Source organism: Mustela nivalis, assembly GCF_964662115.1.
Source record: "Mustela nivalis genome assembly, chromosome: X".
NCBI lineage: Eukaryota > Metazoa > Chordata > Mammalia > Carnivora > Mustelidae > Mustela > Mustela nivalis.
In genome coordinates, this window is record NC_139040.1 from 111,906,416 (window position 1) to 112,050,594 (window position 144,179).

Here is a 144,179-nt window from a genome sequence, read left to right on the forward strand (position 1 = left end):
TTCGAAAGTTTCTAAAAACTTCTAGAAAGTTTCCTAAAAACTTCTAGAAAGCTACTATAAACAAGTAGCTTATATTCACAAAGGAGTACATATCAAGTAACCAGCAAAATGTCTCATTAATACTGAATGTTAAAATAACATGGATTAGTTTTCAAACGTCTGAAGGAGAATAGTTTTGGCCTTAGAATCTTACACTTAGGTAAACCATCACCAAACCAGAAAGATAAACAAAAACAATTTGAGTTACACAAGGTCTCAGAAAGTGTCTCATAGATCCATTCTGAAAGAATTATTAGATTATTTAATCCAAGAAGAAGGAAGAAAAAGGAGACAAAAATGAGATGATATAGTCATAATAGGCAAAGAAATAAGAAACACTTACTGTTAAATTGCAAAGGCTATGGTTTTAAATGCACGAATTAAAAAACAAGATAAAGAATAAAGTAAGTTTCCAATTGAAGAAACATGAAAAGATATTAATGCAAAATTAAGGAAAGTACATAAAAGACTTAGTAAGAAAGATCGGGTTGATCACTCAGACTGAAAGTAAGATGATTTTTAAAGTTGTGATTAAGCAAATAGAGTGAAAACATACAAAAAAGTATTTGCATTTATTTCCTGTTTAATTCCAGAAAATAATCCTAAAACTGTGTATGCCTAATAACATGGAATCAAAACATATAAAAGCTGAATGAATGAGTGAATGAATGAATGAAATGTTCAATTCCACAATCATACTGAAGGATTTTAACTTATCTCTTAGAAATTTATATGTTGAACAGATAAACACCAAGAATATAGAATATTTGTACACCATTACAAGTGATCGCATCAATTTCTGTATAGAATCCTACACTCAACAATCAGTGAATGTATATCCTTTTAAAAATATGTATTTTATTTGTTTATTTGAGAGAGAACAGAGGGAGAGGGAGAGGGAGAAGCAGACTCCCCACTGACTAGAGAGCCTGATATGGGACTTAATCCCTGGACCCTGAGATCATGACCTGAGCCAAAGGCAGACACTTAATTGACTGAGCGCCCAGGCACCCGACATATGTTCTTTCTTAGCGTGACCATGGACTAAAATCCAGTTATATGTGTTTCAACAGCAGATTCTATATCTAGGAGCTGGTGCCAAGAAAGGTATTGGTTGATATTAGCTAGGCTTAGAATATTGCCAAACAGACACTGCATAAAAAAATGGGTCAAGAGATTCTTAGATCTAAAGACTTAATTATAGCTACTTATATAGGTAAAAACATCTTTTTTTTCCCCCTCACAATTAATATGTATGTTCATGGAACCTGAAGAATAGATATATTAGAGTATTTCTCAAGAAGTCAGAAGCTCCGTGTACAAGAACCTAATCAACAAAGCTTTCCTTACTCTTCTTAAAAAGCCATTTATTTCATCTAATGGTTAGAGGTTTGGACATGATATCTTAATTACCCACCCATCCCTAAGGTTTTTTATTTTTGGATTCCTAATGATTTTGGTTTTAGGTTTATATTCTCTAGCAGCATCCTGCAGACACCTAGTTAGTCCTCAGCAACTCAACTATAAAGCTTTACCAGCCAAGGATTTTATCTTCGAGCATTACATTCCGAGTGACTATCAGAGTCTCCATCACACAGGAGACACTCAGGAAATGACTAGTGAATAGCTGAATTACTAAGTGATAAGTATTTCATTACAACAGTTCTAAAAATGTGTTCCCGGAAATGCTTGACATCACTGAGACCTTTTCAAGGGTTTACAGAGTCAAAAATACCTTCATAATAGTGGTAAGACATTGCCTGTTTTTTTGTTTTACTTCTAGTCCCTTTAAGCCATGTGGAGATCAGCAGGCATTAAGGAATGGAAACTATGGAACTAGAGAGTCAGAGAACAAACTGGAGAGCCAAGTTTGTCCACCTAAGATCATGACTGAGGACCAGTTCTGTTACTCCAATTCAACTGCTCTAATTTGATATTAAACATGTTCGTAATACATAGAAATACTTTAACTTCCCTTCTTTTTTCTTTCAGCTTCAAAATATACCCTAAAATTATTGGAGGCCCCACATGCTTTAATTGTTGAGTTTCTCTCTCTATCCTTGCAAGCATTATTTGTGTCAGCTCTAACATTTGACTATATATGTAGAAGTGCTCTGAGCTCCCCATGGGAGATTTATCATACTTAATACCATCTAAAATACTCTGTTGTTATAAACCTGGTTCCATAGCAAAAAATAAAGAGAAAAGCTCCAGGGAGAAATCTCTCCTTCCATGTAAAATCCTAGCAGTTTAGAGCTGCCAGAGTCTTTAGTGATAATCTGATTCACTGATCTGATTCAAATGATTAAATTATGCCCTACCAAAGCTAAGAGCCCAGTGCCTTCTTTAGGGAATAATTTAGCATTCTGGAGAAAAAGAAGACTTTTCTCAAATCATCTATTAAAGAGTTAAGCATGAAAAAAATTTTAAAATTAAAAAAATAAAGAGTTAAGCATGGATCCAATTACTTGCAGATGTATTTTGGGTCAATTTGGAGGACTAGTGCTCTTTCCTCTAATTCTCATCACACTCCGTGAAAATCGTTGCAGCGTGATGTCTCAATCCTATCAAGAGGAAAGGTAAAGGACAATCAGTACTAATTGATACTAGACACTGAAAGTAAACCAAGCAATGATGAAATGTATCTACTGTCAGACACGGCTTATTCACTTCGTTGTCTCATGTGATACTCTTTGGGAAAAATTTTGAACTTTACTCTTCACTCTGAGGTTTGTGAAAAAAGTCTCCTGGGACTATATATATATTTTGTGGGTTATATTGTGTGACAAGGATATTCATTTCTAACAGTCACAAATTACCTATGCTCTTTTCAGAATTTCATGTATACGAAATCCTAAAATTTTGCACTATATTAATACTTTTCCAGAAAAAAGAGGGAGCTAAACAATACAATATAATGTAATCTCTCTCCCCACCTTACTCTTCTGTGCTATCACTATATTAGGATTGTTATGTAACTTATATTTTTAAGTTGTATCAAAGCAGAACATAGTTTTTCTTCAGGGAAAAATTTTTATTTGCATTTTTGAGGATAATGACTTTCCATATGTACAAATCTAAACATAAATATTTGATTATACTAAAGAACATAAATGTATGCATGTGCCTTCTGATCTATTTCCTTTCAAGTTTTTTGGTTTTTTGTTGTTTTTTTTTAACCAATACAGCTTTAGCCAGTACTCAAGAACAAACATGACATATTTAGTGATGCCAAATCATATGTCCAAAGGGATGGAGAATATGTGTGAGGAGCTGATGAATAATGATTAATGGTGATTATGATGATTAGGAATAAATGATAGGTCCTGGATATTTTGCAGTTCTCACCCCCTCCCATTTGTATAACAGATGACAAATGCAATGTACAGCTGCATCGCAATTAAATCCCTTTTCCTTTGTAGAATTAGAACCCTTTTTGATACCATTTAATATGCTGGGTCTATAAGGCAACTATACACACATTAATGTGACATTAATGATTTAACCAAAATTATAGAAAATGATACTGGTCTAAATAATTTACAAAATCACAGAAAATATTTATGATGTGGGTGTTTAAAAATGACAAAAATACCAAATTTACATAAACCATATACATTTTACAAGAGAAAAGTGTTTATTGTCAGAATTCCAACAGGCAGATTATTCCCTTTTCATGTAAGGCATCTATAAAAAGGCACAAATGCTAAGTTTTGGCATGGATGCTCTCTTAGAATTAGTTTAATCAACATATCTACAGGTGGCACAAGAGAAAAGGATTGAGAAGTTTGTTGATAATACAGGGTCATTCCCGAATCCTATTTTGGCTGTCCTCTTCAGCAGCATTTTAAGCCTCTGGAACTGACTCATAAAATCTTATTGATTTGGGAAATAATTTTTCTGCTTTCTGCCATAAAACTAAAAATCCTTATTTTGTAACAACAGTATCTGTAAAATGTCAAAAACTTGCTGTGTGTTTAGCAGAGTTGAAATGCTCTCATTGGTTCAAGAAGATGCCAGTGGTAGTTTAGATGACTCACAAGGCAGGTAGTGATCATTGTACAAGCACTGGCTTTGTTTCAGTGCTAGACTAGAATGTATAGCAGCAAATAGTCCTCACGCTAATTGGCTCACTACCTGGTAACTTTTGAAAGAACTTATTTTTGATCCAAGTCAATTTTTTCACATTTTTTGTTTTGCTACTATAATAGTTTCTTAACCTTGTCACGGATTGAGACTACAAATAAATGAATTTTGCCTTACTTACTTTTAAATCCTCAGTACTTAGCACACGGCAAATAGTATGCATTAAATAAATGTTTACTGTGTGATGATAATAATGAATGAGCAAATTATTCTATGAATACTGCTAACTCATTCATTTCTCTGTGAATCATTATAATAACACTTTTAATAAGTTTCCCATTGTTGTTATTAGTAATTAAGAAAGCGCCAGGATTAGTATCTGCTCAGTTGGAATATAAATAAATAACAGAGTAAAAACCATTGCTTTGAAAACCCCAGCCATCCACCTAATTTAATATTTCTCTGACAATATTGGTTGTGAAGCAAAACCTACATAAATCATGATAGAAATTTCAGGCATCATAATTAAAACTGACCTTCTCTCTCTTGTCTATCATCTGATTCTTTTTTGCAAAAATACCACCAAGGCTTTTGTTTATCATATTAGCTAAAATGTCAAGGTCTCTGATGATTATGACTCTCAGAGAAAAGCTTTACCAAAAAAATGTAGCACTTATAATACTTCAAAATTTAAAAAACTTACTACATAAAAATGTTTTTATTTTGAGCTCTGCAGTATTGTAACTTTGTAGCAATTTCTTATATTCTCTGAATTTCGGAAGTTAAATAAACACAATTATAACAGTAACTCATACTTCTCAATGGGAAAGAGAGAAACAAAGTATCAAAACAATTGTACAATAGGATAAATGACAACAGCATCTAAGATTAAAGTATGAGCCTTCACCAACTAATATGAATTCTATGATTAGCCTCTTATTTGTGGGATAGTCTGGTGTGAATAAAAGATAGGGAAGAGGGATAATTAATTCTGTAAAATATTAGGCATGTTCAGAAGAGCAGAACAGAAATTATAAAAGGACCAGGGCGTTGGGAGCTCCTAATGGATTAATTTCAAGGTCTAGCCAGATTGAAAGCTGTGCAAATTTTTCCAAATTATCATGCACACAAAACTAGTATATATTAATAAAATTTGCACTATAGTTGTATCTGCAGATATAGGGAGGACAAAAAAACCTTTAATATAGTGCACTAGGCTCTACATGACTTAACTCCTGTTTCCAGTTTGATCTCTCAGCAACCACATCACCGTATGTTTCTATAAAAAGTAACTCCTTTCAGATTATTAAACTTTCTTATTGCCTCTCATTTTGGACCTTTTCAGACTGTGTTCTTGCTGTCTGGAGTACTTACCCCTCGCCCCATTCTCACTTCCTTGGGTGACTCTTATTCACCCTCTATAATCCAACATGGAAATGACTTGGCAAATGCTTGGCTGGTTCCACCAAAATTACATTATGTGTCCTTTCCATGTTCTCATTTTTCAACCCAGATTTTATCACATTGGATTGTAATTCAAGGTACGCTCTCTACCATAAGCCTCTTAAGTTCTCTAAAGGCAGGAGATCTTCCAGTATCAATATCCCTCTTGTTTATTTTATTTATTTACTTTTAATTTATTTTTTTATTTTTTATAAACATATATTTTTATCCCCAGGGGTACAGGTCTGTGAATCACCAGGTTTACACACTTCACAGCACTCACCAAAGCACATACCCTCCCCAATGTCCATAATCCCACCCCCTTCTCCCAATCCCCCTCCCCCCAGCAACCCTGAGTTTGTTTTGTGAGATTAAGAGTCACTTATGGTTTATTTTACATGCCTAATTCCTAGCACGGTGCCTGTTTCAAAAATGCCCCTACTGATTTAATTCAAAATCAAAGGGTGAAGAAAAGTGGTTATTCATTCAGCTCTTATTAACTTTATTACAGTGCCTAAATAACCCAAAGGAATCTGAAACTAATAATACTAGACAAGGGCATAGAAACAAAAACAAAAGTTCAGCTGCAAACAGTTCAGGAATTCAGACCAATATAGGCAGAAGGATAGTTACGTCATTTAATAGTCTGGGCAGCAGGATTGGAAAAATGGGTCATTTGATGGTAAAGAGAGGATCAAGAATATAGCAGCAAGTAGAACTGAAAAACAAACCTCAGCTTTAGACAAAAAATATTCTGTGCACTTATTTTCAAGACAAAAACTGATCTTTAATCAAAGTTGAACAGAGAATAGAGTGACTTTTTTCTTTAAAGATTTTATTTATTTATGACAGAGAGAGATGGCGAGAGAAGGAACACAAACACGGGAGAGCTGGAGAGGGAGAAGCAGGCTCCTCGCTGAGCAGGGAGCTCCATCTGAGGCTCATCTCAGGACTCAGGAGTCATGACCCAAGCCAAAGGCAGATGCTTAACGACTGAGCCACCCAGGTGCCCCTAGAGTGACATTTAGCATTTGCCTTAAAAATGAAGGGAGTTGGGGGAAATTGGAAGGGGAGGTGAATCATGAGAGACTACGGACTCTGAAAAACAATCTAAGGGGTTAGAAGGGGTGGGGGGTGGGAAGTTGGGTACCAGGTGGTGGGTATTAGAGAGGGCACGGATTGCATAGAGCACGGGGTGTGGTGAAAAAATAATGAATACTGTTATGCTGAAAATAAATAAATTTAGTTAAATTTAAAAAAATGTATTACTTCATATAATCTGAAAAGCATGAAATCAACTTGAATCATAGACTTAAATGTAAGCCTGAAACCATAAAACTCATTGAAAAAACATAGGAAAACATCTTTGTAAATTTGAGGTAGTAACATTTCTTAAATACAAAATCAAAACTTATTCTTAATAAATTTATATTGGATGTTACATATGTGTAAAATTTCTGTTCTTCTAAAGATGTTGTTAAGAGAATGAAAGGAAAAACTACAGACTTGGGGCACCTAGGTGGCTCAGTCATTGAGCATCTGCCTTTGGGTTGGGTCATGATCCCAGGGTCTTGGGATCAAGCCCTGCATCGGGCTCCCTGCTCGGCGGGAAGCCTGCTTCTCCCTCTTCCCCTACCCCTGCTTGTGTTCTTTCTCTCACTGTATCTGTCTCTGTCAAATAAATAAAATCTTAAAAAAAAAATGAAAAACTACAGACTGTGGTAAATGTTTTCAAACATAGCTAGTTGAGGACTTGTGTCTAGGATATATAAAGGAATCTCAAAATTCAGTTACTAAAACAAACATCCCAAGTACAAATGGATAAAAGATTTAAACAAACACTTCAATGAGGAAAAGATAGTCTGACTTTAAGCACAAGAAAAAGAGATACTCAGCATCATTATGCCACTATGAGATATCACTACATACCAGTTAAAAACACCAAAACACAAATAAAATAAAAAACAAAGTAGAACACTCAGATAAACAATCTGACAATCACAAGGGCTAGAAAAGATGTTGGGCAACTGGAATGCTCATACATTGCTGCTCGACATGCAAAATATTATAGCAACGTTGGAAAATAGTCTGGCCCTTCTGCTAAAGTTAAATATTTATTTTACCTGATGGGGGAGAAACTTATCTTCACACAAGAAATCTGTACATGAATATTTATGTATATTAATATTTACAGTGTCTTTATTCATAATTGCCAAAAGCTAGAAGTAAATCAAATGGCCTTCAAATGGGAGAATGGATAATCTGTGATATACCCTATACCAGAATACTGCTCAGTAATGAAAAGTAATTTTGATAAATACTTACCTGCACTTGAAGAATGAGTTATATTCATCTTTCCTTATGGATATCTGACAGTTGCAGAATCGTCTGTTGAGAATACTGTTCTTCCTCCACTGTATTACCTTTACACTATTCTCAACATCAGTTGACCACCATCTCACCACTCCTTTTCATCATGGTCCTAGAAGTCCTTACTAATGCAATAAGACAAGAACAGGAAATAAAAGATGTACAGAGAGGAAGGGACTAATAAGACTGCCTTTGTGGATGGCGTGATCATCTAGGCAGAAAATCTGAAAGAATTGACAAAAGAATCCATTGCTTTCAAGTGAAATTTGAAATTAAAAACATAATACCATTCTATTAGCATTGCCCAAAATGAAGCACTTAGGTATAAATCTAACAAAATATATGCAAGCTCTATATGAGTAATTGTTCATTAATATTGTCTAGATGTCAGTTCTTCTTAACTTGATCTATTGATTCAACACAGTGTTGGTCAAATTTCATAAAGTTGTTTTATGGTTATACACAAACCAATCCTAATATTTATATGGAGGCCAAAAGACATAGAACAGGTGACACAATATTGCAGGAGAAGAACAAAGTTGGAAGACTGACCCCATTTTACTTCAAGACTTACTATGAAACTACACTGATCAAGGGGCACCTCTGTGGTTCAGTCAGTTAAACATCCAGCTCTTGGTTTCAGGTCAGGTCTGATCTCAATGTCATGAGACAGAGACTTGCATCAGGCTCCCTGCTCAATGCTGTGCTTCTCTCTACCATCCATGGGCTGAAAATAGGGTTAGTCAAGTGAGGCAGAGACTGTTGGGGTCATGCAAGTGCAGGGTCAGATCCTGTCTCTTGTTTAATATTTTTCTCTCCACTCCCCTTACCTTGATCCTGGTCCTGCCTGACTCAGTAACATATACACTTGACCCTTCCTTGTCTTCCGGCTACTAGGAAGTATTAACATGCTCTCTTATTTCTGACATTTATTCAGAAAAGGATGAATAAGAAGAGCATAGAGGATTTTTAGGATAGTGAATATACTCTGTATAATACCCTAATGATGGGCATCATTAGATATTTGTCCAGACCCTTGGGATGTATAACACCAAGAGTGAACCCTAAGATGAACTATGAATTTTGGGTGATTATTATGTGTCAATATAGGTTCATCTTTGGTAATAAATATACCATTCCAGCCAGTGATGATGATAGGGAAAAGAATATATGAGAAATCTCTCTGCTTTCTTCTGTTTTGTGAACTGAAAACTTCTCTAAATAATTAAATCTTTAAAAACATTGCTTAACCAAATATTTGTAGGTCTATAGTAAGACTATTTTGTGCCATGGAGCTATGATTCTATCCGTTCTCTAATACCACATTTTCTTAACTAGTCTAACTTTATAATAATTATTAACATCAGGAGAATTGTATATTCTAACTTTATTCTTTTACCAAAAATGTCTTTTTGCTCTTCTAGTTCCTTTGCATTTTCATATAAATTTTAAAAATCAACTTGTTGATTTTGGGAAAAATTCTTCCTGGGATTTTGATTCTTGCTGGATTAGTTGAATCTATAGATGAATTTTGTTAGACTTGCCATGTTAATGCTATTGAGTCTTCCAATGCATAAATACAATATATTTTGCTCTACTTACTAAGTTCTTTTTTGAGTACCGTTAATAGTAATTTATACTTTATAGCATATAGATCTTGAATATATTTTGTCAAATTCATATCTAAGGGTTTCATGCTTTGGGTGCAAATTTAAATGTTATTTTTTCATAAATCTTTAAAAATTTTAGAATAGAGTTAGATTAACAAAGTTTTACAAGTGTAGAGTTCCAGGATAGCCCTCATCCATTGTTAACAAGTAATGAACCCACATTACATTGTTCCATTGTTATTAATTAAACTTCACACTTTGTCAGTATTTTGTTAATGTCCTTTGTTCCTAGATCCTATCCCAAATACCACATTACATTTAGCTGTCATGTCTCCTTAGGCCCTTCTGATCTGCTACAGTTTCTCAGAGTTTCCTTGTTTTTGGTGATCTTGACAGTTTTGCAGAGTATTAATAAAATGTTTTGTGGAATATTTTTCAATTGAGATTTGTATGGTATTTTTATCTCATGATTAGATTGGAGTTGGGAGTTTGGGAGGAAGATCATGGAAATAAAGTGCCGTTCTCATCACATTGTATCAGGAGTACATGCTATTGACATCTTATGACTGTTGATGTTAACCTTGACACCTGGCAGAGTTAAGTTTGTCACATTTCTCCACTGTGAAGCTGCTTTTTAAGTGGTATTTTTTAAATTATGTTTCCCGTTTTTCACTACTAGTACACAGAAATACAATTGATTTTTTTCTATATTGACCTTTTATCCTGTGATCTTGCTAAACTCACTTGTTAGTTCTTTAAGCTTTTTATAGATTATATTGGAAATTCAATCTAAAAAATCATGTCATCTGCAAATAGATGCTATTTTATTTTTTTATATCTAATCTGTATGCCAATTATATATGCATGAACATTTGTATCTATGTATGTATATCTGTATGTACTGTCTCATCGCATTGGCTAGGACCTAAAATACCATGTTCAATATGACTAATGAGAATAGATATCCTTTTTCCTGTAACTGTGAGGAAAGTATTCTGTTTTTTCATCAGAAAGTACTACACTGCTTGCAGAGGTTTGTCTTCTTAGATACCCTTTATCAGATACAGCAAGTTCCTTTGCTTAGTTCTGAGAGTTTTTGTCATAAATATATATTGGATTTTGTGTGAAATCTTTTTTTTTTTTGCATTTATTGAGACAATTATATTGTTTTGCTTCTTTAGTCTGTTGACATGGTGCATGACATTGATTATTTTAAACCACCAAGGGATGCTTTCTCCAATATTCCTGTTCACAATCTTTCTCTTCAGCACGTGGTAAAATCTCTGGAGAAGAGCCCTCAAGTGTATGCTGTCTCACTTCGTGTTTGTAGCTCTTGGGAGCTCTATAATCTCATGCTACCCAATACTCAGCCTTTAGCAAACTGTTAAATCTTGTAGTTGAAACCTTTTTAACCACTTCTATACTATCCCTCCCTGTCTTCCTCCTGTGCTCTGCTGTAGGAGAGTCAATGGTTGTGCCACAACTAATCTTGAAGTGCCTGTTTTTTCAGACATTTCAGCCTTGTTGGCTATTTTGTAACTTTCACATCTCTGATGGGTTCAAGAAAATGTATGATTTTATGGTTTGCACCACGTTTTACTCATGGTTAGTGTGGACATGGCAAGTTTTCCAGCTCTCTAAATTCTCGGTAGAAGATGGTAGTCATTTTGATTTAAAAAAATTTACTTACCTCTAACAATAAAATGATCCAGGAATGTCCTATCCCCAGAGAATTTAAATATAACTCTTTTTTGAAGAGTAAAATGTAGCAATGGTGTCAGTTTGGGCTCAAGTTCAGCATAGGCAAGGTACATTTTAACATTTGTTCTGTATAGCATTTAGTCCAATGTTAGAACATAGGTCTGGGATAGTATTTGCATTTAAGGAGACTCTCTCTCTATGCTTAAAATTAAGAAGCCAAGGGATAATTATAGCATTTTTGGCGGAGTAAATGAAAAAGCAGATTAAGATATGAAGCTCTTTGTAGTTACATAAATCTAGCCTGCTGATTCTTTTCCTTAACTATGATACTAGCAAATGCCACTCAAAGGAGGATTTCACATTACTTTTTAAGAAATATATAAATGGTAACAACAAATGTGGTTTAGCATTGTTCACATTATGGAATTCTATATGAATGTACATCACATAAATATATTGATTCTTTACTTCAATAATATTTACTGAACATCTAAAATATGAAGAACACTGATGTGACAGTTATGGAAGAAACATTCAGCGAGGCAGTTAGGAGATCTGAGTTTAGCCCTGATGTTATTACTAACTTTTTACATTATGTTGGATGAATCAATTCTCTGGACAAAATGAGTGGGAGTGAACTATATCAAGGGTTACAGTTGTATAGCCATACCACTACATCCCACTCAAATCTATTTCACCTATGATAAACCATGTAATTCATATATGATTATTCAACTTAAGACAAGTTGGATTGCTTTTAAATTTTTATGTTAAAGGGATCAAAGAGCTAACAATAGTAAAAAAAAAAAAAAAAATTAAGATCTGGGAGAGGACAGAGACATTGAGAGGTACACCTAGTATCAAGGCTCCCTGTTGTGCTGGGAGTATATGCCAATCAATTATACAAGACTGATGAATCACTGACCTCTACCTCTGAAACTAATAATACATTATATGTTAATTAATTGAAAAACAAAACAAACAAAAAGTATAACCTGAAAAAAAAAAAGTGACTGAGAGCTGGATATATTCTTTTTGGCAGCCTTGCAAATTCAAATGGACCCAAGTGGGAGTTTGAGGAAGATGATTAGCAGGAATGTAAGAGGAGATGTTTAGAAAACAAAAGTTGTCCTGTTCTGCAGGTAAGTTTCTTAGGCAATGAGGAATCTCTGTTAATAGCTCTCTTCCAGGTAAAGGCAACCATTGAGGGAGAAGCAAAGAGCTTTTCTTAAATCTGCTGGGTTTTGATTGCTTTCAACTCAAAATAATGTTCATGCCAAAGTGGCCTATCTTGGAGTGGCCTGACTTTTGCCCCTGCATATACATATATTTTTATAATTTATAAATGCATGAAATATATGTATTTATTTATACACTTGGTATAAATGTATAAAATATGTAAAGTGACATTGATGACTGATTACCTTTTGAACATGGTGAATTAAGCTGTTGTCTTTCTTCTAGTCTATTTCCTCATTCTTAATCATCTTTTAATTAGATGTTGGAACTTCTAAATCAATCTTCTTCACCTTTCAAATTCTCTTTGAAAAAAAATTTTTTAAAAATTTTGATCTCTGGGGGCGCCTGGGTGGCTCAGCAGGTTAAGCCGCTGCCTTCAGCTCAGGTCATGATCTCAGGGTCCTAGGATGGAGCCCTGCGTCGGGCTCTCTGCTCAGCAGGGAGCCTGCTTCCCTATCTCTCTCTCTCTGCCTGCCTCTCCATCTACTTGTAATTTCTCTCTGTCAAATTAATAAATAAAATCTTTAAAAAAAATTTTTTGATCTCGGTTGCCATTTTGGGAAAGAACCATTAATTGGGTATAATTTTCAGTTCTCTCATCTGTCCTCTATCTATTCCACCATTTAATTTAGTCATCATCTCTGGTTATTTCTTACACTTAATAATGCAGTCTTTTAAAGTAACTTCATTTTTTTGCTCCATGCATGTAATATTAATATTAAGTAAACTTGTTTCAATTTCCTGTGCTTGTAGTTACATTAACAATATTTCTCTGTGTGTAACTTCTATTTCTTGAGTTGCTATTCTGTCATTCACATTATTGGCTTTACTTAAATGTTTGTGACCTTTAAACAGGGCAATTTTATAAAGTGATGATGTGAAAAGCAAGTTAGAATGGGTTAAAGCTTGGATGAAAAGTCAGAAAATGGAAATCTAATGATTACCCTATACTTCTAGAAGAATGTCTTTAAAAAAGAAGTGGGGGGACACAATAGTTGGAGAAGATAAGGTGCCAAAAGAGAGGTTTTGTTTGAATATTGGTGTGTTTTGATTTTTATATTTTATTATTTAGAAGGTTGGAAACCACATTATGCTCCTTCACAATATGACCTAGCCGTGTCCAGTCTAGTGGTGGCCTCTATTTCCCTGCCTCTTGAATCTGGACTCTGCACTAGTATGTGGAATAAGAAACAAAGGGTAACTTGTAATATCAGACATTAAGAATTCTGTAACTATAAACCATACCATTTGGAATGCTTCCTCCTGGGAAAAAATAATCAACAGGTAAGACATACAACTACCAGAAGGCAACTGTGCTGTGAAAAGGCTTAAACACCATGAGGAGAGGAAGGCCATGGAAGAGCATGAAGGTCAGACCTGTGAGTGAAGCAGTATAGACTTCAGCCTAGCCCAGTCAGCACCTGATTGCATCTGAGTTACTAAAGCAGGACAGCCTCTCGGAACTCTGAATTTCTGACCTGTGGTTTCATGAGCAAATAAAATAGCAGTTTAAACTTTTAAGTTTTAGGGTAATTTGATATGTAACAATAGATAACTAAAATAATTAGAGGATATTTATTAGCAGCTACGTCTTTCCTTCTGGGCACAAATATTTTTAATGGGTTAGTATTCTACGGAGAGGTTTTTTGTTTTTTAATTAACTTTAAGACATACAGAACATTCATAAAGATTAAAATAGCAAACACTCCTGTGTTAATTACCCAGTTTAAGAAATGAAAATTACAAAAGGTAATAACAACCCCTGCTACAGCCCTCCTCTTGTGAAAAACCACTATCTTATAATGCTGTTTATTATTCTTAATAATGTCCTGTTTTCTACATATATTTTTTTCCTTAAGCATTACAGATTATTCTTATGCACATTTAATCTTCATACAAATGACATTTTACAAAATTGTCTGTCAGCAAATTGCCAGTTTTTGGTGGGCAATATTAGTTTTTAGAGATCCATCTGTATCTCTGAATCACTTTATTTATTCTGAGTTGTTTCCTATTGTTTGTACTATGGTGTTTGCTATAAATATTCTGGTGCCTTTGCACCCAGGAGTAAAAGTGCTGAGTTGTAGGGTAGGTAGTCTTGCTTTTGTTAGAGATGATCAAATTGACACAGGCAGGCTGGGTATGAAGACTCAGAGGGGGTCACACAGGACCAGACGGGGGTCCTTGGCTTTGGACAGGATACAAATCAAATGAGAACCAGGGAGACATGAAAACAGAGTTGTATTGGATAATGTAAGTGGGGGCACCTGGGTGGCTCAGTGGGTTAAAGCCTCTGCCTTCGGCTCAGGTCATGATCTCAGGGTCCTGGGTTCGAGCCCCGCATCGGGCTCTCTGCTCAGCGGGGAGCCTGCTTCTTCCTCTCTGCCTGCCTGCCTCTCTGACTACTTGTGATTTCTCTGTCTCTGTCAAGTAAATGGATAATGTAAGTGATGGCTAGAGTATAACAGATGGAGTGTGTGGGAGACTCAGAAATGAAAGGAGAATGTGTATCTCTGTCATTCCAAATTAGACGTTTATATTGGAAAGGGGTCCAGGACACATGTTCCTTCAGGAATCCAGGGTAGGGTCTGACCAAAAGTGAGCATGAGGTAAATAGTAAGTGTTATTTCATAAATTGCAAAAGGTAGGGGATATCAATGCTGGTGTCAGACAATGTTTGTTCCAAGCTAATGTCCTTGAACAGTTGGGGATCCAGTTCTTCTTAGATCTTATCAGGTGTTTGAGGCCCTAGGGCGAAACCCAGAGAATGATTAACTTTCTTGCTTCCCCTTTGGAGCAGGAACATAGCTTCTTTGGTTTACTCACATAGAAAATACAGAACGTGAGTCAATGGGGCGTGGTAGGAAAACAGCAGAGATGGAGCCTTTCTAAAAATGGAGTCACTTCAGTTTCCCTATCTCAAAATTGTTTATTAAAAGTAACTTTTTACACAATACTACCTACTTTCTTGAGATTCATTGACCTCAAAACATAGTAATGGAGATGTGCTTCCTTTTACGGTTTTGCCTTGGCAAAGTCAATATGTAGATTGTCTCAGCCTATGATGTGACATGAAATATAAATGTTATTTAATTATTTGTGTAGCTGGGAGAGTAATGGTTCAGAGTGTGGGGTGAAAACCAGAAATGGTGAACATTTCATCTTTTATGGACTTTAAATTCGGCTAAGAGTTCTCTATTTTCTCCTCCTTCTTTTTAAAAAATACATAGACAAAAATCAAAAAGAGAAATTTCAAATCTTATTTACCTCCCATGCCAGCATATTCACCTCCTGGTTATCCTTTTTTAGATTAGAAGATTAATTTTTCTCCCTGCTTGCCTCTTTCTCCTTTGATACAATTCAGTATTCTATGTAACACTGACTTCACTTTTCCTCCGTAACTTTGTCTCTTTCTGCAGGACATAACTCTGAAGAACAAAATTAAACAGAACACAAGAGAGTTTTAAAGTACAGATAAAAAGTTATTTCTCCACACTAATGGTGGAATAGATTTATACATATTGCATTATTGGTAGTTCCCAATCCACCACCAGAAATCAACAGCAAAAGATCTACACACTAGCAGTCTGAATTGTTGCCCGGAGTGCTGTATTTGTAAATATGTAATGGAAAAGGAAAACAATCAAGCTCTAAATTGGGTTTCACATTCCCTTTGATAACACCCTCCTCATACAAGAGGCAGCACCTGAGCCACAGTACTCTACCAAATTAGGTTCCTTCCCAGGGAAACACATATATGTGGAGGGAAGCATTTCTTGGCTCCAAACATTTAACCCTTCTCTTATATTGTTGCAGAGAGAATACTCTCTAAAACTCTGTACAGGGGCACCTGGGGGGCTCAGTTGGTTAAGCAACTGCCTTCGGCTCAGGTCATGATCCTGGAGTCCTGGGATCGAGTCCCACATCGGGTTCCCTGCTCAGCAGGGAGTCTGCTTCTCCCTCTGACCTCTCCCCTGTCATGTTCTCTCTCTCAAATAAATAAAATCTTAAAAAAAAAACAAACTCTGTGACTCTTAATCTCACAAAACAAACTGAGGGTTGCTGGGGGGAGGGGGTTTGGGAGAAGGGGGTGGTATTATGGACATTGGGGAGGGTATGTGTTTTGGTGAGTGCTGTGAAGTGTGTAAACATGGTGATTCACAGACCTGTACCCCTGGGGATAAAAATATATGTTTATAAAAAATAAAAAATTATATTAAAAAAAAAAAGAAAAGAAATACAATTCAAAAAAAAAAAAAAACAAACTCTGTACAAACAGTAATATTTTGTATAACAATCCTAGACATCATTTGAAAAGCCCCTCCTTTGTATCATCTTAAGTTTAAATGAAATTCTTAAAAGTTACAGGGTAAAATTAAAGTTATCAAAGATTTATATTCACAAGAAAGCAGGGTATTAAAGTCTTTGACGATCATTAGTTTGAAACTACTGATAACTCTATACTTGAGGAATGAGAGAAGACACAGTTTGAATCTTTAAATATCTAGTGTATGAATCTGCTTTATGTCATTATATAGCATTGTTTCTGTTTTAATCTTACAGTACTTTACCTCAATTTTCCTCAATTTGTAATTGGAACCCAAACAAAATTATAATTACTAAGACTTTTAAATACTTCTTATATATGCCAGATATTATATTAATTACTTTATACATTTTTAAATTTATTTCCCTCAACTTATGTATCAATAATGTCCCCATTTTACATATAAGAAAACTGAGGCATATGACTTTCAGACATTTAGATGTATTTATAGGAAAATCTATTATTTTTTGTTTATTCAATTCCCTACTTTTAAAACAAACTAAAACTGAGAGGACAGGAATGCCTGGATGGCTCAGTCAGTTAAGCATCTGCCTTTGGCTCAGGTCATGATCCCAGAGTCCTGGGATTGAGTCCTGCATCAGGCTCCCTGCTCAGCGGGGAGTCTGTCTGTCTCCTTCTGCCCCTCCCCCTGCTCATTCCCTCTCCCTCTCTTTCTCCTTTTCAAATAAATAAACAAAATATTTTTAAAAAACTGAGAGTATATACACATAACCTTTAAGAATGATATTTAGAGATTGTGAAGTTAAATTAAACAAAATGTAAAAATAAATAGAAAAGTAAATTAATTGCATAGAAGCTCTCTTAAAAAAAAAAGCCAATGCAACTCCAAAGCCAATATGAAATCAAGAGTAAAAGATAACTAAAATAGCTTCATTCATACTTTAATTCCTCATATGAATTACAGGAAACTATTTATAATGAAAAATAGTCCTTCTATACATTATAGATTTTCAGGCATTGGTAACATCATTGGACCTTGGGTTGTGATCTTGACCCAACACTTCTGTCCTCCTTGGTTTGTAATGGCATTTTTTACTCTATAAATCCATCTCCTGTTAGTTACTCATTGAACAACCAAGTTTATGGTGTGAACAGATGAGACACTTGATTTTAGGAAGGTAGGGGAAGGACAGTAGAGTATCCTCTTATCTCAGAAGGCACTTTGAGATCCGAAAACAAAAGAAGTGACTCTATACAGTTTATGTAGCATTTTATTCAGGGTCACTTATAGCAGGAATAGAGCAGTTGATGATCCAGAGCTGTGCAGCTGTTCTCTACAAAGTCCAGACCTTAGTCCACAGATTTTATAGGGTGAGGGTATGTGTAGAGGGCACTGTGGTGAGGCTCTAACACTTAGCAGACCTCATGGTGCCACCTGTGCACCAGAAGCGGGGAGGGAAACTGTTATCTCTACTATTTATCTAAACAACTTTAGGAATACCACAACAAGTCTTTCCTCATTCTGGTTAGGGCATACAAAAACGTCCAATGGGCCTAGAACATGTAGCCCCAAGGAAGGTCATCATGCAGACATGAACAAGATGGAGGGCCAAAGATGGGGTCAGTATTGTCAGCAGTTTACATTTGGTATTAAGTCCTGTTAAGTTTTTCTCTCAGATTTCTGTTTCTCAGAAATGAATAGAATTTGGAGGAATACAATTGTATGTATTTTTTTTTTCTTTTATACTTGTTAATATTTAACAAATACTAGAGGGAAATAGGGAAAAATTTCCTATAATACCTAAGTAAATAATTCCATAATTAGTTTACATTTTAAAAGAGGTGATTCCACATAATTTGGTATTAGTGACTGAAATAAAGTTTTAGAATATGTAATGGCAGAAGCATACATTTAGAAATATCATTTTGCCTTGAGCTATTTATTTTGTCTTTTGATAAATTGTTGTGATGCATACCTAGAATATAAAATCAGTTATTTAATTTGTACCTCTAGAAATAATCAAGGAATAGTTGTATGCTTTGTATTTAAATATATATTTTGTCCTTTATAAAATAACCCATTTATTATTTTTTATTAGCTTCCCCTCTGTATAGAATTTAAAAGGCATATATATTTAAAATTTTTTTTCCATTTTATTTTATTTTATTTCTTTTCAGTGTTCCAAAATTCATTGTTTATGCACCACACCCAGTGCTCCATGAAATACGTGCCCTCCATAATGCCCACCACCAGGCTCACCCAACCCCCCATTTCCCCTCTCCTCCAAAACCCTCAGTTTGTTTCTCAGAGTCCACAGTCTCTCATGGTTAGTCTCCCCCTCTGATTTCCCCCATCTTATGTCTCCTCTCCATCTCCCCATGTCCTCCATGTTATTTGTTATGCTCCACAAATAAGTGAAACCATATGATAATTGACTCTCTCTGCTTGACTGATTTCACTCAGCATGATCTCTTCCAGTCCCGTCCATGTTGCTACAAAAGTTGGGTATTCATCCTTTCTGATGGAGGCATAATACTCTATAGTGTATATGGACCACATCTTCCTTATCCATTCATCTGTTGAAGGGCATCTTGGTTCTTTCCATAGTTTGGCAACTGTGGCCATTGCTGCTATGAACATTGGGGTACATACATACATACATTGGGGCCCTTCTTTTCACTACATCTGTATCTTTTGGGTAAATATGCAGTAGTGCCATTGCAGGGTCATAGGGTAGCTCTATTTTTAATTTCTTAAGGAATCTCCACACTGTTTTCCAAAGTGGCTGCACCAACTTGCATTCCCACCAACAGTGTAAGAGGGTTCCCTAAGAGGCATGTATTTTTAAAGGCATTTTTAAAAAATATTATGATTTAATGAGATGAAAGCAGCAATGGCAATGAGAAATACAACTGAATTATATATTGTTGTGCATGTTAGCTTTTTTAAAAAAGATTTTATTTATTTATTAGACAGAGTAAGAGAGAGTAAACAAGCAGGGGGAGCAGAAGAGGGAAAGGAAGAAGCAGATTCTTCACTGAGCAGGAGGCCTTAGGCAGGGCTTGATCCCATGACCCTGGGATCATGACTTGAGCCAAAGGCAGAGATGCTTAACCGACTGAGCCACCTAGGTGCCCCCAAAGGAGCCAGGTCTCATTTTTGTCTCTTATTGACAGTAGACTGTGCTATAACAAACAACCCCCAGATCTTAGTGGCTTAACAAAATGGAGGTGCATCTCTTCTTGTGTCATTACAGATAGTTTGACTATTTGGTGGGATGCTTTGCAAAGAAGCATTCAGAATGAGATGTTCCTATAACTCAGTGGATCCACCACTTTTAAGGCCTCAGAGATCTCATCTGAGCATTCTGCTGCTAGCCTAGAGACAATGGAAAGATAAAAGGCATGGGGTCAGAAGTGGGCCTAGTAGTCTGGACTGGAAGTGCCATTTATAAATTCTGCCCATATCCTGTAGGCCAGAACTTCATTATGTGACCCAAACTTAATTGCAGGGAATTGTGGAAAAAGAGAACTTAAATATTATTGAACAACTTGCCAAACTCTACCATATATATTTTTTCCAACCCAGCTTAATGCCTGACAGATACTTGTCAGTGATAAATGTTTATTGAAATTTCAGTTTGCATTAAAAGGAACTTGATCTTCACGTGCCTGGGTGGCTCAGTTGGTTGACTCTTGATTTTGGCTCAGGTCATGATTTCAAGGTCATAGGATCAAGGTCATGGGATTGAACCCCGAGTCTGGCACCCTGCCTGGTGGGGAGTCTGCTTGAGATTCTCTCCCTCTCCTTCTCCCTGCTTGTGCTTTCTCTATAAAATAAATAAATCTTTTTAAGAAAGAGAGAATTTGATCTCATTCTTTTTTATGGCTGAATTATATTCTATATATTAGTATCCCAAGACTTGTTTGTTGGTGTGGACACTCACCCAGTGGGAACTGGTACCAGAACCTATTTAATTTTTCTTTGATAGATTAAGAAAACATTAACAAGGAAAAGGGATTTGAAGCAGTTTGAATAATGGCAGTGTATTCTAAATGTAGATACAAAAGCAAACTCAGTGGCATTGACTTTAAATAAACTGCGTTTTCTGAGGTAGGCCAAATGATTTTACACAATCCTGGCTACCTGCTGAGTTGTTAATATCAGATATTCTGTCAGTCATGGAGGTGTGAGTCAAAAATATTGGTTAAAAGTAATGCACCAAGGGCTCCTGGCTAGCTTAGTTGATGGAGCATGAGACTTGATATTGGGATTGTGAGTTTGAGCTCCACATTGAGCATAGAGATTACTTAAATTTTTTTTTAATTAAAAAAAAAAAAAGTCGTGCACTAGTATTTTAAAATGGAAGATCAGTGTTCTGAATGTTCATCACTAATAATCTTTTGTCTATGTGTAAAAGAAGGTATCTTTAATGTAGTTTGCCTCCACTGCTAGGACACACTATGTATCATTAGTCAGATACTGAGAGTTAATGTGCACTAATACTGAGGTAGAAGACTGGTCTTCTAATGAGGGGTTGTGGGATTGTTATGTCTTCTTAGAGAATTGTCCTCTTTATTATTATGTGATACCCCTTTTTATTCCATATAATTTTCCTTGCTCTGAAGTCTGCTGTATTTGAATATAACATAGCTACTCCAGTTATCTTTTTTTTTTCAAAGATATTATTTATTTATTTGACACACAGAGAACACAAGTAGGCAGAGAAGCAGGCAGAGAGAGAGAGGGGGAAGCAGGCTCCCTGCTGAGCGGAGAGCCCAATGCAGGGCTCAACCCCAGGACCCTGAGATCATGACCTGAGCCAAAGGCAGAGGCTTTAACCCACTGAGCCACCCAGGCGCCCCTCCAGCTGTCTTTTGATTAGTGTCAGCATGCTGTATATTCCTCCATCCCTTTGCTTTTAATCTATTTGTGTCTTTACAATTAGTTTTCTTGTGAACAACATATACTTGAGTCGTGTATTTTTATCCACTCAGACAGTTGGTGTCATTTAATTAGTGTATTTAGGACCATTCATATTTTAAACTAATTATGAATATACTTGGATTAATATTGGCCACATTTTAACTGCTTTGTATTTGTTGCCTCTTTTCTTTTTAGGGAGGAGGGGACGCCTTTTGTTTGTTTTTTTGCTTTCTTCTCTTTTTCTGCCTTCTTTGGCTTTAACTGAACATTTTATATGATTTAGATTTTTCTCTTTAGCATTTTCTTTTAATTTAGTGTTTGGCCTGGAGTTGGCAATAGATATTTATGAATTCTATACTTATAACTACTAATCCTTTTTCAAATACTATAGTACTTCATTGATAGTGTGGGTACTATTTATTGTAGTATTATATAACTATCATAACAAAATATTCCCATTTCCTGTCTAATCTTTATAAAACTGCTATCCTTCATTCCATTTATCTGTAACATATAGTCATTGAATACATTGTTACCATTATTTATTTTGAGTAAACTGTTATCTGTTAGATCAATTAAGAATAGGAAAAGCAAAAAAAAAAATTTCTTTATTTCCATTTAATCTCTCTCTAGTGCTCTTCCCTTCATCATGTAGTTGTAAGTGTCTAACCTATACAATTTTCTTTCCCTCTGATAAATTTTGTCAAACATTTCTTACAAGGCAGGTCTACTGGCAACAAATTATCTCTCAATTTATGTTTTTGTGTAAAAGCCTTTATTTTTTTCTTCACTCTTTTTCACAATTGTGGAAAAATATAAAGAATGTAAAATTGGCCATTTTAACCATTTTAGATATATAATTTGGTAACATTAATTACAGTACTCATCTATTTCAAAAATTTTTTCATTACCCAAACAGAAACTTTGTTCCTTTCTCTCTCTCCTCCTTTGAATATTCCCATTCCAAAGTATGTTACACCTTTTTGTAACTGTCTCACAGTTCTTGGATATCTCTTCTTTCTTTCTTTCTTTCTTTTTTTTTTTTTTTTCTCTCTTTGCTTTTCAGTTTTGGAAGATTTTATTGACTTATCCTCAAGCTCATTGTTTCTTTCTTTACCTGTGCCCAGTTGCATTTCTAGTATTTCCTTTTGATTCTTTCTTAAAGTTTCCATCTCTCTGTTTACATTATGCATCTGATCTTGCATGTCGTCCAATTTTTTCATTAGAGCCCTTAGTATATTTATCTTAGTTATTTTAAATTCCTCGTCTGATGATTCCAATGTCTCTGCTATATCTGAGTCTGGTTCTGATGTTTGGTTTGTTTCTTCAGACTGTGTTTTTTGCCTTTTGCCATGCTTAGTACCTTTTATGGCATGTTATGTAAATGGAATGGGGGAAAATAGATCTTTGGTGTGAGGTTTTAGGTTTATTTGACTACATGTTAGGCTATATTTACTGTTCGCTATAGTGTTGGTATCAGAGGCAAAAATGTCTTCTGGTGTTCTTGTTTTTGTCACTCTCGTTGGATTTAGGGGTTTCCCTAGAGACTCCTTAAACAGAATCTGAGCATTGGAATTCTTTTTAGCTGCAATGCCCTCTTATTATTCAGGAACCTGTTGATGTGGTACTTGGTAGGGAGCAGAGGAGAAGTGTTCTATATTCCTATGATTAGGTCTCAGTATTTTAGTGAGTCTGTGGCACTGGACTGTGACCTTCTCATGTGCTTCTCAGAATTTTTATACAACACAAGATACCTGGAATGGGCTGGATTTGGATTTTTTCCCTTCCCTCACATGGAAGGCTCAGGGTGCCTGGAGTTGGGTATTTCTCTTCACCCATCTCACTTAGGCTCTGCTAAAATCCACACTGGTTAGACTCTGGTAAAGTAATTTCCCTTGAGGGCAGACTTGTTAAGGAAAAAGACCCTCTAGGTTTATTTCAAAATAGTTACTTTTCCATTCCCACTGATGGATGCATGAGATTTTTCTCAGATTTTCACCCAGAAAACCTGGTGGTAAAATTTAATACCTGTTGGCAAAAGTGTGGAGCTCCCTTAAAGATGGGATGCAGGACTTTTTATCTCCAATTAGTTTACACTCACTCTACAACAATTCATCATTTAACTTTAAGTGTGTGTATCAATCTCTAGCTGTACCTTCTGATCCTGTTAAGTGCTGATTCTCTGTATTCACATCTAGTTTTTGGACCAGTGCATTGCCTTGTGACCTCAATTCTCTAATGGATCTCAGACATGTTGTTGGTTTTTGTTCTGTTCGGCTTTTTGTGAGAATAGAAGTTTCTCTCTTCCAAGCTCCTTATACGTTAGACTGCTAACCAGAAGTTACCATGGTTTATGGGAAGAGCTCACTATGAAAGTCTATTTCCTTCAAAAGTTTTCTGCTGTATAGCAAGGAGTTCTAAATATTATGGCAAGAAATTTGTCTTAGAAAAAATCAATATATATGATTTCCTAATAACCAACTTTATAAAGAGTAAACACAACCATCATTAAATATATGATAGTTGCTTGGGTCGTATATTTCAAAATCTTCATTTCAATTCACATAACCTACAGTCCCTCAGTTTTTGTCTCTGAGTCACTAGTGTGAACCACAGACTAGATACTCCTTAATTAGCCAATTAGTATAGGTTAATGCACTAGTTGTTAAAAACATTTCCACTACATTATTACATAGCATCCTAATCAGAGCAATTTGACAATTTTTCACATAATGCATTAGTTGAATTCTTTGCTTACAATGTTTTTAGAAAATATCTGCCCTGTTGAATGCAGAGAAGTTCTATGACATTTAAAAATGCCTATACAATTACTTACAGGTACTGCAATGAAATGTGGTGGATTTTAAAAACGAGTTATTTCCTTGTACAGCGTTGAGGAAAAAAAAAATGTTCCTTTATCCTTGAAGATTCTTATGGCTGTTCTAAGAATTAAATTAACCTGAGACAGATTAACAGGAAAAAAATCAAACAGAATTTTGAAAACATGTATACCTCCTATATACCTGGGACATACCCAGGAAAATTGAGTAAACTTCTTGAAATGGCTAAAGCCATCCCCTTAAATATAGTCTTCAACTAAAGATAAAAGAGAGTGTTGAGGGTAAGGAGTCAGTTATGGGAGGTTACTAGGAAAAGCCAAGTAAACAAGAGTAAGGTTATTATTACAGATTCAAGTCTTTACCTTCTCCATTGATAACAGTTGCCAGAGGTTTAGAGTCATTCCCTTCCTCCTGAGGGATGTAAGGAGAAACTCTTACAAATGAAGATTTCCCTTATACTTGTAAATATCTCACAAAAGGGTAACTCCTACTTGTTTTTCAGAACTTCTCTTGTGTCTGAAGTTTTATACTTAATAAATCAACCCAAAATAATCAATATGCCAGGGATCAATATCTTGGGGTGGCAATATTTGCTCCCCTATGATAGAAAATTATGAACTTTAGGTTGGGGTTGCTGGGAAGCCGAATCTGAGACAACATTAAGTTAGCAGGGTTTTTTATGCTGGAGTGCCCTTGGGATCGAACTTGTAGAAGGGAGAAGAAAGCACAAGTCAAAAGAGGAGGAAATCCATTGTTGGAGGCAAGTCCATCAATAGTCTAAGCCCATCCTTTGAGGAATGTTCTAGAATTAGACAGGCCCTTTAGAATAATCCCTCATAGAAAAGGTAGGTCTTTATACCCCATCTTTTTTTTCCCCTTTAAGATATTATTTATTTATTTGACAGAGAGAGATAGAGAGAGATCACTAGTAGGCAGAGAGGCAGGCAGAGAGTGAGGGGGAAACAGGCTTCCTGCTGAGCAAAGAGCCCGATGTGGGGCTGGATCCCAGGACCTGAGCCGAAGGAAGAGGCTTAACCCGCTGAGCCACCCAGATGCCCCTATACCCCATCTTGAACAATCATAGTATCTGGGATGCCAGAGATAGGCACAATCTTGGGCAAGGTACCTAGAAGTACTGAAAGTAACTGGGGCATCAAATCCTTCCTGGAAGAGAAGCTATGTATCTCCTCTCTCTGTTCATCACAACATGATAGCTGGATAAAGAACACATTCCATTAGCTACTTAAGTTAAATATCATTTGAAGTTAAACAGTCAAGGAATTGAGAAACCATTATTTTATAAACTAAACAGATATTCAGATATATGTGAGACTAGCTAACATATAAAACAGGTATCCCTCTTACAAGGGATTTTTGTGAAGGAATGCATTACAAACAAAAAAAATACACCAGAAATTTAAAAACAAAGTATGAAGCATAGTAGCCCTGGAAAGGTTTTTCTGTGAGAGGGCCGCTCTCTATTTTAGTAAAATTGAAAATTTCAACACAGAGCCCTAAAGGTTTTAGTGAAAGAGCAGAGAAACTATTTCTATTTTGCACTTTACTAATTCTCATTATTTTGTAGTGTCATTGAAGTAATGTAAGTTCATCTGCGGAAATTCAATTAAGTGTTTCAGAATGGAAATATGACAAATAAGAGATATAATTTAAAAATATTTTATAGCACTAGAGATAAAGAAAATAGGACAAATGTCTATATAATCTCGTGCCCTGAGTTGAAGGTGAAGATTAATTATAAGGATCTGATGTTAGATGACAGAAAATGTGACTTTTATTTTGAGACTTTTTATGAAGTTCCTAAACCAGCACTACTAAAGTATTACCATCTACTGATTTTTCTAAGTAGACTGGATATACAAATAGCTACTTACAGGATTTAGGGGAAGAAAGGAATACATTTTTTTTTTTCCTATAAATTTTGAACTTCTTTCCCCCAACAAAAAGTGACTGAAGTATTTTGATTTTTAGAAACATCAGCAGTTTGAAAAATGCCTTTTTAAATTAACATGCAATAATTTAAAACACTTCCTTAAAGAGCCAGTTTGCATTTGAAATTTATAATATATCATTTTATTTATTTTTTGGCTGTATAAGGTAGTACATTAATATTGTCAAATAAAATAAGTTTGATAGATTCTATTTCTTGATTATTTTAGTTTGGATAAATGTTTAAAATCTTTAATAGACTACTAAGTCTTTTCACTGAAAAGTTTATAAAAAGTAGAATAATATACACAATATTACTTGGTGTTATAAATATGATAGGTTAAGCATATTAAAATTTCTGTCAACATCAGGCCATTTTTTTAAAAAATTGAAAGGTAAGTTAGTCACAGAGGTAGAATTCAATGAAATTAAACAATAACAGAGATTTCATTTAGATATAATCTCACTAAAGAGTTCTAGAAAATTCTACAACCCCTTAGGGTTTGGATGTCATAATCTGTGAAGATAACATATACTTTTCTTGTGCATGCATGCTTTATAAACATTTTTAAAACAAAGAACTTAAAAGACTGCTTTTGGTTGTAAACCTGCATGCTTCCAAACCTCATTCATATTTTGAATTTTAGTTGTTCTCAGTATACTGGCACAGTGGGTCTGTTCTAGCTATTGATCTTGAATAGAACAGAGGAGAAATTTAATGTACTTTGTGGAACCATAGACATTATTTTAAATTATTAAAGTTCAGAATAGCAATGCCCATTCCCTTAAACAAACTGCATGTATCTTGTTTTTCTGCTTCTCTTGAAGCTTGATTACATCTCTACTCAATTACAGAAATGAGCTTTTAATTGGACTTCCTTAATTGGAAGTTTGTCAGTTGCAGAACACAACTGCTCACTTGTTCCTTAAGAATGGGTTAGGTCTGATCTCTGTGAATACAGCGTGAAAGAATGAGGAAGATTGGCGAGGTCTTTGGAAATACCATGTGTCTTCTAATGCAGGCTACTAAATTACAAATGATACACAATGATTAGCCATGTCCAACCCTGCCATTTTATTTGTGTGTTGTTGGAATCTGGTAGTACTTATAAGACATCTCTAAATGTAAATGATTTAAGTTACCTTTAATAAAAAATGATGATATTATGGTTTGTTAGAAATTTAAACATGCTCATTTATAAAAATTTAACTACAGTTGACCCTTGAACAACACAAAAGTTAGGGGCACTGACCTAAACATTTAGATTTTCAAAAACATTAAGAATTTGGTGCCATTTTGGTTTCAATACATGTTCATGTTTCAAATCTACATGATACATTTTGACACCTTTGGAAAATAAGGGAAAATGAGCCCTCAACCACTTTTATTCCAACTCTCCCTTAACCATCTTGAGCTTTCTCACTTGTAATTCTCACTTTTGTTATTCTCAAATTTTGTAACATTTATACACTCTTCTCTAAACTTAAAATAGTATCAATTCTTCAAATTGATTTATTTTTTATCACCAGGTTTACTCTCTGTGTCATTTCTGATTTCTTTAAGTCACACAGCCAGCTAGTTATATTTTATAATCAAGTAGTTTTTGTGCATAAGTTTAATTTATAAGAAGGAAGCTTTATTTTCTGGATGTTACATGCATTAGAATATTTTCTGTTATCTTTTCACTTGAAAGATTTGGCTGGGTATAAAATTCTTGAAAAAGTCTTTCTCTGACAGAGGCATACCTGTAGTGCATTATCTTCTTGAGTTGAATGTTGATTTGTAGGAGACCATGGACATGATTTGTTTTGCCTCTATCAGTGTTCATTTATATAGTTTTAATATATTTAATATTCAGTATTTGGCACCACATGCTTTAGCACTCAGCCTTTCATTTCAGTGTTTCTAGAAACAATGTGCCCTTTTGTGTTCATACTTAAGTATTTATTTCAATGATGACTTCTTCTACTTCACATTTACATACTTTTTATGTTTTTCCTTTATTCCCTATTTATCATTCCTATAATCCCTTATTAATTTTCAGGCCTGATCTTTTCAGTTTTGTTTTGGTAATAATCTCAATCCTGTTAGCCATGTTCTTCATTATGTTTTCAGATGCTTGTTCATTTGTATTAATTCTAACATGTCTGCAATTTCTCAAATTATTTTTCTTCTTTGACTTCCAGGGCTCTAGCAAACTCATAATTTATTTTCTTTTCTCTACTGACATCTATGATATTTTTTTAAATCTTTACACAAAACATTAAACACTTTTGTGTTGTTTTTAGGAGGGAAAAAAGAATCTTGTCACTAATTTCTTTAAGGTGATAAAAATTACTTGTTGGAATTTTTTTTCATGGTATTAGTTTTTTTGTTGTTGTTGTACATCCTTTGTTGAGTGTGTTTGTGTGTGTGTTATTTGTATAATTCATGTTGGTTTCATCATAATTATTCAAATTTGAATGTGAATGGCTACTAAAATTTTATTGTGCACAATGTCTTGGAAGTAATCACTTGTTATGGAGTTCAACCTTTAGAGAATATTATGCACATTACAAAAGTGTTGTAGGAAATGTTATTGACAGAAGGAGATCTGTGCATGGAGAAGGGCATTAACTACTACTTTTCTGAGAGTTATAGTGTTATATATTCCATTCTATATATTCTATTCATGTTATAATTCCATGAATCAATTTAAAAATATTTAAAGACTCTCTCACCAATAATGTCATAAAGATAAATAAAATACACTAGGTATTGCCAGACATTTAAATGTTGATTGCAAACTTAATGAAATGCTCTTAAATGTATCTGTATGATGATAAGTTCAATATGTCAAAGGTCCTCAGTTCCTCCAATACCTTCACAATATACAGATTATTACTATGATAATGAAAGTTATTTTACATATACAGTTAAACTAATATTAATATCAACATTGAAGATTTGTTCTATTTCTTTATTAACTTTATACATGTCCAGTTCTACCTGAAGGTACAGAAAATATTACCAGATCCCAAAGAAAAAATACTGTGTCACATTGCTGATTTATAGGCTCCAGTTTCATCTTTTTTTTTTTAATTTTATTTATTTGATAGAGAGAGACAAGGTGAGAGAGGGAACACAAACATGAGGAGTGGGAGAGGGAGAAGCAGGCTTCCTGCTGAGCAGGGAGCCAGGTGCAGGACTCAATGCAGGGCTTGATGTGAACTTAATGAAGGGCTTGATCCCAGAACCCCAGATCATGACCTGAGCTGAAGGCAGATGGTTAATGACTGAGCCACCCGGGTGCCTCTCCAATTTCATCTGTGAATGGGGATTAAGCCTTAACCAACATTCACAGGCTGGGTCCCATTGTAGAGTTAAGATTCAATACTAACTGAATTGGAATTTACAAATCCATGCCTGATCTCAGGTCATAGTGTTTCTCTCTACTCACATTTCTATCAAGTTTTGATATGGGCATATTTTCCTCAATTTAAAACTTATTTCATAATACCATGTAGAAGTTTATTATTAGGTACTAGTTTATATACACTCCAAGAAAACTGTGCATTGTGTCTTTGTAATCAATTCTTGAATCTGGATTTTTAGCTAATTTATCATCTTGTATCTCTTTGCTGTGCTCTAATGTGTCAGGTCATTGTATGTGAACACCAGAGCTGATTACTCCTCTTGATTTTGTATAGTGCCTAACTTCCAGGAATTGTGTAGATATTCCTGCAGTTCCTTATAGCCAGTGTCGTGTATTTAAAGGCAATACAGATCTGTATAGCAACCCATAATTAAAAAGAAAAGAAAACAAAAAAATATCAAATTCCCAACAGGTTGCCATTGTATTAAGCATATCCTGTTAGTAATCTTTTGTAATTAACTTTTGTACATTTTAAAATAATTTTTACATTTACTAGTATTGTTAAGTACTCAAAGATTTTTCATAGATAAAACAAGTTCCAAATAATTGTAATTTTTTTTCTTTTTGATTTTTTTAGTTTTTCACAACTTGGCTACTGGGAGTATTTTTAGGGCACAGCTTTGATCTTTTTTTTTTTTTTTCAAAGATTTCATTTATTTATTTGACAGAGAGAGATCACAAGTAGATGGAGAGGCAGGCAGAGAGAGAGAGAGAGAGAGAGAGTGAGAGAAGCAGGCTCCCCGCTGAGCAGAGAGCCCGACATGGGACTCGATCCCAGGACCCTAAGACCATGACCTGAGCCGAAGGCAGCGGCTTTAACCCACTGAGTCACCCAGGCGCCCACAGCTTTGATCTTTTAAGTCTGTTGTAGATCTATTTTGAAGGCCTCTTTCCTTTCTGACAACAGGGTCTTCCAATCCATTATTCATTTTTTTCTGTCTGAAGACATTAAATCACTTACTCCCTCCAACACACAATTATTTTCAATTGGAGAAGACTCTTAAAATTCTAGCAATTGGTGGGACACCTGGGTGGCTCAGTTGGTTAAGCAGCTGCCTTTGGCTCAGGTCATGATCCCAGCGTCCTGGGATCAAGTCCCACATGGGGCTCCTTGCTCAGCAGGGAGCCTGCTTCTCCCTCTGCCTCTGCCTGCCATTCTGTCTGCCTCTGTTCGCTCTCTTCCCCTCTCTCTCTCTGATAAATAAATAAAATTAAAAAAAAAATTCTAGCAATTGGAATTATATTCAGGTACTGGCAGCAAGGTCCACAAATGACTTTTATTTAAACACATTAAGGTTTTATTTTTCTTATTCTCAGGAAGAGTTTCAGAAGTCAGCAATTCAATATTAATTATAATATTAAATATTTTTGCCTTCTTGTCACCCTCATGTCTGTTTTGACATATACGTTGAAAAATATCCCTAAGCAGAAATATGTTTAGCTAAGTACCTTTTAAAATACACTGAATAAGGGGAGCCTGGGTGGCTCAGTGGGTTAAGCCTCTGCCTTCGGCTCTGGTCATGATCTCAGGGTCCTGGCCTCAAGCCCCACATCTGGCTCTCTGCTCAGCAGGGAGCCTGCTTCCCCCTCTCTCTCTGCCTGCCTCTCTGCCTACCTGTGATCTTTCTCTGTCAGATAAATAAATAAAATTTAAAAATAAATAAGTAAATAAAATACATTGAATAATTATAACAATAATCATTCAATATGCTTTAGACGTCCATGTATTTCTTTTCATTATAAAATATTTCCTAACAGTACCAATTAATGAATACTAGAAGACTGGGTTGTTCTTTTCTCTATTACTGAGATACCATTAACATATTATCTAAGTTTAAGGTGTATAGCATGATGATTTGCTATACATTTATATTGTGAAATAATTGCCAAAATATAGTTAGTTTGACTATCCAGCACCTCACGTAATTAAAAACTTTTGTATGTTACAAAAACATAAAGGATTTACCCCGTTAGCAACTTTCAAGTACATAATACACTGTAGTCATCATGTTATACATTAGAACCCCAGAACTTCTCATAACTGGAAATTTGTACCCTTTGACCAATATCTCCCCATTTCCTCCACACCCTAGCACCTGGCAATCAACCATTTTGCTTTCTACGAGTTTGATGGGGTTATTTATAGATCCCACATATATGGTGAGTATTTGTCTTTCTCCATCTGACTTATTTCAGCTAGCATAATAACCTCAAGGTCCTTCCAGGTTGTCACCAGTAGCAGAATTTCCCTTTTTAAGCTGAATAATATTACTTTGTGTATATATACACAACATTTTCTTTATCCATTCATCTGTCAAATGTAACTTAGGTTGCTTTAACGTCTTGGCTATTGTGAATAATGCTGCAAAGAATATGAAGGTACAGATACCTCTTTGAAACAGTGATTTAAATTCCTTTGAATATATACACAGCTGTGGGATTGCTGGATCTTATGGTAGTTTTATTTTGAATTGTTTGAGGAACCTCTCTACTGTTTTCCATAATGGCAGTACAATTAACTTTCCTACCAACAGTCCACAAAGCTTCCCTTGTCTCCATATCCTCACCAACACTTGTTATCTTTTATCTTTTTAATGATAGCCGTTCTAACGGGTATTAAGGGATATCTCAGTGTGTATTTGATATGCAATTCCCTGATAATGAGTGATGTTGAATGTCTTTTGGTGTGACTTGGCCATTTACAGGTCTTCTTTGGAAAAATGTTCCATTCCTCTGCCCATTTATTAATTGGGTTGTTTTCTTGCTATGGAGTTATACAAGTTTCTTATATATTGTGTATATATATATATATATATATACACACTATATATATATAGTATATTGATCTTTTATCTGATATATGGTGTGCAAATATTTTCTCCCATTCCATAGACTGTCTTTTCATTGTGTTGATTTTCTTCTGCTTTGAAAAGAAGCTTTTTAAGTTTGATACACTCCCACTTGATTATTTTTGCTTTTGTTGCTTATACTTTTGGTGTCATATCCAAAAATATCATTCCCAAGACCAATGTCAAGGTACCTTTCCTTGAAATTTTCTTCTGGGATGTTTACAGTTTTAAGGCTTTAAGTCTTTAATTCATTTCAAGTTAAATTTTGTGAGTGGTGTGAAAGAGGGGTCCTATTTCACTCTTTTGCATGTAAATATCTAGTTTTCCCAGCACCTTTTTATAAAAAGACCGTCTTTTTTTCCATTGAATATTCTTGGTTTCTTTGCCAAATATTAGTTAACCATATATGTGTGCTTTTATTTCTGGGCTCTCTATTCTATTCTGTTGTCCCATGTGCCTGTTTTTATGCCAGTACCACTCTGTTTTTTATTACTGTAGTTTTATAGTACAATTTGAAATAAATATGATACCTACATATAATATCTTTTTTCTCAAGATTGCTTTGGGTATTTCGGGTCTTTTTAGGTTCCATTAGAAAATATAAGGATTATTTTTTCTGTTTCTGTGAAAAATGCAACTGGAATTTTGATAGAAATTGCATTGAATTTATAGATGCTTTTCAGTAGAATGGACATTTTAACAATATTAGTTCTCCTTCAACCCATGAACATGAGATGCCTTTCCCCTTATTCATGTCTTCTTTGATTTCTTTTATCAATATCTTAAGTTTTCAGAGTACAGATCTTTGAACTCTTTGGTTAAATTTATTCCTCAGTACTTTATTGTTTTTGATGCTATTGTAAGTGGGATAATTTTCTTTATTTCCAAACTTTCATATATTTTGTTGTTAGTTCATAGAAATGCAAGTAATTTTTATACATTGGTTCGGTGTCCTGTGACTTTGTGGAATTAATTTATCCTAACAGTTTTTTGATAGGGTCTTTGAGGTTTTTTTATATAAAATTTTGTCATCTACACACAGAGACTATTTTACTTCTTCCTTTCCAAATTGGATGTTTTTTGTTTCTTTCTCTTGCCTAGTTGCTATGGCTAGGATTTCCAGTACTATTTTGAATTAGAGTGATAAGCCTGATAAGTTTTGTTTCTCACTTTAGAGGAAAAATTTTTCATTTTTCACTGTTGAGTATGATGTTGGCTATGAGTTTGTCATGTATGGCTTTTATTATGTTGAGGTATTTTCCTTCTCTACCCAGTTTGATAAGAGTGTTTCATGAAAGGTGTTGAATTTTTCAAATGCTTTTTCTGCATTATTGAGTGGATTGTACGTTTTCATCATTCTATGAATGTGAGGTATCATGTTCACTGATTTGAATGGGTTGAACTAACCTTAATTCCCAGAAATCAATCCTACTGAATCATGCTATATGACTCTTTTATGTGGTATTGAATGTATTTTCCTAGTATTTTTTTGAGAATTTTTGCATTTATACTCATCAGAAATATTAACCTATAGTTTTCTTGTAGTGTCATTATCTAGATTTGGTATCAAGGTAATGCTGACCTCACAGAATGAGTTTGGGAGTGTTGCCTCCTCTTGAAGTTTTTTGGAAGAATTTCAGAAGTAGTAGTGTTAATTCTTTTTTAAAGGTTTGGTAGAATCCATCTGCTCCTGGAATTTTTATTGTTGTTGTTGGAAGACTTTGAATTATTGTCTCTATTTCCTTAGTCTTTATTCTTTGTTAAGATTTGTAACAGTCTTCGTAGGATTTTTATTTTTAGGAATTTGTCTCTTTCTTTTGGGTTATGCAATTTGTTGGAATATACTTGTTCATAGTAGCTTCTTATGATCCTTTGTATTTCTGTGGTGTCAATTATAATGCCTTCTCTTTTATTTAGAATTCTGTTATTTGAGCCTTTTTTTATTGGCTAGTCTAGTTAAAATTTTATTATCTATCTTTTTTTTTCCTAAGATTTTACTTATTTACTTGAGAGAGAGAGAGAGAGAGAGAAGGGAGCAGAGAGGAAGGGAGAGGGAGAAAGAATCTCCACACTGAGCACAGGGCCCCATGTAGGGATCAATCCCATAACTGCAGGATCATGACCTGAGCTAAAACCAAGAGTCAGACACTTAACTAACTGAGCCACCCAGGTGCCCCATCTTTATCATTTTTAAAGAAAAATAATTTTTCTATATGATGATTAGTCTCTATTTCATTTATTTCTGCTCTATTAGTTTCCTCCATCTACTAACATTGGACTTAGTTTGTTCTTGTGCACTGACAGAACTGTATCAACTTTTTAAGAAAATTTGTAGGAGGGTAAGGTTACACTGTTGTATTACCTGACCATAAGAATCAATAACAGTTGATATATTTTATTTTATCATATTTTATATTTGTATTATATATGTTATATATGTATTATATATATATATTATATATGTATTACATATTTTATATATGTATAGCAAGTACACAACACTTGTCAATTTGCCCAAAACTTATTTGCAAAACTATGCTCATATTTGTAGTTATTAACAGGTATATAAGTAACATATCACAAACATAAAAATGAAAGTATAGCAAATTCATTGTAGTGATAATGGAATTTAGTTACACTTTGATAAAGGGAAGTGGGCATGACCCACTTAACCCAAAAATATCCATTCAACATAGAAACAAGAAATGGGTTTCTTGGAGTTACTTCTTGGAGTTACATATGACTTGGAGTAATAAGTCAAAACATCACCACTAAAGTGAAAAATAAACTTCACTTTGCTTATTTGACTAAAGTTAGCAAAGGCAACACAAGGCTGGTTGGACAATTTGAGTTATGATATCAATATAATCTTAGTTGGGATTCTTCACCTAGCATATACCTGAAGACTTAAAAGGTATGGTAATACTTTCTGGGATCTATCCTGGGCGCAGGTCTTCCAACAGTTGTAAGCAATTCTAGCTGTAGTCATGTAAGCCCTAATAGAACTATGGGTCATTTTACTAATTCCAGATGTGAATTGACACCTTTTGCTGTTTCTCATAGGAGAAATTCTGAGGTTAGCACTGAGTTACTACAATCTGTTTAACATTTTAAAAGTCTGAGCTAAATCATTATTATTGGTACATCATTGGTTATTGATATCTGGCATAGATCATCAACTAACACTAGAATAAGTAAAAGGATAATCTGAAAAGTGAACTACCACTACAAGTGGCCAAGAAATGATAAATTGATTATGAAGAGCAATTACTGGAACACAGATGATTTTTTGTGAAGTAATTCTGTTTCTTTGATAATGACAAAGAAAAATCACATAAAATATGCAAAATGCAGTTTTGATAAACTGATTATGAAAAACAGTAATTACAACCCAGTGGAAAAAAACCCACTTGAAATGCTTAATAAGGAGTGCACGAGACACATGTCTCTCTCTCACCCATACACAAACACATACATCATTGATATACTCAAGGATCTTAGAATTTGTCCTTGTAAGTTCCGACGATGCAACATATAGTACATCTTATGAACCAAAGGAGTGACCTTTCTTTTCTTTTTTTGCAAAGATACATTAGAGATATATTATCATATATTATTATTTCATGATAAATTATTGGGTTTTTGTTCACTTATACTTTATCCTATTTAGTTTTCATTTCCTCTCATATGTATCATATTTGCCATATATGATATGAATATATCATAGGTCACATTAAAAAATGCACTCAAAGGGAATTGACATTAAATTATGATATGAAAATGTTTATGTATCATTATTATGAAAGTGTTCTCAGACTATGTCATTTAATTCCACTACCCAAGTACAGATTCAGTGGCTTTGGTACTAATGATTTCCCAAGAAACAATTAGAAAACCTGTTAATCAAGGAAAACAAACTTAATTAGATTTACTTCTACAAAGGAGGACACTACCTTGACAGAGTCTTAATATTATATTAGAATAGGGTGTCAGGAGATCAAGTGAAATCAAGTGGTTTGTTGGTCTTCCAAGGCAGGAAATTGGAGATCTGCTAGATTGGGCTACAGGTTACTAGCGATGAGCACTCCTAGGCAAGCATATTGATATGAGTCTTAATGAGTCAACTCCTGTCTCATAAGTGAATTGTTTGATAATCTGAACCATCTGTTTTTCTCAATGAAGATCTGTTTGTCCAAATTAATAATCTGTATGCATGTACAAGTTGGTTTGTGCACAAGTTGGTTTGTAACAATTTTTTGAAACAACGGACAAAGTAGCAGAATATTGGAAGAGTTTTTGTTGCAAACAATGCCTTATACATTATCATCATCAGTATTTAAAAATTAGTTAATTAAACAGAAAGTAACAGGCAAAAATGATAGAATTGGTGGATATGAAATAGTCATTGGAGACTGTGTCTGATCAGGAAAGGAAAGGTTGTGTTTTCAGCAGAGATTTGTTATATTCTGATCAGTACAAATTCTTTGATATAATCAATGAGTATTAATGAAACAAAAGCAATCAACATTTTTGAAGCTTTCCAGGAAACTGATAATTATCAGGAAGAGCAAATTCCATTTTTGTTATCTATTTATCAGGAAACTACCTATGTGAAAAGCATATATACTTTAATTCACTCATTTTGTACCCATTCATAAGGTATACCCTGAAAGACTAAAGTAAGCCTCTCTTAAGGATAGTTTTTAAAAGAGAAATATGGGCAAAATAACTACAATGCCAACATTGTAATCGGTTCTGATAAACTATGACTGCATTCTATTAGGCTGATGTATTACTTCTTTATGAATGTTAAATTACTTCTATTTTAAAGATAGTAAACTTCAATAAAAATTATGATTTTCCACATATCATAAATTTATGTGACAGTTGGGGAAATTTCCTGTTGAAAGAATGAGTATTAATTTATTGAACATTAGGATGAATAACATTGAAGTTCATCCATTTTATTGACATTCTACAGAGGAGCAAAACATAGGAAATATTGATAATTTTCCTTAACAATCTATAATAGACTATAGCTATTTACTTGAATTAAAAAAAATAGATCTGAAAATATCTGTGATCCTAAAAAATTTGCAGTACATGATCTTTATTTAACTCTGGCAGTCCTACCTTCTAAATGATTCTCATCCCTCATTGTGAGATGATTAAAAAGCACATACACTTTTTACTTCTCTACCCATCCCTAGCCTCTGGTTCCTATCAAGCTCTAGAACCAGCTCAGGCTATTTCCTACAGTATTAGCTTTCTGCTATTGCATAACAAATTACCACAAATACAGTGGCTTAAAGCAACACATATTTATTATCACTCAGTTTCTGTGGCCAAGAATCTGGACATGATTTGGCAGGGTCCTCTACTCAGGCTGCAATCAAGATATGGGCCGGCTGGCATCTTATTAGATGCTTGACTAGAGAAGAATCTGCTTTCAAGCTTATTCAGGCTGTTGAGAGAATTAATTTGCTTATGACTATATGACTGAGGTCTCTGGCTGCCTACTGACTGTTGGCTGGTGTACAACCACAGTTACCTGCCACATGGCCCCTTTCATAGGCAGTTCATAACATGACTCTTTGTTCCTTCAAAGGAGGAAGTGTTCTACCAGGAGAATGTCTCTGTTTCTGTCTCTCTCTGCCCCTCTCTTTCTCTCTTATTAGATTCATACATAACGAAACATCATCATGGGAGTAACATCCTATCATCTTTGTCACTTATTTATTAATTTTAGAGAGAGCGCACAAGCAAGTGGGGGCAGGGGAGAGAGAATCTAGAGCAGACACCACACTGAGTGTGGAGCTGGATGAGAGAATCTAGAGCAGACACCACACTGAGTGTGGAGCTGGATGAGAGAATCTAGAGCAGACACCACACTGAGTATGGAGCTGGATGCAGGGCTCAGTCTCCTGATTCTGAGATAATGATCTGGGCCAAAACCAAGGGTCAGACACCTAACCCACTGAGCCACCCAGGTGCCCCTCTATCATCTTTGTCATATTCTATTGGTTAAAATTAAGTCACAGATTCTCCCTGCATTAAAGAGGAGAGGATCATATAAGGGTGTGACTCATGGAGGGTTCACGTTTGAGTGTGTCTACCAAAATCAACTCTGAGGATACTACAGAGATAAAAAAGGTAGCATTGATTTAAGCAAAAATAACAACAGAGAGTTGGGAAATGCCTGAGGAGTCACAGGCTCCCTTAAATGGTGTGTGTGTTTACCAGGTGTGCTACAGCTTGGGGCAGCCAGTAACCTGCGACAGAGATTAAAAAAAAAAAAAAATGATAGAAGGAATATATTAAGTTCTGTTTTGCTTCCCTCCTTTACCTTGAAACAACAGCCATCAGCCCTTCAGCAAAGAATTCTGCAGCAAAAGAATAGGCCACTGGTGTAGAAAATAACAGTGTAGAACAAAAGTCCTGTAAGGATGAGTTCAAAATAACAGATGTGGACTAACCAGGCACTTATGGGAGTTCACTTCTCTGTGCCCTCACACTCCTACCCTAAAGGCCAGTGGATTATAACCAAGGGAGACCATCTCTACCCATGCTGCTTTTTCTGAAGAGTTTAAAGTGAAATCCTGGCCAGAAGGGTTATTTCGTTGAGTGGCAGCTTTTAGGAGTGACATACGGTGCTTCTGGCATTCCAGATACTCTGCCTTTAAAAAAAAAAAAAAAAAATTCACCCTGAGGAGATGTCCAAGACCTTGACTTTGACTTTATTCCAATACCAAGCAGAATAGCTGACACTACCAGGGAGCATGAGCTCACAGACCAAATATATTAGATACCGAAAATACAGTCACTTTCAAAAAAAAAAAAAAAAGAACCCATCCAAACGAAAGACAACATATGAAACCGATCAGAAGCACCAAACATTTAATCAGGTTTAAATAGCTGGAAGATGATATAAGCAATAAAAAGCATTAACAATGAAACTTCAAAAGTGTGAATCTTTGATATAAAATCTGCAGTATTTGAAACAAGAATAAAATAGTTAAATAGTAAGATAGAGGGGCGCCAGGGTGGCTCAGATGATTAAGCAGCCAGCTCCTCATTTCTGGTCAGGTCATGATCTCAGTGTCCTGGGATCAAGACCCATGTGGGATTCAACGCTCAGCAGGGAGTCTGCTTGAGACCCTTCGTATTATTCTGCCCCCCCCAGCTTCCTGGGGTGAGAGAGAGTTCTCTCTCACTCTCTAAAATAAATAAATAAATCTTTAAAAAAATACTAAGATAAATATATATGAAGAATTAATGAACTGAAAAATGAAGTTGATGAAATCTAGATGGTAACTTAAAAAAAGTAAAAATATAAAACCAAAGTTTGAGGAAATAGTGTCTAGAAATTCCCCAGAATTTAAGAAAAATGGATCCAAACTAGATTTACAGTATTTCTAGAGAGCTAAGGGGGAAATAAATCCACACCAATTATGTACATTATAATGTATATGTGGACACATGATAATGTGGAGCACCAATAACAGATACATATGTTAAATGATACTAAGTGGAAAGAAAATAGTCTACAGAAAAATAAGGTTGAATCATTGTATCAGAATTATCAACAGCAAAATCCAACACAAAAGAATGAAATGTTATAAAATAAAGGAAAATATATTTAGATCAATAATACAATGTTGAACTTCAAATTCATTCAACTGCGAGAGTGTAACAAAATATAATTTTCAGAAAGAGTGTCAGAATGGGGTGGCTCAGTTGGTTAAGCGTCTGCCTTCCCCTCAGGTCATGATCTGAGGCTCCTGGGTTGGAGCTCACATCAGGCTACCTGCTCAGCGGGGAGTTTGCTTCTCCCTTGTACTCTCCCTCTGTTCTTTCTCTCTCTCTCTCAATAAATAAATAAAATCTTAAAAAAAAAAAAAGAAAAGAAAAGAAATAGTGTCAGAATGTTCACCAAGGAAAGAAATGCACGTTCACCTGGAAAAATTATAAGAGAAAGGAACCCAGACACATTTCATTATGTAAGAGATGTAAGAATGGTATAATCTTTTAGCAGACTTTTTGTGATCTTAAAAATAAATAAAAACTAATTCCTCAAAGGGATAAAAACTATGTATATAATATCAACCTAGAAATAAAAATCCAGACAATTTTAATATAATGGGAGATTTCAAGGGCAAGTATAAAAAGGACATATTTAAGTACTTGCCTCTTAAATATCTAATTGTTAAGGGATAAGACTTTATATGCTTAAAACTTAAAAACGAAAAGATTTTCATTTTGATTTAAGTTTGGATGTAGAAAGTCAAAAGAGAATGTTGCCCTCAACCTAAGAACCAGAAACTGAAGACACAAAAAACCTTAGATGAGCTAAGCTCCACAGAGTGAAAAAGCCCTTCTTAACAAAAAGGAGACCCGCAGCTGTTCTCCTGCTTGGTAAAGAGGAGGAAGAGGAATCCACCATAGTCGTAGGGTAAGAAGATACCACCTAAATTTGTACAGAACTTTTAATATTGGGCAATAAGACAAATTCTAATGTGGAGGTTCCCCAGCCCCAGAGCAACTATATACCCATCTGCCAGCAATTTCCCTTCAGGTGTTCACCGACTGCTCAGTGGTAGTGCACTATATACTAATGCAATTTAGAAAATATATTAAATTGATCAATTTTAGACAACTGCTATACACAGATAGATACATTGATTGATCTCTATCATATAGCTTAGAAAAGTGAGTATGATAAATATTTTTGAAATCTCAATGGTCAGTATCAGTAAATATAATCAATATTTTTTATATCCTCCTGTGAATCTTTCCTATTCTCTGCAGATAACTACTATCCAAAACTGTCCATGGGGTATTTGTTTTAATTCACAGTTTTATAATGTGTCATTAATTTTGCAATTTTTTTCTTTTTTATTGTGTTATGTTAGTCACCATAACATAGATCATTAGTTTTTGATATAGTGTTCCAAGATTCATTGTTGACATATAACACCCAGTGCTCCATGCAATACGTGCCCTCCTTAATACCCATCACCAGGCTTACCCATCCCCCCACCTCCCTCCCCTCTGAAATCCTCAGTTTGTTTCTCAGAGTCCACAGTCTCTCATGGTTCATCTCTCCCTCTGATATCCCCCTCTTCATTTTTCCCTTCCTTCTCCTAATGCCCTCCATGCTATTCCTTACGTTCCACAAGTAAGTGAAACCATATGATAATTGAATTAATTTTGCAAGTTTTTAACCCTTATGTAAATGGAGTCTCATAATTCTTTCTATTTCTTCCTTCCTTCCTTACTTCCTTCCTTAGGTTTATTTATTTACCCTGGAGAGAGAGCATGCAAGCCCAGAGAGGTGCAGAGGGAGATGGGGAGAAGCAGACTCCAGGCTGAGTATGGAGTGCAACAAGGGGCTCAATCCCATGACCTCTGAGATCATGACCTGTGCCCCAAATCAAGAGTTGGTCATCCGACTACTGTGCCATCCAGGGCCCCTCTATAGCTTTCTTTTAATTTCAGTAATATAGTCGTTCATTTTGCTTTGTTATTTTTTTCTCATTCATTATCACATAGTAATCAGTCCAGTAAATGTATCACTGTGTATTTATCCACTCTTCTGGTGATGATCATTTGGATTGTTGTAGATTGCCTGCTGTTACAAACTATGGTACGATCAAGATGTTTACTGAAAAAGTAAATTGTGCAAATGTGTAAACATTTATCTAGATTATAGATGTATAAAATTGGAACAGCTGATATTCAAACAGTTTTGAAAGTGTCTATACCAATTTACAAGAGTTTCTGATGAACGGTATTTTTGGCAATGCAAGATATCACACAACTTTTAGTAAGACTTTACGAACTTATAAAATTATATCTTATCATGCATGTGTCTTTTTGTTTTCATTACCTGATTACCAACAGAATTGAACATATTTTCATATAATTACTAGTCATGTTTTCTGTCTATGAAATGCCTGCTGAAAGTTTTATTGCCTTTGCAGGGGATACATATCTTTTTGTTTTTCCAAGAGTTCATCGTACAGTCTAGATTAAAATTTTACTTCATTATAAGTGTTGTAAGAATCTTTTCCCCCTTTTGACCTTGTTTTTAAAGGCTGTGGACATAGACCTTTTGTTTTTTTTAATTGTGGTAAAAAACAATTGCCATCTTAGCCATTTTCAAATGTACATTTAAGTAGTGTTAATTATATTGGCAATGGGCCCTTGGTGGAAGAGAGTACCTGGCAGGGGAGGGCAGGGAGGGTGAGTATGGTTCCACTCCTGCCTCGCTACCCCCCACCCCTGCCACATAACAGCTTGTGGGATTGATATGGATCATCCTTTCTGGCCTCTTTCCGTCAGGCCTTGGAACTTGATGATACCCGTCTTGTAGCAGTTGGATGTACTAGGCAGGGTTGGGGTGATTCCTCCTGTCCCTTCCCCATTTCAAGATTAACAGGGCAACTTAAAAAATGTATATTCGAAATATTGTGCAACAGATTCCTAAAACTTTTTTGTCTTAAAAAACTGAAACTCTGGAGGGGTACCTGGGTGGCTTAGAGGTTTAAAGCCTCTGCCTTTCGCTCGGGTCATGCATGATCTCAGGGTCCTGGGATCAAGCCCGGCATTAGGCTCTCTGCTCAGCAGGGAGCCTACTTCCTCTTCTCTTTGCCTGCTTCTCTGCCTACTTGTGATCTCTGTCTGTCAAATAAATAAATAAAGTCTTTGGGGAAAAAAAAAACAAAACCCTGAAACTCTATACCCATTAAAATCCACGAGACGCTTATTTCCCTTCCCCTCAGCTCTTGGCAACCATTTTTTAATTTTCTCTTTCTATGATTTTGGCTACTTTTTTTTTTTTTTCAGCAGTGAGTATGATGTTACCTATGTGCTTTCCATATATGGCTTTTATTTCTTTGCGGTAGTTTTCTTCTGTTCCTACCTTGTTGCGAGTATTCCTCATGAAAGGGAGTTGAATTTTGTCAAACGCTTCTTCTGCATCAATTGAGATGATCATATTTTTTTTTCTTTATTTTGTTAATGTGGTGTGGTGTTAATCATTTCATACATTGAACCATCTTTGCCTCTCAGGTATAAATTCCACTTGATCATGGTGTATGAGCCTTAATGTGCTGTCAAATTCAGTATGGTAGTTTTTTTTTTTCTTCTTTTCTTGAAGATTTTTGCATCAATATTTATTACAGGTATTAGTCTATAGTTATCTTTTCTTATTGTGTTTGTCCAGTTTTGGTATCAGGGTAATCCTAGCCTCATAGAATTAGTATAGGAGTGTTCTCTTCTCTAATTTTTTGGAAGAGTTAGAGAAGGATTACTTTTAATTCTTCCTTAAATATTTGTAGGAATTCTCCAATGAAACCATATGGCCTTAAGTTTTTCTTTGTTAAGTATTTGATTACTGACTCAACTGCCTTAGTATTTGTAAATCTGCTCTGACTTTATTTTTTCATGATTCAAGCTTGGTAGGTTGTATGTTTCTAGGAATTTATCCATTTCTTTTAGGTTATCTAATTTTTTGGCATATAGTTTTTCATATTTTTCTAATTCTTTATATTTCTGTGGTGTCAGTTATAATGTCCCCTTTTTTATTCTTAATTTAGTTATTTGTGTTTTTCTCTTCTTTTCTTTGTTATGCTAAGAGTCAGTTTTGTTGATCTTTGGAGAAAAAAAACAACTCTTGGCTTTCTTTAGTTTTTCTATTGTATTTATTTTCTCTATTTTACTTATCTCCATTCTAATGTTTATTACTTCCTTTTTTTCTGGTAATTTTAGATTTAGTTTGTTCATCTTTTCCTAGTTTCTTGAGGTGTAAAGTTGGATTGTTGATTTGAGATCTTTCTCTTTCTTTCTCTCTCTCTCCCTCTTTCTTTTTGTAAGCATTTACACCTGTGAACTTTCCTCATAGTACTGCTTTTGCTGCATCCCATAAGTTTTGTTTTGTTTTGACTTTGTTTTCATCTTGTCAAGATATTTTCTAAATTCTCTCGTAATTTCTTCTTTGACTTGGTTATTTAAAAATGAGTTTTTTTGATTTCTGTATATTTGTGTATTTTCCGGTTTTCCTTCTGCTGTCAATTTCTAGTTTCTTTCCATTGTGCTTAGAGAAGATACTTTATATAATTTCAATCTTCTTGAATTTGTTAAGACTTGTTTTGTGGCTAATATGTGGTCTATTTTGGAAAACGTTCCTTTTGCACTTGCTAGGAGTATTTATTCTGCTGGTGTTAGATGGAGTATTAAGTCCTCTGTTACCTTATTTATTTTTGTATGGTTGTTTTATGTATAAGTGAAAGAGGGGCATAGAATTCTCCTACTATTATTATGCTGCTGTCTATTTTCAGTTCTATGAATGATTTGCTCCACATATTTGGGACCTCTATTCTTAGATGCATATATATTTATAAATGTTATTTCTTCCTGGTTAAGTAACCGTTTTATCACCATATAATGTCCTTTGCCGCTTATGACAGTTTTGGCATAAAATCTATTTTGTCTGGTGTAATTATGGCCAGTACTCTTTGCTTTAGGTTCCCATTTGTATGAAATATCTTTTTCTCTCGTTTCACTTTTAGTGTATGTGTGTCCTTAGATCTAAAATGGGTCTCCTATATACAACATGCAACTGATTCTTGTTTTTCTTAATCCAATCAGCCAATCTCTGTCTTTTAATTAGCAAGTTTAACCCACTTTCATTTAAAATAATTACTGATAGGAAAGAACCTACTAGTGCCATTTTGTTAATTATATTCTGTATACCTTGTAGCTTTCTTTTGTCCCTCCTGCCTGTCTTGCTGCTTTCTTTTCTGTTTCATTTATTTTTTTGTAATGATAAGTTTTGGTTCCCTTCTCATTTGTGATTTATACACCTATGTTACATTACTACAAGATTCTATAATTGTCTCTGTATTTACTTTTACCAGTGAGTTTTACATTTTCACACGGTTTTATGCTACTGGGGGCCTCTATTCATTTCAAGCTGAAAGACTCCCTCCATCAGAAAAAAAATTAAAAACTTAATTTTACATTATTTTATACATACTAAGATGACTGAAATTTTAAAATCTGATAATAGCAAGTTTTGGTGAAGATACACAACAACTGGACCTTTCATACATTGCTGATAGGAATGCAAAATTGTATGACTTTAAAAAACAGTTTGACAGTTGCATATTTAATTAAATATAGATTTCAGAATGACTCAGCAATCCTATTCCTAAGTATGTACCTACAAGAAATGAAAACATAAGTGTCCCCAAAGATTTGTGCTTAAAAGTTTATGGCACCTCTATTAATAATAGTCAAAAAATATATGAAAGCATTTTGGTATTTCTATTCAGTAGAATCCTACTGAGCAATAACATGTAATTAACTGATACATACACAAATATGAATAAAACTTAAAGTATACCATTGATTCTATATATATGAAATTCTAGAAAAGACAAAATTATAGTTATTTAAAGCATATCAATAGGTACCAGAAACCAATGGTTTGGGGGGGGGGTTGACTTCAACTGATCACAATAGAACATTTTGGGCTGATGGAAATATTCTATATTATGATATTGGTGGTCATCTCACAACCAAACAGATGTCAAAACTCACTGAATTGTACACATAAAATTAATGAGTTTTTACATGTAAACCATATTTCTGTAAAGTCGATTTTAAAATTAAATATGGAGGGATGCTTGGGTGGCTCAGTAGGTTGAGCCTCTGCCTTCAGCTCAGGCCATGATTTCAGGGTCCTGGGATCCAGACCTGCATGGAGCTCTGTGCTCAGCAGGGAGCCTACTTCCCCCTCTCTCTCTGCCTGCCTCTCTGCCTACTTGTGATCTCTCTCTCCCTCTGTCAAATAAATAAATAAAATCATTAAAAAAATAAAATTAAATATGGAAAGGACCCAGTTTGAAAACAAAAAGATCTCAAAGAGTTATGCTAATTGTAAAAGGAGAAGAAACATTTGCTTATATGGATATCTTGCATACCCTGGGTTCATTGAGTGTATTCATGCCTTTTGGTAATCGTTAAAGAAAAATACCTTAATAGCGTCTTATGAATTTTGGTAACTTTGGAAGTTAGTGAAGTTTATTTTTAATAATACAATTGGCCTAGTGTTGAAATTGAATTAATAAGTTTTTAGTATTTATTACATTAATAACAAATCAAAACATCATTTAAGTGCAAATGATCAATTCGCTTTTATAGATAGTCATGCTATGAAGCTACCTAACAGGCAATTTAAAGTTAGTATGTCCAAATAACAACTTTTTAGCTTCTTGATCTACAGCTCTACCAATATGTGCCTTCCTGGTTATTCAGCAGTAGTCCTTAATTTAGAAGGCTTTCTTAATTTATTTTCCTACCTACTCCATAAAATCCATCAACATATTGGGCTAGGACTATTTTAAAATATCTGCTGAATCCAGTCACTTTTTATAAGCTGTATCACAACAATCATATTTTCAATCCCAATTAGCTCTTGCCTGAAAAATTGCAATAGCTTTCAAACTGCATTCAGTTCTTACTCCTCTATAACCCGTTCACTACAAAATCACCACACTGACCTTTTAAAAACCTAAATTAGATCACTCCTGTCCTCTACATATAACCTAAATAATGACTTTCCACAATATTTAAAATATCCCAGGAGTTTTTCAAGATTCTAGTGCCCTTTATATCATATAAAGCATTTCATTTTTTGTTGTTAAAAAGAGCAAAATTCAATGAGTTTGTTTTATTAAAAGATTTTAGACTTTATAAATATGAGCTTGGACTAAATTGTTTTATATATATACATGTGTGCGCACACACACACACACACACACACATACACACTCTTTATTTAATTCACTTACTATATGTATTGCACTTACAACTGTCCCTGGCATGAGTTATTTGCTCAATAAACATGAATTAAATTAAAAAGTGAATTAATGAGTGGGAATGTAGTTATGTCTAAGTCTGAATTTTGGCAAGTTTATCTCTTATTTAGTGAACATCAAATTATCTGACACATTTTAATTTAACTTTTCCTAATATTTATGCTGTATAATCGTATGTGGTATAATCATGTATGTATTAGGTTGTGAACAAAACTCTACAATCATCATCATCATTATGCCAGAGTACTTCTCCAGAATAATTTTATAGACTCAGTAAAATAAAAATAATGGCTTAAGCCAAATTATAGAGACCTGATTTGTAGATACATGTTATACATAAAATCACAAATGTAGTTTTCCCCATACTACTTAGTCCTAATTAAAGAGACCCTCATATAAATCCCAAGTCCAAACAGTTATCAAACTTCACAGAATTATCGAGTGGCCTAGAGTTTAGGGTAGGGAAAATTCACTACTCAATTCATGAACCAAAGCAAAAACTGAGAATGATTCATTATCTAATCTATTAAGTTAGCAGTTCTCTATGTGTACTATGGGAAACTCTGGGGGCCACTGAGACCTTTTCAGGTGGTCTGTGAGGTCAAAACTATTTTCACAGTAATACTAAAATGTTATTTGCCTTTTCACCTCATTCTCTCATGAGTGTACTGTGGAGTTTTCCAAAGGCTACCTGAAATGATGTTGCAACAAATTGGACACAGAAGCAGATATCCTATATTAAGCCAATAATTCAAAAGATTTGCAAGAAGAAAAAAAGCCATTCTTTTCACTAAATTTTTTGTAGAAGTATATTTTTCATACACGATGTTTCTGGTCAATGTGTAAAGAGCTTATTAGTGTTGTTTTAAATGAAATAATTTGTGTTTTAATTACTAATATGGTAAATATTGATAGATGTAACCAACACAAATGAAAGCCTCTTTGGGGTCTTCAGTAATTTTTATGTGTATAAAAGAGTCCTGAGAAAACATAGATTGAAAAATGCTCTATTAAGAGAATCTTTAGAAAATCTTTGTTTTTCGATCACTTATTCTCCTTCCATCTCCACTTTCATCAGCACAAAGAAATTATAACACATTAAATTATTAGGAGAAATAAGATAAAGAATGCAAAAACTTAGTATAATACTCAAGAAAAGATAACTATTTTTATTGTAAGCAGAATCATAATTTAGAGTGGGAAAGTGTTTTTTTTAAATATCATTTCAGATATGTACCTATATAACATGACTAAAAACAGACCTAATGTGATATTTAGCAACATATACCCTTTTCTACTTAATATCAAGTGATATTTTTGACTGTTTTTTTTTTCTTCAGGAAATTTTTGCTAAGTAGATATAGCCTTAAATTACAAATACAACAACAACAAAAACATCTTCAACACAGATCTAAAATATTGATTTCATTTGGGACTAAAAGTGTCCATCATATACAAATTTGAGGGCAAAGTGTCTCAAAATGCCTTTTTCCTTTTTTGAGGTATTCTTTTTTAGATAATTACACATTTTCATTTTATGATACATGGTGAAGGAAGGGAATGTAATTTCATGTACAAATGTAAATTTGTATAAGAACTATTGGCAAGAATCTTGATGAGGATAGTTGGTTAAAAAGTCATAGTATGTTGGGCTATTTAACAAATTACTTCTAAAAACCAAGTTGCCTGGCAGTGGTTATTTGCAGTCATCTGTAAATATTTGACTTAATTTTATTTTTTACACCTAGAGGAAAACTAGGAAAAAATGATACTAAAACATGGTCCCATGAAACACAGAAAAATGAGGTAGAGGAACAAGAATGAATATTGCTTTCTTCTCTAGGCCTTACAACCTATTCACCCTATACTTTCTGAAAGAATGAAAAATCACAAAACTGTTTATATCACATATATATGATTTATTAGGGATATAAAATTAATGGACGACCTGCTAGCACACATTACTGAGGTCAAGTTTACCCTAGAGTTATTTGGCAAATTCTGACTTCATATGAAATGATAAAGGTCAATATAGTCATTCTGTGTTCCTTGAAACATAAGCTTTAATAGCTACTGTCCATAGACTGGGGGAACAGGAGAATGGACGAGTTCTATGGCACTCTGTATAAATATGCCGTCAGTGCACTATGAGATCTGTTTTTCCTCAACACCAGCAGTTGAAAAGTTGGAATACTTACTTAATATCTCTTTTAAAGCAATATTGTTTTGGATTACAAAATTGATGCATGAATTTCAAAGACTTTAAAAGCTAAAGAAAATATAAATATGGAAATAAAAGTTACCCTTAATCGCCCCCCCCCCCAAAAAAGGATGCTTAAATTGACACAGGGTGTAGTGCAACAGATTCTAATTAGCATGAAAGAACGTGGAAAGAAAAGTCGTTTTAACATCATCTAAAAGAAGTTTGGTATTTAAGATAAGTCTGAAGTCCCCTTGATAATAAGGTGAAGGAAAATACATTAAAGTATAATAATAGTACATTCATGTGGTGGTAATAGAAAAAATATAGTAATTCAAACTGAATGAATACTCAAACTTGAACACAATATTTATTGCATATTCCAGTAAGATACTCTGGGTAAGATGCCCTTTGCCTATATAGAAATTAATTTTTTTAAAATTTTGTTTATTTATTTGACAGAGAGAGAGATCACAGGTAGGCAGAGAGGCAGGCAGAGAGAGATGGGGGGAAGCAGATTCCCCGCTAAGCAGAGAGGGGATGCAGGGCTTGATCCCAGGACCCTGAGATTATGACCTGAGATGAAGGCAGAGGCTTAACCCACTGAGCCACCCAGATACCCCCCTATATAGAAATTTATTACACGGCATCTGAGTGGCTCAGTCATTTAGGTATCCAACTTCAACTCAGGTCATGATCTTGGGGTTCTGAGATCAAGCTGTGGGTTGGGTTCCATGTCAACAAGAGGTCTACTTGAGGAATCTCCCTCTCCCTTTGCCCCTACTCCCCATTCACATTTTCTCTTTCTCTCTCTCAAATAAGTAAATAAAATTTTTTACTTATCTATAGAAAGAATATATTAATGAAGATGACTTGGTTTGTTATGAAGGCACAGAAAAGCTGAAGTAGCAAAAGAAATACTGATAGACTTCATCAAAGCACTATCCAGGGGATGAGTTTTTTGTTGCTGTTTTATAAAGATTTATTTATTTATTTTTTAGAGAGCAAGAATACACATGCTTGTGCAAGATGGAATGGGGGGGGGGCAGAAGGAGGGAGAGAGAGAATCCTTAAACTAACTCTCCAGTGAGCATGGAGCCCAAAGTGGGGCTCAATCCCAGGACCTTGAGTTAGTGAACTATGATAAAATCAAAAGTTGGCAACTCAACAAACTAAGCCACTCCAGTGGGAGAAGTTTTGACCAGCGTATTTTGAATAGTAGAATCTCAAAGCAAAGCTATCCCTCCTGATTTCATTATATTATAATTTTAATATGTTGAAATTAAACATTTTAAAAAAGTATTTTCAAATCATTTTTCCTTTATTCTCTGCAGACTAAGCAACCTTTTGAGAATATATGGTATGAAGCATAAATCTATCTATATGGAAACACATTGGTAGCTATAAGAATACAGATATGCCATGGCAGTTCTAGTCTCCGAACTCAGACCTTTCCAGGAGTACTAACATTTTTTTTTTTTTTGTATATAGTTCTAAACATTTTCTGTATCTCCATATTTCAGAGATTATTTAATAATCTGATGACTAGTATTCTATGGTATGGCTCTAACTTTATTTATCATGCCTTCTCCTACTGATGGGCAAAGGTAATTTAAATTTTATTAGGGACGGGGTATATAATTTTTAAATAATAAACTGTCTTACATTTTTTAATGCACTATCTCAAAAAATATTAATATGAGACTGCCCCTAAAATCTAGATCTTTTTCAGTGTGATTATGAAGTGATTGTGATGAAGTATATGAAATCTCAAGAATGTTGTTGGGTTTAACTACATTGATCTCAAAAATGATAGCTAACCACTTAGATTAACTCACAAATATTGATTTCATTAATAATATAACTGATTTGTATAAGCGAATATTTATGTATTATGTGAAGCCAAAGGGAGATGGTGATTTCCTATTTGGGTCTCCCAAATATATTCCCTCACCTCTTGACATCTCTAAATAGGTTCACGGGGACTGTTTCTGTCCTAACTTATCAGGACACAGGATCCCAGTAGAGTAAGGACTATATGGGCCTTAGTAAAGAAGTATCAAAATGTTGGTCATGTTACTCTAATCAAATAATTTGTGTTACTAAATATATGATATGTTGCCAGATTTTCTCTTTATGTTATTTCTAATCTATGTGTAGTAAAAAGATGCATTATTGATGTGGGTCCATTGTTCGATAACGGCCCAAACCAGATAAGCCTATGTATATGTGGTCTTGAAAGCACAATTATAAGCATTTCTAACAAGCACTCATATCTACTGATAAAATAGGCTGTCAGTGTTTGGTTGGTTTCGAAAGCTCCTAAATTGCCTTGGTGAAATTTCCAGCTTGCACTAAAATCCATGCTTGGAGGGATAATACTGACCCTGCACCTGTCAGTAAGGCTGCAGATGGTGCACGTAACACACACGATTGCCTTCAAAACAGGAAGGAGGAGGAGATGAAGGAACAGATTGCTGTGTGAAATGAACACACACTTCCAAAAGGCTAATTATTTGTTCCCTAAAACTATTTCCAGTGTGTTGCATCTTTAAACACTGAGGCTCACTTCTGTGCATGATTAAAAAGCCAAAGAAAATTTACAACAGCAAATGCAATACGTAAATATACTGTGCCGTTGTTCACCAAAATGCATACTTTCTATTCATATGGAATTATTTGCCTTTGTGGTAGAGAATTGTAGATTATAGATTAAACTCTCTCAGTTAAATTATGCATAGATAAAATGTATATTTTTCATTTTTTAGGAAACTGAAAAATTGGTATGAGCTTAAATGTAAATCTTGGAGATGACTAAATTACACCAGAGTATTGATTTAATCACATAACATTTAAAGAGAAAATGACTACCACAAAAACTCTGGCATTGATTATAAAGAGTAAAGTTGAAAGGCATTATCACAAATAATCTAAAGTAGAACTTTAAAAGAAATGGAAAATTAATAATTCAGTCATTAAAAATAAATGTAATTAAAAAGTAACTATATAGTAGTGATTATATATATACATTTGACCCTGGAACAATGTGGGGGTTAAGGATGCTGACCCCATGTGTAATCATAAACTTGCCTGTAACATTTGATGCTTCCAAAACTTAACTACTAATAGCCTGATGCTGACCAGAGGCTTTACTGATAATAGTCAATTAATACGTACTTTCTATGTTATATGTATTATATACTGTACTCTTTCAATAAAATAAGCTAGAGAAAAGAAAATGTTCTTACAAATCTCATAAGGAAGAGAAAATACATTTACAGTACTGTAGTGTATTTATAAAAAAAGACTTCACATACAAGTGGAATTGCACAGTTCAAACCTGTGTTGTTCAAGGATTAATTGTATATGTATGCATAAACATAATTTTCTCTAACTTCTGTATAGAGTTTCACTTCCTCAATTTTGGCTTCTCTCAATTTTTTTCTAATGAAAAACATCCTATCATAACCTCAAATAGCCTCAAAAATCAGTTAAATATGTTTTACTTATAGCACTTCATTATTTTACCAAATACTTCATAATCTTGTTTTCTATTTTAAACTGAAAAATATCTAAATTTATAATACCAATTCAAAAATCCAAGAACGGAGGTAGATTATTTATTTAGTGTCCCAATTACCTAACAAGGCCACAACAACATGGCAAGCATAATTATATAAAAGAAAAGGACATAGTGCGGAATCTCAACAGCTGGGAGACTGAGGATATGTTACTTAATTTTTCTGAGCCTTATTTTCCTCATTTGTAAGGTGAGATTGCTAGTAACACTCACATCACATCATTATTAAAAGCTCAAAATGGTACACTGAATACAAGTCTCCTGCAGACTGTCTAGAGTTCAGGAGGAACTGAAAAGGACAGTTATTATTCTTGACTATTGGTTTATAAAAATTATGAATGAATAAATTGGTGAATAGATTACTGAAAGTATAAAATAGGTAAAAGTGCACTATGTCACATTCTTTTGCTATTGTAATAGAGCTAGTATGTTATGTTTACAAACCTTATGAGAAAAAGTAATCACATTTTTGCAAACATAATGGTTCAATGATGATGAGGTTATAAATATATTACCTCTAAAAAGCATTAAAAAATTTAAACCAGTGCAGATTCAGTGTGCTAGATATGTACTCTGTTCTATGGGATGAATGGAAAAGATTTGCATGCATTTCAAATTGTACATAGAATGATAAATCCTCCCCATTAAATGTAAATATAAGAGTTGACATTTACTGTCATAAGGAATATTATAATAAAACTCAGCCAAGAATGCAGGTGTGAAGTAACCACTTATTGGCCTTTATTCTGTGTTCTTACTATAATAATAATAATCATAGGTTCAATGATTTAAAGATTGTTGGGGGTACAGCAGGTAGCAAGTATCCAGTTTGCCTAAGTAGGCACTTGCAGTGGAATTTCAATTGTATTATTTTTTTCATTTTAATTAGGCATAATTAGGCCTGTTAAATAATATGAAGCTGTAGCCTTCTTGAAGGCAGCCAGTGTACCTGCCCTGGTTTTATTTTTTTTCTTCTGAACATCTAACTCAGTTCTTTATACATGATAAGTGCTCAATTGTTAAAATAATGAATTAGGTATCCTAAAAGACTTTTTATGCATCTCTATTTTTATTAAAGATTTTATTTATTTGAGAGAGATATAGGGAGAGAGAGAGTGTGCATGCATACATGAGTGTGGGGGAGGGGAAGGGCAGAAGGAGGAGGACAAGCAGACTCCCTGCTGAGCAGGAAGCCTGAAGCCAGGCTTAATCCCAGCACCCTGGTATCATGACCTGAGCCAAAGGCAGATGCCCAGGTGCTCCCTTTTTATGTATCTAAAATGGAAGGTTGGAAAGCCATAATTGAAAATTGATGAGAAACATGGCAGCTGAAATTAGATGTGTGAATTTCGCAGGGATGTTTGGTACCACTGTAACCAATTTGAACTTGTCACCACTTCCCAAGGATGTAGGAAACTGAGCAGCAAGTAGTCAAAGAGGACAGATTGGAGGTGACAGAACTCTGGCATAGGTCACTTCACGATGGAGATGCAGCCTCTGCTCAGATAGTTGTCTTCAAGAGGTCCTTGCTATTCTCAGTTCCCACAGCTCCCATGAGAATCACCAAAGGCTGTGGCAGCAGTCAGGGTCACAGAAAGAAGGTTACCTATTACACTGACCCACCTAAGTTTCTTTATTCCTTCATTTTTTACCTCTTTCCTTCCTTTCCTCACCTTCATTGTCAAAGACAAAAGAAAACACGCTTACCTCTCCATTCATCTTAACAATGTTCTCACTTATTCAGTTACTTATCAACTATCAGAGTGAATATCAATTATATTTATATTGACCTGTAACTAAGTATTCTTTATCAAAGATAGAGGTGGAGATGGGAGAGATGCAGATTCTACAGGGATCGTCATCTACCTCCACCTACATAATGGAGCATCAACAATTACTGTCTTTAAAAAAAAAAAAAAGTTACCATCTAATATTTCTGTAATAAGCAAGTGAGGTTTTCATATGATTTTGAAAAATTTTTTTTAAGATTTTATTTATTTATTTGACAGAGAGAGATCACAAGTAGATGGAGAGGCAGGCAGAGAGAGAGAGGGAAGCAGGCTCCCTGCCGAGCAGAGAGCCCGATGCAGGACTCGATCCCAGGACCCTGAAATCATGACCTGAACCGAAGGCAGCGGCTTAACCCACTGAGCCACCCAGGCACCCATGATTTTGAAAATTATAGTGACTTGAAATTCTGCTTTGAATGTGGTGATGTAAAGCCAAGATTCCTCTTTTCTTATCCTTTAAAATCATCTAACAGCAATGGGAACTAGAAATGAAAATATAAACTCCATTTTTATTTTCTTATTTTATTGGACCCATGAGACAACTAAACCTTAATCCATAAAATAAATGGAGAACATACCAAATACAGAGGAGTTCAGGCATAGGTGAAAGTGAGTACGAAGAATCTTAGCTCTAGATCTCACAAAGAACCAAGAAGGCTGTGAGCAGGAACTGAGAATGCAGCCTGTGGTAGAAGTGCTTCAGTGTCTAGTTCGAGTTCAAGAAGTTGAAGAGTCTGAAGTCAATATGTATTTAACCATTGCTACATTTTCTTTTATAATAGCAAAATGTTGGGGAAAACTTAAATGTGCACCAGTAAGGATCTGGTTAATAGACAGTGATATGCCTGTCCATACAATGGAATACTGTTCAACGGATAGCGAAAACTATCTATGCATATGGTGTTAACTCCAGAATGTATTGGGTTTTTTTTTCTTTTTGGGGGTGTTTTTGTTTTGTTTTGTTTTAAAGATTTCAATTATGTATTTGACAGAGACAGTGAGAGAAGTAATACAAGCAGGGGAACAGCAGAAAGAGAGGGAGAAGCAGGCTTCCTGCTGAGCAGGGAGCCCAGTGTGGGGCTCCATCCCCGGACGCTGAGGTCATGACCTGAGCCAAAGGCAGACACTTAACCACTGAGCCAAGCAAATGCCCCTGCACAATATATTGTTATATGAAAGAAACAAGAGTTGGAAGAGTTAGCACTATAATTTTTTTTTAAATTAATGTTAGGATGCATTTGCCTATATATGTAAAAATCTATCTGGAAGGATATAAAAATAAAGGAAATCGTGATAATAACCAATTGTAGAGCTAAAAACAATATAGCTTTCCAAACTGAGAAGTGGCAACAAGGGAAAGATAGTAAATAACTTCAGTTGAATTTCTCTTTCTTCGTTTTGAAGTAAATTGAGACCTTCAGAAACTAAGCTACATGGAAGTCCTTCTTAGGAGTTTAGTGGTAAGAACACACACATATACACACACTCCTGAGACCATAAAGAGTTAAAAAAAAAAAAATCTCTAGGACTGAGACTGCTATTTTCTGTCAATTATGTTTCTCCTCACTGCTGAATAGGAATCTAAAAGACAATAATTCGTCATTCTTATAACACACAATATCAAAGTCCATGTAGATTTTATATATATATATAGATAGATAGATTTTATATATATATAAACACCATTAAATGTTGAGAGTTAAATCTAAATATATGTATTTATGAAGTGACTGAATTGAATCTGGAAACTCTAACTCTGCTTGAACAAAATGATATTTATCAATTCAGATCTTGGTGGTAGGAACCTATGAAACTTTTTGATCCGTTTGGGTGATCAAGGCAAAATTCACTGTAAGTTAACTATTACTGAGTAGATTTGAATAAGGTATTGATTTGAATAATGACTTTCTGAGAATCTAAGGCCTCCTCTGGAATTGGGCACAAAAGAACTCTCTTTGAGTAATGGAATACTGTGGGTAAGGTATATGAACAGGACAAAGAAAAAGTGTTTCTTATTTTGAGAGAAATAGATAATCCACAAACCAATAGTTCAGTGGTTCTCAGTCCTTAGTACACATTGGAATCATTAAAAGAGATTTTTAAAAATATGGATGCTTAGACACCAGCCCCAGACATTGATATGATCAGCTAGCTAGTCAAGACGTTGTTAGGTTTTAAATTTTTCCAGATGATTCTAATGTGCAACTAGCTGTGTACTAATATCTTAGAGCAGTGAGTCCCAAAACTTGCTCATATTAGAATCATCTGGAAAGCTCTTAAAAATTCTGATACCCAGGTCTTATCCAACATAGTTTAGATTGAAAAGTCTTGGGATGGAGTCAAGAATCAGTATTTTTATATGACTTGAAGGTAATTCTAACATGCAGCACAGTTTGGGAGCCACTGGTTAGACAAGTAATAAAGAAATGAGAATGACATTAGGAACTTAACACTCCTGAGCGGCACAACCAGTAGCGCTGGTCATGGCTCTCTATGTGATTTTGGTCACTTAGTTTCTTCATCTGCAAAAATAAGTCAAATTATTCTCTTCCAAGGCTGTTTGAGAATGAAGGTAAAATACAAGATAAAGTAAATTATTGATATTTAACTAGATGACTTCCGTGATACTTGTTATCTATATAGTATTTATTAGTCTTGCTACATGCTTTGTCGTAAAAATTTTTCTTTGTCAAATTATACTGCAAACTAGGGTGACCAGTTATCCTGCTTTTCCCAGGACTGACGTGTTCCCTGAGACATGGAACTTTCAATTTCAAAACCAGGATAGTCTGAGCCACCTCGTGCTAAATACCTTTTGAACCCAGGACAATTTATTTTTTTAACTCCGGTTGCTACATTAAACCTCAGGAGACTTTTTTTTCCTCATTTGAAGATTGAATTATCTACAGAATTTTTATTAAATGCTACAAATTGTAAAGAGGTTATTAGACTGTGAGGTGAGGTCCAAGGCAGTTCAGAAGAGAAACCAAAATAAAGGAGGAGAAAGGTGATGAAAGAAGGGGTTGAATTGACAAGATTGCCTCAAACTAGAACAGCCAGCACAGAGCCCATTCCTAATTCTGTCATGCTTTACTCAACATTTGCATGGGGAATAACTTTTCATCTACTTCTAGACTGCCTGTGTTTCTGTGTTTCCTACCCATCTCTCCACCTGATCCCCCAGCAGAGATTATTATGTCCTGTTGCACTCTCTATTCACCTCGAATATGAAGAAAACTGCCCCTTCTGAAATGTCTTCCTTCATTTTACTGCCTTATCAACTCTTTTAAAACATTGCTTGAATACTTAAGATGTTCTTTGTAACAGGATTATTGTCTTTATCATTTTTTATCTTCTTTTGTGGAAGTTATTTAGTTTGGTGTGATATTTTAGGATATTATTATTCCTCAAAACTTCAGATAAGATCCAGGAAACTGAATCCCTGTTGAATAATATAACAGGATTAGGGGTAATAGAATACCAGATTTGACTTTTAGAAACCTTTGGTTTCAGTTACTTTATAATACCTTCAAAAGAATGTGGCAGTCATAACTCAATATATCTGTATCAGAAACAAAAAGTGACTATAAAATCTATTGATTCAAGAACTACTATAAATAAAAACACAGAATATAATATAGTCTTCCTGTAAATGTCAAAAGGAATTTTTAAAGATCACACAGGAAAAAGATGATATTATAATTTGCCTCATAATTTCATAAGCATGTTCTGTACAATCAGAAATAATACAGAAAATAATTGTAATAATATGACAAAGAAATTTAAAAATCACTTAAATTAATTTTTAAAGTAAGTACAAAAGACATTTAAAACATAATGTCCAGCAGAGTTAAGGGTTTAAAATGGTAATTTCCTTCCATTTGAACTAAGTTATATAATTATAATTTTTCTCCTGGCTGAATTAAGTGCCCATTAATTATCTCCCTCTGACCTTCTGCATATGGCGACCGTTCTCCCAGTTAGGAAACCTGTGGGTTATCTTCTGGAGCAATTGATGTAAAGTGTCTCCTAATTCAGGGTTAGGAGTCATTCCTGTCTGGCAGAATTCGGTGGGGAGAGAGATGAGGTTGAACAGAGGCAGTCAGTGGCCATCTGTATACTGAATGACAAGGACTCCATTGCCCTCCTACTGTCCAGCTTTGTAAATATTTTGAACTAGGAACTCCAAGCAAGATCCTGAAGAATTATATGCTAGAAATACTCAGTAACTCCAGAGATAAAACTTCAGTTTCCAAAATTTTGAAGATTTCCCCAATTTAAAACTCACTACCTATTCACTGCATTGTGAATTCTATCAGTAAATAAGCCTCTTTGAACACACAGTCATCTTTTCAACCAAAGATGGTTATAAACACCCATGAAAATCCTCTAAAGTGAAACACAAGCACCTATAAAAACCTAAAACAAAACAAAGCAAATAATAATAATAATAATAATAAAATAAAATTGGCAAAAACAAAAGTGATAGAGAAGATAAAATATTTTTTAATAATTTGTAATCTCATTGTGATATTATAAATGAAAGAGGAATTAAAGTATTTTGATGAAATGATCATAAAAAATAGTTCTTGGAAATTGGATATAGGTTAACCAATATTAGAAATAAATAGCAGAGCTAAAAAAATAAAGTTGAAAGCATTTCTCCAAAAGTGGAGCAAAAAGAACAAGAGATAAGGATTAGCAGATAAAAGCAATGGAGATTGGAGAGTGAGTCCAGAAGATCCAACAACCAAATAAGAGGAGTTTTAGCAATGGAGGGGGGTGGAAATGGAGGAAAGGGAATATAACAGGAAATTTTTTTCAGAATGGACATATCAATTTTTATATGAAAGAGCCCATTTAGTGCCCAAGACAGTGAGTGTACTAACATTACCTACAATGGGTCTGCCTCTTGGTGGGTGTTGAGCCAAAGGACAACCAAGGAAAGAATAGGAAAAGGAAGAGTTTACTTGCAACAGGTAAAGGAGAACACCTGGGCTATTTCCCAAAGCAGTGTGTCTCCCTGAACAACAAAGCTGAGGGATTTTTAAGCTCAGCGTATATACACATTCATAAAGAGACTTGCACAATAGGGATTTCAGCGTGTAAATGGAGCAAAATCATCTTAAGGTGACAGAGTCCAGGTCTTGGTTTATCAAAGTCAGCAAGGGTCAGCAAGGGTCAATATTATCAATTCTCTGTCTCCAGTTGGTCAGATATTTGAGTGCCCAAAGGGGTTTAAATGCTGCAGAGATAACTCAAGAATGTGTATCTGGTCAGTGTTTACCAGTACTGGGAGTTTTATCTTCATTTGTTGCCCCTGATATAATTAGGCCATTTCCTGGTCTGATAGTGACTATTTACTCTTACATTATTTTATTCCATTAAAACCATTAATTACTGAGGTCTATTCTGCAATTTCAACATATACCGTGAAGTTCTGTGAGAAATGTGCTTTGGGCAAGAAGTGCCAGTCAGGCATATATCACAATATGGTGGAGAACCTAAAATGATTTTTCTTATGTGAAGAAAACTCTCTCTTGTCTTTCTTTTTCCAGGGACCCCTAACTCTCTCTGCCTACAGTCATGCATAGCATCCCTACATCATGTCTATCATATCAGTCACAATGGCATAAATATAGGGAGGGTAATTCCTTGAGTGAGGGTGAGCAGCATGTAAGTTATACAAAGGAACAACTGGATTGGTCAGTAGCTATCCTGTGAAACAAATCTCTTCAAAATTTACAATGTTTCATTGTTATTGTTTTTTTTTTTTTAACCCAGGCTTCTTTGTTTGGTTCCATTATTCTTAACTGAGAATAAGGATATGGTCACTCCTTAAAGAAAGTACATGTTTTACTAACACATAGATAGACACATGCATATCAGATATATATAAGCATATATATATATATATATTTATAAGCATATATATATAAGCATATAAGCATAAGCATATATATACACATACACATATATTCACATATATATACACATATAATCACATATTTATATATAAACAGATAAATTATTGAAAAAATAAATATATGGATTAGCTTGTTTATTCTAGTTTTAGGATGCACATAATATATGCTTATATATTATAATATACTTAATGTATATTGTATACTTAACATATTATTCTTCCATTTACCAGCAATCACATGCACATAGAACGTCCCGTCTTTCTTTAATGCCCTGATTATTACTTTTATTTATTTACAAATAACACATTTACTGCAGAAATAATTGGAACATAAACATAGTCAAGAAGAAGAAAAAGTCTATATGTTTATCCATTTAATTATATTATTATGTATATTCCTACATATACACACACACATATATACACATCCATATGTGCTTGTAAAACATATACTTTATATGCTGTTAGGATAAACACATTATCATTTAACAATATATCATTTTTCAAAATAATTAAACACTCTTCAAACACATAGAATTTAAAAAAAAACACATAGAATTCAATGGATGTTTACAGAAAACTTACTATATTCAAAGGACTGTATGAGTACATTCATAAGGATTTTTATTTTAATATTTTTCTCTAGAGATAGAGACGTGAAGACAGTCTGGATATCTATAATTGAGATAGTTGGTAGGAAATATATTGATAACACATCCTGAATATGCAGCAGTTTGAAGCAGCAAATGAGATACAGAGAAAGCTATGTGGATCTTAAGATATAATGAGTACTGTGTGGAAAAAAAAGTTAAAAAGAAGCATGGCATACATAATCCAATACCATATGCATAAATATTTAAAAATGCATGCATATAAGATGAGAATACCTAGTCTGGTCTTTGCAAACTTGAAGAGATCATTGCTGAACTCCCATATCCATAGTAACTCATTCCTTCTTTCCTTAATCTACTTGAGTCATAAACTTGAAGTTTTTATCTTCAACTTATTATCTCTCCTAGAAAGGCATGCATTTTTTTAGAAGCCTCATGCAAAATCAAGAATGTTACTTAGTGGGCACCTGGATGGCTCAGTGGGTTAAGCCTCTGCCTTCAGCTCAGGTCATGGTCTTAGGGTCCCAGGATCAAGCCCTGCATCATACTCTCTGCTCAGCAGGGAGCCTGCTTCCCCCCTCTCCCTGTGCCTGCCTCTCTGTCTACTTGTGATTTCTCTCTCTGTCAAAATAAATAAATAAAATCTTAAAAAAAAAAAAAAAGGATGTTACTTAGTCTATGTAGCCATGTGAGCAGGTAATATTCTCTGAAACTGCAAATACCTTTTATAGAGATGGACTTGCCATGGTTTTTCTGGATGTTATTCTATAATAGGATGTTGACTGTCATGTAGAAACACTTTTCAAGCTATCAGTGCCTTAATAATTTGGTCAACTACATCTAACCTACAGACCTAACCAGTATTTAAGAGATTTATTAGTGAGAAGTTGCATCTTTTGAACATTTGAACATTTGAACATTCTCCCCAGCCCCCATTTTCCTTAAGATGGTCTTTGTGGAGGGACGCCAGGCTGGCTCACTCAGTTGAGCATGTGACTCTCGATCTCAAGGTGGTGAGTTTGAGCCCCACAATGGGAGTGGAGATTACATTAAAAAAAAAAAAAAAAAAAAAAAAAAAAAAGATGATCTTGGTGGACCTGGCAGAAACAATACATTATTTTCCACTTTAATCCATGGGTTTTTATACATACAACTGGACTGATAAGACTAGAAGGTTTTTTTGTTTTTTTTTTTTAAGATTTTATTTATTGGTTTGTCAGAAAGAGAGAAAATGAGTACAAGCAGACAGAGGGGCAGAGGGAGAGGGAGAAGCAGGCTCCCCACTGCATAAGGAGCACAACGTGGGACTCAATCCCAAGACTCTGGGATCATGACCTGAAATGAAGGCACATGCTTAATCAACTGAACCACCCAGGCATCCCAAGAAAGAAGATATAGTATTTTTTTTTTAAGATTTTATTTATTTATTTGACAGAGAGAGAGAGATCACAAGTAGACAGAGAGACAGGCCAATTGAATCATCATTACCTGGGAGTTTATTAGAAATCCAGGTTCCAAACCAGAGCTAGTGAATCAAAATCTGTAGCTTAACAAGATCCCAGGTGATTCATATACTCATTGAAGTTTGAGAAGGAATGATCTATACTATAGATTATCTGGATTATTTATGCTTGTTTGTGTTGTTAAGCTTCAAAAGTTCTAAGAATGAAAGTGGCTTTCTAGTACAAGGAATAAGGGATTACTAAATGCCCCCCCCAAGTACTTGTGCTATCCCAATGTATAATAATACATACTAAATAACACTTGTAAGGGGCCTGTTGTGTCATAAGTAAGCACTGTGATGAACATTTGTAATGTATACAACAAATCCCCTGAGGTGTGTGTCACCAATATTCTCATATACATATGAGGATATTGAGAAAAAGAGGGTAAATAACTTGCTTCAGTTCAAAGATGGTATAGGGGTGCCTGGCTGGCTCAGTCGGTGGAGTGGGTGATCTTGGGGTTGTGAGTTTGAGTCCCATATTGGGTGTACAGATTACTTAAAAATAAAATTTTTTAAAAAAGATATCATAAATGAAGAAAGTGAGCAATATTATACATACTAAAAATATTGTAATGTCTAATATTCTTTTATATCAGTCTATTCATATTGAACTGTTTTTCTTTTGAAGTATGTTTAAGTGTGTCTTTGTGTATTTATACATAGCCTGCAACTCCTATTATTTACTTAGGATACAACCTAAAAAGAGAAATGTTATTAAAGTAGTTCACCTAACTGAAACTCTTGGTTCATTAAAAAATACTTTGAAGACACATTCTGTGTAGCTCTACAACCACTGACAATAAACAGAAATATTTCTGTGACTCTATCCATACCAGTCCATAGTATTATTCTTGTTTATAGTCTCATAATCCACACATTTTAAAAGGTAACAAATTTAATTTTAGATTCTTATAATTTCTCACAAACTTGAATTGCATTCTCTTACTAGGCACATATATTTTATCCTTTGAGAAATGCAATTTTATTATCTTTAACACATTTTCTACAGGTGTTAATTTATTTTTCAACACTTAATATTGTTTTTTCAAGGATGTAATTTTTCACTTTGTTTATAAATTATTTTTGTTTGCCTTTAAAACAAATAAAATTACATAAATTACATTTAAATGATAAAACTAAAATAGAAGTTGCTTTTGATTTTTAGTGTATAGACGTATCAAAATTTTTATGCACAAACATTGGCCTCCAGATATAATGGAGTAATTTGTGTCAGACCAAACTTTCCATTGAGAATAAGTATAAATTTGGGTGAAAACAAAAGCTGATATTTGAACACTTTGGAGAACAACTAAGTTTTGGAAGGTTTGTGCTTTTTGTAAATGGACACTGGTTAACATAATGCTGAAAAAAAGACTGATCTTAAAGCCACTCAGGTGGTTTCATACGCCAAGATTGGGTCATAAAACCAAATCTAAATCATAAGTGGTGGGGAAAAAAAGAGACTATAATAATTTACTTTCTTCAGTGAACCCCTGAAGTCTGAAGCCAGTCCCACTTCACCTAAAACTGTAGCTGCCTATTCTTTTAAGAAAACAAACACAAACAAGTGGGACTCTGGAGAAGGAAAGAATGACTTCTGGGAAGAAAGCCAAAAAGGACTGAATAGTCTTTTTCTCTTGTTACTGGACATCTGTGCACCCCTTTCTCCCTCAACATGATGAGAGATTTCAATGAGAAGATTGTAATGAATGTGAAGTGTTAGGTTCATTTTTGTCCAAGTCACAAATATTGTAAGCATACCTCATCTCCTGTTCTCCAACAGACTGGTAGTGCTGATAATTACAATAAGGCATGATAAAAAATAGATTTAAACATTTTTAAAAAGAAGTATGGGCATTCATAAATTACAAAGAGTGTTTGTATCCTGAGTAAGATACAAAAGAATCCGTTGACAAGCTTTTATGTATCATCTGTGGATTAACTTGGCTTTATAAAGCAAGAACTATAACAGGTGTTTTTATAGACGGTTAAGAATCATTTAAAGAAGTTATAAAAGGTAAAAAAAAGAGCTTATTAAAGATTATATACACACTCTTCTATATATTAAGAGATTATAATTAGCAAGTCTTCATTGAGAAAGCAATGCAATATTACTGGAAAACCTAAAGGAAGACCTTAAAAGTAGAAAGCTATACTCCTTCATTCCTGGAAAAATTAAATATCAAAAATTTGCCAGGTTTTCTCAAAATGATCATTAAAATAGTTAAAATCATGATCACACCAAGGTTTTTTTTTATAAAAGTGGACAAGCTGATTCAATTTAATGCAGTTGAGTAAATGTGAATGATTAGGCAAGAAGAGTTTTAAAGATATACAAAGACAGGACCCTTTGTGTATATATTTCCATACATGGCAAGAAGGGTTTTGCATACATGATTATGTTGAGGATTTTGACCAGACGAAACTATCCTGATTATCTGGGTGTGCCAGACTAATTAAAGACATTAAGAAGGGAGAACCATTCTTAGGGGGTCAGTCCTGAATTCAAGGACTGGGTATAAAGATTACTTAAAAATCCCCCCCCCCCCAAGAGACAAGAAAAGTATTTATTTAAGGAAACTGGTGATTACATTTTCCTTTCTTGTACTAAACAAACAATATAACTTTCCACTACTTTTGTCTCAAAAGTTCTAAGAATTTTGGAGGCAAATTCACTGCCTTAAATTCAGAATTCAAATTGTCCAAATTTCTAGAATTCCAATATCTGTTATTTGATATTTAACCTTATCATGACCTTCTTTTAGATAGAGAATGGTCCTTATTTTAATTTATTGTGAACTTGTTTTCTCACATACATTACCTATAGGCTACCCCTTTGTGAAGGAGAGAGACTTAAATAAAAAATATATATTTTTTTGAATTAAAATACTAAATAAATAGACCAACAAATATATCATTAGAAAATTTAGTAGGGAGTACACATTATAGGCGTGATAAGTACGTACTCTTCAAATACTTGAAGGGATTGCTATTTTGAAAATAAAGTAAGAAGGGATTTGTTTTGTTTTGTTTTGTTTTTAAAGATTTTATTTATTTATTTGACAGAGAGAAATCACAAGTAGACGGAGAGGCAGGCAGAGAGAAAGAGAGGGAAGCAGGCTCCCCACTGAGCAGAGAGCCCGATGCGGGACTCGGTCCCAGGACCCTAAGATCATGACCCGAGCTGAAGACAGCGGCTTAACCCACTGAGCCACCCAGATGCCCCGGGATTTGTTTTTTGTTGTGTGTGTGTGTGTGTGTGTGTGTGTTTTAAGATTTTATTTGTTTGACAGAGAGAGAGATATTACACACAGGCAGAAAGAGGGGAAACCGACTCCCTGCTGAGCAGAGAGCCTGATGTGGGGCTCAATCCCAGGACCCTGAGATCATGACCCGAGCCGAAGAAAGAGGCTTAACCCACCGAACCACCCAGGCACCCCGAGAAGGGATTTGTTTTGAAAAACACCTAGATTCAGTGAATTGAAGATACAGGGATGCAGATTTTCCTTCAACATGCTGGAGACAAATTCACCAAAAGGAATTTTTGCATGAAACATGCATGAATTGTTTCATCCTAGATTTTGTCATGGCCAACCATCTCCCTCTTTTAGATCCTTGTCATGTCAATTGTCACCTTTTCAATGAGATATACTCTAGCCATCTCTATTACAATTCTTTTTTTTTTTTTTTAAGATTTTATTTATTTATTTGTGAGAGAGAACACAAGCAGGGGGAGTGGCAGGCAGAGGGAGAAGCAGGCTCCCTGCTGAACAAGTAGCCCAATGTAGAATGCCATCCCAGGACTCTGAGATCATGACCTTAGCCAAAGGCAGACACTTAACCGAATGAGCCACCCAGGTGTCCCTTGTTAAAATTCTAATTTCACTTTGAACCATGTCACCGTTGCACTCCTTTTATCCTGTTCTTATTTCATTTTATATTTTTTCCCTTTTTAATGGGTTTTAAATATTTTATTGTTTTGTTTTATTTTGTTTTAAGTAAACTCTGTGTCCAATGTGGGGCTCAAATGCACCACCCGAAGATCAAGAGTCATGTGTCGTACCAACTGAGCTAGCCACGCACCCCATTTTATATTTTCTTCATAAAACATATCCATACTCTCCATAGTTTAGTATAGCTCCAGTAACCACAGTGGTCATTTAAATATAAATTTTAATTAAATTTGAATAAAAATTTTTAAAAAATTGATTCAGTAGCACTAGTCATGTTCAAGCTCAATAGCCACATGTGGCTACTATCTATCATATCGAACACTGCAGACATTACAGAACATTACCATAATTGCAGAAAATTCTTCTGGGCAGCCATTCGATTAGAAAGCAAGCTCCATGGGACTTGCCCTAGGAACACAGTAGACCTTCAATAATATTTGCTTAATGAATTAATGAAGGAGTGTAATGAAAAGTTATGGGAAGAGTAATAAATTAAGTGATCTAGACCTGACTAGATTGTGTATAGTACAAACAACACAGTGCCCAGTAGGCACACAGGAAAACTAGAACATTCAGAATGAAGTAAGTATGGATACTGAAAAGAAAACTATTTTACTAAAATCATTGCAATGGAACAAATATTGCAGAGTCTGATTTATAAGTGTTCCTCAAATAAAGAATGTGATCAACCTGGCAGGTTGGTGTTGAGTTTGATTCAGAATCCTAAGCAGTGAGTTTGGAAATAGCCTGATTTGGAAATCATGGCAGAGATTAAATTTGTGTATGACCTGAGAATATGATCTTATCAAATGAATTGTCCAAACAAATGGAAAGCAGAAAAAAGTTGAAAACAGAATGTTAGGGAACACACCAGATTTTAATCAAGAAGGAATTATTTAGGGGCACCTGGGTGACTCAGTTGGTTAAGCGTCTGCCTTCAGCTCAGGTCATGATCGCAGGGTCCTGGGATGAAGCCCCTTACTGGGCTCTCTGCTCAGCGAGGAACCTGCTTTTCCCCTTCTTCTGCCTCTGCTGCTTCCCCTGCTTGTGCTCTCTCTCTCTCTGTGTCAGATAAATAAATAAAATCTTAATAAATTTTTTTTTAAAAAGAAGGGATTATTTTCCTTGGTTCTTTAATGGCAAATTTCAAAAAGTTCTTTGGAATAAGGACCATTTTATTCTATTAACAAAATTGTATTATGCAAAAGTGACCTCTGTAATAAATTGAAAGTCATATATTTCCATTACAATTATTGCATGGTTCTGTCTCCTGTTGTTAATAATGTAAAAAGAGATATTTAGAAGCACCAAAGAAGAAACTGCATTACTTCAAATTTTATTTGATTATATAATAATTTTAGCTATACACTTTAATTCTATTTATTGTGTAGTAATCTTATTGGTATACTACCTTAAGCATATTTTTCTTTAATAAACTAGCAGTACTTCATTTCAAATCAGCAATGTGAAAAATAAAGGATATCTTAATAAACAAAATGTTAAAATCTACCTCAGCACCAATATGAGAGGCACTTACTTTTTCATACATAATGGTATGTATATATGTATGTTTTATTGAGATATAATCGACATATAACACTGTGTAAGTTTAAGGTGTACAAATGTGTTGATTTGATACATCTATATATTTCAATTAATTACCACCATAGCATTAGCTAGCACCTCTGTCACATCACATAATTATCATTTTTTGTAGTGAGAACAATTAAGATCTAACCTCATAAACTTTTAAGTTTATACTATAGTAAGATTGACTATAATTACTATGTTGTACATTAGCTTTCCCCAATTTATTTACCTACTAGTTCCCTTAAACTACGTCTCCCCAGTTACCCCACCTCCCAGCCTCTGACAACCACCTCTCTACTCTCTGTTTTTACAAATTCAAGTTTTTTCAAGATTCCTCATATAATTGATATCATACAGTATGTGTCTTTCTCTGTCTGACATCTCACTTAGCAAAATGTCCTCAATAGCCATCCACGTTATTGCACATGGCAGCATTTCCTTCTTTCTCATGGCTGAATAATATTCCTGTGTATGTGGGTGTATGTGTGTGTCTGACATTTTCTTTATCCTTTTATCCATTGAGGAACATGGAGGTTTTTTCTATATCTTGGCTATTGTGAATAATGCTGCAGTAAACATGGGAGTGCAGATGTTTTCAATACTTGTTTTCATTTCCTTTGGATATATTCCCAGAAATGGGATTGCTAAAACCATGTATCAGATAAGGGATTAATATCTAAAATATATAAACTATTCATATAACTGAATAACAAAAACCCCAAAGTCCAATTAAAAATGCACAGAAGAACTGAATAGACAGTTTGCCACAGAAGGCATCCAAATGGCCAACAAGACACATGAAAAGATGCTCAACATCACTAATCATCAGGGAAAGGAAAAATCGCAAAACCATAATGAAAGAAATAAAAAATCAGAATCAAAGCTTCACACCCGTTAGAATGGCTATCATCTAAAAGATAAGAGACAACAAATGTTGGCAAGGATGTAGAGAAAAGGGAATCCTTGGGCACTGTTCATGGAAATGTAAATTGGTTCAGCCACTTTGGAAAACAGTATGGAGGTTCATTAAATATCAAAAATAATGTACAATGTTTTTATTAACATTCGAAGAGATTTTCCCATGTTAAAAGCATGGAATCCTTCTCTGATAAATATATTTCATGGAGCCATGTTACAAAAAAAAGATAATATTGCAATATATTATAAAACATACAGAGGTCAAATCTTGGATAGAGGTCTTGAATAACAATTGAATTGTTCAATCTGAATCTGGACTTAATCTACATCAAATGAGGATCAAGCTTTACCAACAATTCATATATTTTATTTCTACCTTCCATCCCAGGGCAGTGTAGAGTAATGATTAAAGACTTGCCTTCCAGGGTGCTCAGTCGGTAGAGCGTCTGCCTTCAACTCAGGTCATTCAAGTCCCATGTCGGGCCCCCTGCTCTGCGGGAGCCTGCTTCTCTCTCTTCCTGCCACACCCCCTGCTTGTACACACACACTCTCTCTCTCTCTGTCAAATAAATAAATAAAATCTTAAAACAAACAAACAAACAAACAAAAACTTGCCTTCCAGAGACATATTGTGTGGTTTTGGACCCTGGTTCTAATTCCCTAGCTGTGTGATTCATGCAGGTTCATGCATGACTCTGTTTTTGTTTCCTTATCTATATGATCAAGATGACAGTACTTTTCCATCTAGTTATATTAAGAATTATAAGTAACATAGTTATAGTAGTGCCTGGAATATCTTGAGTGCTAAATAAGCGTTAGCCATCATAATTTTACCTCAGGCATTGTTACTCTTAGCCCCAAACTGTTATCTAACTTGTATTTCCTTCAATAGTTCACAAAAATCATATTTATTCTATTTAACTCTTTTTGAATCTGTATCCCTTTTTGACTTTTTCTCTTAATGTAAACAAGTGAACACATCCTTAAAAAAAAAAAGTCTTGGTCCCAAATCCTTCTTTCAGTTATTGTCTGTCTCTGTTCTTCTCTTTGTATTTGTTATAGTCACACATTTCATTATTTCCTCAATTCATAGCAATCCACTTAAACAGAATATACCTTCCATCTCCCTACACATTCTCTCTCAATCAGTACTCTCATCTCACTGATGAGACTGACTTTCTAAACACCAAATCGAATGAACACTTTCCCTTTGTTAATTTATGAGACTTGTCTAGCTTCTACACTAGTGGTCAGTTCTTCCTTACACTCTTTTTTTCACTTAGTCTCTATCATGCTGTTCTTCCTGTTTGTCCCTCTAGTCTGTTAGTAGCTCTTTCTCATTGAAACTTACTAGTTTTTCTGCTAGTTATCACTTACATGCTGACGTATTCTAGGCAGATCTGTTCTAAGCTCTGTGCTCTCTGTGAAATCTGTTCTACACAAAGTCCCCTGATCAAAGGTGGGGTACATTGTTAAACATCCTCATCTAAACTAGGTATTTCTTATTTTTGTATTCTATTCTGAATTTTTAGCCCCTACCCCACCTTTGGTCAGGAGACTTTGTGTAGAATAATCACTGATAGTGTGAGTATACATTAGAAAAACTGTGGAAAGCTGCATATGCTCCCAGTATCTTGTTATGTTAACCCGTTTTCTCAAGCCCATGTAAAACAATTTCAGAATTGCTAACCCATACAACTGTGAAAAGTATGATTCCCAAATTTAGTTCAATATTTTTGTCATTATTTGTGTGTGTGTTGACATTTACATACCGTGAAATGCAAAAATCTTAACTGTGAGATTTTATATATTTTGACAAATGCATACACTTGTGTACTGTTTTGAAACCTACGTCTTCCATCCAAGTGTATAATATTTCCATCATCCCGTAAAATTTTCCTCATGCCCCTTTCCTGGCTGCTCCACAGAGCCCTAACAGCCACTTTTCTGAAATTTTTCCCAATGAATTCTTTGTTTTTTTCTGTTCTACAGCCTTATATAAAGTTACATAGCATATAACTTTTTTGTATTCAGATCTTTTTGTTCATTATAACGTCCATGATATTGAGTGTATTAGTAGTTCCTTTTTTTTTTGTTGTGTTGTGTACCTTTATATGATACACCACAAGTTTTTTTTAACCATTCTCCTATTGGTGGACACTGGATTACATCCAGTTTTGGGCTATTATGAATAAAGCCTCTTTAGGATTCTTGCACAAAACTTTTAGTGGATATTTTAAAAAATTCTTTTAGAGAAGTGCTTAGAATTATAATTGCTCTATTATAGTATATGTGTATGATTAACTTTATTAGAAACTTCCTCATAGTCTTTTAAATATTTGTTATTTTATAAGCCAAAAAACAGTGCATTTCATTTTCTTCAGTTTCTTCACATCCTTTCCAATATTGGTGATATCAGTCTTTTTCATTTTAGCCACTATTTCTGTATATTTCATTATGATGTACCCATTTAATTATTTTTTGCCTTTTTTTATTCAATTGTTTTCTTTTTATTGTTGAGTTTGGGAAATTCTTTATGTATTGTGGACACCAATAGTTTGTCATACATGTAATTTGCAAATAATTTCTCTAGGTCTTTGGTTTACCAAGTAACTTTCTTAATGGTGTCTTTTGATGAGCTAAAGTTTTAATTTTGATGAAACCTAAAGTGTAATTTTTTATTTGTTCCATAACAGATTTTTTCTGTTTGGCTAGGAAAGCCTTGCTTACTCAAAGTTACTGTTTTCTTCATGAAAATTTATGTTTAGCTTTTTTAGGGTTAGCTCTATGGTCCATCTTAATTTTGTGTAGGTTGTGAAGTAAGGGTCAAAGTTAATTTATTTTCCATATCCTAGGTATTCAAGCACCACTCATTGGACAGACTTTCCTTTTCCCTTTAGTATGTGTATGAGCACATGTGTGTATGCACACACACGTGCATGTGTGCATGCCTGGGTCAGATATCAGTTATCTGTGTAAGTGGGGGCCTCTTTCTGCACTCTCTATTCTATTGCACTGAACTATTATTTATCATTATGCAAGGATTACCATAACTTTATATTTAGTCTTAAAGTCAGGTAGTAGAAGTCCTTCAATGTAGTTATCCTTTATAAGTATATTTTTAGTCCTCTGTATCTTCATATACATTTTAGATTTGACATAATTGATTTTTACAAAAAATACCCTGCTTGGATTATTATTCCAATTGAATTTACTTTATATATCAATTTGAGGACACTTGACAGTTTGGCAATATCAATATCTCTCTTCATTTATTCAAGTCTTCATTAATTTTTCTCCTTAATATTTTGTCATTTTCATGACTGAAAGCAGATTAAATTAATTGTTCAGAAAAAAAATTCATTAGTATTTTAAATGATATTGTAAATTTAAAATGTTATTGTAAGTGATTGTTTTTTTCATTTTTCATTTCTAGTGGATACAAATCCAAATGATATTTATACATCAATGTACAAATACATGTAGGGCTTTTTCTTTTGAATCATATTTCTGTTTTCACACAGAGTTGGGACAATTTTATTATATAGTGCACATCCTGGATGAGATGTAGGGATTCTGGGTTCTGATCACTCTCTCTTATTTTTGTTCTTGTTGGAAGTTAATTTGAATCACTTGAATCCCAACTCTCTACCTGCCCATATCACACTCCTCAGCCCCTACCTCCATCATGGGCAGGAGCTGAAACTGCTCATTTCCTTCAGCTTTTAGCTCTTGTATGTTCCCCACGTCCTGCTGTGTTCATACACTATCCAAGAATATAAGCAGAATTCATATGCATATTTTAAGACTCTTCCTTTTGTGTCTCTCTCCTTCCAGATTTCTCCATCGCTTTGCAACTGTTCTGGCCCTGTCTTCTGACTCCTTAGCCAGCTGCACTGCCATCTTCTCCTTTAGATCTAGTAACCTCACAAAAATGAAGGCATACCCTCAGGCAAGAAGCCTCTTACTCAGAAATTTTCTTCAACGCACTTCCCTTTCCTCTAGTTTTTTTGTTTTTGTTTTTGTTTTGTCCATTCTTTAGTCCTCTTGAGTAGTTTTATCTCAGAATATTTAAATGGTTTTCTGCAGGAAGGTGATTCTTAAAGAATCTAGCCTAATGTATAGATTATTCATTTATGATGTAGTGTTTTCTTTTATGTTATCTGTTTAAGTTCTTTGCATCTCCTATTACATTAACCTGAATTTTCTGTATGTCTCGTCTTATCTGCACAACTAGCTCAAAACTTATTTGGAACAAGAAACAAATATAGTAGTGTCATTGCTGCCATGCTTAGGTGATCACTTTACACATACATGTTCATTAAATAGACATTTTCTGGTTTGCTTCCAGAATCTAAATGCCTTCTATGTGATCAATTTCTAATTTTTCCTTTTTACCTATCAGAATCATATTCTGTAAGATATGGGTACACCAGGAAAAAAAGAGACACATCTTAACATAAGTACATTATATATTTATTCTTTTTTATATGGCTTTCACTGTAAAATTCATAGAGGAATATGTTAGGAGTTTTGATATAAATAATAAAAGGTAATCAGTTTCAACCATCTCTGACTTTTTATTCAATCTCCTTTAGAGAAACTGCTTCATCCAAAGATAAATCATTATTATCAAAATGTTCTTTGTACATGTACATTATAATGCAAATACTGCAATTCATATTTCCATTTGCCTTCCTGTGGTTTAATAATCATAACATTTTTATTTCCAGGTCAAATGCCACTGACTTCAACTCATGAAATTATGAAATGAATTAATTTAGAGTGTGTGCCAGAATGAAAGGGAGGGTGGTAATGGATCAAGCTAAGTGAAGCTGTAAAAATGAAATCATTCCAGAGTGAAGAAGAGTTAAAATATGCTGAATTCCTTTCCATTTTGGGTTTAATATTAGTTCAGCTCATTAGGTAGAGAATGGATTAGGCTAATCCCAACTGTAATTATACATTCTATCAGGCATATAAAGGTAAACGAGAGAGGCAGTCTGCCTTGCCATAAAATTGAGGTTTGAGATAATCAGCGCAACAGAATTCAGCTGTCACTGAATGACATTCATTATGCGGCACAAGCCTAAAGCAGATGGAACTAACTCATTGTTGGCTGCATACTAGATGTCAAGAAACAAATATATTTAGCTAGTTTCTCAGATTTTAGCAAAATACTTCTATGGTACTGGCATTCTTTTAGATAATGCACATCAGAACCTGAAACCAGTTACCCCTGGGGGAAAGCAAGTAAAAATCAAAATGATCGCGTTATAGTACTTGAACACTGTACACTCGAGACTAAACCTTCGATTTCTATCCTTAATTTGGTGACATTTTCAAGCATGTTCCTATTTCTCGGGTTATGCAGCCTTCAAAGAAATTAAAGTTTAAGTTAATACGTTAGTAAAAGCTATTTCTTAAAAGAAATAAAAACAATTTACATTTTTAATTGGCTTTTCCTTGTTAAAGTACTAGGCTCTTAAGGTTTGTAGCGGATCAAGCTGCAAAATTCAAAAATAGTTTAGGAATGTGAGCCTTCTTTATGTTTGATTTTTCTGACGTTTCTCATATACTGTTCTCAATCACTGTAGCAGTTGAGTCAGATATTTTTCTGGTATTTCATTATAATTCCTCTACTTATTTTAGTGACTATTTCCAGTCTGTTCCAAACTCCCATCAACATTATCATATTTCCGGTCCTGCTTCAAACTATTGCAACTCAAGATTTCAGCCAAGTGTAATTGAAAAAAAAAAAAAGAAAAAAGGAGATCACATTGAGTGTGCAGGTAAGGTATTTGTCATTAATGTTGTATGTGAAATCTAATCTGAGTAATGTGAAAAGTAAGAATATTAGATTTAGAGGGGTGGTGAACATATAAAAACCGAGGAACATTAATAGATTGTTGGCCCTTCTAAGGTCAAAGAATTCTTGAAGTCAGGTTACTGGAGGGAATAATCTTCAGAGCAAAAGGCTTGAAAATCGTATTATTGAAGGATGAGCTTGCATATATTGGTATTGGCTAAATTCCTGTATGATCATAGAATGAAGAAGATCATGGAAGGAAAGGAGGTCCAGAAACAGAGAAGCCAGGGTCCTAAAAGAATTATCTACATTAATATTAAAGACACCAATATTTATGAGACGTTTTATTGAGAGTGTCATGAATATGGTTAGTGAGTGAACAGAGATGTGTATGAATGAACAAATGTATGTACATAGCTGTGTATGTACCTACATATGTAGTAGAAGGATTAGTTCAAATAGAATATAGCTCCAATTTAGTCTTAGCTGATGCATTGAGGGGTTAAAAAAAAATGAAAAGCATAACCACACTCCTGGTCCCAATCATACACAGTTTTGTGTTACGGTTAAATGAATATGTCTTACCTTCTCTCCTTCAAGATATTTTAATGGCTTAATCTTTATATTTCACAGCATGGTATGTAAGAAAGATATTTGTGGTGAGGAATTAAATAAAGAGTCAGCTTGAAGAAGTAGCATTTGTTTTTATCAAATCTTGACATTTAGTGGCAAAGCTGGTATGCACATATGAACAGTGGATTTGTTTTTTTTAAATAACATTAGCCAAGGTTAATTGACTTTTTACTCTGTGCGTCATATTCAAAACACTTTGCATGCATTGCATTAGTCCCACTATTTTTCCTTAACTTTTTTATTTTTATACCTATTTAGTGTTGTTCATTTAATAGCTTTACTGAGTGATGGAACCATCACCATAAACTGGCTTTAGAACATTCTAATCCCTCCAGTAAGATCCCTGTGCTTGGTTACAGTTAATCCTCATTATCAGCCCTAACCCCAGGCAATCACTAATCTACTTTCTGTTTCTATAAATTTGTCTTTTCTGGACATTTCATATGAATGGGATCTTACAATACATAGTCTCCAGTGTTTGGATTTTTTCACTTAACATAATGTTTTTAATGTGCATCATTGTTGTTGAATGTATCAGTACTTCATTCCCTTTTATTGCCAACGAGTATTCTTTCCTATGGATATCCTGCTTTTTGTTTCCATTTACATAGGTGGACATTTCGGTTGTGCCCATTCTGCATAGAGCTGCTGTGAATATTATTGTGCAAATCTTTGTGTAGATAGATGTTTTCATTGACCTTAGCTAGATATCTAGGAATAGAACTGCTGGGTGGTCTGTTATAAGAGAGGTATTCTTAAAGATAGATTTTATTTTCAAAAGCAGGACAGATGCTGGTTGTAGTTAAATAATCCAAATTCAGGGCATCTGGGTGGCTAAGCGTCTGCCTTTAGCTTAGGTCATGTTTTCAGGGACCTGGGATCCAGCCCCCCATCAGGCTTCCTGCCCAACATGGAGTCTGCTTCTCTTTCTGCTTCTCCCTCCGCTCCCTCCACCCCCTGCACCTCTGCTTGTGCATGCACGCGCTCTCTCTCTTCTAAAGAAATTCTTCTTAAAAAACCCGAATTCATCGTGATATACTATCCTAGGTATAGAACTCCTAACTGAAAATATAGATAATTTTAAATTTATATATACACACATACACACTCACATGCATGTCTTATTTAATGGAAATCTAATTGCTGTATGTCTTTCTTTCTTTTTTTGCTGATGGAGATACTATGAGAGGGAAAGCTTCGGGAGTTGAGTGTGGTAGATGGTGATGGCTTTGTGGAGGAAATAATGTCTAAGTCAGTATCAGAAGATGAATGTGAGTGAGCAACATGAAGAGAAACTAATAACATTTCAGTCATAGGGGACAGCATGTGAAAATCTTTGTGGCAGGAGGGAGCATGATGATTTTTGAGAAGTGGGAAGAAAGACAATGTGGTTGGCATTATGTTAACGAGGGGACAGGTTGAGTCTTAGACTTCAGCATTTTGTTCTGGTTCCTATAGTCAGTGAGAATCACTGAAGGGATCTAAGCAGATAGGTGACAAAATGCACTAGTCTTTTCTGCATAGGAAAATAGTGATTAGTCAGGATTCACAGTGAAAGTTGGGAGATAACTTGTCATCTAGTTGGGTTGTTTGTTTTGTTTTGTTTTTTCGTTTGATTCTTTTGTTTTGTTGGGGTTTTTTTTGGTAAGTTATTTATCACGTTGATACTAAACAGGAAAAGACATACCAGTAACTATTAATTCATTGTTATGTGCTCTTGTCCCCAAAAAGAACACTGTAAAGAAATTAGTGAATGATCCCTAAATATTTGAAAATGGATCAATTAACAAAAAAATGCACAAATATAAAATCAATTATAAAACATGAAGACAAATATACAAGATTCCTTTTAATCCATAAAATGATAAGCTTCATAACAAAAAGAATAAAACTATATATGAACTCTTGGCTATATGCAATATTGTCCATTAGATGACTATAATTTATGAACATCACTCAATATTTGTGTCACTACTGATAGGGATAATAATAATAATAGCTACCAATTATGTAATGCTAACTGTGGTAGGTACTCTAAGTAGTATTTATCCTCAAAATAATGCCATCAAATAGTTACTTTCAGAGAGCTAAAGTTCAGGAAGATAATGTGTCTTGCCCAAAACCTCACAGGTTATAAGTAATGGAACAGATTTTCCAGTAATGTTTCACTCACAGGAAGGATGCTTACTAGACCTGCTGTTTTGCCTTCCTCCAAGCTCTTTGTAAAATAAAAGTTATATATTCCAAAACCATTTCTATAACAAATGGGATCTAAGTCATAGAAAGGTTTGTAAAGTGGCATTTCAAAAGCCTAGCTTTCATCCCACTTCTCTTCACCAGCTCTCTGCTTTGGATGAAGTAATTCACACATAGAAAATATAGTAACCTACCCTGTCATTAATAAGTAAATGGACCTTTAGAAGTGAGCAATTTTTTCCCTTCCTGCCTATCAGTTTGACAAGGCCAACTATTTAACGAGCAATTTGTTATATGTCTAAAATTTATCTTAAGGGTATAAAATTGGGAAAGATGAATAGAATGAAAGGCAAATGACTTCCAAATGAAAAAAGAAGTACTCAGGGCAAAGAAATGAACCATTTTGGATCCTATAATTAAAAGGAAATAGTTGAATATTTTATAGTCATCTTAAAAAGTCTATTTAGAATATTAAAGTTAGGGTTATACCTATAATCACATATTTCTCTCCTTTTCTCTACTTGCTAATATTATTCCTAATTTAGAGTATTTCTTGATGGCACTGTATACTAAAGGAATACACAGAGATTTTTCTCAGATTTGGTGATGGATTTTAGAAGCTACAAATGGTAAAACTTATTGACTTGTCATTTACTGATGTTTGATATTCATGGTCATAAACTAGGCAATATTGCTGATGAGAAAAAAATTACTTCTTGAAGCCCTTGCGTCCTTTTCCATTAAAAAAAAACCAACTAAATAGTGCTTGAAATAAAAGGTAATTTTATAAATTCTTTGTTAGACTTTGCCAGTGGGCTTTTATGCAAATGGGTACTTGTAGACATAATAACTAAATGAGAGTGAAAAATGCTAACAGAGTTCACTTAAGCAATGTCAATGAATGTTTCTTTTGACAATAAATAGTGACAGATGGCTACCTTCTTAGTGACAGTTGCTAACTATAATGGTTTGACACTTAAAAAGGGCACTTCCCTAATGACACAAGAGTGCCCTTTCCTGAAAATTATTTGGACACCATTCTTCTTATAATATGACTATTAATGTGATGCTAAATGAGTTATTTTCAAAAGGAGTGTTTTGCTTTAACCCCAGTTGTAGGCAATCCATAAGAATTGTTGCAATGCTTGTGTTTTCTGCCTTGCAAAAAGGTCAGAGCATTTATACTATTTTTCCTAAATCATTGACATGCAATAAATTTTATGAATCCATTATACAATTGGTAAAAAGATACATAATATCTATCTGATAAATTGCAAAATATCATTACATGTCTTTAGGGAGTTGATGATACAATGAGAAATACTAGACAAACAATGAATATTATGGTTTTAATTAAGGATCTGTATCAGTACTTCCTAATTTAATTCAATTCACTCATGCTCTTACACTCTAAAGTATCAGCCTACAAACATGTGATGAGATTAGAATCTGTACAATTTTGGGTTGCCTCCTAGATCCACCCCCCCACCCTTGCCTTCTCACCACCCTCCTTAGAACTAGGTCTCCCTACCTGTACTTTGTAATGTCATATGATTTTATTCATGGATCTTGTTACCCTCCCCTATACTTTCTCAAATTTTTACTCATTCTAGCCGTACATTTCCCAAGGCTTGTGTCTGAAGAAAACAAACTGGTCCATCATCTTTTGTAAAAATGGCAGCGAGAGCTTTCTCCAACATTAGAAGAGGTGGTACAGATGGACATTTTTTTTTTAAAGATTTTATTTATTTATTTGACAGAGAGAGATCACAGGTAGGCAGAGAGGCTGGTGCAGAGAGAGAGAGAGAGGGAGCAGAGAGCCCGATGTGGGACTCGATCCCAGGACCCTGAGATCATGACCCGAGCCGAAGGCAGCGGCTTAACCCACTGAGCCACCCAGGTGCCCCCAGATGGACATTTTTTAAAAAAGCATTGGTAATCCATGTACTACAGCCCCATTATTGAAGAATGGTAAGCTAGTGTTTTTAAGACTACATCTCTTACTTATAAAAATGACACAGAGGAAGAATCATGCCTCCTCTCATCATATTTCCTCTAAAATCCCTTTGGGTGTCCCTATGGTGTCCATTGAGACACCATAAAGTTTTGGTGGTATGTAGAATAATCTGAACCTTGCATGATAATTCCTAAGTTCTTATTGGAAACATTTTAAAAAGTATGATATATGTATCAGTAAATATGGAATAAGTGATTTATACCTTCCAGCTAAATTCTTTTGGTAAATTGAACTCTACAAAATGGTGTTACATGAAGATATAGCTATTCATGTGCCACAACTTAGTTTAAAAAAAAAAATTCCTTTGAGAAGATTCAGGCTTTTAAAAATATTATTGAATTGGTTAACATGAGATTGGTATAATAATATTTTTTGTAATTGAACACACACACACACACACACACACCCCTGCATACCGCGGTTTCCTATTGCATATTGTATAAACAGATCCCTATAACTTTTAGCACAGAAACAGGATTTTTCATACAGAATAATGAAAACTAATTCAAACAACTACTGTCAGCATTTTTGGGTTCCTGCCAATATCTATCATTAGAAACGTGAGGGACATTGCCATTTAACTTTTTAGAATTTCTTCATATGTTAAATGCAGGGGTAAGATAAGAGTAGTGGTTAGATAACCTAAACATTTTTTTTAGTGCTATTATTCTATAACATTTCTAAAGAATTCTTTATTTAGAACCAATTGATAATTGGAAGCACCACCTGGTGTCATGGTTAACATTTTTTTTTTTTTTTTAAGCAGGTTACACACTGAGTGTGGAGCTTGAACTCACAACCCAAGTCATATGCTCTGCAGACAGGCAAGGCACCCCCCAATCTGGTGTCATGAAAGGTAATTTCAGGCAAAGCTTTAGCTTGCTTTTTTTTTTTTTTTTTTAAGGTTTTATTTATTTATTTGGCGAAAGAGATACAGCGAGAGTGGGAACACCGGCAGGGGGAGTGGAATAGGGAGAAGAAGCCTCCCCGCCTGAGCAGAGCCCTATGCGGGGCTCGATCCCAGCACCCTGGGATCATGACCTGAGACCAAAGGAGACACTCTAATGGCTGAGCCATCCAGGCGGCCCAGCTAGCTATCTTTCAGCAACATGTGTCATCAGTTTATGGGAGGAAAAATGTGTCACAGATTATGTTAACAAGCACTCATTTAATGCTATTCAAAACACCACTTTATAAGCATGACTGACATATTACATATTACTGTTTCCACATCACAAGTATGGCCTTTTGATTATTTACCTAGTTTTCCATGCTTGAACATTAGTATTCTAATATCATTTTGGAAGATTATCTGACCTGACCATTTCATTTAGAGAGGTTTTTATTCAAATAAAGTATTATTAAATAAATGGATTAAAATAAAATCTTATCTCAATGTAAATTTTTTAAAAATATATTTCTTTGTGAGAGAGAGAGAGAGAGAGAACAAGTAGGGGGAGGGAGAAGCCAGAGGGAGAAGCTGATTCTGCAGTGAGCATGGAGCCGGGTACAGAACTTGATTCCAGGATCCTGGGATCATGACCTGAGCTGAAGGCGGATGCTTAACCAACTGGGCCACCCAGGCATCCCTCAGTGTAGTTTTTCTAAGTACTCAGTTGTAAATGTTGAAAATGTCTGAATAAAAGATGCCATTGAATGTTATAAGAAGGAAAAAGTGCTTAAGATGGGTTATGGAGTGGTTCAAGTCACCCATTTTAACCTTTTTTGTCCAGTATCTTTGTTCATTTGGATAACCATACCTGGGGTTCTGGCATGAAATTATTTCCTAAGAATCTAATTTCTCTGAGTTCTGCATACTGGAAAAAATAAAGTGAAACATTTAAATGAGGATTTTTATATACACATGAATTATCTTCACAATATGGACTTAATAGGTTGCTAGTGCTTTAGAGAATAGGGTCCTCAGTTATTGCCATGTTGGGGAAAATCACAGAGTTAGCAAACACTAACTTACTTTGTGAGAAAATCAGACTTCATGTAACTGACCTCAGCTTCATGAGTTAAAAGAAATGAACAGAGAATTTGCTGATTTCTCATTAATAACTAAGGAACAATCTTTTTTTTTTTTTTAATGCAGCAGTTTATTAGAGGTACTCTTCTAGAATTTACTACAGCAGTAGCAGAAGAAAAACTACCTTGTTTATCATTACAGATTTTAAGAATAGAATTTTAAACAGTAAATAGTGTGGCATAAAACGTTTTAACCAGTTTGGATTCAGCAATCCCATAATAAAAACTAAATGAGACTAATTAATGATCTTATAAACCATTTTAAATTCAGAATTAAATTTGGCAAGTAATTATTCAGAAACATGCACAAAATATATTTTAAAGAATGCTTGACCCTAATCAATCATCAAGTGTCTATTTGCCTGTGAGGATAAATCACATTCTAACATTTAACCATCTGTCAGTCAACATTATTTATTGAATACCTGCTGTGTATGGAAGTTAACCTTAAAACAAATCAATCACAAAAAAGTCAAGATTTTAATACAGAATACAAGCAAATGAAAGTAAGTACATCAATTTCTGACCAACAATTTAATAAGAAATTGCTTTATTATTTTGCATTTCTATCATATATGTACTCTTAGAATGTGTTATTTGGCTATACTACAAATACAGGCCTTTGATTTGAAAATCAAAATACTATAGTATGCAAGTGTGCTCTCAGGATCTCTCTTCAAGCTAGAATTATCCCACTATTGCCACACATTTTCATAGAGAACTTTCCCAGTATTGCTGAATAAGTCATTAATTAAAGGACTAATACTGACCCATCACCCAATCATCCTGGGATAGGATGCAATAGGATAACTTCTCTGCATCAGATAATGTTACTACCAATGTGCTGAGTGAGAATTATAAAGAAATCCTCACTAGGTCCTTTTGTTTTTAAATACAGACACTATTTTCTCTCTTACATTACTAGTTGAGTCTATTAACATTTTGTGTACATATTAGGTACTTAATATATTTCACATCTTTTATTCATTTTACTACCATCCCCACTTAAAAAATACAAATCAAAAAATAATATTGGGGTATTGCATAATGTGAGTTGTTAGAATATAAGAGATCTCATCTTCAAAATAAGGATATTTAGAGCCTGGACTTTGAAAAGAGGGAGGTCCGCTATTTTAGTTTAAGCTAAAAAAAGGAAAGAAACATGAAAAGAAGGAAGAAACAAGAGAAGGAAAGAAAGAAGAAAGAAAGAAGGGGGAAAAGGAGAAAAAGGTGGTGGGAATAGGAAGGAAAGGAGAGAAAGAAGGAAAAAGATATATATGTCCCAGTTTCTAAAAGTGTCTTGGAATAGTCTTATCATTAAAAAAAATTAGTTCCATTAAGAAAATAAATTTCATTCAGAGTTTTATTTTATTAACTTTTAGTAAGAAGTATACTCATTGGGGTGCCTGGGTGGCACAGTTGATTAAGCATCTGACTCTTGGTTTCTGCTCAGGTCATGATCTCAGGGTCATGGGATGGAGCCCCATATGCAGCTCCATGCTTGGCTGGGAGTCTGCTTAAGAGTCTCTTTCCCTCTGCCCCTCCCCTCACTCATGTGTTTCTCTCTCTCTCTCTCTCTCTCTCACAAATAAATAAATAAGTATTTTTAAAAATATTACAGGGGACCCAATATAAGCCAAATAATCTTCAAAAATTACAATAAATGTGGAGGAATTGCTTCCTGATTTCAAAACTTACAACAAAGTTAAAATAATCAAAACAGTGTGGAATTAGCATAAAGACTAATGGACTAGAGTAGAGAATCCAAAATAAGTATAACTTCACAGATGTGATCCAATGATTTTTTTTAAGATTTTATTTATTTATTTGACAGAGAGAGATCACAAGTAGGCAGAGAGGCAGGCAGAGAGAGAGGAGGAAGCAGGCTCCCTGCTGAGCAGAGAGCCCGATGTGGGACTCGATCCCAGGACCCTGAGGTCATGACCTGAGCTGAAGGCAGCGGCTTAACCCACTGAGCCACCCAGGCGCCCGTGGTCCAATGATTTTTGACAAGATGTGAAGACATTCAGTGAGAACAGGACAATATTCAACAAAAGGTCATGAAATGGATCTCTACTTGCAAGAGGAGGAATTGGATCCTTATCTTACATTGTAGATAAAACAACTCAAGATGGTTTAAAGACCTTAATATTAGAGTTAAAACTTCGAATTTCTTGGAGGATAACATAGGGGAAAAGCTCATAATATTGGATTTGGCAGTGATTTATTGGATATGAGACCAAAAACACATGCAACAAAAATTAGGTAAACTGGAGTACATCAAAATTTTAAAATTTTGTATATCAAAGAACACTATCAGTAGAGTGAAAAGGTGGGGCACCTGTCTGGCTCAGTTGGTGGAGCATGTGACTCTTGATCTTGAGGTTGTGACTTCAAGCCCCACATTGGTTGTAGAGATTACTTAAAAATAAAATCTTTAAAAAAAATTAGAGTGAAAGCCAACCTAAAAAAAAAATGGGGCAAAATATTGCAAAATATATATCTAATAAGATATTAATATCCAGAATAACAACAAAAATCACAACAAAAAAGAAGCAATCTGCTTAAAAATGAAAAAGGAATAGGTATTTCTCCAAAGAAGGTTTTCCAATGACCAAAAACAAAACAAACAAACAAACAAAAATAAAACAAGAAAAAAGGTGCTCAAAATTATTGATCATTATGGAAATGCAGGCGCTTGGGTGGCTCAGTCATTGTCTGCCTTCGGCTCAGGTCACGATCCTGGGGTCCAGAGATTGAGTCCCATCGGGCTCCTTGCTTAGCTAGAATCCTGCTTCTCCCTCTCCCACTTCCCTTGGTTGTGTTCCCTCTCTGGCTGTCTCTCTAAATAAAATCTAAAAAAAAAAAATCATTATGGAAATATAAGTCAGAAATAAAATAAGATACTACTTTACACCTAATAGATTAACTATTTTCCAAAAAATAGAATATTAAGTGTTGGCACAGACTTGGAGAAATTGGGACCTTTGTGCCAGTCGGAATATAAAATGGTGCAGCCACTTATGAAAATCAGCATGGCAGTTCCTCAAACAATTGTGAATAAAATTACCATGTGATCCACCAATTGCATTTCTGATTATATGCCCAAGATAATGTAAAGGAGCGATGTGAAAAGATATTTATACACCCCTCTTAATGGCACCATTATTCCCAATAGCCCAAAGGCCGAATGTTCAACAGATGACTGGATAAACAAAATGACTGGATAAACATAAAACAGAGTATTTTTCTGCCTTACAAAAGAAGGAAATTCTGATACATGCTACGATATGGATGAACCTTAAAGACGTTATGCTAAATGAAATGAGATAGTTGTAAAAGGATAAATACTGTATGTTTCCACTTATGTAAGATACTTAGAGTAGTTAAATTAGTAGAGGAAAAAGTAGAACAGTGATTTTCAGGGGTTGGGGTGAGAGAGGAATGGGAACTTGTTTACTGGGAACAGAGTCGATTTCTTAAGAAGAAAAAAAAGTTGTGATGATTGAATGTATATGTTCTTCATGCCACTGAACTATACATGTAACAATGATTAAAATAGGGGCACCTGTGTGGCTCAGCTGGTTATGCCTCCAACTTTTGGTTTCAGCTCAGGTCATGATCTCAGAGTTGTGGGATCAAGCCCTGTGTTGGGCTCTGTGCTCAGTGCAAAGTCTCTTTGTCCCTCTACCCTGCTGTCTCTCACTCTCTGATAAATATATTTATTAATTAAATGTTTTTTTAAAAGAGAATGGTTAAAATGGTAGGTTTTATGTTATATCTCAATTATAAATAAATAAATAAATAATTTGAAAACAATGTACCTCCTTACTCTCATAAATCCATTTTTAGATTTTATTTTTGTAGCAATTGAAAAAAATACCAAATTATTTTTTGTAGCGATTGAAAAAAATACCCAAATTTGAAGCTATCATTTTCCATAACTCCATAAACCTATGAAACATATCTTTCCAGTTTATACCATCACCATGTCTTCTACACTTCCCTCTCTGTGTATTTAAATATGTACTTTCTAATATAAATTATATATTTTTCTTTCCTTTATTCTCTCATTACTTTATATCCTTTCAAATAATGGCAGGAAGCACCTTCAAAGTTCCTGAATAAATACGTACATAGATGGATTTCAAAATGAATACTAAAAGAATAAAATTTCAAAAAAAAAAAAAAGAGCAAAGAAGAAAAAATTTGCTTAAATCAAATTACCAGTGTATTTAAAATTACTAATTATTAAACAATCAAACAGCCCAAAGTGAGCAATTATTACTTTTTTGATGAAAGTGAAGTCAATTAAAACATTTTATTTGTATGTGTTTTTAGCATAGAAAAGGTTTAAATGAGTCTATTAATTTACTATTTGTATAGTAAGAAGTTATCACGAAGTTGTTGAAAACAACACAAATTTATTACATTAGACTTAAGGCCAGAATTGGAAAATGGATCTTATTGGGCTGAATTCACAAATTTGGCAGGATTAAGCTTTGCTTCCTCCCCCCCCCCCCCCCGGAGGCTCTAGGGGACAGTCTGTTTTCACGCTTTTCCAGCTTCTAGAGGCTTCCTGCATTGCTTGGCACATGGCCCACTTCCATCTTCAAAGTGAGCAATCACATCATACCAACCTCTTACTCCTCAACATTTTGTTCTCTGACTCTGTTCTCCTGCTCCCTGTTCCACTTATTTCTAGGGACTATTGCGATTATGTTGAGCCCACCAAGATAACCTCAAATAATCTTCACAAGTGAAAGGCAGCTAATTAGTGACTTTAATTCCACAGGCAACCTAAATTCTCCTTTGCCATGTAATTTAACATATTCTCAAATTCCACAGATTAGGGTTTGGAAATCTTTGTGAGGTACTATCCTTCCTGCCACAATCACACTAGTCTAATTAGTGGATTAGAAACTCTGGATAGTTAAAATTTTATTTCTTAATTTGTTTTTTAAAAATACATTTGAGCTGGTGAGCCTGGGTGGCTCAGTGGGTTAAGTCTCTGCCTTTGGCTCAGGTCATGATCTCAGGGTCCTGGGATCGAGCCCCGCATCGGGCTCTCTGCTCAGCAGGGAGCCTGCTCCCCCTCTCTCTCTGCCTGCCTCTCTGCCTACTTGTGATCTCTCTCTGTGTCTGTCAAATAAATAAATAAAGTCTTAAAAAATAAAATAAAATATATTTGAACTATTAGAAAACAAAATTCAACTGAATGAAGGTCAAGATCTAATTGGCTTTATTAAGTGATTAATGCATCAGGCAGCATCCCATTTAGCAGGTAGGGGGAGCTCCAAAGGACTGCAGAAAGGGAAAGGTTTTTAAAGGCAAGACAAAGAAGTCATAAGCAAAACGGGTGTATTTCAGGTGGAGTCATCACCAAAAGGTCTTAGTAGGTGGATTACCGAGTCTTCCTTTGGAGGATGGAGGGGACCCATGTAACAGATTACCTTCTTCATCTGGTGCTGACCAGAAAATTCCTGACTGACTGGTTAAGACTACATTGCTGGGGGAGGTTGAAAGTGCAATTAGGTCAGGTATTAAGCTGCAGTTTGGTGACTTGGCCTAAGTGATGCCATTTGGGGCCTTTTTTTTTTTTTTTAAGATTTATTTATTTGACAGAAAGAAATCACAAGTAGACAGAGAGGCAGCCAGAGAGAGAGAGAGAGGGAAGCAAGCTCCCTGCTGAGCAGAGAGCTCGACGCGGGACTCGATCCCAGGACCCTGAGATCATGACCTGAGCCGAAGGCAGCGGCTTAATCCACTGAGCCACCCAGGCGCCCCGCCTCTTTTCTTTTTAACAGAGCTGATATCGAATATTACACTTGAATTCCAAAGACAGTAGGGAGACACAGAGAACAAAGTTAGTAAAAGGGCGTGCCAAAAAGTGCTCAAAGGACCCTTGATAGGGATTCCTGTGTATTTTATGACTACTGCTTAAAAAATAATTAGATACCTGATACCTGATCAAGGTGTTCTGGTGATTAAAACAGACCTAAAATTAAACGTGTAATTGGAGAGAAACAGACAAATGATCCAAATAACTTTTATCCAAACCAACTTCTCTCACAGCAAATCTATAAACCCAAGTAGAAATATAAGGAGAAATCTAGTTATTAAAGTAGATATGAATAATATTGAATTAATGACCCCATCAGATACTATGATATATTCTCTGTTATGTCAGTAGTCTAAATTTGTTCCCCAGAAGGCAAAAGTAGAAGAGAAATAAACTTCTTCTTCAACTATTAAAATTTTCCCAAATATAATTATGTGTTTCCCAGGACAGTGACAATTTCCATTTTTACACCTATACTTTCCTTGCCTCTGTCCAGACATAACATTTTCCTGTTCTCTGCTCTTTTTATCAGTGCTTGCTCACCTTGTTAAAGGATTTAAATCTGTTTGAGAATGAAAATTCTTAACCATAGCAATTTATGGTTCATTCTTGCATACTGCCTTTCCTCTAAACTTCCAAATCCTATTACAGCCAGTCAGTCATTAATATCAATACCCTTGAGAAGTTAAGTGGCCAATTTACCCCAATTTTATAGAAAGGGGAAAAGAGAATTTAAATGACTTTCCTTTAATTAAGTTACTATAGTCACAGAAGCAGATCCTTATTTCTTTGCTATTTTCATCACATTAATAGCATAGGGTAATACAAATATGAAATTCATAAGAAACCACTTTTCTTTTTGCACATAAACCCAAAATTAATGTGGATTTTTTTTTACCATGGAAAGAAATAAAAAAGATTTCTTTGACACTTTTTAATATCACCTTAGTGTAAAATTTATGGAAGGAAATTGGGAGGTAACATGCCCAGTGGTTAAGAGTGTAGATTCTAGAAGAAACATATCAGGATTTGGTTTATGATTTTTCACTTAACAACTGTGTTATATGGGACAATTATTTGAGCCTCAGATTTATCATATGTAAACTGTGGTTGAGAATAATAAGGGACATATCATAGGGTTTGTGTGAGAAGTAAATAAGATATATGAAGCATGTAGAATAGTCCTTGGCACACTGTCATTAATAATCCTACTTCTTTTGTTTCAAATTCAGAAAAAATGTGAAATTTATTTGAATGTCCACCATAAACCAGCCATTCTAATATATGTTTTCATATATATATTTAATAAACTGTCCTGGTGTATGATCTTTGATGTGAAACTGTTTGTATCTTAATGGGGCCTGTAGAAAGAGATCATCTCACTGAAAGAAAAATTTTGACCAACCAACCCATCATTTCCAACCAGCCATAGATTCTCTGTCAGTTAAAATCCTCTAAGTTGGGGCGCCTGGGTGGCTCAGTGGGCTAAGCCTCTGCCTTTGGCTCAGGTCATGATCTCAGGGTCCTGGTTTCGAACCCCGAGTCAGGCTCTCTGCTCAGCCGGGAGCCTGCTCTCCCCCACCTTCTGTCTGTTGCTCTGCCTACTTGTGATCTCTCTCTGTCTCTCTGTGTCAAATAAATAAATGAAATCTTAAAAAAATAAATAAATAAAATAAAATCCTTTAAGTTGATGGAGTGCCTGGGTGGCTCAGTTAAGCATTGGGCTCTTGATTTTGGCTCAGGTCATGAACTCTGGGTTGTGAGACCAAGCCCTGGCTGGGGCTCTGAGATCAGTGGAGAGTCTGCTGGAGATTGTGTCTCTCCCTCTTCCTGTGCCCCTCCCCATTTCTCTTTCTCTCTCTCTCTCAAATAAATTTTTTTTTAAATAAAATCCACTAAATGGAGATCAGTCTTAAGAAGTTCTATTTTGAAGTAGAAATAGAACTTCAGCCAAGACTCACATTTTTTTTCAAATACTTGTGGCTCTGTCTTTTGCTTTACCCAAACTGCTGGCTCAGGAGACGGTAAGTCTCCTCTAAGATTTCTTATATGACAAAAACCTAGCATTATTCAAATAAGAAACTATCATCATTACACAATTGACTAGCTAATCTCTCCCTCATGTACTTATCCTATAAATACATCAAGCAACATGGTGGTGGTTGTGGAAAGACTCCCTTTCTGTTGGACTACTTTTTATGATACTTCCAGCTATGGCAGATCCAGAATAATGACAATAGAAAATTGTGTTCACTGTGGCTTTTCTGCTTGTAAGTTCTCCCACCAATATTCATTTTGTATTTATAACATATGTATGATTCAGTGTCCTTTTTAGCATACATATCTGATGTTTCTTCTTTGAAATTCTAGTAAACACACAAAACATCTATGGAGCAGTGAAATTAATGAATGAGCGAAGATAGAGAGGAACCTGTATGGTTGCAGAATGGTCATTTTAATACATGTATATACTATTTTTATAGATGCTATTTTTCAAGCTGCTCTAACAATATTCTTTCCAAGAGTGAAGAGAAACTCAACACTCATTTCATTCTTTATATACTTAAATCATTTTATCACAGCTTACTAAGTTGATTTTGAATTCCTTTTGGCTGAATGTAATAGAAATTCAATTATATTTACAAAGTTTTGAATAATGTTTAACTCAACATACAGCTTTTTATTTTTATTTATTTATTTAAAATTTTTTTTAACATACAGCTTTTTAAAAAGATTTTGTTTGTTTGTTTATTTATTTATTTATTTGAGAGACAGAGATAGTGACAGAGATAGCAAGAGAGAGCAGGAATAGGAAGGAGAGGGAGAAGCAGGCTCCCCTTTGAGCAGGAAGCCTGACTCAGGGTTTGATCCTAGGATCAAACTTAATGACTGAGCTTAATGACTGAGCCACCCAGGCACCGCCAAAATACAGTTTTTGAGCACCGACAATGTGCAAGACCCTTTTTATTTCATTTTACTTTATTTTTTTAAGATTTTTTTTTATTTGACAGACAGAGATCACAAGTAAGCAGAGAGGCAGGCAGAGAGAGAGAGGAGGAAGCAGGCTCCCTGCTGAGCAGAGAGCCCAACATGGGGCTCGATCCCATTACCCTGAGATCATGACCTGAGCCGAAAGCAGAGGCCTTAACCCACTGAGCCACCCAGGCACCCCGCAAGGCCCTTTTTAAAACAAAATTTTATAGCAGATTTATTTATGCCCAACATGGGGCTTGGACTCATGACCCTGAGATCAAGAGTTGCATGTTCTACCAGCTGAGCTAGCCAGGTACCCCATATGCCAGACTCTCTTCTACATACTGAGTAAACGACGGATGAGGCTAGGTAGAAGGAGATAGTAGGGGGCTGTGTGATCAGGCTCATTTAAGTTCCCTGGTCAATCTTCTATAAAAGTCAGACCATAAAAGCCCTCAGTGGCCACTCGTCCAGGACCCCTTTCACTCTAGAAAGCTTTCTTTCTGTCCTCACTTTCACTTAATCAACTATCCCTTCACCCTTCTGTGTCTGTGAGGTTTATTATTTGACTCCACGAGACAAGAACGCTGCAACCCTACAAGAATAAACAAATAAAATAAAACACATAGTATGTTAGAGGGTGATAATTACGAACAACAACCAAAGAGGGTATAAGGACTATAAGGAGAAAAGGGAGTTAAGGTTTTAGAACTATTATGACAGGATTATTCCAGAAACAAGAAAGAAACCTGTAACAGAAATGATATTCTGAGATATATACTTTATCAGTGGAGTGTGAATGGATTCATGGGGGGCTTTTAGGATATTATTATAGCATTCCAGGTAAAAACTTAACGGTTGTTTAGGCCATGGTCATGTCAGTGGAAGTGGTGAACACAGACACCGTATTACAAAATAGGGTTGACCTAACTTTACAATCTGTATGAATGGTAATGTATTCATTTCACCATTCTGGGGGGCAGCATTTTCATGGTACGTGTATTAACCTGCTGCCTGGAGTTGTGTTACACAATAGCACTGTGAACAGTCACATTCTATGTATACTTTAAAGGCAGAGATGATCAAACATAACAAGTAGGATGTCGGTTGTGAGAACGAGAGGAATCAAGGATGATCTCAAATATTTTGGATTGAAAAATAGTTAGGATCTGACCGTCATGAACTAACATAGGAAAAGCTGAAGGTGGTGCAAAAATGGGGAGAAAAAAGAAAATCTCAGTTTTGGACATATTATACTTGAGATAACAGACAGAGGAGTATTAAGTAGTTCAGAGGTCACACAAGAGGTGTGGGCTGCAGCTTTAATTTGGTAGTCATCAGAATATAGATGCATTTGAGGCTGTGTGACTACCTGAGATCATCAAAACAATCAGAGTAAAAATATGAGTGGTCACAGAACTGAGTTCAAGTGTTGGAGGAGATGTAGGAGAGAAGTAGCAGCTGGCAAAGGAACCTAGAAAAAGTTGGTAGAGAGTATTAGAAAAAAATCATATCACCTCTCTTAAATGTTGGTGATTTAATTTTTCATTAGTTTTTGTTTGTTTGTTTAAGATCTTATTTATTTGACAGCAAGTGAGAGCAGAAGCATGGGGAATGGCAGGCAGAGGGAGAGAGAGAAGCAGGCTCTCTGTGGGGCTCCATCCCAGGACCTTGGAATCATGACCTTGGCTGAAAGATGCTTATCCGACTGAGACATCCAGATGCAACCTCATTTTTCATTAGCTTATAAAAATTCAAAATTGTAGCTATGACTTAACAATTTATGTCATATTGAATCAATCGGTCACTGGGTCACTGTTAAAAATGTTAAATGTATGAAAATATAAGTTTCTAAGTTAAAAAATCAGTACACTGTGTATAGTTTTTATGTGCTATATATATGTATAATATGTTACATATGTCATAGAAATGGAAGAGTCCAGAGAATTACATAAATAGTTGGTATTTTGTCGGAGATATTTAATTCTAAAATAATAAATACAGCTACTACTAAAAGGAAAGAGTATATTATGAGGAGTGGTCCATTATATACTTTCAAGTTGGGAGGGGTTTAGGGATAGCATAAGCCTTCGGTATTTTGAAAACAAGGCTTCCAGGATCCTGAGGGGGCTAGCTATAGTTGGGAAAGCTCATTTATTATTGTTTAGTAAACCCTCTGTCCTGAGACCCTTCAGAGGTATAATGGGTGGGTCATATGCTTGGGGGTTGATTGCCAACATGTACCTTGGCCGGGGGGAGATAGAGATAAAGGAAGTTTCCAAAGGAATTTTTGTATGTTAAAGTAGACATACAGGATCCTGGGGGTCGGGCTAAGATTGTCTTTTTCCCTTAGCAAATTAGTAATATTGAGGCTGCTGAGTCCCTATTGGAATGTCACTCTGCCCGTTTTAAGGACTTGTCAGTGGGTTGTAGGTAGTAAGGAATTAAAAAAAAAAAATTTTCTTCTGCCTTTATTTTCCACACCATGGACCAACTGTGGTAGTACATACTGCTTCCCATGTTCTGTGAAGATTCACTTTTTAATGTAAAACTTCTTAAGGGGTGCCTGGATGGCTCAGTCGGAAGAGCACGCAGCTCTGGATCTTGGTGTCCTGAGTTCAAGCTCCAGTTTGGGTATAGAGATGAATTAAGATAAATAAAAATTTAAAAAAATTTCTTAAAATCAAGGTCAACTGCATTGTTGATTGATTCAGGAATGTCTGGAAAGAAGCAAGCACTAGAAATCTCCTTTGTAATATATGTAGTCTTGAGAATGGTAATTATGTGGGTTGTTTGGCACAGTGCCAGACGAAATCAGCTTTTGATCACTCTCCTTGAATGGCGGTGAGCCCTCCAGATTCATTCTTTTGTCTTAAAGGAATCCTGACTTTAATACTTTAATTACATTGACACAGTAAGATTCATTTAATCTATTGAAATTGGAAGATTTGGCGTTGTCTTTTGACTACAAGTGCTTTGTGCCATATGGTAAAATAAGAATCGTAATGCATACATACACACAAGCCTACCTTCCTAAAACTTTAAAAAGGACCCAGAGACCAATTACATGGGTTAATTTTAGTTGAGTATTGTTTAGTATTATTAAAACAGTTCTGCAGTTTCCTTCCTGAGAAGTAATCCCATTCTTAGATACCTAGGAAAACAGTAATAAAGAAATTGTAAAGGCTGTTGTGTTTGGACTCAAGCAGATTTTAAACCATGTCACAAAAGCCAGGTTAATAATGCTGAAATTTCTTGGGTGACTACATAATATACAAAGTGTAGGAGAACCTGCTCTGGCTTAGAACTGGATACCAGCATTTTGACAGGCAAATGTGGACTTCATTTATGTTGAAAGATTCAGTTCAATATTTATTGAGTGCCTACTATTTTCTAATCATTCTTCCAGGCAACACAAGTGAAGCAAAGAGGCAAAAATTCTTGCCCTCTTGGGAGTTCACTGTTGAGGGAAGGGAGATAAAAAGTTATATTTAATAAAGGGAAAAATGAAAAGGGGGATGGCATTCGCGTGATGGGAGCAGAGTAAAGGGACGGTGGCTTGAAATTTGACATAGGTTGGCCAGGGAAAGTCTCACTGAGATCACTGAGACACTACTTGAATAAAGACCAAAGGGAATCAATCAGGGATATAGGTGCCCCACAATAGGCTGCCCCAAGATGGGTCACTTTGGTATGAAGTATTTTTGAGTTACAAAGGAATCAAAATCCAGCAGGGTCAGGAAAAGCTCTTTACCTCCCAGATGATTGCCTAAAAGAATTTAGATGGGACCTGTTCCTGCAAGAGAGCTATCTACCTACCATAGATCACTACATTATAATATGAACTAGGCATGGTAAACCAGAAAGAACCTAGCAAGGCCACCTTGATAGCAATCCTGTCTTGGTCCTATCGTTTCTGAGTGGCCCAGCAAATATTTGTTTACCATTTACTCTTTTCATCTTCCTGTAAATTGCATTCTTTCCTCTAAAGTTCCTGACTCCTACCCCCTTCTCCTTAGTTTAGGATGACATATACTTCGTTGTGCCTGTCTGAAATTTCCCTGTCTGTGCGGATTACCCATAGGTATGCTATTATATTTGATTTTCTCCTGTTCTTCTGTCTCGTGTCAATTTGAGTCTTAGTCCAAGTAGAAGGATGTTGAAGAGAACAGGAATTCTTGTTTCCTGACAGTGATCAATAATCCATGTGTATATATGGTGAAGGGTGTTGCAAAAAGAAAGACCAGCGAAGGGGAGCAGAATAAGTCACCCAAAATATGACTCTTTGGCATAACGATTATTTTACGTTGATGATGTTTAAGAAACAGCAGACAAAGGGAAAGCTCGGAAAACCAAGTAACCCTTTTATAAGATATATTTCCATGTATAAGGAAAATCTGCATTTGTAAGGGTGTCTCCCACTCTGTAAATGGAAATGATTCTAAATCTCTAGGAACTCCTATCAATTGAAAAGTCAGGGATTTAAATCTGCATAACAACTATGTCCTTGTTTACTGTGGTTTTCCTGGTCATCCCCCTCCTGCCAATACTTTGTTTCTCTTTAGCAAGAGATGTTGTTTAGGCCCTGTCGGGGAGTTACTCAATGTTCCGGAGTATCTCCCACTTACACAGGAGGTATACATGTTATTGAAATTGGTTTTTTTTTTTTTTTCTTGTTGTTGTTAATCTTTTATTCCAGAGGAGTCTCGGCCTGGGACCTGGAAGGGAAGTGGGATAGATATTTTACCTCCTCTGCCCCGGGAAATGCAGAAGTATGGAGGAGGTACTTTCAGTGGCCTGTTAGAGGAGTAAGACTTGTGGCTCCATGGGTGGCTCAGTGAGCTAAGCCGCTGCCTTCTGCTCAGGTCATGAGCTCAGGGTCCTGGGATCGAGTCCCACATCGGGCTCTCTGCTCAGCAGGGAGCCTGCCCCCCACTTCTCTGACTGCCTCTCTGTCTACTTGTGATCCCTCTCTCTCTCTCTGTTAAATAAATAAAAAAAATCTTAAAAAAAAAAAAAAAAAAAAAAAGACCTGTGGCTCCAGCAACGGGAACAAAGAGAAAGTAAGTTAAACGGGGGTGGTGGTGGGTGGTGGTGGTAAGGTAATACAGTGCCTTAAAAGAATCTTAAGTACTTTGTCTTTGGTAAAATGGGCTATTAACTGAGTTACTTCATTTAATCCAGGAAGATTTAGCTCATTTATCTCCTTTCATAAAAGCATTTGGTGATCTTACCCTCACAGGGAAGCTATAACAAAGGTAACAGCATTTGGGCATTTGAAGGTCTTTATTCCGAAAGTACAGGTGTGTACAATACCTTGAGACACAAAATGAGATCTAGAAACCAAAATGCTGTAGTGGTTGGATCATTGGAAATAATTTTGGCTACTAAAGCCCTAAAGAAAGTAATTAATTTGTGCCAAGTAAAATTTCTCCAATATGAGAAGAGAATCCTTTATTTGGTGCAACTTTAAACATTGCCTTAGTATTTGCACATTAAGTGTAGAACTAAACCCTAACGTTCAGAACATCACTGACTTTAAAGCAATTTAAATAACATCTGTTAGTGTACCCCTCCATCATTAAAACATATTTACAGAGTAAACTACTGTTGGTCTGCTTGTCTCCTACCACCTTCCCTTGCATTTTTGCATCTCATTCATGGGTCTCATTAGCGATTGTGCTGTATTCTCATATAAAAATTCTCACCAAGATGGGCTGGGTCTTGTGATTAGCTTTTCTACTGGAAAGTTACCTGCAATGAACAGTTTGTGCTTCTGCTAGGTTCGTGATCAAAGGAGCGAGACTGATAGAAAGCAAAGGTCAAGCAAAGCTTTATTTTGCGCCAAGCATCGAGAATCAAACCGACCATTTGAGGCTGCCTCCTACAGAGAGATCGAGCCCCTCCCAGCCTCACAGACTAACTTTTATAGAACAAAGGCCATGTGGTTGGGCCTGGCCACACACAGGTGGCCAATGAGATTGCAACACACAGAGAAAGCTGCACAGTCATGTTAGGTCACTCACGAGTGGCCAATTGAATTACAGTTCACCCCATAGTAGCTATTTGAACTAGCCTATCACCTTGGTCAGAATTGGCATCCAAAGCGCACCCAAAAGGTGGGGCCCACATTCTTTGGTAGTTAGGGAGATAGTATGTGCACTTTACTGACTGGACACCTCCACCTGGCCTGACTTGTCCTTGTATTCTGGGCTCTGTTATCTCCCCTTGACCTGACACTTCTGGTATCTGGGCTCTGTTATCTCTACCTGACTTGACACGTTCTGGTATATGGGCTCTTTTATCAGGGGCTGGTCGGCCATATTTTACTGGTTTCCCAGACTTGTTTCTAAGTAAGTTCCTCTGTGGGGTGGGGGGCAGGGTCAATCTAAGTCCACTGCATAAACAACAAAATGGCTGTTCTACTGAGATGGGGTTGCTCTGGCTAAGTAGGCCCTTACACTTTATAGTTCACAAGTAATCATAAAATAACCTTTTTTTCCCCTTTAGTATGATTCAACAGTCTATCATGTGGACATCCATAGCTAACTCACCTAATACTTAACTCAAAATTAAGCGCCTCCTAAAAGAACTGATTTACTCAGCTATTCCCTGACAAAGATGTTCTACAGATCTTTGATCATTGCCCATTAATATGTTTAGAAACTTCCATTTTTTAATACATTAACACATTTTTACAAATGGTTTATCACTAAAAAAATACTAATTTCTTCACTAATAGAAAATCAAAAAGGATAATTTCTAAAGGAAAATTTGAGCCCTAAAGTATGCAACCTATAAAACATATAGAAGAGAGCAAATATTTCAAGAGAAACAATCTAGTCAACAGAAACTCCCTTTATGTGCCAATTAACTGGGTAAATCCATGAGCCCTAAGAAGATAAGGGGAAAATTAAATTAATTATGACCAACTGTTCATTTTAATAAGCATGCTATCCCTTAATTCACTTCTGGCTAAATTTAAATTGTCCATTCAATGTTCTTAAGGAATTGTTTACTTTTTTTGGCATTTCTTTAATTTTCAACTTTTAGATCTACCCCCCCCCATATCTGGGATGCTGATTTTTTCCTGCTTCCCTGTTTTCCAAGCCAAGTGCTCTAGGTGCCATAGTGGGGGGGGGGGAAGGGAATATTAACATGATAACACCTGTTTCTCAGGTGGTCTGTATTAGCAGGAGCAAAGAATTTGTCTACTTAAAGTGTGGTCCTGAGATTAGCAACATCAAATATCACCTGGGATGTTTTGCAAATATAAATTCTTGAACCCTACCAGAATAGTCAGTTTTTCTGAGGGCGGGGCTCTCAGGGGTAATCGTTTGCAAAATTTCTCCAGGTGATTCTTAAGCACCCAAAGTTTAAGAAACCTTCGTATTGGCAGATTGGTTTTTTTTTTTTTTTTTTTTTTTTTTTTTTTTTTTAATGAAGCATCCTGCGAAACTCAGTGCTTCTCTATCAAGGATAAAACCAAGTGAAACAAGCTGCTTGAGAGGCAAGACTCTTGTTGGAAGGTAGGGGGGCAAGTACACTCGACCATGGTTCGTGGTTCAAAGATGGGAGAAATGATAAACCAGAGAGAGGGAATGCCCCGGTTCTTCTCCAAGGTACGCTGTTAGGGTCTGGTGTGACTAGTTCCATATATAGTGATGTTCTGAAGAGTAATGTTTTATTTCTGGTAATGGACTGTCTGTATCTTCCTGATATTTCAAATGCTACAAGGATGCCAAAGGAGTTGCAGTTACTAATGCATCCACAGGGCCAAGATAAATGGAGTTGAGTTGATCCTTTCAACCGCGATTACTTAAGAGGAAAGTGTTTACATAAAATCGTTATATACCATTGTATTGCTAACGCACAGCACTGGCATATCTAAATGCTGAAGGGATACTATAGACTGTATTTACATGTTCATGCAAAACCAGTGGTGGTGGCAATCAGTAAAATGTTTTTCATAGCATTTATTACTTTATGTACATTTTTTTTACATTATTTCATTTTGTCCTTACAAACATAAGCTCTTAACTTTGGGGGGAAAATTACCAAGAATGGCTCATTGATTTGCCTGACATTGCAGCCAGAAAATTTCAGGCCCAGAATATGAATACATATTTTCAGAGTCTATATTCCCATGGTGGTGGAGCTCTGGTCCTCAAAATATGCTTCACTTAATCTTAGGCATCACTGAGACTCTTTACTGTAGTCTAGGAGTCTTCAAAAATAAATAATAATGGGGATTAGTTCTCTCTTTCACAATGTTAATATTTGCACTGAAGTTAACAAATGCAACAAACAGTGCATGAAAGAGCTAGTCCCTTATGATACACCAAGGCAGCGGCACATTTTTTTTTTTTTAAACTGCTGGTTTTGTTGCAGAAAAATAATCAGACCTGCGAGAGACTAAGTGACACTCTGAGAAGTAGGAGAACTCGGATTTATTTTACGCCTGCGGACCCAGATGAGCTCCTACTCCAAGTTCTGGGCCCCGGGCAGCGGGGTTACGGGGCTTTTATAAGGGACAGCAGGCAGTCAGGTTCTAAGGGCTATGCTGACTACTGGTAGGTGGGTTTAAACTGGGGAAGCAGGGGCCGTTTTAGGTGGGGGGAGCAGTGCGGGGAGCCTGTGGCTGGAAGCCTTATCTCTTGCTCGGAGTAGGGCTTTTGGTTATCTCTAGCTTGTTGTTAGTAGCTTTCCATCTTCTGGGGCCTCCTGGCCTGGGCCTGCTCTGGGTAATTTTCCCCTTCAGTTTTGCTTTATGTCCTAGTAAAAGTGGAAAAATATTCTAATGCCAACATCTTGATTGCATACTGTTGTAAATTATTGTCTCAGGGGGAAACACTTGTGTAGTTTGAGTTGTATGCTGAAGTAGATGTTTTGTTTTTTGGAACCCCCTAAATTTATTTGAAAAAAAAAATATATCGACAGTCAGATAATGGTTATTCAGACCTGTGTATTTGGAAGACATTGTCTCAAAATGATTCAAGTGAGCCTGCTACTTAACGGTAAACAACTGATGATATTTGTTGTAAGAGAAAATTTTATGTTTCATGCAAAAACTAGAATTTTTGAAAACTTGTAAATGCTTTCATAAGCTTGATGGCTTTTCTGATAAAAATAGTGGTGATATTAATGAGTATAATTTTTAATATTATATAATGAAGTGCCAGGAACCGGTTACAAAATTACACGTGTGTAAAAGATACATTGAATGTGAAAGATTTATCAATGTGTTTTAACGTAACAGCACAAAAAGTGCATTGATGGAGTTTGAGATTCCATGTTACAGCTTTTATAAAACCAACTTGTGAAGTCTGAGTGTAGTGTTACAGTCGCGTATCCAGAATGATCTTCAAAAGCTATTAAAATGTTGCTCCCTTCTCCAAATTCTTCTCTGAGAGGCCGTATTTTGTTCAGGCACTTAATTCTACTAAAGCAACATGTAACAGATTGAGAGTAGAAGAATCTGAGGATCCACCTGTCTTCTATGAAGCTAGACATTTAATACATTTGCAATAAGGTATAACAGTGGTATTCTTAGTTAATGTTTCATATTTTGTTAAATAGTTATTTTTTAAGTAATTTAGACTTGTGTTTTAATATTTAATAGAGTAAATATTAATAAATATGCCCCCTCAAAGCTCCCTGGGAATCCTTTGTAATATTTAAGTGTAAAGAAATCTAGAGACCAAAATGTTTGAGAACTAGCTATAGTATACCACATAGAAGCAATTTAAAAAATCTATTTGTATAGTTTTTAATTCCTAAAATGTCAAGAAATGTTACATTTGGTTTGCAGAAAATTTAAAAATAATTTAGGAATCTATTGTTGGTTGCAGGTAAGTATAATGTGGTAAAACGATTATTGTGCAATTTATCATGCTGTTAGGATTCAGTCTAGCCAGCCTGAAAATGGCTTGAGTTTTTTTGTTGTTGTTGAAGACAGACCTATACCTGCTGACCTATGACCAGTGGTTACTGTGTGAAACAGATTTACCGATACTGTTGCTTTTTTTTTTTTTTTTTTTTTTTAAGATTTTATTTATTTGACAGACAGATCACAAGTAGGCAGAGAGGCAGGCAGAGAGAGGGGAGGAAGCAGGCTCCCCGCCCAGCTGAAAGCCCAATGCGGGGCTCAATCCCAGGACCCCGGGATCACGACCCAAGCCGAAAGCAGAGGCTTTAACCCACTGAGCCACCCAGGTGCCACTATACTGTTGCTTTGTAACCATAGGTTCAAGTGGAAATTTGGAACAGCTTGCACCAGCTCATCAGCATCATTTAGTGCACCTGGAGATCAGTTGTTTAGGGCAGGCTTCAGGGACCACAACTCCCCACCCCTCCCCCCAGCACTTCCTGTGAGCTCTGACACTGGAGCTGGTTACCTAGCAAGAGTATGTTTGCGTGAGCCGCAGTGTTTAAGAGGCCCAAGCTGAAACTCCATTTTGGGCTCCCTGGTGTCCGAGTGTCCTGTATACCTCCGTGGTTCCTCAGAGAAATTGTGTCTTGGCCTGGCCCTTACGGAGGGAGGACAATTGGTACAAAATTTGGCCTCTGGAGACCCTTACTGTGAGGTGGTTTACTGGTTGTTATGCATAGCTATGCGAAGCCCCTTTTACTTAGTAAATGACTTAAATAAAATCGTTCAAGTACCAAGTCAAATATCCTTTTCCCCTTGAAATCTTTGAAGATACGAAGAGAAGGAAGCTTCTCCCTTCTATGAGAACTTATAAATATTTTAGAGCTACTTGATTTGAAATGATCTGTTGATTTTCTGACTGCCCTTATAGAATTGAGGTCCTATAGGAACACAACTATGTTTTCATATGCCTAGTGCATTATCAGCTTCCATGTACTGCATATATTTTTAACTTGGGTTTAGATGAAAAACAGATGGTTGAAACCATTTTTTTTTTCAGAGTATAAAATGGGATTAAATAGGAGAAAACAGTATATTCAACACCACTTAATGACCATTACAAGGCAATACATATCAGGATATTAGGGACAAATAGGCCCATGTTAAGCTTTCAGTAGAATGAATTTCTACATTCATGGGTTAAATAAGCTGGAAGACACTAATGATATATGCTCTGTGATTAAAAGGATTGTTAATACATAAATTCTTTTTGTGTGTGAAGCATGTTTGACCTTTGGGTTTAACAGTTATAGTATACTATTTATATCTTAAAGTTATTAACAAGAAAATAGCAAGCATCCTCAGAAGTAAAAATAGCTTCTTCAGCTAAAATAACCAGCATTAAAATAAAAGAGCTATAAATATGCATGCTTTACAATATAGACCCAAATGTCCCCTATGGTATAATTAAACCAATCCTTAGCATTTAGAGAAGGCTTTTCATCTGTGGATCTCAAAGTGATTCACACATTATTAATTCCACAAAAATGCCTCTAAGGTTAAAAAAAAATGATAGATTAGGAAACTGAGATTTTTGGGTTCATTTGCTAAAAGCTGTAATGCCAGGAGGCTTCAGAGATGAGCTTAAAGGCCAAATAAGATTTTCCTTATCCTCTTCTTGGGTTAGTTTTATCATGATTATAAAAACATGTTTTAATAAGCAGCCAAGTGTCCATGGTACAGTTCTGGGCACTGAATATGTTTAATGAACACAATCTATAGCATGGATTCAAATCTAAGAAAATGTAGATGCAGACAAAAACAAAAACAAAAACAAAAAACGACTTCTTAGGATCCACAATTTGTTGGCATTCAAACAATTAGGAAAAGACCAAATAAAATTTTTAATTGGTATCACCCTGTATAATGGCATCCACTTGGCATAGATCTAATGTTCTATATGATGGGAACTCTACATATGGTATAAGAGATGGAAAGGGAGGGATGGAAGGAGAGAGGTAGGGAGGATGAAGGGAGAGGCTTTTTGGATTATGAATGTGTTCTAAACATACTCTGATTTAAACCAGGAATCGTGGAAAAACGCAGACACAACAGACTGGAGAGGACTGGAAGAAGGTAAGATGGGCACGTAAAAATGAACGTATGAATTAAGAGCTCATTTTCCTTAGCTATGTAATACTTCACTCATGGAAATAAGCTTTATTATCTTGTGAAGAAAATGGAAATCCTGCCCCTGTATGACCACTGATAAGAGTCTAAAACAGAAATGGAATTATCCTTGCGCCAGATAAATTGTGCTTAATAATAAACTAATCATCAGTATCCCATAAACCTCTTTACATCTTGATTGCCAATGCTTGAGCAATGAAATGCTTAGTGAAATGAATTCATATTCTTACTAAACACTTGTATATATTCTATATGCCTTTCAGAGACCATTCTTGAATTGAATGAGTAATCTGGGAAGGTTTTTAAAGAGTATTTCACCATCTAAAGTTTTTCTTGATCACTCTTTAGGCAAAATTTTACCTTTGTGCTGAAACTTAAAAGATAGGCCCCCAGGGACGTTATCTCCTTGAGTCCTGTACTATCCACTCAGCACTTGGAAAATGCAGCTAGTAACAAAGTTAATAGCTTACCCCTAGAAATAACCCGGGAGCCTCAGGAGATGCATTCAACTTCCCATAAATCTCCTCCGGCACACGGTACCCCCAAAGTAGTTCACCCTTTGATCCCTACTAGTAACTACAAATCTCTAGGGAAAATTAAACCTAAAGTAAAAAAGGCCATCCTGGGACTCCCAGGAAGCCAGTGGCCAACTTGTTACATAATCCAGTCCTAAGCTATGTACCAGGGACTGACCTCTGCCAAGCCTCTGAAATCATCAGTGCCCTTCAAAGATAATAACATCGTAATTGATGTAATTGTTGCTTTGCTAAATACTCATCTTCACAGTTTTATATGTGGAGAAAATATGTTTATAATTTTGAAAAATAAGTATGTTTCAGAATATGCAATATTATAGGTAATTTTTTTTTAAAAGACACAGTCTTTTCTACCTTAGTGATTTTTTTTTTTTGTACCTTTGTGTTGTCTTACCTGTTCTTAGCTGTATTCATGTCTTAAATGAATTCATTTTCTAATTTGGTATAACAGATTCTTACAACTTCGTGGTTTAAAATGACACCCATTTATTAGCTCATACTTACATAAATCAGAAGCCTAGACACAGTGTGTCTGGGTTCTCTGCTTAGTACAAGGCTGCAATCAAAGTAGCTGATGATTTTCTAGAGTCTAGGGTTCTCTTCTAACCTCATTCTGTTTGGTAGAATTTAGACTTAAACCTAAGACCTGAAATCATAAAACACCTGGCAGAAAACAGGAAAGATTGGTCTTTGCAATTATTTTGGGGGGATCTAACACTTAAAGTACCGGCAACAAAAGCAGAAATACATAAAACCACATCAAAGTAAAAAGCTTCTGCACAGCAAAGAGTCAACAAAATGAAAAGGCAGGCCTATGAAATAGGAGAAGACAATGGCAAACATTTATCTACTAACAGATTAATATAAATAAAATACAAGGAGTTCTTAAAACTCAGTAACAACTTGATTTTTGTTTTTTTTTTAAACAATGGTCAGAGAACCTCAACAGACATTTTTTTCCAAAGAAAACATAAAATTGGTCAACAGGTTTATGGAAAGATGCTCAACATCAGTAATCATCAGAGAAAGCAAATCAAAAACCATGTGAGACTGCCTTACACCTGTTAGGACGGCTCTTCTCAAAAACAATGAGAAGTGATAAATGTTGGTAACAGTGAGGAAAAGAGAACTCTGGTATTCTGTTTTTGGGAATATAAAATGGTTTATTCTATTCTAGTCAGGAAAACAGTATGCAAGTTCCTCAGACTAAAAAGTAGAACTCGCCTACGATCCAACAATTCAACTTCTGATTATATGTCTGAAGGAAATGAACTCATGGTTTCGGAGATTGCCACACCCCATGTTCAATGTAGCCTTATTTACAATTACAGACATGGAAACCACTTGAGTGCATCGAATGGATAAAGACAGTGGGAGATAGACACAGCATATACATGTTTTGTATGTATATATGTGTATGTATCTCCTTACCTACAAAAGCACACAATGGAATATTTATTATTCAGCCACAAAAACTTGGATGAAACTTGTGAGCATTGTGCCAAGTGCTAAGTGAAATAAGTCCAGCAGGGAGACAAATACCAGGTGGTATCATTTACAGGTGGGATATTTAAAAGAAAAAAAAAGCAAAAACCCAAACTTACAGAGCACAATGGTGGTTGCCACAGGATGGGGGAAATGGGGTGATCAGGGTCAAAGGATGCAAAGTTTGAGTTAGAAGGTGAGCAAATTTTGAGGATCTAATATACAGTCCGGTAACTATAGTTTGTAATACTGTATTGTATACTTGTAATTTGTTAGAAGAATAGAACTTAAGCATTAACACACACAAAATGAAAAATTTAACTATGTGAGGTGATGGATGTTATTAGTGAACTTGTAATTCTACAGTGTGTGTATATCCAATCATCACATGGTACACTTTAAATACATTATAATTTTATTCATCCATTATACCTAAATAACCTGGAAAAAAGAATTTTTGTTTTAAGATTTTATTGATTTGACAGACAGAGATCACAAGTAGTCAGAGAGGCAGGCAGAGAGACAGAAGGAAGCAGGCTCCTTGCTGAGCAGAGATCCTGTTGCGGGGCTCAATCCCATGTGACCTGAGCCAAAGGCAGAGGCTTTAACCCACTGATCCACCCAGGTGCCCCTGGAAAAAAGAATTTACTGCCTTGCCAGCTAAGGCTGAAGATCTCTCTTGGCCTGCTCATGTCCCCTGTGAGTTCCTCAAGTCTGCTTTCATGCAAGTGCAGCGACCACCTTCTTGAAGGCCAGCAATGGAGAATCTTCCCACATGGTTTAAATCTCTGATTGACTCTCACCTTGACCTCTAGTCCCAGGTTTAAAGGACTCATGGGAGAGATCAAGCCCATCTGGATAATGTAACTTTGTTAATACACCCCAGTCGTAGGGGCAAAAGCATCCTATCACCAGTCCCGGGAATGATACATGTAGTGTACACCACTAAGCTGAGATCTTGAGCACTGACTTCAAGCCCAGTGCCTGGTACATGGATTATTACTGAAAGCTCTTCTGATGTCTGTAACAGATTAAAAGGCACCTGGAGTGGTGCCTTTTTGCATTATAGGCAAGTGGACTTTTGAGATTCCAACGAAAGCCCTTGATAGTGTTCTATCAAAAAGCAAATTATGAATTCCTGTATCTCATTCAAACTGTTGCTCTTCATTTCTCTTAAGGAAGGTCAGGTGGTTAAATCTAACTGGAGTTAGATGTAAAGTTAGATGTAAAGAATGAATTTTGAATTTATTTCCTGTATGAAAAGTAAATTTTTGTTAAAATGGTGTGCGTAAAAACCACAACAGTGTGTCTGCAATGTTGCCTCAAATAGCTTAGTACTTTTTTCATCATAAGAAATACGTCCTTCATATAAAAATGATGAATTTTGCACGAGGGCAGAACTTGGTTCTATAGGTTTTTATAAGAGTAATGGTAGCTCAGTCTGTGCTAAATGTTCTGCTTCAGGCAAAGATATTTCCTCTCCACTTTAAAAATTGAAGAAAAATCAATTATTAAATGTACTTTCTCAAATTATACAAAATGATCATGATAATTTAAAAAAAAAATACCATCTCTGTATCATCACAAGTTTAGGATTCTACATAATTGTTCTCTCTGAATACAGAAAGAAGAAAATGATTTCAGTTATCGCTAAAGTAAAGGTCTGGTGCCCTTGCCAATGTAAAGCTGGCGGAACTATAAGGAAGTGAAGAGGAAGTGAAACTGATATTACTAGTACCCGGATAAAGCTTTGGACATCATTCTGGCATATTTTGAAAAACTTGACTTTATTGTTACTTCATTAGCAGGTTTTAAAGAATCGTGATGAGGTAGAAAGGACTTGTGAAGGGGAAAATTTTCTCCGACTTTAATTTAAAACACTCATAATCTACTGAGTACTGATGCATGCTAGTAATTGCACAATATATCATTAACTCTTACCCCACTAGAGTAGTATCTCTAAAGGATAAAATTTAAGAATTGTTATATTACTATCACACCTAATTTTAAAAACCCTAATTTCTTAAAGTAGTTAAATATCTATCCAGGGTTTTAATTTCCCCCATTTCTATATACAGTTTTAGCAGGTAGTTTGTTTCAATCAAAACCAAAATAACATCAAGAAGTTGTAATGGGTTGATAATAACCTTATAACTCTACCTTTTTTTACTTACAAACTTTATATTTAAAAAAATTTTTTGGTAGTTTTTTACAAGATTTGGCTGATTATATTCATGTAGCATTTATTGTCTACTTTCAGTCAGGTGGTAGTTAGATTGAGAGAGGCTAGATCAGCTTCCCGTTTTACTGTCAGGACTACTTTACAGGTGAAAAAGCACATGGCTTCTTTGGACTCTATTTGAGACAGCTTTGTTTTGTTTTGTTTTGGTTTTGGAGATAGCTTTTAATTGTGATGTACATACTGACTTTAATGATTTTGCTATATTGAATCCCATTCCTGTAATAAACTGTAGATTTATAAGCAGTGCCATTTTGGGTTCTGTAAGTCGTCTTTAGGCAATTTAACTCTGTTTAATAGCCACCATTAGTGCAAGATTTATATAGATAATCTTCTTTTCATCAACATTTTGTTACACAAGGCAATAGTTTGTAAAGGAAGCATGAAAAATGTTTGGGTATTGCTTTTATCAGTTTCAAAATAATGACTTGGTTACTTAACATTCTTCAGGGGTGACCGATGGACTTTATTTTTCTTAAATGCCATTATAAATTTTTAGGTGTAAGCACACTTGAAATGTTGAAATCCAGTGCAGTCTTCACTTTACTGTTGGTTAAATTGTGCCAATTTTGGCTAGCAGGTGACAACTGAAACTGGCTCCTGAAGCTCTCTGCTTTGCCCTCAGTTGTCAAAATCTTTCATGTTTTCCAGTATGACAAAATGATTCAGGGTATTGTAGTATATTTTTTACATCAGACCTGGAATTAGCCATTTCTTTAGTGACTCCTACTCCTATTAATAGGAAGTGGTATTTAGAGACCACAGGCTGGGCATGGGTAATGCAAAGTTTTTACTGGGTTAGTCTTAGTTCCGATGCCTTTTCAGTGAACAGAAAGAACTCTGACATTTTTCATTAATTTTATACCATGCATTTCAATTCAAATATCATAGTTATAGGAACATTTTAACATAACCTCACATATTTTACATATCTTTCTTTTTCTCCCTCATCAAAAAACGTTGACAATGGTACTTTTTATTATTTCCAAACTTTTAATTTTCATCACAAAATACATGTGTAACTGTCTATAAATAACAATACCAATATTACAGAAACCTACTAATTAATAAGAATATTTTCAGTTTTTTTCTCATTTCCTTTTGTCCCTAAGGTACATGCCACAAATGATGTACAGTCATACTGTTTTTTAAAGTAACTTGACAGGGGCACCTGGGTGCCTCAGTGGGTTCAGCCTCTGCCTTTGGCTCAGGTCATGATCTCCGGGTCCTGGGATCAAGCCCCGAATTGGGCTCTCTGCTCAGTGGGGAGTCTGCTTCTCCCTCTCTCTCTGCCTGCCTGTCTACTTGTGATTTCTCTCACTGCCAAATAAGTAAAATAAAAAATCTTTAAAAAAAATAATAAAGTAACTTGACATAGTCTTGGGCTTAATAGACCAGCTCACTACAGGACTGGGTATTTAATTTCACATAGCTTTTGATACATAGATGTGGCTCTTGTCATTTATAATGACATAAAATATATTTATGCTCCCAAATATAAAAATCCAAATATAGCACACTAACTAGTTTTTAACCCCTGTCACGTCTTGGTGAACTTCTTGATTAGGGAAGATTTTCATATTTTTCTGGTAAGTAGAACCATAGTTTACACATGTAAAATTACCTTTTTTTAAAGTTAGAAAGATATTCTAGGTAAGATTCCATGAAAGTATAGAAAGTTACTCCCCTCCCCCCTTTTTTAAGATTTCATTTATTTATTTATTTGACAGAGAGAGATAAGTGAGAGGGAACACAAGCAGGAGGAGTAGGAGAGAGAATCAGGCTTACCACAGAGCAGGGAGCCCTATGCAGGGCTCAGCCCCGCGCTCTGGGATCATGAACCAAGCCAAAGGAAGATGCTTAAAGAATGAGCCACCCAGCTGTCCCAAGATACACCCCCTTTTTCTTTTTTAAAGATTGTATTTATTTATTTGACAGGTAGAGATCACAAGTAAGCAGAGAGGCAGGCAGAGAGAGAGGGGGAAGCAGGCTCCTCGCTGAGCAGAGAGCCAGATGCGGGGCTCGATCCCAGGACCCTGAGATCATGACCTGAGCTGAAGGCAGAGACTTTAACCTACTGAACCACCCAGGCACCCCCTAAGATACCCTTTTTTACAGTAACAATTTATTTGAGAGAGAAGGAGCATGTGTCCTGGGGGAGGGGAGAAAGGGAGGGAAAGGTACAAGCAGACTCTATGCTGAGTTTAATCGCAGGACTCTGAGATCATGATCTGAGCCAAAATTAAGTTGGAAGTTTAGCCAACTGAGTCACCCAGGCACCCCCGGAAAGGTATTCTTGATCGCTTTGTATAGCTGAATACCATTACCCTGAGTGGGTTATCACAGTTATTTTAACCAGTCATTTAATGATTGAGTTTCAAGGGTTTTCCCCTTTGTTTTGCTATTAAAAATAGTCTGGTATTGCATAAGATTATACATACTTTGCTGATAATGTATTTTTTGTCCTGTGTGCTGGTATTCATGATAAATTTGTTTACTATACATTTTATATGAAATACTGTAGGGTTAATTTAGGTATCTAAATAATTTCCTTTTCAAGGAATATTTTCTCTTCTTTCTGGCAATACTTAGAATAGAAATGTTTCCCTTTATCCTATCTTAGCTTGAACTAATTCAAAGCTGGTTTTAGTATTAATAAAGGCTGGTCTATTTCTGGGTGGCAGTTTTTCCTCTGTCCTTCTCAGAGCCAAAACCAAATTCTAGTGGATTAGCAGAGCCATTCTTGGCGTTTGCTGAACTCCTGAACTTGGTGTAGCCATGTTCAATTCCTTAGCTCTAAGACCTCCTTTGTACTACTCAGCTTGCCCTTTATTTATGTTTTGGACTTTTTTTTATTTTTTATTTTTTTACAGACCCTCCCCAGTGTGGGGGTCAAACTTGCAACCTCAAGATCAGGACTCCTGTTCTCTACTGACTGAGCCAGCTGGGCTCCCCAATCCCACCCCTCAGCTTCTTCTTTTAAGTCAGTTGCTTGGAAATCTTTATGTGCCTCAAGGGAAAAATCAAAGTATTTCCCTCTTCTCTTGAATCATGGTTGACAAATCATGGTTTCTCTCTGATTTCTTCAAAAGATTTTTCTAAAATATATTGAAATTTGGTAATTGTTCTTAGTAAGACATTTAAACTTAAGCAAGCTACACTGTCACAGCAGGAAGTAGAAGTCTGTAATTCAGTTTTAAGTAAAATTTAGCCATATTAACTTTGTCTTAACTTTTTAAAGTATTAACTTTGACACTTCTTTGAAGGGTTGGGGAGATACTTTGAAATGAATAAAGATCATATCCACACGTTCAAGAATTTTTTTGTTAAAAAAGTCACAGAAATGGGGAAATCACTAGTCAAGGAAGTTGATTTCTTTATGTTAAGATGGGGAAAAATGACAGCATGTCTGTGTGATGATGGAAGTGATGCAGTAGAGCAGAAAACTTATGCAAGAGAGGCAGGCAAAACCCTTAAAGAGAAGGAAAAGTGGAACTGACTGTGTAGTGGAGCCAATGCATCAGCACTTCGTACAGGTCAACTGTTTTAATGGGGAAAGGCAGGAAATGTGTCTACAGATGTTGGTAAGTCAGTACATCTAGAGTGGAATTAAGAATAGGAGGAGGTTCTTCCCATTCATTTTTTATTTGGATAAGAAGTCAGCTCATTGGCGATGGAAAGCATGATGACTGGGGGAGACAGAAGAAGGTATAAAATAATCTTCTCTAAGAGCAAGAAAGCCATTTGTCCAATGGTATAATAGGTTTACCAGGAATTTAGCGGATCTCTTGGGATTTGTGGTCACATAGTTAAAGAAGGATTGCTTCTTCATATTTTCCTCTCTCCTACACCTGCTGAAGAGCAAGCATGGTTAGAAAGATGTTTTTAGGGCTACTATTTTGTCTGATGAGTGCAGAGTCTGAGTCAAGATTTTGAGCGTTAATTCTTTTAGTCGGCAAGAAGATGGAGTAAGTGACAACATAAGCACATAAAATGGTGAAGAACACTGAAATATGATGGGGTGAATGGACTTAATGTTTCAGTTGCATCCCAGAACTACTGGAATAAGAGGATTAGGAGGAAATAGATGAAAGACAGGAATCAGTATTCAGGCATGGCCATTTGGCCTCTACCCTCTCTCCTACTCAGAATGCTCCCCAGCATGGCTGGGAATTCTAAGAAGCCGATGATGGGGGACTGAAAGAGCTCTATTTCCAGGGGCTCAAATAGCTCAACTGTGGGTTTCTTCACTGAAAGATCTGGACATAGGAAGCAGAAAGCATTTTCCCACTAGAGATGAGGGGAAAATAGTGTTGGTAGTCTTAAGGAAATGGTTGCAACAAACCCCTGTTTCTGTGACAGACAGAAGAATGGAAGTAGGGAGCAATAGAGGTGTTCATTAGTACTGGATAAACTCAAGGGGGTAAAAATCTACAAAAAATCTTATTAAAATCTAGGCCAAAAATTATATATTGTTATTTCAAAAATATATTATTGAGGCCTGGGGGAACAAGAGAAGGAAAAAATATATATATATTCTTAAAAGGAACTTAATTACATTTACCTCATACTTAAAAATCTTAAATTATACCACATCTTAGACTACGCCTGGATAAATCACATGTTGATTTCCCCAAACCCCTAGCATTCATAGCTTGATCATGGGGCCATTGGGGAAAGTAATTTCAGGGTTTTACTGATTTTTTTCTCACAGATAGTTCTTGATTCTTTGAAATTTAAATAGTCTTTTTGAAGTGCCTATCATTTTTTTAATCCTTGTCAATTTTTCCTTTCTTGAATTTTTAGCTGATCTCATTCTGTCAAATGTTTTAGGGTATGGTTTAAGCAGTTCTTCAGCAACATCCTCCTAGAATTCCTATTTCCTGTATCATTTATAAGATCTATAAATTTCCCCTTTTTTAACTTCAAATGCAAATTTAATTTTTATTCTCAGAGGTTTATAATACACTGTCGCTAGTCTGTATAAGACCCTTTTGTTCCTTCCTGCTTACCTGCCCTCCTTGATTCTTTCTGTCCCCTTTATTGCCCTCTTTCTACAGCTGAACATGCTGCTTTTTATTAATATTTATTTTTCAAGTAACCTTTGTGCCCAGTGTGGGGATTGAATTCACAACTCTGAGACTTAGTCACATGCTCTACCCTTTGAGCCAGCCAGGTGCTCCTGAACATGTATTCTAATGCATTCAATTGTATATTTTATATATTCAGAAAATGTCTTGTTTATAAGCAACTATTTTAATTTTATGTGAATGATCTATTTCATTCTGGTGTTTTTGTTGTTTACTCTTTTTTTAAAGATTTTATTTATTTATTTGACAGACAGGGGTCACAAGTAGGCAGAGAGGCAGGCAGAGAGAGAGGAGGAAGCAGGCAGGCTTCCCGAGGAGCAGAGAGCCTGATGTGGGGCTCTCGATCCGAGGACTCTGGGATCATGACCTGAGCCGAAGGCAGAGGCTTTAACCCACTGAGCCACCCAGGCTCCCCACGTTGTCTGTTTACTTAACTACTGTATTTTCTGTATTTCAGTGTCTGGCCATGTACTTAGGGCATAATTGATTGTTTCTGACTATTGCAATGGACTCAGTGTTATGGAATGGTGACTTTTTATCTATGTACTCTTCTGGGTATGGACAGCCACAGTACCTCATTACCCTGAACTTCTATAAATTTGCAGATCCCACAAAAAAGTAATTCAGTGGAGGCCATCATGCTTGTTAAATTTCGAGTGGAATTACTACATTTTAGAGTTGCCCATATACTCCCATTTTACTAGGTCAGATGGCATCATTCTGTACTAGCATCGGTAATGAACGCAACATCCTAAATCCCATATCTACCAATACTTAAAATTACTAAGCTTTCTGATTATTTCTGAAATCACTTATATTTTTCTCTGTAATGAAATTATACTGTACTTGAAGATAATAGGGCAAAGAATGGGCAGAGTTGTGGGGGTAAGGCTCTTAATATGGAAGAAAGCACCTTGCATTTTCCCTGCCCTTTCTCACCCTGGCTCAGTAGATTAAAAAAGAAGACCATCTTACCCGGAGCTGATACAAGAGATTTAGAAGTATTTATGTAACACATACAGACCTTCTTGGAGTTTCATTGGAATGGAGTAGAGGAACACAGGGAAAGGAGTGGACAACCAGCTAATAAACTAGACAGGAGAATCAACACATCCAAATTTAGGTCATGAATGTAGATAACATATTTCTATTCAAAGGAGGGTGAATTTAACAGGTGATGTAATAGTATTTGCAGCACTGATTATGTCCTAGGTGCTTTGCTAGTTGTGTTCATGTAGGAATCCCTTTTAAGTCTTAAGTCCACTAAAGCAGGATTTCTTAGCCTCCAAGCTACTGACAACTCAAGCAAGATAATTCTTTGTTTTTGTGGGGGCAGGGGAAGATGTCCTGTGAAATGTAGGAAGTTTAGCAGGAACCTTGTTCTCTACCATGAGAAACCAGTAGCATTCCTTCCAGTTGTAACAACCCAAAATGTCTCCAGACATTCCCAAATGTCCCTTCAAGGAAATAGCTGTCCCTGCTTGAAAGTCACCATGTCAAGGTAATGATCAACATCCTTACTGGTCAGCTGAGAACACTGAAGTTGGAAAAACTTGAGTAACTTGGTCATCAAGCATGGGAATAAAGAGGGTAGGATTTGAACTCTAGTCATTCTTGCTTAAACACCTGATATAGTCTATAGTATAGAATACTATCCATAGCCACAATAATCTTGTCTTATATTTATTTACATAGTTCACTTGTTCTCAATGAGGTTTTTGGGATTTTTGTTTTGTTTTGTTTTGTTTTTGTTTTTCTTCTGCTTCTACACACAAGAGGTACATAATAAAATAAGAAAACCAACTCAGTGGGCAATTGGAACATTCTTTCCTCTATACTCTTAAATCTGATTCCCAGGGTGGTAATGTGGTGTGCAATGGGTTTTCACTGATTATAGATAAGAGTTCACTGAATGTTCATTTTTTAAGCTAGTAAGGTCCATTGTTGTTTTTCTCCTACAAAGAGAAAAGGTGTTCATAAATAGTCAAGATGATGACATGTATTAGCAGACCGGGTCTTGAGAATCTTGGAACTTTACTGTTCCAACTCTGTCACACTAGGTGAGAAAATTAGGATCAACTTAATAGCAAAACACCATCCAATTAAATGGACAAAGGACCTGAAAAGAAGATTTTAAGGGGTGCCTGAGCATCTCAGTCAGTTAAGCATCTGCCTTCTGCTCAGGTCATGATCCAGGATCCTTCTGCTCTGCAGGGAGCCTGCTTTTCCCTTTCCTTCTGCCCCTGACTCCTGCTTCCTCTCTCCAGTGTACTTTCTCCCTCTCAATCTCTCTCAAATAAATAAACTATCTTTTTAAAAAATTATAAAGACCTAAAAATGGCAAGCAGTTACATGGAAAGATGCTTAACATTATTAAGAAAATGCACATTAAAGCCACAATGAGATATTCTCATCCTTTTTAGGGTGGCTGTTCTCAAAAAGACAAGATACAAATGTTGGCAAGAATGTGGAGAAAAGGGAACACTTGTACTCTGTTAGTAGGACTGTAAATTGGTATAGCTATTGTGGAAAACAATATGGAGGTTGCTCAGAAAATTAAAAATAGAACTACCATGTAATATAGTAATCTCTCTTTCTGAATACATATTTGCAAGAAATGAAATCACTGTCTCCAAGTATCTGTGCCCCTGTGTTCATGGCAGTATTATTCACAATAGCCAAAGATAAGGCAACAACCTTAGTATCCACGGACAGATGAATGGATAAAAGTGGGGGGAATGTAAAGTGACAAACATACATACAGTGGACTATTGAGCCACAAAGGAGGAAGTTTGGCCTCTGATATGTGCTAGACATTTTGGATATGATGCTAAGTGAAATCAGACATAGAAATACAAATACTGCATAATCTCACATGTGGAGTCTGGAGGGGAAAAAAAATCCGCACGTCTTATCAGAGAATGGTGGTTGCCAGGGGCTGGGAATAGGAGGTCATAGCGAGTTATTGGTAATTGTTGCAGAGTTGGGTTTTTGTGAAATAGAGTTTTGGAGGAAGTGGTAATGGCTACACACTACTATGAATGTACTCAGTACTAATAAACAGTACACTTTAAAATGGTCAAGATAGTAAGTTTCACTTCGTCACAAAAATAATCAAGCGCCTTATTTGATATTAAGAATATACAAGAAAAGTCTTCACTTACCAATTTATATTCATTTTATTTTACCATAACCCTCAAGTGCCCAAACTCCTACACATGCCAAAAGTTTACATAATCTGGGAGCCTTACAAAAGTGTTATTTTAAAAGAAAAAAACAGTGTAAAGCAATTTCTGTAATGTAGGCTTATTGCTTTATATTTAGTATGTCTGCCCTAATTCCTTTTTAGTTCGAAGGCACAATTACTACTGTTTATTGCCAGGACAACGTTATTTATGGGTTGAACTCCCATCAAGAGGGTCTCCTTTTTCTGTCAGCAATGGCTTAATAAAATAGCCTTTCACCTTTGGAGACAGGCCTTTAAATTCTCTCTGTGCAAATGGAAATGCTGTAGGTCATTTTCTTCTAATTGCTTGTGGGCAAGGATTGACAAGCCACCACACAACTTAGCGTGATTGGCAGATTGTTCTCAGAAGTAGTCCAACCCTGAACCAGCAATTTCAGCACAAGATTGAGATGTCTTGTCAGAGTTTGGTGGTAAAATTAGCTTTTATTTGAGTTCTCCCAAAGAATTCCTTTTAAAAGAAGAAATGCATCACAATTCTTTAACAGCAAATGTGATGTTTTGGTTGACTATCTTATCAGATAATTAATGAGGTGCTTTGTAGTTGTCAGTTGGTGGTTCTTCATAATCCTCAAGTGAGAAACACTTGGAGGGAAAATATTGTTGAGGTGACATTCTTGTTTAATTACATGTTTTTAAAATCGTTATGGTTAACCTTATGGGTTAAAAAAGATTAATAAATATTTACTATTAAATTACTGTAATGTGCTGTAAGAACTGTTTAATGATAATAACTAAACTTATTTAACACTCCTTCTCTGATAGAAATGCTTCTCTTGGGGGCGCCTGGGTGGCTCAGTGGGTTAAAGCCTCTGCCTTCGGCTCAGGTCATGATCCCAGGGTCCTGGGATCGAGCCCCGCATCGGGCTCTCTGCTTGGTAGGGATCCTCCTTCCTCCTCTCTCTCACTGCCTGCCTCTATGCCTACTTGTGATCTCCGTCTGTAAAATAAATAAATTAAAAAAAAGAAAGAAAGAAAGAAAGAAAGAAAGAAAGAAATGCTTCTCTTGGTGTTATTTCTCAGTATTTGATCGATCATTGCAAATTACAAGTGTTTCTGCTAATTGAATTTACTGCAGTATGTACTTTGGTTTTGGATCTGATTTTCTAAGGCACATTCTGAAAATAATAGAATTACATATTTATTTGAAAGAAGGTCAAAAATCCTTGAACTGTTAAATCAGTTGTTAGCTCAAAGTTCTTGAGATAAAGAACCAATAGAAATAGATTTTCACATCTCTATGGTCCTCAAACTCTTTGGGTTCAGAGAAACCATTTAAATTGTTAAAAATTACTCAGGATCCCAAAAATGTTGATGTGGGTTCAATCTAATATTACCACATTAGAAATTAAAGCTGAAAAGCATATAAAAAATGTATAAACCATAAACCCATTACATGTAGATACAACTAGCATAATTTTGTGGTAAAAACTATATTTTCTATTATGAAAATGAGAAGTATTGTGTTGTGTTACACTCCTGCAAGTATTTTGAATAGCTCAAATTGTTTTCAGGAAAAAAAAAAAAAAAACTTGAAAGAAATATTCCTACCGGCTGTGGCAGAGGGACAGCATGAAAATGACCCCAAGCCAGATTCCACCCAGCAGAATATCCCAGTAGGTCCCTGTCCCTTTGGTGATACTTGAAGATTAGGAAGGGAGTTTCTTTCTTGTAAAGTCCCAGTCCTTTTTAAACCCTGGGCCTTGGGGTGAGTGAGTCTTCTTGGCCCTTGAAAAGCTGTTTCTCAGATTCCTATAGTCCTTTTGGTTCTCTTGGACAAGAGTCTCATTAGTTTCAAAGCCACATGGCTTGTCTCTCAGGTGCAAGTTGTAGAAGTTGGGCTGTTTCTCGTGGGGTAGGAGTATTTTTCCCAGGACGAAACTCTAAGTTATCGAGAGCCTCCTAATTGTGGGCCCCAAGCTAGGGTGGGGATTTTGGTGAAACTGGGTGTTAGCCTCTCCTTTCCACCTCCATGTGGCCTATGTTTCTCAGATTGTTGCTGTGAAGGAACAGCCACTTTTTAGGTCTTTTTCAGAGGAAACTGTTCTGTATATAGCTGTAGAATTGGGTGTGTCCACAGAAAGAGAGAAATTCAGGGTTTTATCATGTTGCCATCTTAAACTCTTCCAGGCTTAGTAGAACACTCACTTTGTCATGTTTCTGTATCTGTTGAAATAGACTATGTCCTAGAACTATGGGACAGTTCAACTGTAGTACTTGCAAGAGAGTGAGTGTGAAAAAGGCAAATGACATCAGATTATTACAAAAGAGTTTTGCTTGCAGACTTTTGCAAGTGTTTCCAGGAACCCTTGGGGTTCCTGGAATACACTTGTAGAATCCCTGCTTTAGATTTAAATTTATACTCCATAGAAGGTGAATGTTTTATTTTTCTATTTGAAACCAATAATATTTCACTATGTTTGAAGGTAGCATCAGAAATGTAGGTTTTTGAGATCAAAATTTATTACTTTTTTATTCCGTGGTTGTATTTGACCTGTAGGAAGCCTTCTCATATATTCGAGCAAAACCTGCTACTAATAAGACTACGATGGGTTGGTATTCACACGGTGGTGGTGAACTTTTTCTCACTAAGACACATAAGCTTGCTCAACCACCAAATCCAATTCCATCAAAGACCAGAAAACATATTTTATGTTGTATTTTTTAGAAATACGTTTTCATCTTCTCAAATGAGAAGAATAGGAGTAGTGCCAAAAGTTGTCTTTGAGAGCCAGGGAAAATAAATCTAAAAACCATGGACTGCCATTTGTCTATTGATGGAATGAGGCCTTACAGTTGCTGAAGTTTTATATAGGTAACAGTCATATCACTGGTAATTTTTTTCTTTGAATATTGCTTGTGTGTTTTACTCTTATTCCAGCATTCCTGGAAACCTGAAAAAGATGAGTTACTCTTAATACAGATTGGTACACATAGACCTGTACCCCTGGGGATAAAAATATATGTTTATAAAAAAAAATACAGATTGGTACAAATTAAGTTAATAGAAAAATAATTTTGTGTCTCATCAAAAATAGTTTATACTATTTTTATTCCTAAACAGCAAAATCCTTGATCTCATGCTTACCTGATGGAAGTTATGGCAGCCATATTTATAATCTCGCTTTGCATTTTTGTATTTTCTTGCAAGTTTCCAACTGAAGTTTGTCAGAATAACCTAAGGATCCTCTGTTTTTATTTATTTATTTTTAAGGTAATCTCTGTGATCATTGTGGGGTGCACACTCATTACCTGAGATCAAGAGTCACATGTTCTATCCACTGAGCTAGCCAGGTGCCTCAAGGATCATTTTTCCCCACAAAGATCTTTTTTATTTTATTTATCTTTTTTTTTTAAATTTATCTTTTATTTTAAAAAAATTAAGATTTTATTTATTTATTGACAGAGCAAGCACAAGCTGGAGGGGGCGAGGGTGGCAGGTAGAGGGAGAAGCAAGCTCCCTATTGAGCAAGGAACTGGATCGTGGACTCCATCTCAGGACCCCAGAATCATGGCCTGAGCCAAAGGCTGATGCTTAACCCACTGAGCCACCCAGCTGTCCCCAAGGATCATTTTTAAAACAAGCCTGGTTGGGTACTCTTCCTAAACATTTGGATCACAGTCTTACTTTTCTCAAGATCTTAAAACTCTGAGTCAGACAAGCTTCTCAGGTATTTCTGTCACACACAACCCCCTCATCTATTTTATACCCACCTTTTCTGCAGACCATAAGACATGTAAAGAATTAATAGGCCTCCTCAGTGGCGTGCTGACATGCGTTGTCTCTGAAATCCACTGCTTAGGAACTACTATCTCTAGGGGAAAGGTGTACTGTTGTGTTTTTTTTTGTTGTTGTTGTTTGTTTTTTTGTTGGGTGTTTTTTTATTTTTTTTTTTTAAGGTTTATTTAGAGAGGGAAAGCAGAGCACAACAGGAAGGGGAAGAGGGAGAGGAAGAGAGAATCTGAAACAGACTGCGCTGAGCCTGGAGCCTGACATGGGACTCCTATCTCACGACCCTGAGAATACCACCTGTGCCGAAACCAAGAGTGGGATGCTTAAGTGATTGTACCACATCTGCACCCCTCCAGGGAAAGTGTTTTTAAAAATGTTTCTCACCAGATATGACATCATTTCTAGTTCCCTAAGGAAGTCATTTTTTTTTTTTTTAATTCATTTATTTGAGAGAGGGAGAAAGAAAGAGAGCACAAGTTGGGTGCAGGGCTGAAGAAGCAGACTCGCCGCTGAATAGGGAGCCTCATCCCTGGACTCTGGAATCATGACCTGAGCCAAAGGCCTATGCTTAAATGACTGAACCCCAAGGTGCCCCAAATAAATCATTTCTTTCCAACCCAGTACAACCCTTCACTATGAGAATACCTACATTTCCAGAGTGTATTTGGTGTTTGCTATAGTGTGGTAATACATCGTTCATCTTTAAGGAATCTGAAAACCATTTTGTAGGTGTTTGAAAGAGAGGTAGTTACTCCTTAAGGTAGTCAATGTGAGAATCCCTCCAAATGCAAAAAGTGGTATGACCTGGCTTAGCTGGAATTTTGTACCAGATACAAAAGTGAAGGCTGGAAGGCCACTGTTAGTGTTCTTTGATGTCCTGCAGCAAAGCATACATTGAAAGACGAAATACAGGTAGAAATCACTTCTGCTGCTAGAAAAAACAATATTCCTTTTGATTTTGTTCCTTGAGGAGTTCTGCCTTTTTTGCTTTATTGAGCTAGTGGGTAAATAATGATTTTGCACATTTTCTCTTATACTTACAATTCTATCTTCAGTATTATTTCGGTTTTATGGCTAAAACTGAGACCCACAAAGGCCTGATTTCACTTAGCTAACAAGTGATTGGTGTTAGAACTCTTAACCTTGAACACCCTCTCCAACCCCAGGTCCAATAGAAACCTGACCTCCATTATCTATTTATGAAAAATTAAGGAAAAATATTTAACTATATCAGTTCTATAAGGCCAATTTATTTATCATCTAAGCTTAGTAGGAGCAAAAGAGTGTGTGGTTTTTAGCTTTTATACCAGATTAGCCTTGATCTTAACAAAAATAAAAATACAAAATGGCAGTAGAATGTCCCAGTTCATTTGGATGTTTTGTGGTACTTTACTTTCATGATTTCAGTATAGCCCTGTTTGATGAGAATTTGTTCAGTTCATTTTCCTTTTTCAGCATGAGTCAGTGTTAATTTTACACACACAGACACCCTATTGTTCTAGAAAAAAAAATTACGAGAATAATTACCTTGCCCTGTTGACAAGTTGTTTAGCCTAAATAACCATGCCATCTGCTGAAAAGGACTAGTGAGTCACAGAAAAGTTTCAGAGGGCTCATTTTGGTTGGATACACAAAGTCTGAAGATTTAAAATTAAAAAAAAAAAAAAAGCTAAACCTAGAGGAAGGCAAAACTTAAATCGCACAGGAGAATCAGAACATTGATCAGGAACTTTACGAGACAAAAAGCTGTAATATGATGTAAATTAAAACAAAGCATTTCAGGCATGTAGAAAATTTGAGGGTACTGTGAAATAATTATAAGGCAAGTGAAACTTTCCGGTTAATACAAGGAAATTTGAAGAAATGGTATGATTTAATTAAAAATAGGTTGTTGAGAATAGGTTCTTAGTCCTAAACATCCTCAAAGTATTCTGATGGAAGTTTGGGGGTGGATGGCATTGATAAAACATCAAAATTAAGAAACATTAATTACTATTTCTCAACAATACTTGAATTTTACTGATGTGTTTGCAGTTTGTAAAGCCAAATCAGACAGGCAAATTTATTTTCAAAGGATGTCTTTAACATAAATTTCATAAATATTGTGTTACTTCTACCCATAATATTCCTAATTTCTAGACATCTCTTTTCTTAACCTTATCCCAGTGACAATTTGGCAGTTACTAACTACTCTTCTGAGTGTGAATGGATGTGGTGATGATAATGAAAGGTTTGCCATAGAATGCTTTTGAATAAAAATAAATAGTACGGAGCCCCCTTTATTGCCATTAAAAAGACAGAAATCTAGAATACACTAATGATAGTACTGCATTTCAAGAATTCTATATGTCCATGCTAGAAGTAATGTAATCCTGAAAATTTAATATGTGGCCTGCTTTCTTAAGGCTATTGAAAATATTCCAACAATGGATCATTGCCATTTTTCATTGTCTTAATGTATTTTTTGACTGAAAATTTTAGATTTTCTTACACCATGTGATGGATTGCCTAATTTCTAAAGAGAAAGTGAAAGCAAGGAGATAATCTCCTCGCTTTTCAAGTTTTTCTGAATGTATTTATCTCTTGTATTAAGCATATTATTGGATTTAGCACTGTTAACACAAAAAGATTTTTTAAAAGGTGCACTCAGCTTATTAACACTTGCCCGTGTGTGTGTCTGTGTGTCTATCTTTGTCTCTTGGCCAGATCCTTTGGAATTTAGGAAAGCTTCAGATCTTTTATTAAGGATTACCTTCATAAATGTAGTCTCTTTTGCCCTTTCTTTATTTGGCTATAATTTCCTGGTTCCCAAGTATGAGATTAATTTCACCTAACATCTCTCCTTATCTCCTCCCTTTCTCTTAGCATCACATTTAAAATAGTCCTATTTCTTTTATTTAATACTTACAAGGCAATCTGCAAGTTTATTTTCCTCTTCACGTACTCTCCCCATTCTCCCTCCATTTTTCTTACTTGAGACTATCTGTATTTTCAGAACACACAGCCGTTATATATTACATTGTCACCCTTATAACTCACCTATGGTGTTTAGTAGAGATAATGTTTAATTCTCATTACCACTGTCGAAGTTGCTACCTCTAGTCATTCCAGATATCTAAAGTTGATTTCCTGGAATGTTACTAGGGCTAAAGTCTTATGGTAAAATACTTGTTGAGGTCTTGCATGCGCAAAAGATTGTCTCTGGCCTTAGCACTTGAATATTTGTTGGCTGGATAAAAAATTCTTCACTAAGATTTTCTTTACCAACATATAATGACTAGACGTTTCCATTGCCTTCTGGCATGAAGTATTACTGTTGTCAATTCTGATTAACAAGTTGATTATTTTTCCCTTATGTGATTTTGCTTTTTTTTTATTTTAAAGATTTTATTTATTTATTTGACATAGAGAGATCACAAGTAGGAAGAGAGGCAGGCAGAGAGAGAAAGGGGGAAGCAGGCTCCCCGCCGAGCAGAGAGCCCAATGTGGGGCTCGATCCCAGGACCCTAAAATCATGACTTGAGCTGAAGGCAGAGGCCTTATAACCTATGGAGCCACTCAGGCACCCGCGATTTTGCATTTTTGCCGGAACATTCTATTTTTTCCTTTTTCTTACAGTCCTACTGAAGTTGTACTAAAATGTATGTGACTGTTGATAGCTTTGGTGATGTTTTTTTCCCCATATATGTATTGTATAACTTTTTCCATGTCTTTGGGAATATATGTAGAGAGTTTTTGTTTACATTTGAGGAAAATATTCTTTCATAATGCTTTTAAAAATGTATTCTGTTTGATTGCTTTACTTGGGGGAAGGGAATGTTATACGTGTGTTGATTCTTTATCACATTTTGTCAATCACTATAACTTTTTTCCTGTATTTTTATCCGTTATTTAATTCCTTGCGATTAAAAAAATTCATTTTCCTCAACCCCTTTCCATAACACAGTATTCCTTATTTTTATTTGTTTTTCCTTTTAGTTTCTGTATCTGAAATAGTTTTATTCTAGTAATAATTAGTCTTGCTGGTACTTTTGTCAAATCTTCCTTTTCCCCAAATTTCCTCATTACCAAGTTCTTCAGCTTATACTTCCTGTTCTTTCATAGCTCTGAAATTATGTTATATAACTTCAAGCGGTGACAAAATGGCAGAATAGGAATTTTCTATTGTCTTCACCCCTATCCTTCAATAACATCAATTCTTACAATCCTTCATGGATGGGAGGGAGTCCAGCACAAAAGTTCCAACACACCACTGGAAAAAAAAAAAAGAAAAGAAAAATTAGGTATTTTGAAAAGGATAAGATGTTCTGTTTCACTTGACCTACATGACCTCTACCCCAAGGCTCCACAGGTCAGTCTCAGCCAGTGATTTCTCCCGTAGAGGAAGGTGAGGGCAAGTGAACAAGTATGTCTGCCAAAGAGGCTCACTTGTTTATTGAGTACCCCCTCCACCTAAGAATATTGAGGAGAGGTACATTTCCAAGGCACAGGAACCAGCTGCGAGAGCAGCAGCCAGGGTGATGAGGGTCTCCATCGAGGAGATGGACCTGTAAGCCACTTGGAATGTGCCTCATCACCATATACACTTGCTTCATAGCCAGCTCCCTGTATAGGTCTACAAGGATGTTAAGAATGAGATTTTGCAGATGGCTAGTGAACACCTAGGCTCATACATACACAGACCTGATCTGTGGGGTCTGGAGAAAGCACATAAACTTGGACATTCAGCCCTGCCTAAGGAAAAGCCTATGAGTGTGCATTTTATCTTTACAACATTGAGCAAAGGCCTACAATCTAAAGAAACCCCCATTCTTTTTTCTTTTCTTTTCTTTCTTTTTTTTTTTTTTTTTGAGGAGAGGAGTTGTGGGTGGGAGATGCAGTAAGTGGGTGATGGACATTATTTTTTTTTTTAATTTAAGTGGTTTTTTTTTCTTTTCTTATTTTTTACTTATTTGAGAGGGAGAATAAGCAAGAGAGAGCATAAGCTAGGAGAAGAGCAGAGGGAGAGGGAGAAGCAGACTCCCCCTGAGCAGGGAACCTGGTGCGGGGTTCAATCACAGGACTCTGGGAGCAGACTCTTAACCAACTGATCGACCCAGGTGTCCCTGAAAACTCCTGCTTCTGAGAAGAAGAAGCAAGAGTTGTAGAGTAGGCAGATCCAAAGATGTGAAAGCATAAAACTACTAGAAAAAAATGCAAGTTAGAAGAATATGTAGGGAAAAGATTTCCTTGATGTTGGCTTTGGCAGCAACATTTTGGATATGATACCCAAGGCCTAAGAAACAGAAGCAAAAAACCCAAATGGGACTACATCAAACTTAAAAGCTGCAAAAGAAACATTCAACAAAATAAACAGATAACCTATGGCATAGAAGAAAATACTTGTAAACTATCTGATAAGGGGTTAATCTTCAAAATAAACAGAGAAATCCCATAAATCAAGAAAAATAAAAACATACCTAACTGAAATATGGGCAGAGGACCTAAATAGTCCTTTCTCCAAAGAAGACCTACAAAGTAAAGAGCCAACAGATACATGAAAATGTACTAAATAAAGATCAGTATCATCAGGGAATTGTCCACAAAATCACAATGAGATGCAGCCTCAAGCCTGTTAGAATGGACTTTATCAAAAGAATGAGATCATGATTTATTTGTTCCATTTTTGTGAAAAACATTGATGCTATTTTGATAGGAATTGCATTAAATGTGTAGATTGTTCTAGGTAGCATGGACATTTTCACAATATTTGTTCTTGTAGTCCATGAGCATGAAATGTTTTTCCATTTCTTTGTGTTTTCCTGAATTTCTTTCACGAGTATTCTATAGTTTTCTGAGTACAGATTCTTTGCCTCTTTGGTTAGATTTATTCCTAGATAAAATGTATATGGAACCAGAAAAGACCCCAAATAGCCAGAGGAATGTTGAAAAAGAAAACAAAAGCTGACAGCATCACAATTCCAGACTTCAAACTCTATTACAAATCTGTAGTCATCAAAGCAGTGTGGTACTGGCACAAAAACAGACACAAAGATCAATGGAACAGATTAGAGAGCCCAGAAATGGACCCTCAACTCTATGGTCAACTCATCTTCGACAAAGCAGGAAAGAATGTCCAAAGGAAAAAAGACAGTGTCCTCAACAAATGGTGCTAGGAACATTGGACAGCCACATGCAGAGGAATGAAACTGGACCATTTCCTTACACCACATACAAAAATAGACTCAAAATGGGTTACAGACCTCAATGCGAGATAGGAATCCATCAAAAATTCTTGAGGAGAACATAGGCAGGAACTTCCTCCTAGAAACACCTCCAAAAGCAAGGGAAGCAAGGGCAAAAATGAACTATTGGGACTTCATCAAGTTCAAAAGCTCTTGCCCAGGAAAGGAAACAGTCAACAAAACCAAAAGACAGCCAACAGCATGGGAGAAGATATTTGCAAGTGACATATCAGATAAAGGGCTAGTATCCAGAATCTATAAAGAACTTATCAAACTCAACACCCAAAGAACAAATAATCCAATCAAGAAAGGAGCAGAGGACATGAACAGACATTTCTGCAAAGAAGACATCCAGATGGCCAACAGACGCAGGAAAACGTGCTCCACATCACTCAGGATCAAGGAAATAGAAATCAAAACCACAATGAGATTCCACTTCGCACCAGTCAAAATGGCTAAAATTAACAAGTCAGGAAATAATAGATGCTCGCAGGGATGCAGAGAAAGGAGAACCCTCCGACACTGTTGGTGGGAATGCAAGCTGGTGCAGCCACTCTGGAAGAGAGAATGGAGATTTCTCAAAAAGTTGAAAATAGAGCTACCTTATGACCCAGCAATTGCACTACTGGGTATTTACCCTAAAGATACAGATGTAGTGATCAGAAGGGCACGTGCACCTGAATGTTTATAGCAGCAATGTCCATAGTAGCCAAAATATGGAAAGAACCTAGATGTCCATTAGCAGATGACTGGATAATGAAGAAGTGGTATATATGTATGCATGTACACACACACACACACACACACACACACACACACAATGGAATACTATGCAGCTGTCAAAAACCCCATGAAATCTTGCCATTTGTGATGATGTGGATGGAACTAGAGGGTATTATGCTAAGCAAAATAAGTCAATCAGAGAAAGACAATTATCATATGATCTCACTGATAAGAGGAATTTGAGAAGCAAGACAGAGAATCATAGGGGAAGGGAGGGAAAAATGAAACCAGATGAAATCAGAGAGGGAGACAAACTGTAAAAGATTTCTTAATCTCAGGAAGTAAACTGAGGGTTGCTGGAGGGGAAAGGGTGGGAGGGATTGCGTTACTGGGTGATGGACATTGGGGAGGATATATGCACTATGGTGAGTGCTGTGAATTGTGTAAGACTGATTAATCACAGACCTGTACCCCTGCAACAAATAATAAATTATATGTTAATAAAAAAGAGATAATGAGTGTTGGCTTGCATCTGGAGAAAAGGGAACCCTTGTGCACTGTTGGTACGAATGTAAATTGGTGCTTCTACTATGGGAAACAGTAGGGAGGTCGCTCAAAAAATTAAAAATAGAACTACCATAAAACCCAGCAAACACCCTTCTGGGATATATATACCCTAAGAAAATAAAATCATTATTTGGAAAAGATAATCTGCTCCTGCATGTTTATTGTAGTATTATTCATAATAGCCAAGGATACAAAAGCAGCCTATACCCAAGTATCCATTGACACATGAAAGGTTAAAGAAAATATTATGTATAGGTACAATGAGATATTATTCAGCCATATAACACACCATCCTGTTATTTGTAACAAAAAGATTATAACTAGAAAGGCATTATGTTAAGTGAAACAAATAAGAGGAAGGCAAATTCCTTATCTCATTTACATGTAGAATCTAATAAAAGCTGAACCCAGAGAAATAATATAGAATGGTAGATGCTAGGGTCCAGGGGGCTTGTGGGAAATGAGATGTTAGTCAAATGGTACCAATTTCCTTTGACAAGATGAATAATACTGGGGTACATCATGTACTAGACTGTTAAGAGAATAAATATTAAGTGTTCTCATTATATACAAAAGAAAAATAATAATATATGGTGATGGATTTGTTAACTTTATTACAATATCCATTTCGCAGTGTTTACATGTATTATATCCCATGGTATACCTTAAATGTACATAAGATTATACGTTAATTGTATTTCAGCACAGCTGAAAAAATAGTTTTAGGTTGAAATACTGCTTTTTAAAAATCTAGTTTGTGGACATACATTCCTTTTCATTGTTTATGCATTATTTTGGCACTTACATTTTTTTTCATGTGATAATTTTGCATTGAGTTTTGACCAGAATCTATTTGTTGGTTTGACATTTTGAAATCAAGTTTGTTTACCTGTACTTTTATGAGAGCAAACTGGCCAGGATAGTTTTTCTAAGTTCATGATTCTAGACTTTGCTCTCTATTGTTTTCATGAATTAACAATGAATCCTGCTTTATGTATTCTGAGCTCTGCTTTTTCTGTGTTCCATTCTTCAGATTTTATTTGAAACTTAGTTTTTCTTTGCCCCTATTGTTCCTGTCTTCTTGAATTTGGATTATACTATCAGCGATTTCTCCTCCGTGATGAGCTTTGTTCTGGAACAAAGTTTATTTAAGCAGTTAATAGTCCCTACAACACTGTAACATCTTTATTACTTATTTCAATCCTTTTACACTAGCTGTGAATTTACAGCCGTGGAAATAAGCATAAATGCATAACATGTAATCTTGTTCCCTTTAATTATATGCAATCTTTTATTTTATCAATGTGAAGATGTTCTAAATACCATCTTCATAATGGATTTAAGACTTTGCATATTGAATATAGACATCCAAATTTTTTTAAATAGACATCCAAATATTAATCATTGAAATTTGTAATTTTTTAAGTTTATTTTTTATTTATTTTCAACATAACAGTATTCATTATTTTTGCACCACACCCAGTGCTCCATGCAATCCGTGCCCTCTATAATACCCACCACCTGGTACCCCAACATCCCACCCCCCGCCACTTCAAACCCCTCAGATTGTTTTTCGGAGTCCATAGTCTCTCATGGTTCACCTCCCCTTCCAATCTCCCTCAACTCCCTTCTCCTCTCCATCTCCCCTTGTCCTCCATGCTATTTGTTATGCTCCACAAATAAGTGAAACCATATGATAATTGACTCTCTCTGCTTGACTGATTTCACTCAGCATAATCTCTACCAGTCCCATCCACGTTGCTACAAAAGTTGGGTATTCATCCTTTCTGATGGAGGCATAATACTCCATAGTGTATATGGACCACATCTACCTTATCCATTCGTCCATTGAAGGGCATCTTGGTTCTTTCCACAGTTTGGCGACCATGGCCATTGCTGCTATAAACATTGGGGTACAGATGGCCCTTCTTTTCACTACATCTGTATCTTTGGGGTAAATACCCAGGAGTGCAATGGCAGGGTCATAGGGAAGTTCTATTTTTAATTTTTGAACAGGTCTTAGAACTATTGTCATTAAGTGGAGGAAACTTGTTCTAATCATAGGTACTAAGAATTTCAAATTTTAATGAAATTTCAATCTTCTGTATTTGAGAGTCATTATCAAGTGTGATGAAGTTAGGGAAAATTATCTTACACACATTTTGATACTATCGTCTAAGGAATTCTTCCCCAGAACTGCCAACCTAAAGTGTCAAGTCTGAAAATTGATGTTTCAAGGTAAAAGTAAATAGATCATTTTTGGTGTTGAGAATTAGTAAACCAAGTGTAGAGAAACCAGAGGAAGGGAGAATAACTAGAGAAAAGTTCTTTATGACTTTATATTTGAACTAAGACTTCCTCTGTCCCAAACCTTCTTTAGAAGGAAATGAGAAGAATGTGTTAGTAGACCATAAAAAATATTTATTGATAAAATAATGCTTTTTTAGTCAAAGAACTGGTGTTTTCATTGATTTATTCTTATCTTTGTTTTTTGGTTTTGATTTTTTTTTAAACTGTGTTTTACTTTTACGTATTCTTAGGTACATCTGAATGGATTTAGGCGATATTTCCAGAATATTTCCAGAGTATTTCTGTAATGATTCAGGTAAGGAAATTGCTGTATTACTTAAATATATTTATCAGAAAGTTAGTTCAGTTTTTTTTTTTTAAATTTGAAAAGGTGTGTTCATGAAACAGACTTCTGAAATGTAAGATTTCTTAACATATTCTGGATACAAAGTCTTCATGACCTATCCACTGCAGGTATTTTGTTCTGATTTGAGTCTTGACTTTATTTTCCTCATGGTCTTTGGATAAGCAGGTTTTACTTATGACAAAGTCCAATTTCCAAGTGTGTAAGTTTAGTGCATTTATTGTCTGTCTATACCTGCCTTTGTCAGGATTGCAGAGATTTTCACTGTTGTATTTTACAAATTTTATTCAGCTTTCACCTGTATGTCTATGATTCATTTTGAATTTGTGTGTGTGAGTAGAGATTGGGGCTTATGTTTTTCCTGGTGACTATTTAGTTGTTGCATCACCATTTGTTGAAGTTTTTTGTTCCCTACTGAGTTGGTCCAACACTTCTGTGAAAATTAATTCATTATAAATGTGTGGGTCTATTTCTGGACTTGATTTGTTCCCTTGGTCTAATTGTATAACCTCCTATAAAAACTGCACTACCTTGACTACGGAAGCTTAAAGGTAAGTCCTGAAATCATGTGATATTAAGTTCCGCAGTTTTGCCCTTTTTTTTCCTCCACATTGTTCTGGTGGCAATGATAGATCTTTTGCATTTACATGTTTGTTTGTTTTGTCTTGTTTTGATTTGTTTTTTTAAAATTAAGCTCCATGCCCAACATGGGCTTCCAACTCAAAACTCTGAGGTTGAGAGTTGCACATTCTGCTGACTGAGCCAGCCTCGTGTCCCTGCATTTACATGTTTCAATAAAGACCACGAGATACTGATTGGGATTGTGGGGTATCTATAGATCAGTTTAGAAAGAACATCTTAGCACTATTATGTGCTCAAACATATGAAATTGGGGATAGCACTCTATTTAGGTTTTCTTTTATTTAGAAGTGTAGAAGAGTGCTGTATCTTTTGTAAAATTCTCTATTTAAATTTTTATGCCATTTCAAATGGAACAGTTTTTCTTTATTTTCCAAGTTTTTCCTTTTATGAATAAATACAGTTGATGTTTGCATATACATTTTACTTATTAATTCTAACAGGATTTTTAAGATTCATTCAGGAAAAAAACAAAGTTTCCTTAGGCTGTTATATATAGACAATTATTCTGTTTGTCCATAAAGATAGTTTTGCTTGTTGTGTGACAAACCTTATAGCTTTTGTTTAATTATCTTGCTTAGGTAATTAGTTGTACTTGATAAGATCTAAAATATAGTAATCCCTCTTTATTATTGGGGAATACATACCAAGCTCCCCTGTGGATGCCTGAAACCATGGATAGTGCCTAAACATACAGTGTTTTTTCCTATGTGTACATGCCAAGATAACTGTACAAATCAGGCATAGTAAGAGATTAATAATTCTAAGGAAATAGAACAATTAAAACTATATACTGTAGTAAAAGTTCTTTGAATGTGGTCTTTCTCTCTTCAAATAGTTATTGATCCATACTCTACACTCTTCTTGTGATGGTGTGAGATAATAAAACGCCCACATGATGAGATTTAGTGAGGTGAATGACATAAGAATGGTGACATACGATTAGGCTCCTACTGACCTGATGGTATGTCCAAAGGATGATTATCTGCTTCCAGACCTGTTGACTGTGGACAACTTGACCATAGAAAGCAAAGCCATGGATTGGAGAGGCAGTGGGGGGACTACCAAATAGTGTTAACTCAAAGTGCTAAGAACAGACACTGTCATTTTCCCAAGTTTAGTAAAAAAGTGTTCAAAATAGCATGATTAAGTGTGATGTTACCTGTAAACTCTTCAAATATGCCTCTTAGTAGACTGAGTTACTTTTTAAAATATTTGAAGACTTGAACTGTCCCTATTCTCTTTGATTAAAAATGAAGGTATCCCTGAAGGGGGCAAAGGGGACTTAGATACTTTAGAGAATCTACCAGGTGAAACACCTAAGCTGTGCTGCCATCAATTGACAAATCTAAAATCAGTATTTCTCAGTCTATTGCTTTAATAAAAAAAATACCAAAAAGAAATTCTGTTATTCACAGTGTGCATTCTATAAGCATATTCACAGTGTAGCCACATTTAGATACAGGCAAATAATACACATTTGTTTTACTGAATGTGATATTTAAAAAAAAATAGTTACATATATTCTGGACTTAAAATAATGATACATCCTTACAAAGGATAAATTAAATAAATACTTAAATAAAAATGTTTCTCTATGGAAATAATGTGCAGATTATATAAATGTTTTTAAAAATTAATTACACAAATTATAACTATCTTAGTTAATGAATATTATACATTTGTGTTCTTCATACCTAGACCTATTAAGATCTGTGTGATAACAGGAATATTTAATATGCACTATGATTTAACTAATATTTATCATGTGAATATATAATATCAAAGTAGATAAATTAATATTTGAAATTTAAAACCTATCTTAAGCACATTTTCATACATTAATAAAAAAGAATTATAGATAATTTATTATCAAAAACACATCATCAACATGATTTCTTATGTTCCACCTAGAAAAGACTCTCCTGAAAGGGTAAATAGTGATTAAATTCTCCATTTACCTACATAGATCCCTAAATAACAAGTTTGGAAAGTCAAATAAACAGGGAACAGGCAAATGTGACTTCCTGGGGAAAAGAGAAATTAAATTCAATGTATCAAGAAAATCACAGTGCAGTCCTATATTCAAGCCTTTTCCAGAGCTACTGGTACAACTAGACAACTAATAGCCAAGAATTTAAGCTGGGATGAATAAAGAAACCATAATGAGAAAAAAAAAATTACTCCTTTGATCTTAAAGAGAGATGTTTAGTTCAAGTTAGAACAAAATAACAAAACATATAACTTAAAACCAAAATCAAGTCCTCTTATTCTTATAAAAACAGTATTAAATCAGAGGTTAGCTAAGTAGTTCTAGAAGATGAAATAACCAAAGAGCAAATTTTAAAATAATTTAGAAGTTGATGGCAAGCTGAGTGAAATAGATAACAATTATTAGTAGAAATTTACTTTAAACATGCTCAGACGTGTATTTGGCCTTATTCCAACTTGGACCATCCATATACCTCAGCTCTGCTATAATTAGAATGGAAAAATCTGTATTATCTGCCTTTGTTTATGATGTTTATTGAATTAATCTCTTTATTCAGCTAATATCAATTGAGTGCCTACCGCATTCCTGGCACTTTGTATAGAGCCATTGACGTCATCAAAGAAACAGTATGGCTTAGCTATGAATATCACACCAGTTATCCTAATATTGAGGCCTAATTGTTGGCATCAGGGCAGCTTATAGTAGCATTGTGGCTTGATGGTGTCAACCCAGTGTCTCTATGTCAGGGGCTGAATTTTTTTTTCTTTTTCCTTTTTTTGCAGTTGGCAAGAAGGCCAGTTAGCTGGAGTAGACTCAGTGAAGGTAGAGTAGTAGAATATAATGTCAAGGGAGTCTCAGGGGTCCACCCCATGTAGAACATTGTAGTTCATAGTAAGGGTTTTGTTTCTAATCTGAGATAAATGACAAGACTATGGGAAGAACAGGTTTGCCAAGTAAGGGGAGATTGGTAATTCAGTTTTTAACCTGTTAAGTTTGAAATGTCTATTAGACGCTCAAATTCACATGTCGGATAGGCAGTTCAATCAATGAGTCTGACATTCATGGGCTGCATGAATTTCAAAGTTACTGGCCTGAATCTATTTGAGATTACCTGGCACAGAGAATGAGCTACAATCAAAAGGCTAAGTACAAAGACACTCCATCAATCATCAACCAGAGGAAGGGAAAATAAGAACTGATAAAGACAAATAAATGTAGGAAGGAGGTAGAAGGAGAGTCCAGAGTGAGAGGTGTACTTGAAGAAAGTGAAGAAAGTGTTTGAGAAAGAAGGGTGTCAAATATGATGTGAAAATCTGCTAATAAGTCGAGTAATTTAAGAACTGAGAATTGGCCAATAAATGTGCTGGGGTTATATGTGAACTTGTCAGAATCAGGTTTTTGTTAAAGAAACCAAAATCCTGTTTGACACTAAACTAAGAAAGAGTTGAGGGAAAGCGTAAGTAGCGAGTATAGATGATTTTTTGGGGAGATATATATATATATATATATATATATATATATATATATATATACACACACACACACACACACACACATACATACACACACATATATACATACACACACACACACATATACACACACACACACAACATATCTCAAAAGAAGAAAACCTAAGGCACTAGGTGATTGCACTGTGACTGAAGTGATTTTACCATGAGAGAAAAGAATAATAGGGAGTTGAGAAGTGCAAAAAGAGTGACCCTAAGTAAACAGGAGATGATTTAAGGGAAGTGTTAGCCTTAAACAGGAATACAGCCAACTGATCCATACTAACATAAAAGAAGGCCACGTACATGGGCAATTACTTGGAAACAGAGATGACCAGGAATTAGGAAAGGAGTAGTTTTGGAGAGAATGTGAGGGAGCCAGCAGCTAAATGTGTTCAGTAATGAGGAGGGTTAAGACTGGAGGTGTATGGATGTCTGCATGGAAGAGAAATAGCAGGTGATAGGTCAAGGTCAAGCTGACCTTTCCACAGATAAAGAGTAACCATGCAATTACCTGGGAGTGGTGATGAGAAGCAAGTAAAGCAATGATGCTTGTTCTAGCCGCAGTGGCAAGAGAGCAAGTATTTGAGAAGATTACGTGGAGAGCATTGTCCTCAGTGTAATGTGTGCTTTCTATTAGAGCAAAAATAATCACAAAAGATGAGGTTTTCTGGGGGAACAGAATGAGAGGGTTAAAAGTTGGAGAGGGCTCATAAATTTGTATCATATGAGAAGATGCCCAGAATATCGGATGGATTCCTGGTGATGATGAATAAATTAGAGGTCCTGGGATTCTTTTCGTTACTGTCCCACAGAAGGATTTTGAGCATTCCTAGTTTAGTTTTGATGGCCTTCCTAGTAATTTTGGTAGTGCAGTGTCATTTACAGGAAGATGGTAGATTGCCACACCCTCTTCTTTCCTGAGAAGGGCCGGGTCAGAATAACGTTGCTGAATGGTGTTAGGGGGAGCATGTGTTTACTTTCAGCTGTGCATATCTGTAGTCATCTGAAATGTAAGTTTCAGTTTTCTGTTTTGGTGGGAAAAATAATGTAGGATTGTTATTATAATTAAGTAACATTTGGTTTTGCTTGTTTTTTTTTTTGTTTGTTTTTCTCAGATAAAGTGTTTAACATTGTCTCACACGTAGAATATAGTCATTAACTTTCAGGTAATATTACAGGTGATGAAAATGATTTTAGTAATTAGATTTCAGAGAGCATTTTCAATTATTAAAATGTACAGAAAATGCCTAAGATAAGATGTTAGAAAAGCAAGTGGATAGAGTTTCTGATGATGTATGTGGCATTAAAAATACTTACAAATTTATTGACTCTCTGCTTGTCAGGGTGCTTTTTTAAAAGCTGTTTACAAAGCATGTCTTTGATGTAACTGTAATGGGGCTTGTAACTTTAATTATAATTCTGGATACCTTGTATCAACAAGATGAACATAAGTTAGCCCTATGATGTCTAGAAGTCATTTCTGGCAGTAGTTCAAATGTTAAGCCCCAGTATTTGATTATTCAATTTACATCTTCTTCATGTTTGATTATATGGACTCAATAGTTAAATTTTGACCTAAGGGGAATTAAAGATAAGAAATTTTGTATTTTACTAATTCGAACATAAGAAATGAACCTTCTCAAAGGTGGGGAAACATAATACAGTCTATTTCATAAACCTCTTGAAGTATGCAGTGATATGCTCTAGGTAACATGTACTTCAGAAATCTCTTTCTGTGTCTCTCTTTGTCTCAGTTCTCTGAGCTGCCCACTCATTTGGTGCTAAGCATTTAGGCCATGACAAATAGTTACCTAAACTGAGTATGAATGGAAACAATGGGATTACCCTGCTTTCTTGAAATAATAACCTTTATAAATGCATGACAAACTGCAAATCTTATTGTTTTTCTTTCCAGAACAATTTATCATGTGTCCTATTCCTAGCCATGGTTGCCTAGTTTTGGAATCCTTAGGAATTATGGGCTTAGACTCTAAAAAGATTTAACTTTTATTTTTAATAAAATCATTAAGTGGATAATTTTTTATCAATATTAAAACCTTAACATAAGATGAATATATAATGGTTAATAATTCCCATTATTAGTACAAAAACTATTTATCATTATACTTTGCATAGCACATAGAATTATACTAAGCACTTCCACCCATGCTATCTTTTGATTCTCAAAGTCAAAGTATATGTGATTGTTCTCATATTACAGATGACAAAACGAATGCTTGAAGAATTCAAATGATAATGCTTAGTTTCCCAGAGCTATATAATGTGAAACTAGGACTTTATTCAAGGACTTTCGTGGCATTTGCTATGCCTTTACCACAAAGTGATGATTTGAAAAATTCCAGTTCTTTTCTTTTTAAACCATTCTCTTCAGTACTGTTTGTTGAGTTCCATAATGTATTTTTGCTTTTAAGATTTTATCTATTTTAGCATGTATGCAAATGAGAGGGGCAGAGGGAGAAGGAGAGAGAATCTCAAGCAGATCCCCCACTGAGTGTGGTGCTTTATGCAGGGCTCTATCCCATGACCCTGAGATCATGACCTGAGCTGAAAGCAGGAATTGAGGTTTAACTGACTGAGCCACCCAGGCCCCTCTTCATAATATTTTTTTGTTGTGTTTTGTTTTTTAAAGACTTTATTTACTTATTTGACAGACAGAGATCACAAGTAGGCAGAGAGGCAGGTGGCGGGGGGCAGGGCGGGAAGCAGGCTCCCCGCCAAGCAAAGAGCCCCATGCAGGGCTCGATCCCAGGACCCTGGGATCATGACCCGAGCCGAAGGCAGAGGCTTTAACCCACCGAGCCACCCAGGTGTCCCCATACTGTATTTTTTAAGGGACAATATGTAAAATCTTACTTTGATATATTTTATTTTTGTATTCACATTTACGTTGTCACTATTTAGAGCCTTTTGCATTTCTCACATAGAGCCTTGCCTCTACTCCTTCTCTAGTCCTAACCTCATCATATCTTTCCTTCATGTTCTATACCAGATGATGCTTTATAAAACATAGTATCCTATAGCTCTAATTTTAAAAATTACATTATTCTTAAAATACTACCCAAGCCTATAATGGCCTAGAATTGTATTCATCTATCTGGTTAATGCCTTCAATTTTATCCTCTATAACCTCTTTTTTTTTTTTTTTTGAGATTTTATTTATTTGAGAGAGAAAGAGAGAGAACATGAGCAAGGAGAGGGACAGAGGGAGAGAGAGAAGCAGACTCCCTTCTGAGCAGGGAGCCTGATGCAGAGCTCAGTCCCAGGATTCTGGGATCATGACCGGAGCCAAATGTAGAGGCTTAACTGACTGAGCCACTCAGGCATCCCTCCTCTATAACCTCTTGATTTGAGGAAGAGGCAGAAGAGAAAAAGGAAGACCACATGCCATGTTTCCAAGTATTTAAAAGATGTAAATTAAGCCATATAATAAATATACTTTATTTCTACTTTGATATGGTTTCAAATCAGTGAAATTGAAAAATGAGTACAAAGCTATGTTTTTTATAAAACTTAAAATGGGACAAATATTAAGGTTGACTAAGTATTATTTTATATATTTCTAGGTGTACTGATGGTGGGGTACGGAGTTCTGGAGTTACAATTATTACATAATTATTTTTATAAAGTTTACTGTGCTTAGGGTGCCTCGGTGGCTCAGTTGGGTGCATGTCTGTCTTCGGCTCAGGTCATCATCCTGTGGTGGTGGTGGGACTGAGCCCTGATTCAGGATCTCTGCTCATTTGGGAGTCTCCTTCTCCTTCTGCCCGTCCCCCTGTGCTAGTGCTCCCTTGTTCTCTTACTCTCTCTCAAATAAACAAATAGGTAAATAAATAAAATCCTAAAAATGTTTACTGTGTTTATTTCAGCAGATTACTAATTTAATTACCATAAAATATTTTCATAATTTGTGTGAGTAGAAAGTAATACTCTAAAGTTGTGCTGTTTGATTCCATAGCCACCAATCACACATGATTATTCAAGTTAAAATTAATTAAAACTGAAGTGTAGTTATATATACACTTTAGTCATATGAACGGCTTAATAGCCACATGTCCCTGGTAGGTAATGTATTGGATGAGGTGGGTAGAAAATATTTCCATCATGATAGAACATTTTAATGAAGAGCATTGATCTAAAAGATTAAGAAATTAAACATTTTATGGAGAGTTCACATAATGTGAACATAGAGTAAGTTGGGGGAAATTAGAGGGGAGACAAACCATAAGAGACTGGACTATGAGAAACAAACTGAGGGTTTTGGAGGGGAGGGGGGTGGGAGGTTGGGTGAGCCTGGTGGTGGGTATTAAGGAGGGCATGGACCGCATAAAGCCCTGGGTGTGGTGCATAAACAATGAATTCTGGAACACTGAAAAGAAATAAAATAACATGGGAAAAAATTAGAATTAAATAGAAAAACTTAACAAAAATTACTTTTTTTTTTCTAATATAATTTTTTATTTTTTATAAACATATATTTTTATCCCCAGGGGTACAGGTCTGTGAATCACCAGGTTTACACACTTCACAGCACTCACCAAAACACATACCCTCCCCAATGTCCATAATACCACCCCCTTCTCCCAAACCCCCTCCCCCCAGCAACCCTCAGTTTGTTTTGTGAGATTAAGAGTCATACTTTTTGAAATAAAGACAACCTTTTATAAAAATGCATATAAAAAGTAATTTTTGGGATTGGGAGGGAGACAAACCAAAAATTACTTTTTATATGCATTTTTATAAAAGGTTGTCTTTATTTCAAAAAGTAATCATACTCATTAAAAATCAGAAGACACAATGATTTGAGGGGGAGCACAAGATCATGAAGTCACCTGCTCTCATGAACACACCAGACTTAGAGCTACATATGGATCATTTGAGAACTAGATATCTATATTCCACAACGAAAGATAAAAGGGTTACATTGACACAGGTAGTCTTCTTATTTCTCAGGAGCTAGGACTTGGTGTCCTGTACCAGGCACCCCAACCCTTGGGTCTGGCTTAGAAAACTAACCAGGCTAATGTCCAAGGGACCCAAAGTGCTCTAGGAAACTGAAAATTTCCTTTTAAAGAGCTCATGTGCTGTCTCTTTCACCTGGGGACTCAGTGCAAAAAGCACAAGTTGCAAAATGCCTCGATTGCATACAGGTGAGATTCTTTTGCTGGTTCAAGGCATCAGCTAGTGTGCAGGGGACAGAGGGGGCATTCTCTACATTGGTAGAGGTCATTTGTGTGCTTTCCACCTTACCTGGTAAGGCAAGCAGAAAGGCTTGGGTGTGTGGCACCTTCCTACTGCATTGCTGAGGCTTCAGAGAGCACGGCAGTTGCAAAGATTCCACGCTCCCTGGATGAGGCTGGCAAATGTGAGTGGTCGCAGCATTCTTCTGTACTCATCCTGAGCTTGCGTGCACAGGCAGAGAGGGCACTCTCCTGCAGCATTGCTGCGGAAGTCCATGGGCTTCTGCCCTCCCCTTCCCGTCTTGTGGAGCTACTGACTGTGCTCTGTCCCCTACACTTTACAACTACCCTGCTAAAGCCCCTGGGTGCAGGCAGACCACATAAGGAAAACACTTTGTTTGCCTGTGCCTGGTGGTCCTTAGCTCCAAGGGACTATAACAATCAAAAAGACCACTTTTGGAAGATCACAACCCCCAGGATACTGCATAGATACAGAATGGAAGCAGAGAAGTGTCTTAGTGCACCTCACTGGCCATGCTACAGCTTAACACCTTTCAGAAATGACCTTATACACTTGTCTAGAGTCCAAATTCTCACACCTATCTCCCCGGGACTACCTCGATATCTCCCAGTTGGGAGGCTACTACTGTTCATGATTGTGATCTTAAAGTTAAGACGGTTTATATTTGCTTTCTTTAAAAGCTGCAGCCTCAGGGCCCGACTGCCACCAGCCTGAAAGTAGGCACTAAATGAGATGCTTCCTATTAGATCACTGATAGGTCTTGGCACACCTTCAATGGCTCCTTACTGAGAATAAATTAGGTGGTTTAGATGTTCACAAATGTTCAAGAAATAACCAAGAGCCTAGGGCAAGGGTGAAGGAGAAGGATCCAAGGCCACAACCTGAAGATTGGGAAAGGAAGCAGTTTCGCTTGAGATCTAGAGAAATAAAGTGAAGTAAAATGAGAAACCAGAGAAGTATGTTTTTAACAAAAGAGGAAGACAGAACCTCAGAAAAAGAGCTTAATTTGAAAGATGAGCAATCTCTTGATCAAGAGTTCAAAGTAATGGTCACAAAGATGCTTACCAAGCTCCTGCAAACTGGATCAACTCAATGAGAACTTCAACAAAGCCTTAGAATATACAGGTAAGTACCAAACAGCAGTGACAGAACAGAATAATATAACTACAGAATACACCAGAAGGGTTCAACAGCGGACTGTATGAAACAGATCAGTGAACTGATAGACAAAGCAATAGAACCTATGCAGACCCAGAAGCAAAAAGAAACAAGAAATAAAAAGAAAGATAATTTAAGGGACCTGTGTGACAACATCAAGCAAAATAATACTCACATTGTAGGGGTCCCAGAAGGAGAAGAGCCAGATAATGGCTGATAAAGGCAATAAAACTAGAAGTTCTGGAAGCTTGAGTTCCAAAAGAGAGTTCCAAAAAAGATGAACCCAACGAGCTCCTCACCAAGAAATGTAATTAAAATGTCAACATTCACAGATAAAAGAGGTCTTAAAAGCAAGAGGAAGCCAAATTGTTAAGTATAAAGGAAGCCACATAAGAGTATCAGTGGAATTATCAGCAGAAACTTTGCAGGCCAGAAGGGAGTGACATGACCTGTCGCGAGTGCTGAAAGGAACAAAACTTTAAACCAAGAGGACTCTACTTGGCAAGGTTATCATTCAGAATGGAAGGAGAGAGAGAATTTTTTAAACAGGCAAAAGCTAATGAGGTTCATCACCACTAACCAGCCTTATAAAGAACATTACAGGGACTTCTTTGAGTTGTAAAGAAAGGGTACTAATAACAACTACAACAACAACAACAACAACAACAACAACAAAAACAGAAAAAAGCAAAAATCTGACTGGAAGAGCTAAAATAAGGGTATTACTGGATTAATGGATTAATTTATAAAGGTATGAATTTTAAAAGACAAAAGTTGTAAAATTAACTGCAGCTATAATCTGATCAGTGAAGTTCTACATAAAATGAAAAGATCTAAAACAAAATGTAGGGTGCCTGGGTGATTCAGTTGACTGAGCATCTGACTCTGTTTTGGCTTCGATCATACCTCAGGGTCATGAGATCAAGATGCAAGTTGGCTTTATGCTCAGCCTGGAGTCTGCTTGAAATTTTCCCTCTCTCTCAGCCCCTCCCTCCCCTTGTGTGCTCTCTATTTCTCTCAAAATACGTAAAATCTTTAAAAAAAAAACAAACCTTTAAACTGTAGAGGGGTTATTAAAATGTAGAATTTTGGAATGTGTTTACAGTTAAAATCAATTTAAAATAGACTTATATACATAGGATGATATGTGATCCTCACAATAACCCCAAGGTAAAAGCTTATAGTAAATACCCAAAAGAAATTGAGAAAAGAATCAAAACATTACACTAAACAAAGCCCCCATACACAAAGGAAGGTTGAGAAGAAGAGTGGGTAGGATCTGCACAAACAGACTGTAAAACCATCAACAGAATGGTAAAGAGATAACTATAAATAGTTATTTTATTTTAAAGGTAAATGGACTGTATTCTTCAAAGAACCAGTGACTGAACAGTTAGAGAAAAACAAAATCAGTAGACACGTTGCTATAATGCCTATAAGAGAAGGATTTAGAAATAATGACACACAGACTATAGATGGAATAAGGGATTCTTTGCAGATAGAAATGAAAAGGCTGGTGTGGTTTTACTCATATCAGATGAAATAGACTTTAAAGACTAATAAAGACAAGGGGGTACTTCATAATAAAGGGGTCAGTCTCAAGAAGATGGAATGTTTGTACAGTCATGCAATAGAGGAGGATCTAAATACATAAACATTAACAGACCTGAAGGGAGAAGTGCATGTAATAGTGGGACATTTTTACTATTCCATTTTCAAATTAATTTATTTTTTAAAATGATTTTGTGTATTTCAGAGAGAGTGAGAGAGAGCAGAAAGGGGAGAGGGTCAGAGGGAGAAACAGACTCCCCTCTGAGCAGGGAGCCTGGTGTGGGACTTGATCCCAGAACTCCGGGATGGTGACCCAAGCTGAAGGCAGTTGCCCAACCAACTGAGCACCCAGGCTCCACCCCACTACCCCATTCTCATCAAAGTGCTGATGAGATAGAAAATCAGTAATGAAACTACAGATTTGAACAACGCTAAAGCAAATGGGCCTAACAAAAACAGAATGTTCTGTCCAACTGCAGGGCACATGAACCACAATGACATAACACCTCACAACTATTTGAATGGCTATTAAAAAGATGAGAAATAACGTGTTGAGGAGGATGTACAAAAAAGCCATCCATCGCTCACCCTGTCAGCGGGATTGTAAATTGGTGTAGGCACTGTGGAAAACAGTATGGAGGTTTCTCAAAAAAAACTAGAGAACTGCCCTATGATCGAGGAATCCCACTCCTGGGTGTCTAGCTGAAGAAGACAAAAGTACTAATCTGAAGATACATGTGTCTCTATGTTCATGCAGCATTATTTACAATATCTAAGATAGGATACAACTTAAGTGTCCATTAGCAGATGAATGGATAAAGATGTGTATATGCACCTACACTACAATGGGATACTCCTCAGCTATAAAACCATGAAATCTGGCCTTCAATGATAGCTTGAATGACCTTTGAGGGTTTTATATGCTAAGTGAAGTAAGTCAGACAAGTACTATATGATTTCACTTATATGTGGAGTCAAAAATAAATAAATAAATAAACCACACAAAATAAAATAAAACCTAGACTCACAGGTACAGATAATAGGTTGGTGGTTGCCAGGGGGTAGCGAGGTTAGGGGGGCAAAATGGAGGTAGAAACTCCAGTTTTAAAATAAGACATGGGAGATGTAATATACAGTGTGGAGAATATGGTCAATCTTGAATTTTGCATAGTGACAGATGGTAAATAGTCTTACTAGGGTGATCATTTTGCAGCACATACAAAGGTCAAAAAAAAGGTCACTGTTCTGTACAACTGAAAATGATACTGTATGTCAATTATACATATCAGTATGGTGAAATATCAAGACAATACAATTTGCAAGTATTGGAAGTAATTTTAAATTTATTTAAAGTTCAGTTTTTAACTTGATTTTTAAGATTGTGATTAACGAATACACAAAATAAGCCTTTTGAAATTCTAGTGTTTAGTGTCTACTTGCCAATGTAAATCATGTTGGGTCTTAGACCACATATGTACAAATTTAAAAGTAACAGACTTTGTAATACGGTAAAATACTCCTTAGCTGCCATTTGCGACTATGGAAAATCCTATTGTAATTCATAGGTACCTCTCAACCCTTAAGTTGAAACATTAAAGGAAGCAAAAAATGGATACTTGGAACTAGTACTAGGAGGTTGTATTTCAATAGGCATAACATGCTTGGTTTTGTGCTGATGGACATAATTTAAGATGTAAATTAATCTCTTTAATGTTTCTGCCCTTCAAATTCCTCCCAAACTCTAAAGCAATATTTATCTTTCACCCTGGCAGTGACCCAAATTTTAAACCTTTATGGCATTGGGATGTAGTAAACTTGTAATTTTTTTTTTTTTATTGTGAACAAGATCTGGGGAAGGGTTTCCCTGTTTGATGGAAGGGAACAGATGTTTGGGGTGTGTAAGTTTTTCTGTTAGTACAGAGCATTAAACCCAGAGGAAACACAGCCTCCCAGGTGTGATATAACAACTTTATTATATGTCTTGTGGGGTCTTCTTCTTTTTTTTTTTTTTTTAAAGAGTTTACTCATCTATTTCATCTATTTGACAGACAGAGATCACAAGTAGGCAGAGACACAGGCAGAGAGAAGGAAGCAGGTCCCCTGCCGAGCAGAGAGCCTGATGCGGGGCTCGATCCCAGGACCCTGAGACCATGACCTGAGCCGAAGGCAAAGGATCAACCCACTGAGCCACACAAGTGCCCCTTGTGGGGTCTTTTAAAGCACCAGGGTAGCTAGTGTTTTCTCTCCCTTAGATCGAAGGGTGCTAACTGCACTACAAACCTCTCAATAGAAGCATACTGTGATCTTTGCACTTAATTTTTTTTTTTGAATTT